We start from the raw sequence: 123,410 nt of genomic DNA, 5'->3' as shown, positions 1-123,410 counted from the left end.
TCTGCACTGTAGAGTACACAAGTGAGAGTTAAGGCAGATTTTCTGTTCATGTTTGAAAAGTGACATGAGAAATGTCATGTTTTTGTTTAGTTTAGTATTTCTACTCTCTATCAAGATTTTGAATAGGAAGTTGTCATTGCATATCTTAGGCTGTTGACCTAGCCTATTTAATTCCATTAAATGGGTGCTGGATTTTTGCTTTTATTCTTCATCTCTCCCCAATGAAATAGACAGATGAAGTTATTTCCACTTCATTCCTTTAAGTAGCATTTGCAAGACTGACGATGCTGGCACTGGAGGGGTGAATTGGCCTTTCGGTCACAACGATGAAGGCGATATTAAGGTGTGTGTGTGTGGTATTGTCGGTATGTTAGGGTGAGGGGGACTATGCGTCAGGGCCATTATGCGTCAAAGGTCTGTGGAAGTGCTTCAAAAATTATAGTTGTGAGTATTTTCAGTTCAACTGTGTTCGCAGCAAAGAATACCTACCCTGACACCTAGTGGCAATTCTTAGCTCCACACAGTTATTTATATTTTACTGAGATGCCTCCAGTCCAACAGACAATGGCAGCAGTGGTCGGCTGAAATCAGTTGAACACACACATGCACACACAGACCCAGACACACATTTCTGCTGTCAGACAGAAGCCCGACCTGTTTCATTGTCTCAGTTTCAACTGTCTCCAACATCTGTCAAGAACCGCAGACACTACAAGTTTCCAGTTTCAAGGCTATATTTGTCGAAGTATCTCTGGTTCGCATTACATATGGTGATGAGGTCAAGTAAAAGTGAATGAAAGAATGGAAATTATTCCTCATTATCTCTTGTTTCCTATGTGATCTCTAATTTTGGTTGAAATCATTGAGGATTAGTCAGTGCAAAATATATTTGTTTGCAAATTAACTGCTACTCTTTGAGTGTGCAGTAGGATGACTGCAAAAGGCTAGGTTGCCGAGTCTGGATAAAATTAAAAAAAATATATATACAGTACCAGTCAAAGGTTTGGACATACCTACTCATTCAAGGTTTTAAAAAAAAATATTTTCTACATTGTAGAATATAATAGTGAAGACATCAAAACTATGAAATAACACATATGGAATCATGTAGTAACCAAAAAAGTGTTTAACAAATCAAAACAATTCCTTGATGACAGCTTTGCACACTCTTGGCATTCTCTCAACCAGGTTCATGATGAATGCTTTTACAACAGTCTTGAAGGAGTTCCCACATATGCTGAGCACTTGTTGGCTGCTTTTCCTTCACTCTGTGGTCCAATTCATTCCAAACCGTCTCAATTGGGTTGAGGTCAGGTGATTGTGGAGGCCAGGTCATCTACTCTCCTTGGTCAAATAGCCCTTACACAGCCTGGAGATGTGTTAGGTCATTGTCCTGTTGAAAAACAAATGATAGTCCCACTAAGCCAAAACTAAATGGGATGGCATATCGCTGCAGAATGCTGTGGTAGCCATGCTGGTTAAGTGTGCCTTGAATTCTAAATAAATCACAGACAGTGTCACAAGCAAAGCACACCCACACTATCACACCTCCTCCTCCTCTATGCTTCACGGTGGGAACCACACATGTGGAGATCATCCGTTGACCTACTCTGCATCTCACAAAGACATGGCGGTTGGAACCAAAAATCTCACATTTGGACTCATCAGACCTAAGGACAGATTTACACCGGTCTCATGTCCATTGCTTGTGTTTCTTGGCCCAAGCAAGTCACTTCTTATTATTGGTGTCCTTTAGTAGTGGTTTCTTTGCAGAAATTCGACCATGAAGGTCTGATTCACACAGTCTTCTCTGAACAGTTGATGTTGAGATGTGTCTGTTACTTGAGCTCTGTGAAGCATTTATTTGGGCTCCAATCTGACATGCAGTTAACTCTAATGGACTTATCCTCTGCAACAGAGGTAACTCTGGGCCTTCCTTTCCTGTGGCGGACCTCATGAGAGTCAGTTTCATCATAGCGCTTGATGGTTTTTGCGACTGCACTTGAAGAAATATTCAAAGTTCTTGAAATTTTCCCGATTGACTGATCTTCTGTAATGGACTGTCATTTCTCTTTGCTTACTTGAGCTGTTCTTGCCATGAAATGGACTTGGTCTTTTAACAAATATGGCTTTCTTCTGTATACCACCCCTACATTGTCACAACACAACAGATTGGCTCAAATGCATTAAGAATGAAAGAAATTCCACAAATTAACAGAAACACCTGTTAATTGAAATGCATTCCAGGTGACTACCTACATTTTTGATCCTTTATTTAACTAGGCAAGTCAGTTAAGAACAAATTCTTATTTACAATGACGGCCTAGGAACACTGGGTTAACTGCCTTGTTCAAGGGCAGAATGACAGATTTTTACTTTGTCAGCTCGATTTGATCTATAAACCTTTTGGTTACTGGCCCAACGTCTAACCACTAGGCTACCTGCCACTAATGAAGCTGGTAGAGATAATTCCAAGAGTGTGCAAAGCTGTCATCGAGGCGAAGGGCAGCTACTTTTGAAGAATCTCAAATATAAAATATTTTTTGATTTGTTTAACACTTTTTTGGTTACCAAATGATTCCATATGTGTACCTTCATAGTTTTGATATCTTCACTATTATTCTACAATGTAGAAAATAGTTAAAAAAAAAGAAAGAAAAACCCTTGAATGTGTAGGTGTGTCCAAACCTTTGACTGGTACAGTATATATATTTATTTTTAAGACTGGAAATTCAAGAAAATAATTACTGTGACACAGAATCCTAGTCTTGGCACAGGACAGGCAAAGCCTAAATGCCTGACTACCATGTGGCAGATTGTATTGCAGTGCTTACTTTGAGTCAACAGTCTCTAATCTGAACATTGGTCTCTGGTTCCACCTGCTTGGCATACACAGACACTAGCAAACACTACTGTCATCGGGGAGGAAGTCAAGATAGAGCAGTTGGAACCATACATGGAAGGAGAGAGAATAAATCTCTAAACATCATTTTAGTCAGTGTGTGTGCATGTGCGTGTGTGAGAGAGTACATCATGGAGGGTGGTGAGTCGTTGCTGTGCGTGTCTGCAAATGCATTAATGTGTATGTATGTTTATGTGTGTAACTCTCCCATTTTTGTAATAAAACATGTAACCCATAGCTCTGGCTGGTGTGTGTAATTACACTTCCCATCTGCGTTCAGATGAAGAGAAAGAGGGTTCAGACCCAAAGGGAAATGGGAGAGATGGAAAAAGAAGTTGGCAAAGAAGCTGGACATTTTGGCTGGACAGATAAAGCATGAAAATCGAAAGAGCAAATTTTATGTCGACAGAAGTCTATAGGGAGAAATCTTTGCACCAAAAGAAATAATTTTATTTGAACCTGACAAGCAACATGATGCTTTCTAATTTTTCTGTGCAACTGACAAACTTAGAGCCTTTTTGACACCCCCATGTGGTACACTACCCACCAATTTGGCAACATGTACTGTAAGTGCAACTCATTTTGGGTAATAATACATAAGGTTTGTCATTATGTCCCTCAATAGACTCTCAGTCTTTCAGATCACCGAGCACCAACTAGTGTGTGTGGGGGGTCTGTTAGTGTCTACCGGCAATATAGACTAGAATGAAGCTAAATATACACTGCCAAAATGTTATAATGCAGACAGATTAACACTTGCAAATGACAACATTTTGAACAGGGTGAAGGACAGGGAAGTGAGATGATTCCCCATATCATAATGTAAATATGACAAAATCTTTGACTCATTAAAGAATTGATTAATTTGTTTCAGTAGTTTGACTTTACAAATAGTTCTACAGTACGTTTGGACCAGTGTTTCCAGAGAATTATCTATGACTGACAAGCAAATTTGATTTAAGAGAGCCAGCTTCCCTTGTCAATGATAAATCCTAGTGCAACATTACGACCCTGAGCACTAGTGACGAAACAATGCTAATGGCTGTGGTCTCAACTCTCGATTGACGCAATCCCTTTGTGGTGTGATAAGCAGCAGTCATATGTTTGCTTCCATGATGAAAGTCACATCATTACCATAACCTTACTGTACACATCAGAGATGTGGCTGAAGATATATCATTATCATCAATATCATTGCGGTATTAAAAATGTAAATACAGCCGTGATGATTACAATTAGAATTACACATCTGATTTTGTCTGACCAGGGGCTTGCAGAGAAGCAAAATAGCCTCCACGTTGGCAGAGATTGCACATTGTCCACAGTTACCCACCGTCATTTGCTGGTGAGGTCTCTACCCTGTTGTCCACAAATCAGTGAGTGAGGATAAACTTGAAAATTCTTGTCTTTTATGACCATGAAACCCACTAAAGATGAGCAGTCCAATAGTGCCAAGGTCTCCTTTTATTGTGGAGATATCCCCACTGCTCCACAAGAGAAAGGTTCTGTGACACAAAGGGGCCCCTGGTATCTCCAGGAATAGAGTGTGCTACAGTCAGAACACAAGGATTTCACCGCTCCTCTTTTTCTTGTTATTATTCCTCAACCTGTGAGGCTCAGAAAATGTCTCCCTCTGATTGTTACCTTCCATTATGAGATGTCTCTTTTTGGTTTCCAGTTCAAAACAAATGTCCTGTCACCCTCAATGGTGGGATGGGGGTTGGAGGTTAGCATTTTGTGCTGGTTGTGATCATGCGAAGGTGGGGGGCGGGTGGGGATGACTTTAGCCTGACTTTCTTGCCACATAAAAATGCTACACCTTTCACTTTGGAACAGATTGGCTAGAAATGCTACCTTAGGCCTCTTCCAGCAAACACAAAACTGCTGGTAAATCTATTGGCTTAGCATTGTGGCTTATCAGTCTGACAGTAGAGATCTGACAGAGCATTTGCTTTGGAAGGAAGGGAGAGAGGGGCAATGTGGGCTAAAGGAATGTGTCTCAAGAGAAAATAACACGTCTGGTCTGGGTTAAAGGTGAATGCCTCCAAGTCCCAATTCCACTGGTCCAGGGGTTATTGTGGTCAGCCTGTGCCGAGTTGTTAAGATTAGGGTGACAAGGCTAGAATTTGGAGTGCTTGTTGGTTGGGAGAGAGGTTCATGGAGTGGAGGAGCGAGGGGCGGATAGTGGAAGGCTAGTGTTGTCAAGAGCTTCAACAGCATACCTCATTCTGTAGGGGAGTTACTGCCATCTGTCTGAGCTGAAATCTGTCTGAGCTGAAAAGGAGAAAGAGGATCCAGAATTAGACATGTTAGATCAGACAAAGGGAATCCCCATTCTACAGATCTATTTTTCAACCAGACATCTCTTTCGCTCAGATCCAATAGATTTACTGCTGCACGCTTGACTAAAGTAACATTAGCGTGTTATCAACCCTGACATCAAGAGTATATCTTCCTTCATGGTTGTACATTTGTGTCAGCACCCTCTCTCAGATCAGGTCAAAAGCTATGGCAGTGGTGAGGGAAACATTGCATCTATGCTGACAAAAAAGGTCATTTTATGTTTGATGAAGAAAAGTCTGTATATTTAAACAATATGATCAAACAGTGCAATTGCTTGCATCAAAATATGCTGCAAAGCAGCACAAACACAAAATACCCTACACAGAGTTAAACCGGACATCTTTATGTTTTCAAGGGCTTTTTGAAAAACTGTCAGACTGTTTGATATTTTTGTGATATTTCCACACCACCCTTAGGGACAGGTACAGGGCAGAGATGATGGGAGGGGGACCACCTTGAGTCCTCAGTAGAGGGCGCCATGAGACCAACCTTTTCTGCCTCATTTGTTCTGATTGCGTATTCGCAGGCACCTCCTCTTTAGCGGCGGCTCCAGCTCGGGGCTCCCTGCCCCTGCTGCCAGGGGAGCGCTGATGCTGCATGACACGATGTCCGTCTTGTCGCTGGGCTTTGGCAGGGGCTGGATGACACAGCCAGCCTTGGGCAGCAGCAGTGCATAGGCGTGGTCGTCATCATCGTCCAGATCCATAAGATTGCCGTTGGCTTCCAGCTTGCCTTCCCAAGTGCCCCCCTGCACTGCCTCCTCACTTGGGCCCCTCTTACCTGGTTCCCACTCTGGCACCAAGCAGCTGTTTTCCTTCAGCGCCTCCAGCTCCAGCTCGCAGTTGGCTGGTTCGCCGCAACCTCCTCCTCCTCTCCGGCCAGGGTCAGACAGAGGTGTGGGTAGTGTGCTCCGGCTGGGGCCGTCTGTGTGTTGACTGCTGCCATTTACTATGACATCACAGGGGGCAGGTGGGCTGCAGGGGTGGGTCCGTGGTGTGCCAGGGTGATTTGTTAGCTGGGTATTGTAGGAGTTTTGGTTTGGCTTTGGGGATGGTGATGTGGCCTGGCTACAAGGCAGGAAGCCTGGCTCCAGAGAGTCACTAATGGCCTCCCTGACCTCCTGGCTCATGTCCTCTAGGCTGCTGTCCCCCTTCCCCTGCCCAGATGCATTCAGAGGGGATGGTCCAGAAGGTGGGGGGCTGGTTGAGTCCCCATCTCGTTCCACCTTTACCTGGACACTGGGCACCACCCGCTGGATGACCTGCTGCAGCCGCGATCGCCGGCCCAGAGTCAGGTCGATCACGCCCTCTGGAAGGGAGGCCGTGGTGGAGGCACACCCCGGACTCTCAGTCTTCACGGTCAGGTCCACCACGTCAGTCCTACTCCTCTCAGAGCCAAAGCGGGCCAGATTGTAGCCAGAGAAGCCTGGGGAGTGCACCCCGGAACTGGAGGGCCCAAACTTGTGATCCCCTCTGGAGGAACCAGGGGAGAAGGGCCTGTGGTCCTCCCCTGATGCACTGGGAATGGGGTTGTTGTTGTTGCTGGGTTTGTCCTTGGAGGTCTTGGGGTTGAAGGGGAAGGGTATGGGAATAGGGATGGGCACCGGCAAGGGCACGATTACAGGGTAAGGGACCAGCAGGGTTGGCGGGGGAACCAGAGGGGCGAGGGAAGGCATACCAAAATTCATCATGGGTGGCATAAGCATGGGCCCGTTTGGCATCATGTTGGAGTGGAAGGGAAAACCGGGTATGTGTAGGCCTGGATGGGGTGGCATCATCCCTGGGGGGTTCCCTCCCAGGTTGGGGTTGTTAGAGGGATGGTGGTGGGGTGAGAACTGTGTCCTGTGCATAGGGCTGGATGGTGGACCCAGGTTTCTCGGCAGGGGTGGTGGTGGTCCGATGCCAGGGATCATGGGGTTGGACAGGGGGCTATTAGGGCCTGGGCCGTGGGGAGGTGGGCGGAGGAAAGGTGGCCGCATCTGCTGCATCATCTGGTGCTCCATGAAGAAGGGCAGGGGCACTGGTCCCCGGGGCGTCATCACCATTGGGGGGCTACCCAAGGGGACTCCCATGGGAGAGTGCAGAGAGGGGTGTGAGGGAGGGGGTAAGGTGGGGCTCTCGTGGGGTCTGGGCGTGGGGTTTTTGGAGGAAGGGGAGCAGACAGTGCCTGTCTCAGAGGGAGAGGCAGCGGTGGAGCTGGAGGGGACTGGCACAGAGGGGTTTCCCCCAGGGGAAGGGGCTTTGCGACGTAAGTCACCCAAGGGCGTGCCCCAGGACTCGGGGGTGAGGAGCTGCGCCCCGGTGCTGCTCTCCGACTTGCCCTCCACAGGTCCGTGTCCTGGGTTACACAGGCCCCCTGGCAGCGCCGCCTGAGTCTCTTTGTAAAAGATATCCATCTTGTACTGGTTCAGGCATTTGGCACTACAGAACTGCAGCCTCCGTTCACCAGCACCAAAGTCCAGGTACTCCTTGGTGTGGCGGATGTGTTTGCACCAGTCACACACCTGTAACACAAAACACAAGACAAAAGACATCATCAGGTAGAATGCATTAGAGATACAACACATAAGCAGTTAAAAAAAGTCAGCAACATTGCCCTTTTGCCATGTGGTTATTCAAACCACTTTGGTAAGCAGAATGTAATCTCTCAGCCTCATACAGTATCTGCAGATTAGGTACACTAAAACCTGGATTGTAATTAAATTAACTGGTCAAATTTTGTTTTGTTACACCGCATTAATTTTGTTTGTATCCGCATTACTGAAACCCATCTGTATTTTTGTGCTTCCATTGCATAATGGCACATATATAGTCTATATGTAGTGAGGGAGACAGAGAGATTTTCATACTAACTTCACACTGCTATGACCCTTCAGGTACAGGTAATGTACAACACATGGTAACATATTGATGAATGATTACAACTTGAGGAAGAAGTAGCTTTCAACTGGCTTTAAACGTGAGTGCAAATCTGGATCGGCGTACTTAAAGCTTTTGAATGAAAAACACTTTGTCCAGACATGTAATTCACATTTACACCTGCCATGGAGTTTCCACCTCTTAAACTTCCTTCATAAGGAGGAACCACTCCGATAAACCTGAATCCACTGAGCCGTGTGTGACAGTGGCCACAGGCACAGCCGCAGGACATAACAGCCTCAAGTAAAAGGTTTTCCCTGTAAGGAATGATCATAAGTGGGGGTAGATGAATGTGGTGGCTGGGTGAGATGGACAGACGGAGACAAGAGAACAAGCTGCCAGTAGGGGGCATGGAAGTGAGAGTGACAGCTGGGTGGAGTTTTACATGTTCTGGTGAAAATGGCTGCTGAGAACCACCTAGGTGGGTGCTATGATGCATCGCTATTCACTACTGGTGTGCAACTTTAATATGAGTGTTTTGGATATTTTTATTGCATAAAAAAGATTCTGATTAATGAATTGACTGCATTAAAATGGACATGACTGCATTCAAGTAGAATTGAATGCATTAAAGTGGAATTGACTGTGTTTAAATGGAATGTGATTATCGAACACAACCCCGGGGGCATTACACACAGGGCAGAGGAGCAGCCTGGCACAGCTTGTCAACACTGTGGGATGCCAGGGCCTTGTGATGCCAGGATATTTTTCACTGGCTACAAAAGTTTCCAAAATGCTCACTGTGAATGTTCAATCATCATGTGGCTGTTCGTTTCCATACGGTTAGTTTCATTAGTGTACCTGAGATAATGAACATGACCCTGGTGAGTGGATGGCAATGGGTGGGCCAGGGAGATGGGTACAGCCCGGGCACACAACTCACTCTCCCAGCTCAGAAGGACGTGACAGCGACTCACTGAAGATAATTAAAGCATTAATCAGCTGTCAGACCCACGAACGACCGTCCATCCATCACACACACCATAATCCCCCTTGTTGAATGCTAATAAATTGTGGGATGCTACTGGAAGACGATTAGGTTCGGCTCACAGACATACATGTACTGTATGATCCTTATGATCCTAACCATTTGATGTTTCAGCGCTCACATATATGCCTGCCACACTTGAGTCAAAATTTGATTTGAACACGCACACAAGCACGCAAACACACACACGTCATGGCAACTTCAGATTTGGAACGGTCATGGAACCCTCATAATAATATGCTACTCTTGTGTCATCCTCCTCTGAACCCTGGCCTGATTCATTGATTTGTACCTAATTTTTCACTAAACTAGATTTTCCATAAAGTACTTAGATCTCAGTTGATAGGCCACCCTGATTCATTCACTCTTCTTTAATCTCTCTTTTCCATCTCTTCCCCGTCTCTCAACTGACAGATCACACATGTCAAAGAGATGGACAAATCAGTCAATGACAATCTCATCCATAATTGGATTTTAATGTTAAACAGAGGTCTCCTCCATCACTAGATTTCAGTCAAATGGCCACTGTTAGAAAGGCTGTCATAATGTAGATATGACCATCAGAGACCATATCTGTAGTGCTCTTTACTGTTATAGTGGCGCAGCATTACAGGACCAAAGACTAGTGTTCCATATACTGTCAGCCTGGTTTCATAGACTAGACGTAACATAGTAAACAAAATCTGGTACACTCAAATTAGTATGATATGTTACGTTTGGTATAGGTACATAAGACAGAAGGTTACGTGTTCAAATCTCATCACAGACAACTTTAGCATTTTAGCAAATTAGAAACTTTGCAACTACTCACTTTGTTTCTCTATATATCATACGAAATGGATAATGGATATCCACAAATTAATGTTACGTCTAGCCCTGAGTCCAGGTTGATACTGTAGCTCGGTACTCGTACAGGTGAGTGATCAATAGTCAGCCCTTTAGCCTTGATATCAGTAGTCTTCTTTTTCAACTGTCCATTTAGTACACAATGAGCCATATATTTTTTTAAAGTCTGAAAAGTGCTCTGAGAGTTGGGTTCAATGATGGTAAGCCTGGATATTTTAAATTATAAATGTGTTGACATTTTCTTGGGCTAAAAAAGAAGACAGATGGAGAGCAATTAACGACTTTCTGCACTGTGAGTAAAATTTCACTGTGCATTACCCTAATGGAGTTATTTTTTCTCTCTCTCTACTCACATCCTCTCCTGCACAAAGATGTTTGCAGTTGAATGTAATTATGGTCATTTATTTCAACCACAGCCATCATACTGGCGGTCGCTCTGGCTCGGTTTAACCATTTGCTTTGCTGTAGGTAATACCAAGCTACCTGGGCCTCCCGAGTGGTGCAGTTGTCTAAGGCACTACATCGCAGTGCTAGCTGTGCCACTAGACATTCTGGGTTTGAGTCCAGGCTCTGTCATAGCTGGCTGTGACCGGGAGACCCATGGGGTGGCGCACAATTGACCCAGCGGTGTCTGGTTAGGGGAGGGTTTGGCCGGGAGGGACGTCCTCACCACAGCGACCCCTGTGGTAGGCTGGGTGCAATGCATGCTGACACGGTTGCCAGGTGTATGGTGTTTCCTTTGACACAATGGTGCAGCTGGCTTCTGGGTTAAGTGGGCATTGTGTCAACAAGCAGTGCGGCTTGGTTGGGTTGTAATACTGATTTCTAGTTTGTCTAGAGAATTCAGGCGTTTTTGAAAACCTGTCCATCTCGCTAACCATCTGGTTAAACACTTAACAAAGTGATCAGCAAGGGAACAGTTTCTGATACTGTGTGTGATAGTATGTGCTGGAGGAACAATATCTGATGCGGTGGAATGTATTATTTGGGAAATTATATTATGGGGACCAGTATCTGCTGGGGGTACAATATCTGGATCATGATGATCTTATGAAGCTTGCAAAACAAAGTGGGTATATTCCATCACAAATCATGTAAATGCATTCATTGAACCTGACACGATTCAAATAGAAAATGGCCAATGTTGTAGAGCTAATCTTTACATGTGAACCGCATGTCCAATTCTATTACTGGATTGAAATGTATTGAAATGTCACCAAAAACAATGGTCAAGATAAAATTGGCAGAAAATTCCTCATTATGGATCTATGAAGAGAGAACACAACATCTGAATCTAACACAATGCAAAATGAAAATGAGAAAATAAAACAATTTGAATGAAAAAAGTATGTGATTCACTTTAAATCAATGTAATTGTTTTATATATAACTAAAGGCTAACAGTACATTCTCTAAAAACAAACCTCTTTACATTATTCAACACATCAAACAGTCATTAATATCAAAATATGTCATTACATTTCTAGCCATCAAAAACTTAAACTCTATCTTTGTTAAACGTTTTAGTCCTTACAAGCACATCGCTGTTTGTCTTGAAGACAAGCCTGGGCGTATCCTTAGAATAGCTGTGCTGGGGTAATTTCTCACCACGGCCGTCTTCGTCTCTCGCCTGAGGGGAGAAATAACGGCCTCTTTTTACGAACGGACAAAATAAACAGGCGGACAGAAAAGAAGAAGGGAAAACAACAACAAACTTATGAATGGAAAGACACTGACAAAGGTAAAATGGTGAACATGCATTTGGGTTGTGGAATCATATGCAGGTTCTCAGCATCATAAAATAAAGCCATGTGGAAAGTGTGTGTGTGTGTGTGTGTGTGTGTGTGTGTGTGTGTAGTAACTATAGTTAATTGTTCACATTGACAGCTAAAGAGCCTAGATGTTGTATTGGCATTATGAACTGTGAAAGAGGGGAATTCTATGAGATTGCACATTAATCTAAACATTGTTATCCGGGGAGTAAATGCTGCATTAATCCTATTTAAAGACTTCCAAGGAGAAACAACTGTTTAACAATATCACAAGCAATGTCTCAGTAATAAAGGTTAAAGGAAAGAGGATATGGGATTTAAAATTCACCAGCACCACTGGGTTGACGGGATGCTCTCTCTTTTTACATTGGCACTAGACACTGTGCAGTCTATAAGCATTGAAATTTACACACACACACACACACGCAAGCACACACACACACACACACACACACACACACACACACACACACACACACACACACACACACACACACACACACACAGATGTGTCATTGTGTCATTATCCAGTCTCCATTTTGTGCTGTGACCCTCTGGTCTGGTGCCAATTCATTTACATATAGTGCTAATGAGGTGCTGGCACAGTGAACGAGGCATGAGGGGCACACACACACATACACAAACAGAGAGAGGGAGAGAGAGAGCGATGGAGAGAGAGATCAACCAGCACCAGACATAGTGTTGGGTGACAGTACAGTCATACAATGGGGACACCACGTCCTTTACTGGGAATCAGGCACAACTGTGTTGTATGACGAGACTGAGAGTATGAAGTAAAACTGACTACCTGGTGATAAACCCACACATTGGCTATGAAAGTGCCTACCCGCCATGGGTAAAACATTTGTCCATCCAGAGAAGTCAAGCTGCATTTTGAAACAACTTTCCTTCCAAAAAATCATATAATCATTGGCCATCATTTCTAATCATCTGTTGCAGTGATTATGGGTGACGATGTCCCACTCTCCACTTTTTGGAAGGAAAGCTGTTTCAAAAGTTACTCTTCCTCAAAATACTCCTTGGCTATTAGAAATGTTATTTACGTAAATATTACCAGAGCTTATTCCCCTGGAAAATCCAGTAACACTTTTTATCACAGAAAATATGTGATGTCTTATTGTTGGAAACACTATGACAACTAAATACAGTTGCAGTCTGGCTAAAGTGTCCGGTGTAAACATGGCATCACAGTTCCACACCACCGGTATCTGTGCCCATTGGTGACTAAGATGCCCAGAGGCAGTGGCACACCAGCTGTCACTGTGCAAGCCTCCATCTGGGCATCGGTGCCTGCCCAGGTGTGTGTGCTTTTCACCTGTCAAGAGGTGTGTTTCCCAAAAGGTATACCCTCACATATATACACACACACACACATAACCACAGCAATGAGAAACAGACAATCATGGAGACGTCCCATCGCACAAATACACACACATACACACTCACACATTCTCAAACACATCTAGCACAAATTCACAACTTTCCACCCACCTGGGACAACTCACATCTTTGGGCCAACCCCCTCCTTCTGTCCTCTCATTAGATTAACCAGCTAATGGGAAATGTTCCTTGAACATTCTCTTTTTGCTCATGTTTGGTTGTGGGATAACAAGCTTGTTAAAGCTTGTCAAGTAACTTATGTACTGCTGTTGTAAAAGTGATCTTCATGTCATATTACAACGATCTAGAAAGTCAGTGTTTATTTATCTGACTAACATTTGTTCTGTCGGTAGGTGCGCTGATTGGTCCAGCCAGGCCTCTTTGTTGTGATTTCTAATGATCATCAACCTTTACCGAAAAAAGAAATACAAAATCTAAGCCCGAAGCTATCTTAGCAGGGATAGTTAGACTTTGAGAGGAAGAGAGAGCATGATATGACCATGTCTGTGTGGTGCAAGTTCAAGCTCCAGTTTCTTCCCTCAAACTACTCTCTAACTACTCTCCCTTTCCCTTTTTTTGTATTAATCGCTGTCAGCCATGAAATAATCACCTCCCTCACGAGGCTCTCCTGCTGCGACATGGGGACCTATAGGTTTCCTAGCCAGGACTGAATCACAACGAGGACAGGTAACACACTTCATCAAACACACACACACATACACATCTTATTCAGTGTGTCTTCCTTGATACTGGATCCAGATGGTAAAGTAAATTGCAGAGTGTGTCAGAGCAGTGCAGGCAACCGACAGCCTGTGTATAAAAATGTGTGTCTGTTTGAGGTGATGTGACATTACTGGGGTTACGTAAAGAAGCACTTGCCTGGAGGGACCTCAGAGACAAAGACAGAGATGGAATTTTACAGGTCTCTAGAGGTGTAAGGAAAGATTCCTGAGCCATGAAAAAAGATAGACGTATTACATCAGAAATGGGCTGTAAAATACAAGCTAGGGCCTCTTCACTTGGACTTTACCCTCTCTAGTGCTTTTACATGATGTGAGGGGAGGCCTGAGAGTGAGAGTGTGTGTCTATGTTGAATGTCTATGTGAAATAAACCAGACTAGTCATTAGATGAGCTCAAAACTGGATCAAAACTCTTCTACCCCCAGCCACCCTATCACATGGCTGAATGTTGGTAATATTCCTGGTGCACGGGATGGATGGTGTTGTGCAGTGGCAATGGAAGAAACTGAATCCTCCTCACCCGCGCTCGCCATAAGAGGAGATTGGATTACGCGGACGAAGCAGCTGTAGATATTTAGCGAAACATGATGCGTCTCCACTGCCCACCCCTACGCCACCCTACTCGCTATGTCCTGGCTCCCCTTTCAGACACAAACAGACAACATACGTTTTCAGCCATGCCATTTTTTTTTGTTGGAAAAACTGGAAGGTTTGGAGTTGTGGCCAATCTTGTGGGTGCATGAAAAAAGAAACATGTGGATATCACTTACACAAATGGCCTGCATGAATGTGAGAGTGTGAGACATAATATAGAATCTGCACCACCTCAGCAGACAAGGACTTAATGTGCTCTAGTCATGTCTGTTTTCCTAACGTGGGAATTCTGTCCCTGGATAGCTCTTCACATTGGTCCTTACTCACTGAAATACAATATCACTTCAGTTGTTCTTTTGTTTATATATCCACATACAGCACTCATAGAAGTGTCAAATAAACTTAGACTTTAGTGTGAACTTTCTCTTTAGGACTAGCAATACTTAACACATGTGGGAGAAACCACAGCAGGTACAAGGCAACTCATGCTATGAAAATTGATAATGTGAACAGAAAAAACTGGATTCCCGTACAGTATCTTAAATTATCAGACATATGTATACTTCCATTTCAACAGCCGGTAGCATACAGAGCTATGCTAAGTGATTATGTTTTGATGAAAAAAGGGAAAGGAATAAAGACATAAATAAAAACATATCATACTTACACTGTAATTCCTTACATATCCAAGCTTAGGTATAAGAAAGAAAGCAGAATGTTTAACTTCAGAAATCAGGACAAATTAAAACACTATTTACTTTATGGTCTGTCTTTGGAAATATATACTGATAATTGGAACCAATGCATGTTTGAAAGTCAACTGCATAGGGTATGACTGAAACCGTGTTCCTGCATGTTCAATGATGAAACCACAAGCCAAGGATGGACATTGGGTTTGTGTTATTCTACTACACTGGGTACTCAAAAGAAAGGCCAAACTCAGGAGCGAAATATCCAAAGTACCTAGGCTTCTGGGCTCCTCACCCAGCCATCTAGTGGAGATATTGTACAAAGTTGAAAGTTGGTCAATACAATTCCTAAGGACTGACAAGTGTCCTACAGCATCTTAATCTGAGAAATCAGGAAGAGTGGATGTAGGGAGGAAGTGATGTATGTCAGTACATGTATGTACCACATGGTCTTGTGTGCACTTGCATAATTGGTTCATTAATGAGATAGGAGTGTTAAGAAGGAGTTTACCTTGTTTCTCTTGAAGTAGGCTCGGCGGCAGGCGGCAAAGCACTTCTCACTGCAGAAGCTCTTCAGCTCAGTGCCCATGTTGAGGGAATAGCGTTTGACGCCAACCTTCTGACACCATGCGCACATGATCTGGACGTTAGACACATCCTCGTCTGGGGGACCACAAACACAAACAGACACAATGTGAGGATAACTGGATAACACTCCAGCCACCCCCCCCCCCCCCCCCCCCCCTCCTCCACCCACCCAAACAATCTGACAGCCACCTGTCAAATCTCATCATGTGAATGAGCCGAACAACAATGCATCCTGACAGTATTCCCCTTCCAGGCAAAAGAGGACAGTGCTTCCCACCCCAAGGGTTTTTTGCTGCAGTCATGAAAGCAGTTAGAGACATTCTAACTAGACAGAGATGCCCTAAGAAATCGCTGTGGACAAAAATTGTTTGTAGATTTTAAAATGCTTCAGCTGAAGTCTACCTAATTAAATTGCAGAGGGCTTCATTGGAGATTCATTAGAACATGGAAACTAAACACCCTCCATGACATCAAATGGGTCTCTCATCTTAAACAAGGGTTGCTGGGTAATTTACATTGCTTTTTTAGCCCCTCAGTGTTGTACTATGTGGAGAGACTTCTTCCTGGGAGACTCACAATTATCACATTATGACTAAGTGTGTGCAAAGGTGAAAAGAAATGTGCCCATTAGTCTTTCACCTCCCTTATCACACTGTGGTGGGTACTGGGAAGGCTTTTTCCCTCTTGTTAAGCTTAATAGATCTATAGTGCAAATCTGTTTTAAAGGAAGGACATTTTCAATTAAGGGGAATAACTCCCGGGAGGCCCAAAGATAGCACCGTGGCCACAGCATGCATATGTTATGCTCCTTTATGCTCCTGCTGCATGGCCCATATTGAGAGATCTCTGTAGAGGTAGGTGTGAATGGGGGGTAGAAAATATTCTTGGGGAAGTTGCCCCTCTACATCCCTCCATTATTGCATTGTTTTAGAAAATCTATGTCTAAAGTCCCATGGCAACCTGGCAGTAATTAAATAAAATATTTGGCAACAACAAACAAGTTGAAGTGTGGCAGGTAGCCTGGCGGTTAAGAGCGTTGGGCCAGTAACCGAAAGGTTGCTAGTTTGACTCTCCGAGATGACTAGGTAAAAAATCTGTCGATGTGCTCTTGCGCAAGGCACTTAACCCTAATTGCTCCTGTAATTCGCTCTGGATAAGAGTGTCTACTAAAATGTAAAGTGTTCATTTGAAAGCATCTAATTATTTTTCATACAAAAAGGTCACTTGACGTGGTATGTTTGCATTCAGAATTTTCTGGCCTTTTTCTCGGCTCTCATTATGCGTTTCCTTATTAATGAAGTCACATCTGCTGGGAGAGAGCCTTGTACTGTAATTATGCAGCGCCCATATTAAATACCTCTATCATCCAGTGTACCTGCACCTCAAAAGCCCCTCTATTGCTCTTGCAGGGCATATGAATAATTCAAAAGGGGTACAAGTTGGATGGGCCGGTGGGAGGGGGAGTGGGAGGGGGAGTGGGGGCGGTTGGTGTTGAGCTGTGAGAGAGGGACCATACCATCTGTTTTTCACCCTGTGCTGTGTGAGGCTGTGAGGCCGCCTCTAGGGTGATGCCATGGCACACTCCTCTCCCCATGCAGGCTGATGAGCCTCTTGAGTATCACGGCACACTTGTGGTTCAATGAAGCCCTCTGTCCATGTACATTTCCACTGAGTTGACCAGGTGATACTGACACTTAAACAGTTGGAGGAGGGGAACCTGGGGTGTCTGTCTATGTATTTACAGACCTTTGTTCCTCATTTATCAAGTGATTGTAAAACTGACAGTGGATTTGAGCACTGAAATGGCAGTGATTCGTTAGATTCGTACTACACTGTTATGTATACTTGGGATTCGATTGTAGGATCCATTCTGATAGTCTTTAAAGTGCAAGCTTAAACACATGCAGTATGTTTGTTGATTTTTAGGTGTGTGTGAAGTGTTTTACCTGCTGGTGGCTTGATCATGGGGGGCGGGATCAGTGGAACTATGATGGGCATGTTCCCATGCTCCCTGGTGCTGGGTGTGGAGGTGGACGGGGTGGTGGAGGACTCTGTCACTCCGTTCCTCAATGTCGGTGTAGAGTGGGTGCTATTGGCTTGGTTTGGGGAGACATCACTATTCTCCCCCGATCCTCCTGGGATTTTTGGTAAAGAGTTTTCTGAGGGAGACAGAGTGAGTGTGCTGGTCTTTCTGGACTTGCTGTATGTAAAGCAACAGAAATGGACATCATTGATCACTTCAATGAATCCAAACAAATATGCTTTTGACGCAAGATGGGTGTCCTTTGTGTTACCCTGGAAACCATGTTGGCATCTTTGATTAGATAAGGCCCTACTGTATGCTTGCTCAATGCCTAATGTGAATTTCTACAATTTTATCCAACATTATAATCAGGGATCACCATGTAGAGATTCCAGAGACACTTGTTTAATCACCAATAGGAAAGCAAAGTGCAGTTTTCTGCTGAAACATAACTACACCATAATGACTAGATGATGCAACTACAGCAGATTTTGAACTGGATAGCCTAACTGAATTGCCTCATCAATCATGATAAACTACTGCCAAGGTGCAGCAGTACTTTCCCCAGCCTCTGTCCCTGACCCTGCAGAGGGAATTTGCAACTCAGCATAGACAGTAAATGTCACATTTTGCATCAATTGTAATACCACTTGCAAAACCATATTTTTAGATGAAGAAGTATGCTCCTGTGCACAGAACATAGCTTTTTCAATGAATCAACAACTGCAAGGACCAGATAAATGAATATCTGTCTCCATGGTTATGCTCACCTTTCAGGACAGAGATGTGTGGATGTGTCTCTCCATCTGGGTAGTTCCGTATGTCGATGTTGTCCTGGTCTCTCAGGTCCACCTTGTCATAGCCATACCAGCCAAGCAGCTCATTCATGGTGTTCTCCGCAAAACTCTGCAAGACAAGAGACACAATATTTGTCATTAGGATTAACAAGCATGAACTCTGTTTCACTATTACATCACGGGGTAATGAGGGGAGCAGTGAGGGATAAAAGGGGTTGTTTGCATATGAACAAGGTTTCCACCCCCAAAACACACAATAAAGGAAATGCTTGTTTTATGAAACAAATCTACATGTTTTTTGAATGGGTTGCTCCAATTTCCTGCAATAAGGCTTAATATATTCACAGTAGCAATTATTCACTGATGGCAGGATCCTAACTAGAGATACATGCACACGTATTGGATCAGGACAACTTGACAGCTGACTTATCCCAGACTAGTTTGATCAAGGCCTCAATTTACCAGCACACAATCTAATAGTTTGATCATAGCTTTTTACAGTTAATTTTGTGAAGCAATCCACATGAGTAGCATGTAACAAGTCTATACTGATCACAGCACAACAATTCCACATTGTCTACGTATCATACGTTATACAGAATTCCCAACCCATTAAACCATGACTGAGCACGACCGCAGAACATTTTCACTGCACTTCCACTGCAAATCTACACAGGCAGTAATATCCAGTTAACCCCACCTCACATCCTTACATGTAAGGAGCACAATAGTGTTATTCTATTAAGACAGAACCTCTGCCACTCATACATTAAACTTGACCATCTGAAGACACTCATAGTAGAATCGTATGTAGACAGAGTTTGGTCATCTTTAGATGTCGATCACCATATAAGTTCAAAGATGAAAAAGCCTGGAAGGAGGAGAGATGACTAGAAACGATTCGGTTGGCCGTTTTATTTGTGGATTAATTGTCGGAGTAGAGGACCTTGTGCATTTCAGGTAAAATAACAACTCAATGTTTATATCCCATGACAAATTAGTTTGCAACAACAAGCTAGCTAAATAGGACAAATTAGCTAGCAAGTGCAAGCTAACTAGACAAATTGCCATACACGTTTAATGCTTTTCGACCTGTCCCCAAATTATGATGAGAGAGACTATCTCTCTCTCATCATTACTCAATGCCTAGGTTTACCTCCAATGTACTCTCTTCCTACCATACCTTTGTCTGTACATTATTCCTTGAATCTATGCTATCGTATCCAAAAACCTGATCCTTTTACTCTCTGTTCCGAACGTGCTAGATGGCCAGTTCTTATAGCCTTTAGCCGTACCCTTATCCTACTTCTCCTCTGGTGATGTAGAGGTTAATCCAGGACCTGCAGTGCCTAGCTCCACTCCTACTCCCCAGGTGCTCTCATTTGTTGACTTCTGTAACCGTAAAAGCCTTGGTTTCATGCATGTTAACATTAGAACCCTACACCCTAAGTTTGCTTTATTCACTGCTTTAGCACATTCTGCCAACCCGGTTGTCTTAGCCGTGTCTGAATCCTGGCTTAGAAAAACCACCAAAAACCCTGAAATTTCCATCCCTAACTATAACATTTTCCTAGAAGATAGAACTGCCAAAGGGGGCGGAGTTGCAATCTGCAATCTCAGAAAATAGTTATGTCTTACTATCCAGGTCTGTACCAAAACAATTTGAGCTTCTACTTCTAAAAATTCACCTTTCCAGAAAAAAGTCTCTCACTGATGCCGCTTGCTATAGACCACCCTCTGCCCCCAGCTGTGCCCTGGACACCATATGCGAATTGATTTCCCCCATCTATCTTATGAGCTCGTGCTGCTAGGTGACCTAAACTGGGACATGCTTAACACCCCGAAAGGTTGCAAGATCGAATCCCTGAGCCGACAAGGTACAAATCTGTCGTTCTGCCCCTGAACAAGGCAGTTAACCCACTGTTCCTAGGCCGTCATTGAAAATAAGAATTTGTTCTTAACTGACTTGCCTAGTTAAAAAAAGGTTTTAAAAACGGCCTTCCTATAATCTAAGCTTGATGCCCTCAATCTCACACAAATTATCAATGAAACTACCAGGTACAACACCAAATCGGTAAACACGGGCACCCTCATAGATATCATCCTAACTAACTCGCCCTCCAAATACACCTCTGCTGTTTTCAAGATCTCAGCAATCACTGCCTCATTGCCTGCATCCGTGATGGGTCTGCGGTCAAACGGCCACCCCTCATCACTGTCAAACACTCCCTAAAACACTTCAGCGAACAGGTCTTTCTAATTGACCTGGCCGGGGTATCCTGGAATGCCACTGACCTCATCCCGTCAGTAGAGGATGCCTGGTTATTCTTTAAAAGTGTCTTCCTCAACATCTTAAATAAGCATGCTCCGTTCAAAACATTTTGAACCAGGAATAGATATAGCCCTTGGTTCACTCCAGACCTGTCTGCCCTTGATCAGCACAAAAACATCCTGTGGCGTACTGCATTAGCATCGAATATCCCCCATGATACGCAACTTTTCAGGGAAGTTAGGAACCAATATACACAGGCAGTTAGGAAAGCAAAGGCTAACTTTTTCAAACAGAAATTTGCATCCTGTAGTACAAACTCAAAAAAGTCCTGGGACACTGTAAAGTCCATGGAGAATAAGAGCACTTCCTCCCAGCTGCCCACTGCACTGAGGCTAGGAAACACTGTCACTACCAATAAATCCACAATAATTGAGAATTTCAATAAGCATTTTTCTACGGCTGGCCATGCTTTCCACCTGGCTACCTCTACCCCGGTCAACAGCTCTGCGCTCCCCACAGCAATTCACCCAAACCTTCCCCACTTCTCCTTCACCCAAATCCAGATCGCTGATCTGGACCCCTACAAATCAGCCGGTCTAGACAATCTGGACCCTCTCTTTATAAAATGATCTGACGAAATAGTTGCAACCCCTAATACTAGCCTGTTCAACCTCTCTTTTGTATCGTCTGAGATTCCCATAGATTGGAAAGCTGCCGCAGTCATTCCCCTCTTCAAAGGGGGAGACACTATAGACCCAAACTGCTACAGACCTATATCTATTCTACCCTGCCTTTCTAGGGTCTTCGAAAGCCAAGTTAACAAACAGATTACCGACCATTTCGAATCTCACCGTACCTTCTCCGCTATGCAATCTGGTTTCAGAGCTGGTCATGGGTGCATCTCAGCCACGCTCAAGGTCCTAAACAATATCATGACCGCCATCGATAAGAGGCATTACTGTGCAGCCGTATTCATCGACCTGGCTAGGGCTTTCGACTCTGTCAATCACAACATTCTTATCGGCAGACTCAACAGTCTTGGTTTCTCAAATGATTGCCTTGCTTGGTTCACCAACTACTTCTCCGATAGAGTTCAGTATGTCAAATCGGAGGGCTTGTTGTCTAGACCTCTGGCAGTCTCTATGGGGGTGCCACAGGGTTCAATTCTCGGGCCGACTCTCTTCTCTGTATACATCAATGATGTCGCTCTCGCTGCTGGTGATTCTTTGATCCACCTCTACGCAGATGACACCATTCTGTATACCTCTGGCCCTTCTTTGGACACTGTGTTAACTAACCTCCAGATGAGCTTCAATGCTATACAACTCTCCTTCCGTGGCCTCCAACTGCTCTTAAATGCAAGTAAAACTAAATGCGTGTTCTTCAACCGTTCGCTGCCCGCTCCTGCCCGCCGGTCCAGTATCACTACTCTGGACGGTTCTGACTTAGAATATGTGGACAACTACAAATACCTAGGTGTCTGGTTAGACTGTAAACTCTCCTTCCAGACTCACATTAAACATCTCCAATCCAAAATTAAATCTAGAATCGGCTTCCTATTTCATGCTACCCTCGTAAAACTGACCATCCAACCGATCCTCGACTTCGGCGATGTCATTTACAAAATAGCTTCCAACACTCTACTCAACAAATTGGATGCAGTCTATCACAGTGCCATCCGTTTTGTTACCAAAGCCCCATATACTACCCACCACTGCAACCTGTATGCTCTAGTTGGCTGGCCCTCGCTTCATACTCGTCGCCAAACCCACTGGCTCCAGGTCATCTACAAGTCTCTGCTAGGTAACGCCCCGCCTTATCTCAGCTCACTGGTCACCATAGCAGCACCTACCCGTAGCACGCGCTCCAGCAGGTATATCTCACTTGTCACCCCCAAAGCCAATTCTTCCTTTGGCTGCCTCTCCTTCCAGTTCTCTGCTGCCAATGACTGGAACGAACTGCAAAAATCTCTGAAGCTGGAGACTCTTACCTCCCTCACTAGCTTTAAGCACCAGCTGTCAGAGCAGCTCACAGATCACTGCACCTGTACATAGTTCATCTGTAAATAGCCCATCCAATCTACCTCATCCCCATACTGTATTTATTTATTTGTATTGCTCCTTTGCACCCCAGTATCTCTACTTGCACATTCATTTTCTGCACACCCTACCATTCCAGTGTTTAATTGCTATATTGTAATTACTTTGCCACCATGGCCTATTTATTGCCTTACCTCTCTCATCCTACTTAATTTGCACACACTGTATATAGATTTTTCCACTGTATTTTTGACTGTATGTTTTTTTTATTCCATGTGTAACTCTGTGTTGATGTATGTGTCGAACAGCTTTGTTTTTGTCTTGGCCAGGTGTCAGTTGCAAATGAGAACTTGTTCTCAAGTAGCCTACCTGGTTAAATAAAGGAGAAATAAAAATAAATAAATACATATATATATGGCTCAGAGTAGCACTATTGTCTCGCACGGACAAGGGGGCTCACCATGGAGTAGGGCGGGTTGCCATGGAGATCACCCGCCTTGCCTGCCCATGGGTGGGCCCGCTCAGCCCGAACCTGATGAGACACGAGTAATTTCATTACATTCTGGCATTGAACTGTCAATCAAATAGTACTCAATCAAGCATTTAATTGTCAATTACTGGCTGCCCTGTCAATACCACTGGATCAGGGTGGTAATTTTATTACATGAAAGCGTAATCAACATCAGTTATAACATCAGCTCGGAATCAAAAACTGCAGACGTGGAATCACAAGGCATGATATACAAGTAACATTTAGCCAAAGAAAAAAGGCAATGTTTTAGAAATACAAGCACTGATAAACTTATATCTTACACCAAGAACAGACTGAGACAAGACTGGGCTAGCTGCTTCACATGCCGATCATGTATATATTCATACCACATCTACTAAAGTGAACATCATGTCAAATCAATAATAATTTTGTTTTCATTATGACATTTGTAATCTATGCCCTAACCGATAATTTGCTTGTCAAAAGTTGCCTAAGTATCCATTGATATTACTGCCAGTCTTTAGCAGGGATGACCGGACCCTTAAGTGAGGTTATTCATAACAATCAGTTGGTCCAACACATTGGTTCAGGGTGAGGTGAGTTACCCCAACATCAAATTGGAGTGCAGCTGCACGAGACCCGATGGTAATGCCTGTGGTAAATTTGGGTTGACTTTGAATATCCCTATGGGGCTAGTTAGTCTGTAAATTACACAATGTACATGTTCAAACTCCAATAGCTCCAAATTTCAATGTCTTAACCCCCCCCCCCCCCCCCCCCAGGACTGAGTTTGGGAAACCCTGTCTTAAAATACCAAATCTAAAATAAGTCAAAATCAGCCGTCCTTAAAAAAAATGTTGCCTTCTGCCCCTCTAGAGCAGTTGAATATTCCAGGCACTGGGTGTCACTAAGGACGCTGAGAGGCATATCCACCACTTCACTGAGACTTCTTAGTCACTACACTCACAACAACATAACATGACAAGACACAATGTCTGAGTTTCATCACCAGTCAATGCCAATACTCATGGAGATCAAAAGATATAAACACATCAATAGTTTGTGAAAACAAAATCTAAGAAATCATGACATCAAACACAAAAGGTCAATTGAAGTTTGCCTGAGACAGGTTCAATGAAAGAGTTTGTAGTCCCTACTATTGTCTCGGTTCGATTCTGCTGCGCTACTTCTTTCAACAACTTCTGAGGTTTTTACATGTTACAGAAGAACATTGACTCTTGCTTGCCCATTGACTAAGTGCGTGTTTGACTCAGATGTGACTGGATCACATTACTCAAACAAAATGAAAGGGTATAAAGCCAGCAACGGTCATCTGTCTATCTCTCTCCGTCTTCAAGAAAGTTTGCCCACGTCTTTGCTCCCTGTCCCCTCTGTCACCCTGCCACTTCCAGAAAGAGGGAGTGGTAAAGTGAGTGGAACCCAATCTGTATGGCAGGTCATGAAAGCAGCACACAGGCTTGATGAGGAGGGAGGCAGTGCTATGGTGCTGTCTGGTCACTGATAGTCAACTGTTTATTACAAATGTGCAAACTCTCTGGACTGTACTAAGCCTCTTCTATGGCTATCCAATTGATCAGGCTTGTCCTACAGAGTGTCCTTCAACCCTGGTCCTACAGGACTTTGTTTCAGCCCAGGACTAACACACCTGATTCAACTAATCATCAACCTCTTAATCAGTTGAATCAACAGAGATCAAAAGTGATCAATGTAGAAACAGAAGTATGAACAAACTTTAATATAAGAAATGGTTGCAAAATACCACTCAACCCCAATCACAGCTCTGCGAAACACTGACTTGCTGCCAATGTTCAACAAACTTTAGCAGTTTAGAATAATGATATTATTTTAATACAAAAGCTTGTTTCCTTCAGTTAGTAAGAAGTGAAAGGTAGGGGCGAGCAGGGGGAATCCGATACCTTGGGCAGAAACCAGAGTAGGTCACAGTACACCATAATAAAAGTCTCATTGAGTGGGCCCTCCTTCACTCTCCTAGCCCAGACTTTCTCCCACTGCTCCGATTTCATTTCCCCCTACCTTCCTTGATATGTGATCCTGTGCAGACGCTCAGGTTTCAGTTTTTACAGCTTAGGCAGCCTATTGCTGTATACATTCCTTTCTCCCCTGCTCTTACCCAGCACTATCCCCTATTCCACCAAGTATCTCCTTGATTACTTACTGTGGCTTATTTTACCATGGTGCACATTAAAGCAGCACAAGATGAAGGAAACACTGTCAGACTTAGATTTTCTGAGGTATGATCTCTCACAAGGGCACATTGTGTGGTGTTTTTTTCTTTCTTTCTTTTTCAAGCAGACGAGAGACGAGGGAGAAAAGAAAGAACGAAAAGTTAAAAGGTTTAAAGTAGCAAACAGGCCTTCAGTTTATGGTTAAGGGAGAGAGTTAAACTGTAGCATGTTTGGCAGAGAATGTTTAAGATAGTGGCTTTTGAGATAAATACTGTATCTTATGGAAACATGGAACTTGGGCTACTTTTTCATCTGTATCCGCTAGTCTTATTAGTCTTTGTTTAGCAGTAACAATTTTGTCACACTGTGACATACATTGCCTTCAGAAAGTATTCACACCCCCTTGACTTTTTCCACATTGTGTTGTGTTACAGTGTGAATTTAAATGTATTACATTGAGATTTTGTGACACTGGCCTATACACAATACCCCATAATGTCAAAATTGAATTATATATAGTGTACCAGTCGAAAGTGTTGATGGGGCTACTCATTTAACGTTTTTTCTTTATTTTTTACTATTTTCTACACCGTAGAATAATATTGAAGACATCAAAACTATGAAATAACACATATGGAATCATGTAGTAACCATATTTTAGATTCTTCAAAGTAGCCACCCTTTGCCTTGATGACAGCTTTGCAAACTCTTGGCATTATCTTAACCAGCTTCACCTGGAATGCTTTTCCAACAGTCTTGAAGGAGTTCCCACATATGCTGAGCACTTGTTGGCTGCTTTTCCTTCACTCTGTGGTCCAACTCATCCCAAACCATTTCAATTGGGTTGAGGTCAGGGGATTGTGGAGGCCAGGTCATCTGATGCAGCACTCCATCACTCTCCTTCTTGGTCAAATAGCCCTTAAACAGCCTGAAGGTGTTGGATCATTGTACTGTTGAAAAACAAATGATAGTCCCACTAAGTTCAAACCAGATGAGATGGCGTATTGCTGCAGAATGCTGTGGTAGCCATGCTGGTGAAGTGTGCATTCAATTCTAAATAAATCACAGACAGTGTCACCAGCAAAGCGCCCCCACACCATCACACCTCCTCCTCCTTGCTTCATAGTGGGAACCACACATGCAGAGATCATCCATTCACCTTCTCTGCATCTCACAGTGGTTGGAACCAAAAATCTCAAATTTGGATTCATCAGACCAAAGGACAGATTTCCACCGGTCTCATGTCCATTGCTTGTGTCTCTTGGCCCAAGCAAGTCTCTTCTTATTATTGGTTTGCTTTAGTAGTGGTTCCTTTGCAGCAATTCGACCATGAAGGCCTGATTCATGCAGTCTCCTTGGAACAGTTGATTTTGAGATGTGTCTGTTACTGGAACTCTGTGAAGCATTTATTTGGGCTGACATTTCTGAGGCTGATAACTCTAATGAACTTACCCTCTGTAGCAGAGGTAACTCTGGGTCTTCCTTTCCTGTGGCGATCCTCATGAGAGCCAGTTTAATCATTGCGCTTTATGGTTTTTGCGACTGCACTTGAATAAACTTTCAAAGTGCTTGAAATGTTCCGCATTGACTGACGTTGATGTCTTAAAGTAATGATGGGACTGTTATTTCTCTTTGCTTATTTGAGCTGTTCTTGACATAATATGGACTTAACTTTTAACAAGGCACACCTGTTCATTAAAATACCTCATGAAGAATGTTGAGAGAATACCAAGAGTATGCAAAGCTATCATCAAGGCAAAGGGTAGCTACTTTGAAGAATCTCAAATATAAAATAAATACAAATTGTTTAACACTTTTTTGGTTACTACATGATTCCATATGTGTTATTCCATATTGTTGATGTCTTCACTATTATTCTACAATGTAGAAAATAGTACAAAATAAACAAAAACCCTTGAATAAATGAGTAGCTGTGTCCAGACTTTTGACTGGTACTGTATACAGTATATATAGATATATATTTTTTTAATTAAATAATAAAACATGAAAAGATTAAATGTCTTGAGTCAATAAGTATTCAGCCCCTTCGTTACGGCAAGCCGGAATAAGTTCAGGAGTAAAAATGTGCTTAACAAGCCACATAATAAGTTGCATGGACTCACTCTGTGTGCAGTAATAGTGTTTAACATGATATGTGAATACTACCTCATCTCTGTACCCCACACATACAATTATCTGTAAGGTTCCTCAATCGAGCAGTGAATTTCAAACACAGATTCAACCACAAAGACCAGTGAGGTTTTCCGATGCCTCGCAAGAAGGGCACCTATTGGTAGAAAATTTAAAAACAGACATTGAATATCCCTTTGAGCATGGTGAAGTTATTCATTACACTTTGGATGGTGTATTCTTTTTATTTCACCTTTATTTAACCAGGTAGGCCAGTTGAGAACAAGTTCTCATTTACAACTGCGACCTGGCCAAGATAAAGAAAAGAAATGCAACAAAAACAACAACACAGAGTTACACATGGGTTAAACAAACCGTAGAAAAATGCTTATTGAGATTCTCGATTATTGTGGATTTATCGGTGGTGACAGTGTTTCCTAGCTTCAGTGCAGTGGGCAGCTGGGAGGAGGTGCTCTTATTCTCTATGGACTTGACAGTGTCCCAAAGTTTTGGGGAATTAGTGCTACAGGATGCAAATTTCTGTTTGAAAAAGCTAGCCTTTGCTTTCCTAACTGACTGTGTATATTGGTTCCTGACTTCCCTGAAAAGTTGCATATCGTGGGGGCTATTCAATGCTAATGCAGTACGCCACAGGATGTTTTTGTGCTAGTCAAGAGCAGTCAAGTCTGGAGTGAACCAAGGGCTATATCTGTTCTTAGTTCTACATTTTTTGAATACTTATTTAAGATGGTGAGGAAAGCACTTTTAAAGAACAACCAGGCATCCTCTACTGACGGGATGAGGTCAACATCCTTCCAGGATACCCAGGCCAGGTCGATTAGAAAGGCCTGCTCGCTGAAGTGTTTTAGGGAGTGTTTAACCTTGATGAGGGGTGGTCGTTTGACCGCGGGCCCATTACGGACGCAGGCAATGAGGCAGTGATCGCTGAGATCCTGGTTGAAGACAGCAGAGGTCTATTTAGAGGGCAAGTTGGTCAGAATGATATCTATGAAGGTGCCCATGTTTACCGATTTAGGGTTGTACCTGGTAGGTTCCTTGATAATTTGTGTGAGATTGAGGGCATCTAGTTTAGATTGTAAGACGGGCGGGGTGTTAAGCATATCCCAGTTTGGGTCAACTAACAGTACGAACTCTGAAGATAGATGGGGGCAAACAATTAACATATGGTGTCCAGGGCACAGCTGGGGGCTGAGGGGGGTCTATAACAAGCGGCAACAGTGAGAGACTTATTTCTGGAAAGGTGGATTTTTAAAAGTAGAAGCTCAAACTGTTTGAGCACAGACCGCTACAGTATGACAGAACTCTGCAGGCTATCTCTGCAGTAGATTGCAACTCTGCCCCCTTTGGCAGTTCTATCTTGACGGAAAATGTTGCAGGAAATTTCCGAATTTTTGGTGGCCTTCCTAAGCCAGGATTCAGACACGGCTAGGACATCAGGGTTGGCAGAGTGTGCTAAAGCAGTGAATAAAACTAACTTAGGGAGGAGGCTTCTGATGTTAACATGCATGAAACCAAGACTTTTACAGTTACAGAAGTCAACAAATGAGAGCGCCTGTGGAATAGGTGTAGTACTGGGGGCTACAGGGCTGGGTTAACCTCTAAATCGCCAGAGGAACAGTGGAGGAGTAGGATAAGGGTACGGCTAGAGGCTATAAGAACTGGTTGTCTAAGAACTGGTCATATTTTTTTATTATTTGTATTTTTTATTTCATCTTTATTTAACCAGATAGGCCAGTTGAGAACAAGTTCTCATTTACAACTGCGACCTGGCCAAACTGAAGCAAAGCAGTGTGACAAGTGTTACCCATGGGATAAACAGACGTACAGTCAATAACGCAATAGAAAACTCTATGTATAGTGTGTGCAAATGTAGTAAGGTTAGGGAGGTAAGGCATTGGACTAGTAACCGGAAGGTTGCAAGTTCAAACCCCTGAGCCGACAAGGTACAAATCTGTCGTTCTGCCCCTGAACAGGCAGTTAACCCACTGTTCCTAGGCCGTCATTGAAAATAAGAATTTGTTCTTAACTGACTTGCCTAGTTAAATAAAGGTAAAATAAAAAAAATACATTAAAAAATAAATAGGCCATAGTGGCGAAATAATTACAATTTAGCATTGACACTGGAGTGAAAGATGTGCAGATGATAATGTGCAAGTAGAGATACTGGGGTGCAAAAGAGCAACAACAACAAAAATAACAATATAGGGATGAGGTAGTTGGGTGGGCTATTTACAGATGGGCTGTGTACAGGTACAGTGATCGGTAAGCTGCTCGGACAGCTGATGCTTAAAGTTAGTGCTGGAGATATAAGTCTCCAGCTTCAGTGATTTTTGCAATTCGTTCCAGTCATTGGCAGCAGAGAACTGGAAGGAAAGGCAGCCAAAGGAGGTGTTGGCTTTGGGGATGACCAGTGAAATATAACTGCTGGAGCGCGTGGGTGTTGCTATGGTGACCAGTGAGCTGAGATAAGGCGGGGCTTTACCTAGCAAAGACTTAGAGATGACCTGAAGCCAGTGGGTTTGGCGACGAATATGTAGTGAAAGCCAGCCAAAGAGGGCATACAGGACGCAGTGGTGGGTAGTATATGAGGCTTTGGTGACAAAACGAATGGCACTGTGATAGACTACATTCAATTTGCTGAGTAGAGTGAGTAGAGTGTATCAATACATCCAGTCACTACAAAGGTACGGGTGTCCATCCTAACTCAATTTCCAGAACGGAAAGAAACCTCTCAGGGATTTTACCATGAGGCCAATGTTGACTTTAAAACAGTTACAGAGTTTATTGGCTGTGACGGAAGAAAACAGAGGATGGATCAACAACGTTGTAGTTACTCCACAATACTAACCTAAATGACAGAGTGAAAAGAAGAAACCCTGCACAGGATAAAAATATTCCAAAACATGCATCCTGTTTGCAATAAGGCACTAAAGTTAAACTGCAAAAGAAGGTGGCAAAGAAATAAACGTTAAGTCCTGAATACAAAGTGTTATGTTTGGGGCAAATCCAACATAACACATCACTGAGTACCACTTTTCATATTTTCAAGCTTGGTGGTGGCTGCATCATGTTATGTGTACGCTTGTCATCGGCAAGGACTAAGGAGTTTTTTAGGATAAAAAGAATCTAAGCACAGGCAAAATCCAAGAGGAAAACCTGGTTCAGTGTACTTTCCAACGGACACTGGGAGACAAATTCACCTTTCAGCAAGACAAAAACCTAAAACAGAAGGCCAAATATACACTGGAATTTCTTACCTAGTTTTGACTTAAATCAGCTTGAAAGTCTATGGCAAGACTTGAAAATGGCTGTCCAGTAATGATCAACAACCAACTTTCAGAGCTTTACGAATGTTTTAAAGAATGTGCAAATATTGTACAATCAAGGTGTACAAAGCCCTTAGAGACTTACCCAGAAAGACTCACAGCTGTAATTGCTGCCAAAGGTGATTCTAACGTGTATTGACTCTGGTGTATAAATACTTACGTAAATGAGATATTTCTGTATTTAATTTTCAATAAATTTTCTAAAAACAGATTTCCACTTTGTCATTATTGCATTGTGTGTAGGAGGGTGAGATAATTAATTTTGAATTCAAGCTGTAACACAACAAAATGTGGAATAATTCAAGGGGTATGAATACTTTCTGAATGCACTGTAAATGGCATACAAAATAAAAATCCATGAACACTTTCATTTAGTACCAGGTGCAAAGTTTAAACCTTGTTTTTCCAGATGGAATTACTGCATCTCAGTCAGCATAAAGCCAATTGTAATTGTGGCCCCATAAGAGTCTTGATGGTCAGGAACAGCTTGTTGACACTACAGGACATCCTATAGCCACAAACGGGCTAGGAATGCTATTGGATCAGTCTCTAATTCTATTGCCACTTCATTGATAATCACTTATCTGTTAAGGCTGACATAGAACTGGAATTCACAGTAGTAAGTGAAAGATGTACATTGTACTTGATGTAGACTTTTGCTGTTTTATGGCTACCATCAGCTCTGAATTGGAACTGTGTTCTTCAATGTTAAAGGATAATCAGTTAATCTTATATTTGGTTGTACGGAGACATCCAGAATTCTCTACATATGCTGATAATTATACTGTAGATGTGGCACCTTACACACTTTAAACTAAGCTAATTGCTTTAAACTAAGCTCATTGATGAGGAGATGGAACAGAAGGATATGGCAGCTTTGCTCTGAGTAGTTTTTTACAACTGATGTAAGTCAGTCACTTCAGAGAATGAATATGACGATTGAGTCATTTTCCCAACAGGGCAGACAACTTTGTCTGTCTGACACTATGAAATTAATGAAACACTTGGACAGCATTTCATAATTTGATTGATGGAGACAAAGAAACAAAATCAAATCCACAGAATACCATTATGTGCTTGTCAAAATAATTCCCATTTAGAATGCTTGTTGGTCCATTGTCTCCCACTGGGCACACAACAGTTGAATTGACGTTGTTCTCACGTAATTTACGTTGATATGCCACTCATTTTGTAGAAATTAAAATGAATCAATAAATAAATATGGCATCTTAAATGCAATAGGGGTGAATGTAGCACGCATGAGACCAATATTCAAATCCAAATATTGTATGTAGCATGCCTCCACACAATTCACAGCAAGAGAAAAAGGGGTGTTTCTCTGAAACCCAGTACACACACCTCTTAGACGAGAAGAGACATGATGCACACCAAAACGTCTGTAGGCTTTTCTGACAATCTTTGTTCATAATTCCTCTAAATCAATATATACAAAATAAAACCCATACTCTAACAATAAGCCTATATCTGAATATGCGTTGGGAATTATTCTGTACTGGAAATTATTTTTCTCAACCCAGGCATAGAATGTGTACAAACAATGAACACATGATGAAACCCTGAGACAAAGCAGCGATAGGTTCCCTGCATGCCATGCCCTCTTCACGTTTTTTTCCACAATGTACGACAATTCCATCACAGCATGAAAATCTATCTTACTGTTAAATATTTAGATCAATACATGGCATGCATAAGTGTACCATTAGGTAGGCTTATAATGTATGCAGAACAGTATAACGCACGATAAACAATGTGATCTTGTCCGGCGTCTGTAGACACACATCTGGAAGCACACCTCTAGCGCTTCGGCTCGTCCACAGCTGGAAAGGACAGATGTCGTTTGGCTTGAGTTCACGATGCCGTCTAGAGACGATGTCTAGCGTTAATAATTTGCAGTAAGTCAATTTCCTTTCATTGATCATGATAGTCTCCCCGCGATGTTTTATTTTAAATGCGTAGGCTACGCTCAGTGTTGTTTCTGCGGGAGTAGCGGTAGTAATAGTATAGTGGCACTGTTGACGCCTTGACTGACGCACTGGATTTACCATTTACTTCAATGGAACCATGTGGGCCAAGGAAAACCACACAAATTACTATAATGGGGTCCTAATTCTCCAGAATATGTTTTCCCATTCATTGCCAAAAAGTAAATGTGGGCTACTGGTAGGCCTATGTGGAACAACAAAGACGGTGTAGCCTAGGCTGTATTATAACGCATGGCAAGACATTCTACCCTATCCATTTTTATTCAACCTGCTGTAGTCTATGAATGGGTTTAATTAATTCCCAAAAATTGATATGACATTGAACTTATTCGCTATTCATCCAATAAATTGCATCAATGAATCAGGTCTGCTCTAAAATGTGAGAGGATGCTCGCTTTACGCATCCACATATATCACGCGTTTTAATGAGTGCTCTGTTTCCATGCGTAATCACAACCAAGTGGTCCAATGTCGATCACTTACCTTCATTTCTTCGTTGATTTCCCTTTTCACGGGGTGAGCCGGTTTTCTGCTTCTTTTATTTTCTGGGGGTCTGCCCTCTTTTTCCATCTCTGCCATTTTTTATAATAGCTCTGTCAATATTTGCGATTGGGGTAGAGTGGACAAGTGCGAGGCGGGGCCGCTTTAAAGTTGCCCAAAGGCTAATGTCAAGCTGGGGAACAGCCCGGGTGAAGTTGATGATGCCGTTGAGGGCTTGCGTTGCCCTGTTAAGTCAGCCATCTTCTGCCCCTATTTTTCCACGGTCTGTGTGCAAGTTGGTGTGTGTGAGCTGCCTCTGAATCAAATGAGAGGTTGAGTGAGAAAAAAAATCTAGACAGGGGGAGGAGCGTCCCCTGTAACATAATATGACGCTGTTGATCAGAGGTGGGCTATTTCCTCTCGATTTTCCGTAACGTTTTAACTTTGGGCCCTCCTCACCTCACACATGCAATCTTACAACCTAGTCTGGTAGGCTCTCCCACTTCATGAAGGTATTTGCGCCCTATCCTGTCTGCCACTGCGGTACAGATGTTGGTTATCTGTAGCCATTACAGATTTACAATAGAAATTGTGCAAGCCTCTGACAGGTGGTCCCAGGCAAGTTCTTGACCTCTTCCGTGTGATAGAACCAAGGAGTTTAGGTAGAACTCAGTTGCAACAAAGGCAAAGCTCTAACACACTTGCACAATTTTATGGTGAGAAGAGGCAGATGCCCTCCTACTTAACATATTAGCTCCATGACTTTCCACAGGGTGTATCTACTGTAAGGTGGCTTCCTTCCTTCCTGGTAGGCTATAATTGCTTTTACTATCCTCAATGCAGATGAAGGAAAGGAGAGGCATCATCATTAATCCACAGAGGAGTCCCAAAAATGGGAGCTCCTTGTTCTAAAAGAAAATATCCCTGTCTAGTCTCTGTTCAAAAGCAGATAGTGTAACTCAATGAGTGCATTGTCCCGCATATGCATGCACAAACAGACAGACAGACACACACACAGCCTGCAGTTCGATTTTGTTACATGAATTGAAACATAATAATTGTGTTTTTCCTGTAGAATAGTCAACACAAAATGTAATGTAGCACAGCTCCTTCCACTCAACCAGACCCTCCAGACATCTGCAATTGGTAGTTGTGTTATTGCACAGGTAGGCTTATATGAGCAACTTGGTATAAAGTGTTATCAAAATATTTAATTAAAGTAAACACATATTTAATGAAATTATAGCTAACAGTCATATTTAACAGATGTATATTTTTTTCCTGGAGTCCATGCTCAACGGCTGCATTTACACAGGCAGCCCAATTCTGCTCTTTTTTCCAACAATTTTGTCTTTTGAGGTATCAGATTGGACAGTAGATTGGAATTGGGCTGTCTTTGTAAACACAGTTAAAGATGTTCTAAGGCTGCATTTACACAGGCAGCCCAATTCTAATTGATGTTTTGTCCAATCAGATCAGCTCTTTTGCCAATAATTGGCCAAAATATCAGAATTGGGCTGCCTGTATAAATGCAGCCAAAGTTCCCTGAATAAGAGTGAATTTACAAATGTGACCCATGGTGAAGATCCCACTCTTATAGAGTATGACTTAGATGTAAAAAGTAAACAGCATAGTGGGTCAATTTCCGCAACAACTAACAGCATTGAAGCGCGAAGCTACAACTTCTCCCCTGTTTTGGTGCCCTGGCTACCATGTTGCCAACAGCATGTAGTGAACTCGTGCACATGTGCAGATACTGTGCGTGACTGTGAAAGAGCCAAGTCTTGCGTCTCGCTCATCTCAATATCTGCGGTGCTTCTCGTGGCAACGTCATTTCGCGGAGTCTACCTTTAATTAGGCAAACTTTTGGTAGTACACTGGTGCTCCCAACTTTTAAAAGTTAGGAGCACCAAACAATATTTAGGAGAACCAGAAAAATAGATTTTGTGGTGGAAAACTGAGCTGGTTGAGCATAGGCCTAACTTGAAATGTTTTGCCAATTTCATTTTTTTTTGCTAACAATTGCCCTTCCCTGTTGCACACAACAAGCTTCCATTCCCCATGTCACAAGAGGATTTATGGCTGATTTTAGATTAAATCGTCAACCCTGTTACTTTATTTGGCACTTAATAGGCACAAGTATTTTGTTTCTCTTGAGATGTGAAACGTGTTTTTTATTAAGTTGAACATGTGTTCTGTATGACAGAATGTTAAAATGAGGTGAAATCAACGTTTTTTGTTGTTGAAAAGGCACCAATTGGTGGAACGACCCAAATAGGGCTAAGCAATTTGATAGGCTATAATATATCGACTTAGCTCGCCGCTGATACAAATGTAACAGCAGCAGGAGCGCACCAGACACAAACACAAATTGACAAATTCTAGCCTACATGGTGGTATCATGTCAGCTTTGTTATTCTAAATGACTTTTCAATAATCATATTATATCAAATATACTTCTTCTGAAGGATATCCAAAATCTGAAGAAAAAAAAGCATGTTTTTTATTTCACCGAATGTTGGATCCTTCCCAGTTAGTAAAATTAAACAATGTTTTATGTTTTGTTTTGTCAAGCCTAATATTTTTTTGCTAAATTGCGTGACGGTTTGTACTGAATGACGCGTTTCCCCAAAAACATTCTTCAACGTTCTCGAACAGATTTTGAGGTACGTTTCTCCGTTAGGTGGGTGTCGCGGGTGTGGCTTGAAGCTATCAGTGCCTTATTCAAAGGCCAAACACCACCCATTTCTACAATGTATCTTCTTAAAACCTGTTTTTAAACCTATCCCTAACATTAACCACAACGCTAAGCGTATGCCTAAAATAATCGTAAATTAAGACCATAAAGCAAATGTTTGTTCTCATACATACATTTATTTACGATATAGCTAATCGTGGATGTGCTATCTAGTGGAAAAATTTTTTCACACTGAGCGCAGCCCAGGGCACATCAATCAATAACTGTTGTAACGTTTTTGCGACATACCGTATTGCGTTTCGTCAAGATGGCGGCCTCCTGTGTCAATGTTTAACATTTTAGGTCGCGTGTTACGGTATATTTACTGGACATTTTATAGGATACATCAAAAGGTATAAGTATTAAATTAAGTAGGGTGATAACACTATGTATAATACTTATTTCAGTTAATGTGACTGTCGACAGCGAGGATGATATCCATCATAATAACATTAGATTCTGTAAATATGGATGGATAGCTAGTTAAGTTACATATCTAATTTAATCGGTTAATGTAATTTTCCTGTCACCGTTTAGTTTATTTATTTAATCGACTTAGCTATATATACTAGCTTGTGTCAAGCTTGGATATAGACCTCTCAAGGGTTTGCTTGATATTTGTTTAAACTTGAATTAGTAAAAGACCTTCAGCTGTAAAGATGACAGTAATTTGGTCTCGGCTCTCGTGCATTGTTTTGCTAAACCGTGGACAGAGGAACATAAGTCTTTTCTCCAACACAACGCCTTCTAATTGGAATAAAGTGGTCTCGGATGCAGAGAAAATCGTGGGTTATCCGACTTCTTTTATGAGCCTACGCTGCTTGCTGAGTGATGAACTAAGTAATGTAGCAATGCACGTGAGGAAACTGGTTGGAACAAAACACCCGTTACTCAACACTGCAAGGTATGGTTTACACACGATCATCTAGTATTGCATACACTACATCATGTTTGTAATGCAAATGTCAAATCTTCCAATACACAATTTCATTATACACAATGCAACTCTATATTGCCTGTAGTTTTAGAAGACCTGATTTTATGTACCTGTCATGGCTATGACGTCAATCATCAGCTTTTTTATTTTTTATTTATTTCACCTTTATTTAACCAGGTAGGCCAGTTGAGAACAAGTTCTCATTTACAACTGCGACCTGACCAAGATAAAGCAAAGCAGTGTGACACAAACAACAACACAGAGTTAGTTACACATGGAATAAACAAATGTACAGTCAATAACACAATAGAAAAGTCTATATACAGTGTGTGCAAATGGCATAAGGAGGTAAGGCAATAAATAGGCCATAGTAGCGAAGTAATTACAATTCAACAAGTTAACACTGGAGTGATAGATGTGCAAGTAGAAATGCTGGCAATACTGGTGTGCAAAAAGTAAATAAAACAATATGGGGATTAGGTAGGTAGTTGGATGGGCTATTTACAGATGGGCTGTGTACAGCTGCATCGATCAGTAAACTACACAGATAGCTGATTGTTAAAGTTAGTGAGTCTCCAACTTCAGTGATTTTTTTTTTTTTTTTTGCAAATCTTTCCAGTCATTGGTAGCAGAGAACTGGAAGGAAAGGTGGCCAAATGGGGTGTTTGCTTTGGGGGTGACCAGTGAAATATACCTGCTGGAGTGGGTGCTACGGGTGGGTGTTGTAATTAATGGTGACTTATAGATGACCTGGAGCCGGCGGCGAATATGTAGAGGGCCAGCTGGCGAGAGCATACAGGTCGCAGTGGTGGGTGGTATATGGGGCTTTGGTGACAAAACGGTTGGCACTGTGATAGACTGCATCTAGTTTTCTGAGTAGAGTGTTGGAGGCTATTTTGTATATGACATCGCCGAAGACTAGGATCGGTTTTAGGGTATGAGGGTATGTTTGGCAGCGTGAGTGAAGGAAGCTTTGTTGTGAAATAGGAAGCTGATTCTAGATTTAATTTTGGATTGGAGATGTTTAATATGAGTCTGGAAGGAGAGTTTACAGTCTAGCCAGACACATAGGTATTTATTTTTTATCATTTTTTTTACCCCCTTTTTCTCCCCAATTTCGTGGTATCCAATTGTTAGTAGTTACTGTCTTGTCTCATCGCTACAACTCCCGTACGGGCTCGGGAGAGACAAAGGTCGAGAGTCATGCGTCCTCCAAAACACAACCCAACCAAGCCGCACTGCTTCTTAACACAGCGCGCATCCAACCCAAAAGCCAGCCGCACCAATGTGTCGGAGGAAACACTGTGCACCTAGCGACCAGGTCAGCGTACACTGCACCCGGCCTGCCACAGGAGTCGCTAGTGCGTGATAAGACAAGGATATCCCTACCGGCCAAACCCTCCCTAACCCGGACGATGCTAGGCCAATTGTGCAACGCCCCATGGACCTCCCGGCTGCGACAGAGCCTGAACCCAGAGTCTCTGGTGGCACACTGCGCCACCCGGGAGGCCCTAAGACACCTAGGTGTTTGTAGTTGTCCGCATAGTCAGAACCATCCAGAGTAGTGATGCTGGGCGGGTGCGGGCAGCGATCGGTTGAAGAGCATGCATTTAGTTTTACTAGCGTTTAAGAGCAGTTGGAGGCCACGGAAGGAGTGTTGTATGGCATTGAAGCTCGTTTGGAGGTTTGATAACACAGTGTCCAAAGAAGCGCCAGATGTATACAGAATGGTGTCGTCTGCATAGAGGTTGATCAAGGAATCACCCGCAGCAAGAGCGACATCGTTAATATATACAGAGAAAAGAGTCGGCCCGAGAATTGGACCCTGTGGTACCCCCATAGAGATTGCAAGAGGTCCGGACAACAGGCCCTCCGATTTGACACACTGAACTCTGTCTGAGAAGTAGTTGGTGAACCAGGCGAGGCAGTCATTTGGGAAACCAAGGCTGTTTTATCTGCCGATAACAATACGGTGATTGACAGAGTCGAAAGCCTTGGCCAGGTCGACGAAGACAGCTGCACAGTCCTGTCTTTTATCGATGGCAGTTCCTTGTGCGTGGCTGAGGTGCACCCGTGACCAGCTCGGAAACCGGATTGAACAGCGGAGAAGGTACGGGGGGTACCGAAATGGTCAGTTTGTTAACTTGGCTTTCGAAGACTTTAGAAAGGCAGGGCAGGATGGATATAGGTCTGTAACAGCTTGGGTCTAGGGTGTCACCCCCGCATCTTCCTAAGCATAACTGCTGATAGAGCTGACTCAACCAACTTCTGCCTTCTCGACTGACAAGTTCACAACCACAACAATGCCCCAAAATGTAGGCGCACTAAAGGGCCTACTTTCTTTCACGTAGGTCTGTCGCAGCTGGCACCATGTGCCGTCGGGCCACTAGAGCTCACTTTTAGTGACCCAAGCCATGCTGCGTTACTGGGTACCAGTCTGTGTGTGCCATCATGGCACTCCTTGTCATGGAAGTTGACATGAATGCAAACAGATCTGGGACCAGGCAATGCTGCAGTTAGTTACGAAATGTGGCGATGAATTATGTAGACAATGCCATGCACATTTACATAGAAAAATGCAAAACGTCCCTTGTCTGTCACGAATGTTGAATACAATTATATTTAAACTTACTCTGCCAATTGTCTGTGGTGTTGGTGTTCAGTCTCTGGTCGAAATCTGAGAGAAAATATCCACAGGAAAGTATTATTAAACCTACTTCAAAAAGTGGGCCTATGGGCCTCCCGAGTGGCACTGCATCACAGTGCTTGAGGTGTTACTACAGACCCGGGTTGATCCCAGGCTGTGGCACAGCCAGACATGACCAAGAAACCCATGAGGCGGCACACAATTGGCCCAGCGTTGTCCGGGTTAGGAGAGGGTTTGGCAGTTCGGGATTTCCTTGTCCCATCACTCTCTAGTGACTCCTTGAGGCGGGCTAGGCGCATGCAAGCTGACTCGGTTGCCAGCTGGACAGTGTTTCCTATGGCACATTGATGCGGCTGGCTTCCGGGTTAATTGAGCAGTGTGTCATGCACACTAACCGAAGTCTCACAGGTGTTTACATGGTTTTGTTTACATTTTGAGCAGCTGAAGGACCAACACTACGGACAATCGGGCAGAGTGTAAGTTCAAATATAATTTTATTTAACATTCTTGCTTGCAGAGAACCTGAGAGGACCAATCCATGATCCTATATTTGGTGCACCTACTCTGTCATGTTAGGTTGTATTTTGAGTGGAAAATTCCTTTTAATTTATCATAATTACATTTCATTAGAAAACCCATTGTTTCTGGCGCCTCAGTACAGTCTACACCAGGGGTATTCCATTCTTACCCTTCAAGGTCCAGAGCCTGCTGTTTCTCTGTACTACCTGATAATTAATTGCAGCCACCTTGTGTCCCAGGTCTAAATCAGACACTGATTAGAGAGGAACACTAAAAAATTGCAGTGGAACTGTCTTCTACGCTATAGGCGAGGTGTCTCAAAGATGCTGGTATTGAGAGCAAGTGTGATTGACTGGATGGTTGTCACAGGCAAAGCCCCATAATTAACCATCCTTATGTATCAGAAAAATTTGAATTTCTTATTTTATTTCATGGTTGCTTTTACTGCTCCCAGAGTAAGATGCTGGTGTGTCTTCTTGTTTCTCTGAGCTGAAGAGGAGTCAGCTGGGTACAGTGGCTACCCCCTTGTGGCTTGTACTGGCAATTTAAATATTCTCCTTGTACAGTGCCTGCTGGTATTGGCTGCAAAGTTGTGTAGACTAGAGTAACCTCCTCTGACAAATAGTGTCATCCAGTAAATGTAACAAAGCCCCAAAATAGCCTGAGATTAAATGTAAACATAACAAAACATATTGGCTAAGTTGCTTCGAAAAACAGCCTACAGTAAATCAAATGGATGATTTTAAATATAATAAAAATACGCAATGATGCAATGTGGATCACGGTACGACAACTAAAAGAAAGCCAATTTTGGTGAATTTCCTTCAGTGAATTGTAGTCTACTAAAAGGTGAAACAAAATAAACTTCTTGTTTTATTATTCCATCTCTCTAAATGTGTTTAATTTAAATGACAAGTCCCATGGAATCTGTGCTGTTTAGATTGTTAAATGATTAACCCCAAATGAGTGTGTGACATTGACAGAGTGACATTAACTGATCTAAACATTTGACCTCTGTTAGATGTTAAAACTTTGATTTTGTAGTACACCTATCACTTAGTTCAAATTAATTAATTACAAAGCCTCATAGCTGAATTTGACCAAATGACCCCTTAAGCATTTACCCTCCCACCCCCTCAACAAAGGTATTGCATATCTTATTTTTTACCTCTCTAAACTATCAGCTAGATAGAGTGCATTCGGAAAGTATTCAGACCCCTTGACTTACAGCCTTATTATAGAATGTATTACATTTCCCCCTCATCAATCTACACATACTACCCCATAATGACAAAGCAAAAAAGGTTTTTAGAAATGTTTGCTAATTTATACATTAAAAAAATTGAAATATCACATTTACATAAGTATTCAGACTTTGTTGAAGCACCTTGGGCAGCGATTACAGCCTAGAGTCTCCTTGGGTATGATGCCTCAAGCTTGGCACACCTGTATTTGGGGAGTTTCTCCCATTCTTCTCTGCAGATCCTCTCAAGCGCTGTCAGGTTGGATGTGGAGCGTCACTGCACAGCTATTTTCGGGTCTCTCCAGAGATGTTCGATCGTGTTCAAGTCCGGGCTCTGGCTGGGCCACTCAAGGTCAAGGACATTGAGAGACTTGACCCGTAGCCACTCCTGCGTTGTCTTGACTGTGCTTAGGGTCATTGTCCTGTTGGAAGGTGAACCTTCACCCCAGTCTGAGGTCCTGAGCGCTCTGGATCAGGTTTCCATCACGGTTCTCTCTGTACTTTGCTTGGTTAATCTTTTCCTCGATCCTGACCAGTCTCTCAGTCCCTGCCACTGAAAAACATCACCACAGCATGATGCTGCCACCACGCTTCACCGTGGAGATAGTGCCAGGTTTCCTCTAGACGTGACACTTGGCATTCATGCCAAAGAGTTCAATCTTGGTTTCATCAGACCAGAGAATCTTGTTTCTCATGGTCTGCGAGGCCTTAGGTGCCTTTTGGCAAACTCCAAGCGGGCTGTCGTGCTTTTTACTGAGGAGTGGCTTCCGTCTGGCTCCTCTACCATAAAGGCCTAATTGGTGCAGTGCTGCAGTGATGGTTGTCCTTCTGGAAGGTTCTCCCATCTCCACAGAGGAGCTCTGGAGCTCTGTCAGAGTGACCATCGGGTTCTTGGTCACCTCCCTGACCAAGGCCCTTTCCCCCCAATTGCTCAGTTTGGCCAGGCGGCCAGCTATAAGAAGCTGGTGGTTCCAAACTTATTCAATTTAAGAATGGAGGCCACTGTCTTCTTGGGGACCTTCAATGCTGCGGAAATGTTTTTGAACCCTTCCCCAGATCTGTGCCTCGACCCAATCCTGTCTCGGCGCTCCACAGACAACTCCCTCGACTTCTTGGTTTGATTTTTTTCAACTGTGGGACCTTTTATATAGACAGATGTGTGCCTTTCCAAATCATGTCCAATCAATTTAATTTACCACAAGTTGGCTCAAGTTGTAGAAACATCTCAAGGATGATCAATGGAAACAGAATGCACCTGAGCTAAATTTCGAGTCTCATAGCAAATTGTCTGAATTCTTATGTAAATAAGGTATTTTTGTTTTTATTTTTACTGCATTTGCAAATATGTCTAAACCTGTTTTCTTAGTCAATATGGGGTATTGTGTTTTAGGATTGATGAAGGGGGAAAACGTATTTATTACATTTTCAAATATGTCTGTAACGTAACAAAATGTGGATAAAGGGGTCTGAATACTTTCCGAATGCACTATAGTTGGATTACCCTCCAGTGCCATCTCTCTTCATTGGGGATGAATGGCTCCTCACTGTAAGAAATAAGGAAAGGGACATGGAATGATAGTGCTGGAATCCAATCCCGCCATTGCAGACGAGTGTGTTGGAAACTGTAGCTCAAGGGTGTAATAACCTATACACCTAAATCTGATATGACAATCCATTTGGGTGTTGTAGTGCGGGGGTGAAGTGGACCTCTGACAGTCTGACTCCTCACTGTCAGCTTGGGTTGGCTGGTTCCTATTTCCTACTGTGTCTCTGCCCAAGACGCGGCGCAGATAAAAATATCCACAATAGCAGACAGGCAGACCCTTGTGGAGTTGTGTTTCGGTTTTCCCTTTCCTTTCATTCTAAAAAATGCAGCTCAGCTAACTTTGCCCAAAGTCTGGAGTTAGTGTGGCCATGCAGGAAAAATGAACTTTCACTTTGTAACAGGGAAAGACCTTGACACAGTTTGACTTTTCTCATCAAGTGGCTTCCATTGTTTTTGACTGAGTTTTGTCCTGCTTTTTTGTCACATTTAGGGTTTCAGGAAATATTTAGAGGTAGATGTCAAATCCTATTTTTGTACACTAAGAGTTTATCCAAATGTTACTTTTAAGTGCTTAAGGCTTCAGTGGTTGTGAAGAAATGGTTATTGCTGCTTTACCCCAAAAATGGGCCACTAGGCCTACATGCGATACATTTGAATAATTGTGCAGGTCTAGGTAGAGGACCGGTAGATAAGATTCAGCGAGCACTGTAATAAATGGTGGCTAACATGTAGTCCTACCCATTAAAATGACATTGACCCATCTCTCTCCCAGCACTCATCCCAGCCCCACCCCTTTGCAGGAGGGTGATTATGATTGATTGATTTGCCATGGTGTAGAGACTGGCATGCATATTAATCATTTGTCATCTTCAGGCTGCAGACTTGGCCAGTCGCCATAGGCAGACATTTTTGGTGTGGTTGCCGTTGTTTAATTGAAAGCTATAGGAATTCCAGTGTAATTTCACCCCTCGTAATGTCAGTTTTTACCTTTGAATACATATTTTTTGTTTACATAAAGTGCTTCAAGAGGCTAGTCAAAGACCATATCACCTCCTCTCTTGCCAATGCACTCAACCCTCTCCAATTTGCCTACCGCCTTGACAGATCCACGGACAACAGAATCGTCATTGCACTGCACACTGCCCTTACCCACCTGGACAAAAGGAATGCATATGTGAGAATGCTGTTCATTGACTACATCTCAGCCTTCAATACCTTAGTACCCTATAAGCGCTTTACAAAGCTCACAGCCCTGGGTCTGAACTTCTAGGTCCTGGACTTCCTGACGGGCCGCACCCATGGGGTGAAGGTAGGCAACATTACCTCCTCGACACATTCTCAACACGGGTGCCCCACAAGGGTGCATGCTCAGTCGCTTCCTGTACTCCCTGTATACCCACGACTGCATGGCCTCCCACAGTTCCAACTCCATCATGAAGTTCGCTGACGACATGACAGTAGTAGGCCTGATTACCAACAGCGATGAGGCGGCCTACAGAGAGGAGGTAGGCACTCTGACGGCTTGGTGCCAGGTAAACAACCTCTCCCTCAATGTCAGCAAGGAGCTGATTGTGAACTTCAGGAGGATCCAGGCTGGACACGCCCCCATCAACACCAGGTGTCACAGGAAGGCCAAGAAGATCATCAGGGATCACAGCCACCCAAACCATGCCCTGTTCTCCCCGCTTCAATCGATCAGACGCGGGTAGTACAGGAGCATCATGACAAAAACTGGAAGACTGACTAATAGTTTCTACCATCAGGCTGCTGAATAGCCAACCCTAGTCAGCCACCCCCCCCCCCCCCCTCCCCCTACCAAACTGACTTTCACTCTGCTCCCACCTCAATGACATTCATCACTGTTAATATGTATATTAGAGTAAAACATAAAAAATGTTTAATAATTTTTGTTTTTATTTCACTTGGTCCCCACACCATCTCAATGGTCATGCTGCTCCCCCTATGGTCATTCCACCCCACCCCTTCAACAGTCTTTACTCTGCCTCCACCCCAATGGACATTTTATTTATTCATCACTGCTACAGTTGTTGTGTGTGTGTATAGTGCTATTTATATTTATATTGTAGTTTTTATTATTACAATTTCCATTGTTTTATTTCACTTGGTCCTGCATGTTGAAGCTTGGGCCTAAAATGTTCACTGTACTCTGCAATCACACCTGAAACCCTGTACATGTGACTATTAACTCAATCTCTGAATCTGTTGTGGTTCACCTAGGCTACATGCTGTTCTTTTTGTTACCATTACGAACACTGGAAAGTATCAGACCAGAACTTACATTATTTCATGTGATGGTTTTCGTTAGGGTCCATTGGATTTAACAGATCTAATTAGACGTGTCACTTTCCTCGCTTATCTATTGCACTTACCATATCTCCTATCATCTCCCTTTTTTTATTTCTCTCCATTCCCCTCTCCCTGCCCGTCTCTCTCTTCCTCCACCTCTTTCTCCCGCTCTCTCTTCTTCCTCTGCCGTTTGCTCTCCCTTCATTTTCTGTCTGTGTCTTTCTTCCCCTCCTCTGCCTCGCTCCCTCTCCCCATCTCTCTCCCCTCCCTGTGGTGCAGGGCTGGGTCAGGGGGAGGGAGACTGTCTTGTGGACGCTGGTGTCTGGGCTCGAGCAGAGTGGGCGGTGCTCGGTGTCTACTCGGGGCTCTAACGAGAGTGTGATTCATGGCACAGGGGGCACCCTGGGGACAGGATTAGATGTGCTCTGTCTAAGCGCTCCCCCGGGACCACAGATATTTTATCTCCAGAGTGGCAAGACCAGTGCTAGACTTGCAGCTCTGCTTGAACTGCATGTTGTGCCACAGCTGATCAATATGGTTTGGTCTTTTAATGAATCAGTAGTCTCTTTTTTTATTTAACCTTTATTTAACCAGGTAGGCCAGTTGAGAACAAATTCTCATTTACAACTGCGACCAAACGTACAGTCAATAACACAATAGAAAAATCTATATACAGTGTGTGCAAATGTAGTAAAATTAGGGAGGTAAGACAATAAATAGGCCATAGTGGCGAAATAATTACAAATGAGCATTAATATTGGAGTGATAGATATGCAAATGATGATGTGCAAGTAGAGATACTGGGGTGCAAAAGGGATGGGGGGGGGGGTGAGGTAGTTGGGTGGGCTATTTACAGATGGGCTGTGTACAGGTGCAGTAAGCTGCTCTGACAGCTGATGCTTTAAGTTAGTGAGGGAGATATAAGACTCCAGCTTCAGTGACTTTTGCCATTCATCCAGTCATTGGCGGCAGAGAACTGGAAGGATAGGTGGCCAAAGTAGGTGTTGGCTTTGGGGATGACCAGTGAAATATACCTGTTGGAGCACGTGCTACGGGTGGGTGTTGTTATGGTGACCAGTGAGATGAGATAAGGCAGGGCTTTACCTAGCAAAGACTTATAGATGACCTGGAGCCAGTGGGTTTGGTGATGGATATTTTTATTTTATTTAACTAGGCAAGTCAGTTAAAAACAAATTCTTATTTTCAATGACGGCCTAGGAACAGTGGGTGAACTGCCTTGTTCAGGGGCAGAAAGACAGATTTTTACCTTGTCAGCTCAGGGATTCGATCTTGCAACCTTTTGGTTACTAGTCCAACACTAACCACTAGGCTACCCGCCACCCCAATGTAGTGAGGACCAGCCAACGAGAGCATACAGGTCGCAGTGGTGGGTAGTATATGGGGATTATAGTGATAAAATGGATGGCACTGTGATAGACTGCATCCAATTTGCTGAGTAGAGTGTTGGAGGCTATTTTGTAAATTACATCGAAGCTTGCTTATTTAAAGCTACTCTGTGAGATGTATATTTGTTTCCATCAAAGAGTGGGGTCCACCAACAAACATGGAGTAATGGAGCAATATTCTAAGGTCCATTCAATTACATACATTTTCACAAATGGCAAATCAAGTTCTTCCTTCGCCTCCCCATAGCTGTGCTCTCAGGTAGACACTTTCCCCTAGCAATTAAAAAAAGTTTCTGGCATTTCAGCTACTGAAAATGTTTATCTAATGCAGAGCTCTTGACTGAATAAAAAGCCCCTCCACTATTTGCAATGATGTAGCCCAAATACCCTTTGGCAATGCAGCTGAATTAATGATCTTGAAAAGCAGTTGTCTTCATGAGTGTGTTGACCTTTCTCTATGCGTCACCCCCATGAAGCAGCAATTAGCCATTTTGTTTGCTTAGCCATGATGTGAGAGGGAATTAAAGGGATTTTTGGGGCACCCCTGGAGAGAGGTGGTGAAAGCTACACACAGTCTCATTAGCATAGTTGCACCACATCTCATTTCCATACAATTACTGGCCATTTTCTTTGTCATTGTTAAGAGGTTGCTTACTTAGCCTGCCATCCCAAGTGAATTCCCTGCTTGTCAGAATGTATTTTTTGAATGATGAAAATATATGTAAAAAAAAAATCTTACTCCTGAAGGACATTTCTTTAAATGTGTGGGAACGAACAAATGTTCAATTTATTCAAAGTCTAGATTTGGCACAAGGGCTGCCTGTTTTATGGATTTGTGTATGAAACAGTGTATTCCCACATTTTCTAAATCCTTACCCAACAATAAATGTGTAATTGATGCTTGTCCCTCTTCTCAGGGGCTTCGTCTATGACAGTAGAAACAACCTTCAGATGAGGGGTCTGGTCGTCCTACTGATGTCCAAGGCAGCCGGTCCCAGCCAGCACACAGCCTCAGACCTCCTCCCCCAGGACATGGTCAGTGGCATCTACCCCAGGTAAACACGCCTCTCTGGGGCTTTGTCTTCACATTCCTCTATCTTCCTTTCCTTAACTCCTTTCCTTTATTACCACTGACTTGGTGAAAAGACAGGAAAATGCTTGTCATTGCTCCTGATCTGACAGCACCCACACACACCAGCTCCAATTTATGTATTTTTTTCTGATGATGACATTCACTCACACTCACTCACACAAGCACACCGCACATACACAGAATGTTGCCCAGAAGAGGGAATTCTGTGTGAAGATCACTCTACAACCTTGCCAGGTGGTTACCAGAAGTCGCTGTTGTGTTTGGCAGGTGATGCGCTGGGTGTCTGAATGGCCCCTTTTCTCCTAGCTGGCAAGCAGCACTGCCTCTACTATAGGATCAGTGAGGGAGTCTGTCGAGCAGGGCGGGTGGAGAGGATATTGTGGGGTGGCTGAAATTAATATGCTTACAGTCTGACTTGTCCATGGTTAATCATTTGGTAAGATTAAGGCACCAGCTATTGACATGACCAACTATTCAGATTAAAGAGAATGAACGGCATCTTGAAACTACTGTATTTAAAAAAATATATATATGTTTTGGACTCGACGTGGCAATGTAGGGTTCATACATGCATAGTACACCATTTATTTTTTCCTGGCGGAGAAAACCTAGCAGTACATTGAATGCATAAAATATTTGGAGTGGCTACGGTTCCTGATTTTCTGGAACCTGGAAGTTTTGGACTAAAGAGATTTCTGCGCATGTGCAGGATCCGCTGCGCGCTTCCTTCAGTCCATTCAGCTGTGCTCACTCACTCTGACTCCCCTGCCGCCTGTTCGAAGAAACGTATTTCTTTGTCTGTTGTAACAGTGATCAAATCAAACATTTTTATTTTAACTAGGCAAGTCTGTTAAGAACAAATTCTTATTTACAATGACGGCCTACACCGGCCAAACCCGGACGACGCTGGGCCAATTGTGCGCCGCCCTATGGACTCCCAAACTGCCTGGAATCGATCCAGGGTGTCTGTAGTGACACCTCTAGCACTCAGATGCAGAGCCTTAGACCGCTGTGCCACTCGGGGAGCGCAAGCATGACACAACAGGCAGTCTAGAGATTTAATGTATTTTTTCAGAAGGGGAGTTAGCCTACATGCAGCTATATACAAAGTATATTAACAAGTAAGACAGAGTCAATAGCGATTTTAATGGGCAACCATTGGCTATTGGGAGGCAGAGTTCTTTTTTTCAGCAACTCTGGCAATATAACTATAAAGATTACATCACAAACGCTGATAGTTTTGCCCCAATATCTGTTAAAATACATATAGCCTTCATATATATTTTTGGGAAGGTTCGTTCAAATCACCACCAATTTTTATTTTATTTTAGCTGTTCAGAAATACGGTACCAGTCAAAAGCACCTACTCATTCAAGAGTTTTTGTTTTTCTTTATTTGTATTATTTTCTACATTGTGGAATAATAGTGAAGACATCCAAACTATGAAATAACACATGGAATCATTTGGAAACCAAGAGTGTTAAACAAATCAAAATATATTTGAGTTTCTTCAAAGTAGCCACCCTTTGCCTTGATGACAGCTTTGCACACTCTTGGCATTCTCTCAACCAGCTTCATGAGGAATGCTTTTCCAATAGTCTTGAAGGTGTTCGCACATATGCTGAGCACTTGTTGGCTGCTTGTCATTGTCTTGTTGAAAAACAAATGTTAGTCCCACTAAGTGCAAACCAGATGGGATGGCGTATCTCTGCAAGTGTGCCTTGAATTCTTAATAAATCACTGACAGTGCCACCAGAAAAGCACCAATACACCACCACCTACTATCACACCACCTGGAGATCATCCGTTCACCTACTCTGTCTCACAAAGACATTTGTTGGAACCAAAAATCAAAGACATGCAGTTGGAACCAAAAATCTCAAATTTGGACTCATTAGACCAAAGGACAGATTTCCACCGGTCTAATGTCCATTGCTCGTGTTTCTTGGCCCAAGCAAGTCTCCCCTTCTTATTGGTGTCCTTTAGTAGTGGTTTCTTTGCAGCAATTTGACCATGAAGGCCTGATTCACACAGTCTCTGAACAGTTGATGTTGAGATGTGTCTGTTACTTGAACGCTGTGACGCATTCATTTGGACTGTAATATGAACATATCCTCTGCAGCAGAGGTAACTCTGGATCTTTCCTATGGCAGTCCTCATGAGAGAGTTTCATCATAGCGCTTGATGGTTTTTGCGACTGCACTTGAAGAAACTTTCAAAGTTCTTGAAATGTTCTGGATTGACTGACCTTCATGTCTTAAAGTAATGATGAACGGTCATTTCTCTTTGCTTATTTGAGCTGTTCTTGCTATAATATAGACTTGGTCGTTAACCAAATAGCCATATCTTCTGTATACCACCCCTAACTTTTCACAACACAACTGATTGGCTCAAACAGATTAAGAACAATAAATTCCACTAATTAACTTTTAATGAGGCACAACTGTTAATTGAAATGCATTCCAGGTGACTACCTCATGATGCTGGTTGAGAGAATGCCAAGTGTGTGCAAAGCTGTCATCAAGGCTGTCATTGTGGCGGCAGCGGAGCCTAGTGGTTAGAGCGTTGGCCTAGTAATCGAAAGGTTGCAAGATTGAATCCCCGAGTTGACAAGGTACAAATCTGTCGTTCTGCCCCTGAACAAGGCAAGAATTTGTTCTTAACTGACTTGCCTAGTAAAATAAAGGTAAAATAAAAAGGCAAAGGGTGGCAACTTTGAAGAATCTCAAATATAAAATATATTTTGATTTAACACTTTTGGCTACTACATGATTCCATATGTGTTATTTCATAGTTTTGATGTATATAATAGTAAAAATAAAGAAATCCTGAAATGAGAAAGTGTCAAGTTTTTACTGGTACAGTATGATGAAGGGACACAGGCTACAAATTGGTAGAGTGGTTCAGAAAAGGATGAGTAAAGCATCGAGTAAAGAGAGTAACTTGAACGTGTGTTCTTTTGAGAAAGTAGTTTCTAGAGGGGCAGGCGGGCGGGAGAACTCTGTAATCGTAGCCTTGGTTTAAAATATTTAGTGATTGTGAGTTGTGCGCTCGTCGCTTTCATTGTGAAACTGCACGTACAAATTCGTAACATACTGTATTGTACGCATTGGAATTCGTAACAAATCATGCGAATTGGAGGACGTAACATATCAATCATACGAAATGAATAATGGACATCCACAAATGCATATGTAACATATCAAAATAAATGGAGTGACAAAAATGTATTGTCAACACGATCAGAAACACTCTGCTCAAGACCGTTTCTTTTAAATTGTGTCGCTGGCGTGTTTAAAAAAAAGGAATATAAATTGCGCAGTAGGCTTTTAAACAGGCGCGAGTCCATCTTTATCCTGTTGGCACAACACTAAGTTTTTACGCGCTCGAGAAATCTATGGTGAATCAAACGTTCACCCACTTTTTAGATAACAAAAAGTTAGGTCAATATTTTCTTATCATGTCAACCATCCATCAAAATCAAATAATTACATGTGTCCGTCCGCCTTCTGTCTATATAAACATTCACACACGTATTCCATGATATTGGGTAATCTGGGCAACATTAACTGTTGATTGCCAGTGATAATCATTCATCACGTAATGTAATCATGCTATATATAACCAATACTCAACCTCCAAGGAAATAGTGTATTTGATGCAAATATAAGTATAATTTTCCATTGTATAAATTTACATTAAATTATTAATAGATACAAAGTGCTTTTATTTCTAAACGGTAAAACAAAGTTGTATGAAAATACCTTCAAATAAAAGGTCACATTCTGTACTGTTGCCTCAGATGAAACACTTGATTTCAAATCCAAAGTGAGTATAGAGCCAAATTAAACATTTTAGCTACACTTTCCAAATAAATACAGAGGGGAGTGTATGTTCGCTGTCAGTTGGTGGCTACTATAGGGAAGTTACAATCTAATGAAGCATTTTGTTAAATAACAAATTATTTTAGTCCAGATGGTCCTGCTTTTACAACAAAAAAAAAGTTTTTCTCCTTTAAAATGGAAGATTAACATTAGGAAGTGTAGCTGGCTACATTCCTTCTATGATTAACATAATTATAATTGCCATGCATTGTTTTTACAAAAATACAAATTAACTGACTGACATCTGTCTGTCATTTGATGAACATATTTTTTTTGCTGAAATGTGTTTCACAAAATGAAAAGATGAAATGTCTTGAGTCAATAAGTATTCAACCCTTTTGTTATGGCAAGCCTAAATAACTGTGGTCAACAAGTCACATAAGTTGCATGGACTCTGTGTGCAATAATGGTTTTTAACATGATTTTAAATGACTATCCCATATCTGTACCCACACACATACAATTATCTGTGCGATCCATAAGTTGAACAATGAATTTCAAGCACAGATTCAAGCACAAAAACCAGGGAGGTTTTCCAATGTTTCGCAAAGAAGGGCATCTATTGGTAGATGAGTAAAAATAAAAAAGCAGACATTGAATATCTCTTTGAGCATGGTGAAGTTATTAATTCACTTTGGATGGTGTATCAATACACACAGTTACTACAAAGATACAGGCACCCTTCCTAAATCAGTAGCAAAAAAAATAAAAAATAATAATAATAATAATAATATATATATATATATATATATATATATATATATATAGAAACCACTAAGGGATTCCACCCTGAGGCCAATGGTGTTTTTAAAACCGTTAGTTTAGTGGCTGTGATTAGGAGATTATTAGAGGTCGACCGATTATGATTTTTCAACGCCGATACCGATTAATCGGCCGATTTTAATAAAAATAAATAATAATAAAAAATATGTATTTGTAATAATGACAATTACAACAATACTGAATGAACCCTTACTTTAACTTAATAAAATACATCATAAATAATTAATCATGTTAAATTTGGTTTAAATAATGCAAAAACAAAGTGTTGGAGAAGAAAGTAAAAGTGCAATATGTGCCATGTAAGAAAGCTAACGTTTAAGTTCCTTGCTCAGAACATGAGAACATATGAAAGCTGGTGGTTCCTTTTAACATGAGTCTTCAATATTCCCAGGTAAGAAGTTTTAGGTTGTAGTTATTATAGGAATTATAGGACTATTTCTCTCATTATCATTTGTATTTCATATACTTTTGACTATTGGATGTTCTTATAGGCACTTTAGCATTGCCAGTGTAACAATATAGCTTCCGTCCCTCTCCTCGCTCCTCCCTGGGCTCGAACCAGGAACACAACAACAGCCACCCTCGAAGCAGTGTTACCCATGCAGAGCAAGGGGAACAACCACTCCAAGTCTCCGAGCGAGTGACGTTTGAAACGCTATTAGCGCGCACCCCACTAACTAGCTAGCCATATCACATTGGTTACACCAGCCTAATCTCAGGAGTTGATAGGCTTGAAGTCATAAACAGCTTGACGCACAACGAAGAGCTGCTGGCAAAACGCACGAAAGTGCTGTTTGAATGAATGCTTATGAGCCTGCTGCTGCCTACCACTTTCAGTGAAATACGGAACCGTAAGGGGTGGCATCCATTAGTCTAAATATTCCTGTTACATTGCACAACCTTCAATGTTATGTAATAATTACGTAAAATTCTGGCAAATTAGGCGGCCCAAACTGTTGCATATACACTGACTCTGCGTGCAATGAACGCAAGAGAAGTGACACAATTTCACCTGGTTAATATTGCCTGCTAACCTGGATTTCTTTTAGCTAAATATGCAGGTTTAAAAATATATACTTCTGTGTATTGATTTTAAGAAAGGCATTGATGTTCATGGTTAGGTACACATTGGAGCAAAGATACGCACCGCATCAGGACACGCTAGATAAACTAGTAATATCATCAACCATGTGTAGTTAACTAGTGATTATGATTGATAGTTTTTTATAAGATAAGTTTAATGCTAGCTAGCAACTTACCTTGGCCTACTGCATTCGCGTAACAGGCAGTCTCCTCATGGAGTGTAATGAGAGGCAGGTGGTTAGAGCGTTGGACTAGTTAACTGTAAGGTTGCAAGATTGAATCCCCTGAGCTGACAAGGTGAAAATCTATCGTTCTGCCCCTGAACAAGGCAGTTAACCCACCTTTCCTAGCCCGTCATTGAAAATAAGAATGTGTTCTTAACTGACTTGCCTAGTTAAATAAAGATTAAATAAAGGTGTAAAAAAAATGGCCAAATCGGTGTCCAAAAATACCGATTTCCGATTGTTATGAAAACTTGAAATCGGCCCTAATTAAATCGGCCATTCCGATTAATCGTTCGACCTCTATAGGGGATAACTGAGGATGGAACAACATTGTAGTTTCTCCACAATATATAAAATAAATATATAATAAAAATATTAAACCATGCATACTGTTTCCAATATGACAAAAATATGAACTTTTTGTCCAGAATACAAAGCATTATGTTTGGGGCATATCTAACACAACACATCACAGAGAACATATTTTCAAGCATGGTGGTGGCTGCATCATGTTATGGGTATGCTTATCATTGGAAAGGACTATGGAGTTTTTTAGGATAAAAATAAACAGAACGGAGCTAAGTACAGGCAAAATCCTAGAGAAAAAAAACATGGCAGAATTGCAAAGAAAAATCCATATTTCAGACTGTTCAATAAAAATAAAAGATAGGCAAAAGAACAGACACTGGACAGAGGAACTCATCCTAGATGGCCAGCATCCCGAGGTCGCCTCTTCACTGTTGACGTTGTGACTGGTGTTTTGTGGGTACTATTTAATGAATCTGCCAGTTGAGGACTTATGAGGCGTCTGTTTCTCAAACTAGACACTCTAAAGTACTTGACCTCTTGCTCAATTGTGCACCGGGGCCTCCCACTCTTTCTATTCTTGTTAGAGCCCGTTTGTGCTGTTCTGTGAAGGGAGTAGTACACAGCGTTGAACGGTAGTGTATGCTCCTGAGTGGCCTAGTTACAGTTTTGACTTAAATTGTCCTGAAAATCTTCAGCAAGACTTGAAAATGGCTGTCTAGCAATGATCAACAACCAACTTGACAGTGCTTGAATTCTTTAAGTAATATTGGGCAAATATTGTACAATCCAAGCTCATAGACTTATCCAGAAAGACTCACAGCTGTAATTGCTCAGCGGTTTTAATCGTTATCTAAGCAAGAGATTGTATATTAGTGTTTTATTTTCCATACATTTTGTTTAAAAAAATGTCCACTTTCACATTAGAGTATTTTGTGTAGATCATTGACAAGAAACTACAATGAAATCCATTTGAATCACACTAACCCCAAAAAATGTGGAAAAAGTCATGGGGTGTGAATACTTTCTGAAGGCACTGTATGTGACATCGTGCGCACTGTTCAGATACCCTTTTTGGCTCTTGAGTACTACTTTTAAAGCTACTGGCTTAAAGTATACACAACCTCTACATCATTCTTTTTTTTAAGTTACACTACTCATAATGCAAGATGTTGCATCCAGTTTCATGACCTCGTGCCTTCTATGTCATGTGTCGTGACTCATGATGACTAACTATTGTATTGTACTCACTGACCTTTGCATTTGCATACACAATCATATGTGTGTAGACACACACACTAAACCTAACCCTAGCTCCTAACCCCAACACTAATTCTAACCTTAACCCTAAACCCCCTAGAAATAGCATTGTGGGGACTAACAAAATGTCCCCAGTTGGTCAAATTAGTGTTTGTTTACTATTCTTGTGGGGACACGTCCACACACACGCACACTCAGATAAATCTCTGCTGGGTCACCTCATTTGCTCCTTTCACTCTTTCTGTACCACAACCCCCCTTTTCCTCTCTCTCCTTCTGTCTCACCCCCGCTTCCCTGTCAGAGGGTGGGCTCATTAGCACCTGGGCCGGAGCACTGATGGGGGGGATTGATTGATACCTCTAGGGGAATGTTCTCCCCCCCTTCTGACAGCCAGCATTTGTAAAATGTCTCCCACTCCAGTGCCCAATACTGATGGCTCACCAGGGAACTAAACACAGAGAGCGGGCCAGAGCTGTACAGAATCGGAGAGATGGAGAGAGAAAGACAGAAGCAGAGAGAGTGATAAAGACCGACCGAGAGAGATAGAGGCCAGATACACAGCTGTATTGCAGGGTAATGGGGATCCTGTAGAGGGAGGAAAATGGAACAGAACACTCAGGACAATGGGCGTGTTAGGGGCGGGAATGCCTCAGCGAGATGGCATCAGTTGCTATGCAACCGGGTGCCGAAGCTATTTATACACAAGTCCTCTTTTTCCTCTCCTGGCGAAGACGCTGCTTATCATGAGTTGTAGATCTAAGGCAGAGAAGGGGCGAGGATTCTGTAGGGGTCCTAGGGTGGGGTGGGAGGAGTGGTGAATATCGTCAGAATAGCTCCTAGTGCCAACGTTATTATTTAGCTGCATTGGTACAGGATGTACTCAATATCCTGCTTTTTTCTTTTGCTGCAGTAACAATGTGTTTGGTATTTGTCTGATATATTTGTACCAAGGTTACTATTTGATGTAGGGAGTATGAACATATAAATGATTAAACTGTTTTAAAATGTTGAATCCAATAATCAAATAGGCCTATTTTGAATGTAAGGACTTTAATTACATCTTGTTAAATTAGATCAATTGTTCAACATTTAGGCTGTCATTTTCATCCCTAACTTGAATTGTCTGTTAAAACGTTTACAGCAACACAATTGAATCCTGTGTGTGTTAACAATAACATCAATGCAGTGTCAGGGATTGAAATGAAAGACATTGCCAAATTTTCTCCTCTCCACAGAAGGGGGACAATAGATATGATTGAGCAGAGAAATAAATTACATTATTGCATTTTAATAACAACTCTCTCTGAGCAACTGTAGAACATGCAATTACCTGCTGTTAGACAAAGCACGTATGTGTCAGGCTATACGGCGTAGTATGGGCAGGAACAACTAGAATTGACAGACTGGAATTGAAATGTCTTATCAGGACTGTTTCACACTGGCTGAAAGATGGTCCTAAGTGGCCATCAGTGCACCCATCCCTGGCTCCCTCCACAGACAGATCCCCCTGTCTGTCTCGTCCTGGCAGGCTCAGCCCATATGGAGAGGGACGTAATTATCCACCCGCAATGAATGAATCAACATTTGATTATAGGCTTCCTCAGGCCAAGTTCAAAAGCTCCGTTGAAAAACCAGTTGAGCATCTTTATGGTAATCAAGAATAGAACTGAGTTAAGGCTTATTTTTTTCTCAATAATGGTAATCTTTTTTTCTCCAGGTTATATAAAATCTATTTAAAAATAATCTCTGAAAAATTGAGGATTTTACATTTTGTGGTTGTCTTCAAAGTTGTTGGTTGTATCAGCGGGTCGAAAAAACAAACATTATCATGACAGAGCTAAATTAAATGAAAGACTTTGAAAATAAAAAGCTTTCTTATACGCTCAGAGTTAAGTTTGTTTATGTGAGAAGCCTTGAAAACTAACAGGAATTTCAAATTAATATACTAAAATACTACGTCATGTCTCAAAATCGATATCCTTCCGTTTCGAGAAGAAATATGACGAGTTCAATGCGAAAGTGAGCCTGTCAGGTAGCCAGTAACCTTAATACTAGCACATAATCCAGCCTGGCACGATGTCATTTCCCTGATAATTCCTTTTTACCACTTTTTTCCCCCGTCTGACCTCTATTGATTTAGTCACCCTAATTCTGGCCATGCGGTCTGGACCATTGGTTTTCTTAGAGGATTGTCTACACAATTAGTCATTGGTGTGTTCTTGATTAGACACCCTATAATTTGCACGTTTGATCTTTACCATTGTTGATACATGCTTTTATAGAAGTGAATGTGAAATATAATGAGCTTCAAAAGTATTGGGAAAGTGACACATTTTGTTTTGGATTTGAAATAATACAATGACAGGTTAAAGCACAGACTGTCAGCCACTCCTCAGCTTTAGAAATGTAGAAATTACAGCATATTTTTTTTTTCATAGTCCCCCCGCCCATTTTAGGGGACCGAAAGTATTGGAACAAATTCACATATGTGTATTAAAGTAGTATTTGGTCCCATATTCCTTGCACGCAATGACTACATAAATATTGACTATATTGGTTGGATGTTTGTTTTGGTTGTGTTTCTGATTATTTTGTGCCCAATAGAAATGAATGGTAAATAATGTATTGTCATTTGAGTCACTTTTATTGTAAATAAGAATATAATGTGTTTCTAAACACTTCTACATGGATGTAGAAGCTACTCTGATTTAAAATAATTCTGAGTGAGAAAGTTAGACGCACAAATATATATGCTAAGCTCCCCTCTTATTGTAATGGTGAGAGGTTAGGATGTTTTGGGGGTATGATATGTGTGGCTGTAACTTTTGGTCCCCTAAAATGGGGGGACAATGTACAAAGAGTACTGTAATTTCTTAATGGTTCACCCGATATGGATGAAAATACCCTCAAATTAAAGCAGATACCCACAGACATCTAGTCATTGCTCTAACTCTAGTTAGTATTGGCTCATGAAACTACCTTTAACTTGCTTCATACTGGAGACATAAAAATGGTATCCCCTAGTTCATCTGACTAGGGAAGTAGATAAGGGCCTCAATGCCAAAATCCCAAAGTATCCTTTTAACCTCGTATCATATTTACATCCAAATTGCTGGAGTACAGAGTCAAAACAACAAAATGTGTCACTGTCCAATACCTTTGGAGCTCACTGTATGTGTTAAATTGGATGTTTTATTGATGTCATAAAATGTGTTTTTCTCCTCTGCAGCCAGCGGAACCTGGCTGAAATCACAGAGCTCATCCACACGGCTTTCCTGGTGCACCGTGGGATTGTCAACCTCAAGGAGTGGACCAACTCAGACGGACCCCTGAAGGACATGCAGTTTGGAAACAAGATGGCCGTTCTCAGTGGGGACTTCTTGCTCGCTAACGCCTGCACCGGACTGGCCCAGCTAAACAATACTAAGGTATGAAATAGTCATCATATAACAAATTCTGTTGGAGATAGAAAGATTTCTTGCCCTGGAGCTTTTTTGTTCAGCCTTCAAATGAGTCTTCCAAAATGCAATCTGAATTCCGCATTTATATGTCTGAGGTCTCAATAGTTTTTCAGTGAGATGAAATGATACTTGACGATGTTGAGATCGCTGCAGTATGGCTAACGATATTGATGAGAACACAAACCGTCTAAGCGGAGGAGTTTAAACACCACTCAATTTTTCCTGGCTGTTGTGGATTGATTTGAATCAACAAATCTATTCTCTCACTTAGACCTCTGGCAGGCAGGCAGGCAGGCAGGCAGGCAGGCAGGCAGGCAGGCAGGCAGGCAGGCAGGCAGACAGACAGATACTTACACACATAGAAAAATAAAAATATGTTTGTTAGGAATAATGCACTCACATATACACACTATGTAGAAGAGGTTGCGTTCTCTTACTGCCTTCTACTTATTCTTACCAAGCACTTCTGCAGATTATGTGTGTCTGTGCCCCTGTCTGGGTGCAGGCATGGGTGTCACAGATTGCTTCCAGTGTGTACGCTGGCAACCCATTGCTGACAATCTGTGACCAAGCTCAACTGTCAGAATATGGCTGCACAAAATAATCTAAATAACCTATTTTCTCTCTGCTTTGCAATCTTTAAAAAATCTCCTCCCTGCATCAGCTCAGATGGTTCATGCTCAGATAGAAAAACGGGCATTTAAAATACCACCTCAGGTCATGGTGATCATGATCAAAGGGATAGTGGATGTACTTCCTCAAATACATTTGGGCATATTACAGCAAAAACATCTGGCAGCTTTCAGAGGTTGTCAGTGACAGTAAACATAGGCATTATTAAACCTTCACCTTATTACACTTTCATTATTAAACCTTCACCTTATTATACTTTCATGTGTTTTGCAGTGTTCTTAATAGCTTATTTTTCACCATTTCATCACATTCTAGAGCTCCCCCTGCTGGACAGACATACATGACAAAAATATGTTTAGGTGGGAATAATGCAAGTACCCACTCTTCCCCTCATGAAATCAAATCAAATGTTATTGGTCACATACAGATATTTAGCAGATGTTAACACAGGTGCATCAAAATTCTTATGTTTATAGCTCAAGGTGCAGTATACCTAACAATATACCTAAATTAAAGAATGTGAAATGTCAGAATAATAGTAGAGAGACTCTTTTTTTTTCTTAGATCACATTCCCAGTGGGTCAGAAGTTTACATACTAATTGGGTGTATTTGGTAGCATTGCCATTAAATTGTTTAAACGTTTCAGGTAGTCTTCCACAAGCTTCCCACAATAAGTTGGGTGAATTTTGCCCTATTCCTCCTGACCGTTCTGGTGTAACTGAGTCAGGTTTTTAGGCCTTCTTGCTCGCACACGCTTTTCAGTTCTGCCCACATATTTTCTATAGGATTTAGGTCAGAATTTTGATGGCCAATCCAATACCTTGACTTTGTTGTCCTTAAGCCATTTTGCCACAACTTTGGAAGTATGCTTGGGGTCATTGTCCATTTGCGACCAAGCTTTAACTTCTTGACTGATGTCTTGAGATTTTGCTTCAATATATCCACATAATTTTCCATCCTCATGATGCCATCTATTTTGTGAAGTGCACCAGTCCCTCCTGCAGCAAAGCACCCCCACAACATGATGCTGCCACCCACGTGCTTCACGGTTGGGATGGTGTTCTTCGGCTTGCAAGCCTCCCCCTTTTTCCTCCAAACATAACGATGCTCATTATGGCCAAACAGTTATATATTTTTTTCATCAGACCAGAGGACATTTCTCCAAAAAGTAGGATCTTTGTCCCCATGTGCAGTTGCAAACCACAGTCTGGCTTTTTTATTGACAGTTTTGGAGCAGTGGCTTCTTCCTTGCTGAGCGGCCTTTCATGCTATGTCGATATAGGACTCGTTTAACTGTGGATATAGATACTTTTGTAACTGTTTGCACCAAAGTACGTTAATCTTTTGGAGAAAGAACACGCCTCTTCCTGAGCGGTATGACTGCTGCGTGGTCCCATGGTGTTTATACTTGCGTACTATTGTTTGTACAGATGAACGTGGTACCTTCAGGCATTTGGAAATTGTTCCCAAGGATGAACCAGACTTGTGGAGGTCTACAATTTTTTTCTGAGTGGTTTTCTTTTTGATTTTCCCATGATGTCAGGCAAAGAGGCACTGAATTTGAAGGTAGGCCTTGAAATACATCCACAGGTACACCTCCAATTGACTCAAATTATGTCAATTAGCCTATCAGAAGCTTCTAGAGCCATGACACAATTTTCTGGAATTTTCCAAGCTGTTTAAAGGCACAGTCAATGTATGTAAACTTCTGACCCACTGGAATTGTGATACAGTGAAATAATCTTGTATTTTTAAATAATTGTGTCGGTACAGATCTGGGGAAGGGTACCAACACTTTTCTGGAGCACTGAAGTTCCCCCAAAAACACAGTGACCACCTCCATTCCTAGAGCTGGCTGCCCGGCCAAACTGAGCAGTCGTGGGAAAAGGGCCTTTGTCAGGGAGGTGACCGTAGAGCTCTGAAACAGGATTATGTCGAGGCACAGAGCTAGAGAAGGGTACCAGATCTGTGCCTCCCCAAGAACATAGTGGCCTCCAACATTCTTAAATGGAAAAAGTTTGGAACCACCAAGACTCTTCCTAGCGCTGGCCAAACTGAGCAATCGGGGGAGAAGGGCCTTGGTCAGGGAACAATCTCTGTATCACTCCACCAAACAGGCTTCATGGTAGTGTCCAAATGGAAGCCACTCCCCAGTATAATGCACATGACAGCCCGGTTGGAGTTTGCCAAAAAGGCACCTGACCATAAGAAATGCATCTCTGGACTTTTGAAACCAAGATTGAACCCCTTGGCCTGAATGCCAAGTGTCCTGTCTGGAGGAAACCTGGCACCATCCCTATGGTGAATCATGGTGGTGGCAGCATCATGCTGTGGGGATGTTTCTCAATGGCAGGGACTGGGAGACTGGTCAGGATTGTGGCAAAGATGAATGGAGCAAAGTACGGAGAGATCCTTAAGGATAACCTCATCCAAAGCTCTGTCTGCCCTCAGACTGGGGTGAAGGTTCACCTTCCAACAGGACAACAACCCTAAGCACACACCAAGACAACGCAGGTGTGGCTTCGGGACATGTCCTGAATGTCCTTGAGTGGCCCAGCCAGGGCCCGGACTTGAACCCGACCGGAGAGACCTGAAAATAGCTGTGCAGCAACGCTCCCCATCCATCCTGACAGACCTTGAGAGGATCTGCAGAGAAGAATGGGAGAAACTCCCTGCAAATACAGGCATGCCAAAGTTGTAGCATCATACCCAAGAAGACTCAAGGCTGTAATCGCTGACAAAGGTGCTTCAACAAAGTACTGAGTAAAGGGTCTGAATACTTATGTAAATGTGATTTTGGTTGACTTTCTTTTTTTTTCTAAAAACCTGTTTTTGCTTTGTCAAAATGGGTTAGTGTGTAGGTTGATGAGGGGAAAAATGAATTAATTTTAGATTAAGGCTTTAACGTAACAAAATGTAGAAAAAGACCAGGGTTATGAATAATTTCCGATGGCACTGTATGTTGTGGGTAAAACAGTATGTAAACATTATTAAAGTGACCAGTGTTCAATGACTATGTACATAGTGCAGCAGGGCAGAGTACTGGGTGGTAGCTGGCTAGTAACAGTTACTAAGTTCAGGGCAGAGGCTGGCTTGTGGTGACTATTTAACAGTCTAATAGCCTGGAGATAGAAGCTGTTTCTCTCTGTCCCAGCTTTGATGCACCTGTACCGTCTCCGCCGTCTAGATGCTAGCAGGGTGAACAGGCCGGGTGGCTGAGGTCCTTGATGATCTTCTTGGTCTTCCTGTGATACCGGGTGCTGTAGATGTCCTGAAGGGCAGGCAGTGTGCCCCCTGTGATGCATTGGGCTGACTGCATCAACCTTTGGAGAGCCCTACGGTTGTGGACAGTGCAGTTGCCATAACAGGCGGTGGTGATACAGGCCGACAGGATTCCCTCAATGGTGCATCTGTAGAAATGTGTTTGTCTTAGAGACCAATCCAATTTTCTACAGCCTCCAAAAGGTTGAAGATGCGCTGTTGTGTCTTCATCACCACACTGTCTGTGTGGATGGACCATTTCAGGTTGTCAGTGATGTGCACACTGAGGAACTTGAAGCGTTTCACCCTCTTCACTGCAGCCCTGATGAGGGGGGGTGCTTCCTCTGCTGTCTCCTGAAGTCCACGATCAGCTTAATTTTGTTGAGGGAGAGGTTATTTTTCTTAAACCACTCCCTCAGGGCCCTCACCTCCTCCTGGTAGGCTGTGTCATCGTGGTTGGTGATTAGGCCTACCACGTTTGTCTTCAGCAAACTTCATGATTGAGTTGGAGACGTGAGTGGCCATGCACTCTTGGGTTAACAGGGAGTACTGGAGGTAAAAGTTTCACAAGCATGGGAAAGCATAGCCTAGGTGAAATGTTGAAATCAAATTTTATTGGTCACATACACATTTTGCAGATGTTATTGCGGGTGTAGCGAAATGCCTGTGTTCCTAGCTCTAACAATACACACATCTAAAAGTAAAAGAACGGAATTAAGAAATATTATTTATTTAACTAGGCAAGTCAGTTAAGAACAAATTCTTATTTTCAATGACGGCCTAGGAACAGTAGGTTAACTGCCTGTTCGGGGGCAGAACGAGAGATTTGTACCTTGTCAGCTCGGGGGTTTGAACTTGCAACCTTCCAGTTACTAGTCCAACGCTCTAACCACTAGGCTACCCTGCCGCTCCATTAGATTGAGCAATGTCGGAGTGGCATTGACTAGAATACAGTATATACATATGAGATAAGTAAAGCAGTATGTAAACATTATTAAAGTGGCTAGTGAGTCTGTATGTAAGGCAGCAGCCTCTAAGGTGCAGGGTTGTGTAACCTGGTGGAAGCCGGCTAGTGATGGCTACTTAACAGTCTGATGGCCTTGAGATAGAAGCTGTTTTTCAGTCTCTCGGTCCCAGCTTTGATGCACCTTTACTAACCTCGCCTTCTGGATGATAGCGGGGTGAACAGGCTGTGGCTCATGTGGTTGATCTCCTTGATAATCTTTTTGGCCTTTCTCTGACATGGGGTGCTGTAGATGTCATGGAGGGAAGGTAGTTTGCCCCCGGTGATGCATTGGGCAGACCACACCACCCTCTGGAGAGCCCTGCATTTGAAGTTGCCATACCAGGCAGTGATGCACAATTGAGAGCATCCTGTCGGGCTGCATCTGTAAACGTTTTAAGGGCCAAGCCAAATTTCTTCAGCCTCCTGAGGTTGTAGAGGCTCTGTTGCACCTTCTTCACCATACTGTCTGTGTGGGTGGACGATTTCAGATCGTCAGTGATGTGTACGCCAAGGAACATGAAGCTTTCCACCTTCTCCACTGCGGTCTGGTCGATGTGGATATGGGCGTTCTCCCTCTGCTGTTTCCTGAATTCCACCATCAGCTCGTTTTGTTGAGTGAGAGGTTATTTTCCTGGCACCACTCTCCCAGGGCCCTCACCACCTCCCTGTAGGCTGTCTCATCATTGTTGGTAATCAGGCCTACTACTGTTGTGTCGTCTGCAAACTTGATGATTGAGTTGGAGGCGTGGGTGAACACTGAGTACAGGTGGGGGCTGAGCACGCACCCTTTTAGGACCCCTGTGATAAGTTACCTTTGCTGGGATAGGGGAGAGATTGAATATGTCCGTAAACACTCCAGTCAGCTGGTCTGTGCATGCTCTGAGGCTAGGGATTCAGTCTGGACCGGCAGCCTTGAAAGGGTTAACACGCTTAAATGTCTTACTCACGTCGGCCATGGAGAAGGAAAGCCCACAGCAATACACTTGGTAGCGGGCCATGTCAGTGGCACTGTGTTATCCTCAAAGCGGGCAAAGAAGGTGTTTAGCTTGTCCGGAAGCAAGACGTCGGTGTCCGTGACGTGGCTGGTTTTCCCTTTGTAGTCCGTGATTGTCTGTAGACCCTGTCACATGTGTCTCGTGTTTGAGCCGTTTGATTGCGACTCCACTGTGTATCTGTACTGACATTTGGCTCTTTTTTTATTATTGCCTTACGGAGGGAATAACTACACTGTTTGTATTCGGCCATATTCCCAGTCACCTTGCCATTGTTAAATGCGTTGGTTCAGTTTTGCATGAATGCTGCCATCTATCCAGGGTTTCTGGTTTGGGTAGGTTTTAAGTCGGTGGGTACAACATCTCCTACACATTTCCTGAAACTCAGTCACCATATCCGTGTATTCGTCAATGTTAATCTCAGAGGCTACCCGGAACATATCAAAACAATTAGTACTCACACTTGTGTCTAAACTATGTTCATGACACTGCCTATTAAACCAAAAGACAATGACAAATAGAGAACCCTATTCAATCCTTAATGGAGAATAAAATGTTTTGAACTCACCAATTGCTTGAGTTGTAATGATGTTAAATTGTATTTTTTTGTGTGTCACCAAGACAGACATAACTGTAGTAGCAGTCGTAGCATTAGCACTGTGGTTTTGCAAAATATATATTTTTTAGGAGAGCAATTCATCTGGATTATGCGTCCTGGCTTTGAGAGGAATCCTAGGCCGGTACTTGTATAAATGGTAAAGTGATCTCAGAGCCCAGCTCCGGTTTCTCTCCCTCACAGACCTGTCGGCAAAACACGATCCGCCTAGATTTGGGAATAGAGTAAGGGGGAGGCGGGGACTTATCTGATACTTTCCCCCAAAATGTTCCTCATAGCCAGCTAGCACATCTGGTAGCACTTTAGAGGCATTGTCCTTTTGGGCCTTTTGTGAGGCTTGTTACCCAGAGGTCACTACTAAGACTAGAGACAGACAGTGCAACCACTTTTAAATTATGAAAAAACGACTTGAATGTATTGAGGGAGTACAACGTATGAATCATTTTTTTCTTATCGTCTACGTAGACATGTAAATGTTTGCCCATACACTGTCCTTTATGAAATTGGTTGTGAAAGAAGATAAAGCTAACCTTTTGTAAAAATCATGGATTGAGATTTAAATAAGGTGTCTGATTGAATTTACTTTGGACGATTAGTATCACATGTGTGAGCAAGGGTGCTATTTAAAATGTAGTCATGGATGCCCCCTGCAAGAGGGATATTGCAACTGCAGACGGAAGACACAAAAGTTTAGTGGAGCTTAATGAGACAAAGCTGTTCAGCCCCCCCCAAAATCTTTAACTTGGCATCCCAAAGATCACACTTTTACATGGGGCAAGTTGAATCCTAAATAAGAAAAAACTAATGAAGTAAGAAGAACCTTTTTAAAATTTTGGAACATTTATTCCACTACATGCCCGCACACCTGGACCAAGTAGAATTCCTTGAAGGCGAGAGAGGGTGCTAGTGAAGAACATACGATACCACACAGCAACACTGTTGAACAGAGTGAAGTTATATCTAAAACAAGAAGAAGGTATCAATACCGAGTTGGGTTCTTAATGACAAAGATCCACAGCAACAGATGTCAGACCACTGCTCAAGAGCCTCATCAACCCCCACAGCCCCCATGACATTTCCTGATTTCTGCCTTGCCATCTGCCTTCCAGCTCCTCAGACTTGACACCTGATAAAGCCTCATAATAATTCACGTTAAACTGGAGGTCGCTATAAATAAAATAAAAATTGAAAAAGCTCAGTCTGTGTGTACTTAAAGAAAACAGCAGGCAGTCCTCAGCCAGTCCACACTGGTCTGATAATGTGATAATGTTAGATCTGGTCAATTCACAGCCCAGACACCCACACACTCAACCCTTATGTTTACAGCCACCCCTTAGTCTAGAGGATGGGAATCCTCTATACCAAGGATTAACAACTAAATTCAGCCGTGGGACAATTTTCTTCTTGAGATGATGGTCAGGGCACCGGGAACATAATTCCAAATAATTTGTAGACTGCACATTTTCTGCAAGAAGCCCAAACAGATTTAATATTTGGGTAACACTTTACCTGACACCCAGCGTCATAACACATATATATTTACATCTGTGACATATTGCATTATTTTATGGCTGGTTATGACACCTGCATAAGTGTCAAAGCGCACATTTATTCAAATGTGTTTTTTCCCTTGTGCGCAATTACAATTTAATATGGTCAATTTCATGAAATGTTGTGCAACATAAACGTACTGTTGACATGTAGGCTATGGTGTAATGGAATATTTTGCGTTGTGTGGTAGGTTTTGACACTTTTGAAGATGTCATAACCAGCCGTAAAATAATGCAATATGTCACGACAGTGTTATGACCATATTATGACACTGGGTGTCAAGTAAAGTGTTACCCAATGACTAAAACATAATCATTTCAAACCTTGCTTACATTTGTATAAGAGCACACATCTCTTTATGCGTGGGAATACTTTTGGGGATTTTCAGATTTCCAGCATTAAAACACCAGCTCCAAGTGATTTTAGTCTTATGTCCAACAATAAAAATGTAAAAAATACATATATAGTACCAGTCAAACATTTGGACACGCCTACTCATTCAAGGGTTTTTAATTTTTACTATTTTCTACATTGCAGAATAATAGTGAAGACATGAAATAACACATGGAATCATGTGGTAATCAAAATACATTCTCTCAACCAGCTTCACCTGGAATGCCTTTCCAACAGTCTTGAAGGAGTTCCCACATATGCTGAGCACTTGTTGGCTGCTTTTCTTTCACTCTGCGGTCCAACTCATCCCAAACCATCCCAATTGTTTTGAGGTCGGGTGGTTGTGGAAGCCAGGTAATTTGATGCAGCACTCCATCACTCTCCTTCTTAGTCAAATAGCCCTTACACAGCCTGGAGGTGTGTTGGGAGGGGGTGCGTCACCTGAGTGGGTTGATTCACTGATGTGGTCATCCTGTCTGGGTTGGCTCCCCCCCTTGGGTTGTGCCGTGGCGGAGGTCTTTGTGGGCTATACTCAGCCTTGTCTCAGGATGGTGAGTTGGTGGTTGAAGATATCCCTCTAGTGGTGTGGGGGCTGTGCTTTGGCAAAGTGGGTGGGGTTATATCCTTCCTGTTTGGCCCTGTCCGGGGGTGTCCTCGGATGGGGCCACAGTGTCTCCTGACCCCTCCTGTCTCAGCCTCCAGTATTTATGCTGCAGTAGTTTATGTGTCGGGGGGCTAGGGTCAGTTTGTTATATCTGGAGTACTTCTCCTGTCCTATTCGGTGTCCTGTGTGAATCTAAGTGTTCGTTCTCTAATTCTCTCCTTCTCTCTTTCTTTCTCTCTCTCGGAGGACCTGAGCCCTAGGACCATGCCCAAGGACTACCTGACATGATGACTCCTTGCTGTCCCCAGTCCACCTGATCGTGCTGCTGCTCCAGTTTCAACTGTTCTGCCTTATTATTATTCGACCATGCTGGTCATTTATGAACATTTGAACATCTTGGCCATGTTCTGTTATAATCTCCACCCGGCACAGCCAGAAGAGGACTGGCCACCCCACATAGCCTGGTTCCTCTCTAGGTTTCTTCCTAGGTTTTGGCCTTTTCTAGGGAGTTTTTCCTAGCCACCGTGCTTCTACACCTGCATTGCTTGCTGTTTGGGGTTTTAGGCTGGGTTTCTGTACAGCACTTTGAGATATCAGCTGATGTACGAAGGGCTATATAAATACATTTGATTTGATTTGTTGGGTCATTGTCCTGTTGAAAAACAAATGATAGTCTCACTAAGCCAAAACCAGATGGGATGGCATATTGCTGCAGAATTCTGTGGTAGCCACACTGGTTAAGTGTGCCTTGAATTCTAAATAAATCACTGACAGTGTCACCAGCAAAACACCATCACACCTCCTGCTTCATGGTGGGAACCACACATGCGGAGATCTTCCGTTCACCTACAGCGGTTGGAACCAAAAATAAAATATTTGGTTTCATCAGACCAAAGGACAGATTTCCACCAGTCTAATGTCCATTGCTCATGTTTCTTTGCCCAAGCAAGTCTCTTCTTCATATTGGTGTCCCTTAGTAGTGGTTTCTTTGCAGCAATTCGACCATGAAGGCCTGATTCACACAGTTGATGTTGAGATGTGAATGTTACTTGAACACTGAAGCATTTATTTGGGCCTCAATTTCTGAGGCTGGTAACGCTAATGAACTCTGGGTCTTCCTTTCCTGTGGCGGTCCTCATGTACTTTAGATTTGTGTGTGTTGTTGTGAAATTGTTAGATATTACTGCACTGTTGGAGCTAGAAACACTAGAATTTCATATCGTCTGCTAAACACGTATGTGAAATTAAATTTGATTTGAGAGCCAGTTTCATCATAGAGCTGGATGATTTTTGCGACTGCACTTGAAGCAGCATTCAAAGTTTTTGAAATGTTTCACATTGACTGACCTTCATGTTGTAAAGTAATGATTGTCATTTCTCTTTAAAAAAATTTAGCCCTTTTTCTCCCCAATTTCGTGGTGTCCAATTGTTTAGTAGCTACTATCTTGTCTCATCGCTACAACTCCCGTACGGGCTCGGGAGAGCCGAAGGTTGAAAGTACACAACCCAACCTAGCCGCACTGCTTCTTAACACAGTGCGCATCCAACCCGGAAGCCAGCCGCACCAATGTGTCGGAGGAAACACTGTGCACCTGGCAACCTTGGCTAGCGCGCACTGCGCCCGGCCCGCCACAGGAGTCGCTGGTGCGCGATGAGACAAGGACATCCCTACCGACCAAGCCCTCCCTATCCGGGACGACGCTAGGCCAATTGTGCGGTTACGACAGAACCCAGAGTCTCTGGTGGCACAGCTGGCGCTGCAGTACAGCGCCCTTAACCACTGCGCCACCCGGGGGGCCAGTTGAGCTGTTCGGACTTAGCCCTATTTGGTAAATTACCATCTTCTGTATACCAACCCTACCTTGTCACAACACAGCTGATTGGCTCAAACGCATTAAGAAATTCCACAAATTAACTTAAGGCACACCTGTTAATTGAATTGCATTCCAGGTGGCTACCTCATGACTGGTTGAGAGAATGCCAGGAGTGTGCAAAGCTGTAATCAAGGCAATGGGTGGCTACTTTGAAGAATCTCAATATAAAATAAATACAAATTGTTAACACTTTTTTGTTTTCTACATGATTCCATATGTGTTATTTAATAGTTTTGTCTTCACTACTTTTCTACAATGTAGAAAATAATAAAAAGTAAAATTCTTGAATGAGTAGGTGTGCCCAAACTTTTGACTGGTATTGTATATAGATTATTTTTACTGTTGTTGCTCAGAAAACTTGGGGTCCAAATACAATCCTGTTGGGGAACCCTGCCCTATACCATCTCTCTTTAGAGCAATTTCAATACTACATAAAGTGCTTTCATGGTGGTTAACAAAAGCTTTTTTTTTGTGTTTGACAGGTTGTGGAGTTGATCTCAAGTGCCATTGGTGACTTGGTGCAGGGAATCTACCATGAGATGCCCAACAGTTTGGAGGTAAGACCATTTCCATACCAGGGACAGTGTAACTAGTTAGCTGTAAACTCACCTAAACAAACTGCACTGTCAATTTAGGAGTCTACAATCTCACCATGTTCAACCTGCAGATCGATGTGCCTCACAGAGTGGAGTCTTAACATACGCTACATCAATGGGCCACACAGTGCATTCTGGGACAAGGAGCGCTCTCCTTCAAGGAGTGAATGGGTGTCTATTGGGCGCTAGCTCAAAGACCCAACATTAGCTCGAATTTCGTCAACAAGAAGTACAACATTACAAATCCTTTCTGAGATGTTAGATAATTAACTTGCTCTCTGTAATATCGAATAGCTTTGGAATCATGACATTACGTACTTTCAAGGAACATAGGCACGTTTCTTCGCCATATACACCGACTTTGAGAAGGGATTGCGTGACGATTAGCTTAGCAACCACGTGAAATATATTATTTACATAAGTATTCAGCCCCTTTAGATATGAGACTTGAAATTGAGCTCAGGTTCATCCTGTTTCCATTGATCATCCTTGATGTTTCTACAACTTGATTGGAGTCCACCTGTGGTAAATTCAATTCATTGGACATGATTTGGAAAGGCACTAATGTAATCCTTTTTAGAATAAGGCTGTAACAAAATGTGGAAAAAGTCAAGGGGTCTGAATACACTGTAAGAAGGGCCTTCGTCAGGGAGGTGACCAAGAACCCAATGGACACTCATACAGAGCTCCAGAGTTCCTCTGTGGATATGGGAGAACCTTCCACAAGGACAACCATCTCTGTAGCACTCCACCAATCAAGCCTTTATGGTAGAATGCCCAGACGGAAGCCACTCTTCAGTAAAAGACATGACAGCCCACTTGGAGTTTGTCAAGTCACCTAAAGGACTCTGACCATAAAAAAACAAGATTATCTGGGTGCCAAGCGTCACGTCTGGAGGAAACCTGGCACCATCCCTACGGTGAAGCATGGTGGTGGCAGCATCATGCTGTGGGGATATTTTTCAGCGGCAGGGACTGGGAGACTGCTCTTTGACTCGATGCTGACTAAAGTACATAGAGATCTTTGATGAAAATCTGCTCCAGACCGCTCAGGGCCTCAGACTGGTTCGAATGTTCACCTTGCAACAGGACAACAACTCTAAGCACACAGCCAAGACAACGCAGGAGTGGCTTCGGGACAAGTCTCTGAATGTCCTTGAGTGGCCCAGCCAGAGCCTGGACTTGAACCCAATCTAACATCTCTGGAGAGACCTGAAAATAGCTGCGCAGTGACGCTCCCCATCTAATTTGAGAGGATCTGCAGAGAAGAATGGGAGAAACTCCCCGAATACAGGTGTGCCAAGCTTGTAGCATCATACCCAAGAAGACACATGGCTGTAATCGCTGCTAAAAGGTGCTTCAACAAAGTACGAAGTAAAGGGTCTGAATACTTACATACATTTATATTTTAGTTTTTTTTATTTCTAATAAATTGCAAACATTGTATACAGTGCCTTCAGAAGGTGTTCATACCCTTTGACTTATTCCACATTTTGTGGATTCGAAATTGATCAAATAGATTTGGGATAGGTGGTGCAGTGGTCTAGGGCACTTCATTGCTGTGCCACCAGAGACCCTGGGTTCGCGCCCAGGCTCTGTCGCAGCCGGCCGCGACCGGTAGGTCCTTGGCTAGTAGGGATATCCTTGTCTCATCGCGCACTAGCGACTCCTGTGGCGGGCCGGGCGCAGTGCACGCTAACCAGGTCGCCAGGTGCACGGTGTTTCCTCCAACACATTGGTGCGGCTTGGTTGGGTTGTGTTTCAGAGGATGCATGACTCTCGACCTTCATCTCTCCCGAGCCCGTACGGGAGTTGTAGCAATGAGACAAGATAGTAACTACTAACAATTGGATACCACAAAAAGGGGGTAAAAAAATAAAATAGATTTAATAGGATGAGTTGGCTGCAGAGTAAAGGAAAAGCAGCCAACAAGTACTCAGTATATGAGAACTCCTTTTAGGCTGTTGGAAGAGCTACCTCATGCAGCTGGTTGAGAGAATGCCATGAGTGTGCAAAGCTGTCATCAAGGCATAGGGTGGCTACTTTGAAGAATCTCAAATATATTTTGATTTGTTTAACACCTTTTTGGTTACTAAATGATTCCAAGTGGGTTGTTTTTATCTTCACTATTATTGTAAAAATTAAGAAAAACCCTTGAATGAGTAGGTGTCTAAACGTTTGACTGGTAGTGTGTGTGTGTGTGTGTGTGTGTAATGTACTGTATGTATATATTAACAGTAACATGTCTGGAAAATAGATCAAAAATGTAAACATGGGTGATGGGAAAGGTCATAAGATTTTGCACCAAAATCATCACAAATCAAGAGATTGCAAAAACAACAGGTGGTACGGTACAGGAGGCATAAATAGCCTACATTGTCACCAGTTTGAGGAAACGTTCAATTGTAATATACAATAGGCACAATGAGAGATGCGCATAGTAATATGTTGTATGGCTTCTTCGGGAATATGAACTCAGCCAGAAAAGGTAAGGAATTTATTCCGCAAAGTTTGGACACCTACTCATTCAAGGGTTTTCTTTATTTTTACAGTAATAGTGAAGACATCGAAGCTATGAAATAACACACATGGAATCATGTCAAATCAAAATATTTTCTATTTGAGATTCTTCAAAGTAGCCACCCTTTGACTTAATGACAGCTTTGCACAGTCTTGGTATTCTCTCAACCAGCTTCACCTGGAATGCTTTTCAGTCTTGAAGGAGTTCCCACATATACTGAGCACTTGTTGGCTGCTTTCCCTTCACTCTGCAGTCCAACTCATCCCAAACCATCTCAATTGGGTTGAGATCGGGTGATTTGTGGAGCCCAGGTCATCTGATGCAGCACTCCATCACTCTCCTTGGTTAAATAGCACTTACACAGCCTGGAAGTGTGTTTTGGGTCATTGTCCTGTTGAAAAACAAATGATAGTGAGACTAAGCGCAAACCAGATGGGATGGTGTATCACTGCAGAATGCTGTGGTAGCCATGCTGGTTAAGTGTGCCTTGAATTCTAAATAAATCACTGACAGTGTCACCAGCAAAGCACCCTCACGCCACCACCTCCATGGTAAGAACCACACATGCGAAGATATTCCGTTCACCTACTCTGCGTCTCACAGACACTGTGCTTTGAACCAAAAATCGCAATTTGGACTCAGACCAAACAACAGAATTCCACCAGTCTGTCTAATGTCCATTGCTTGTGTTTCTTGGCCCCAAGCAAGTCTCTTCTTATTATTGGTGTTCTTTAGTAGTGGTTTCTTTGCAGCTGGATGGAAGGCGGTCTACTAAGCTAACATATGGAATTATTTAAAGATTTTCGGGATAGTCTGATTAACACTGCTGTAGCTCGGCCACCTTCCACCGCAGATGCGGAAGGCCAACATAAACGGATGCGATGGTTTGAGACGCAGCCCATGCAAAACAAATATTTTTAGCTTAAATTTACATTTATTTTATTATGTTACTTAGATTGACGCACAGGTGCATCAAGACTCTTAAGGATTTTAAACTGCGCTTCGGATCGTATCAAATAGAGCAAAATACTTGAAATAGCTTATCTATTTACTACTGTGAAGTGTGTCCAATTAAATTAATGATGGGACGAATGGTAGCCTATCCTAACTTGTTCTAGGCGTATAGGCTAATAGGAAACCATCACAGAAAAGGTGAGATATTTATTCTGCAATGTTCATGGAAATAAAGTATATAATAGGAAATAGATGCCTATTTCTAATTATTTTAGAATGCAAAGATGAAAATGTTTTTGCTCTTTCACTAACAGCAAATGATTGCATCTTATTCTATTAAACGACTTGTTTTTTTTGTCATGAATAAGAGTGTCATCATATATTCCTGCAAAAGGCTACTACTGGGATAAAAATGTACTTCCACACAATGGGAACAGTCAGAACTGAATACATAACGTTTGATGTAAACTTTCAGGACAAGAGCCTGACTGATGACATCAACATGGTTACGTGGGAGGAGCAGAGGTTCTTGTCCCATGGTGCCTTGCTGGCGAAAAGCTGTCAGGCAGCGATGGAGCTCGCCAAACATGACAAAGATGCCCAAGGACTGGCCTACAAATACGGCAAGCATCTATCACTGGGCCACAAGGCAAGTACTGCATATTATGACTCGTAGTTTTCGTCTTTATAATAATTCAATAATGATGAGGCGGAAGGGGCCTCCTGAATGGCGCAGCGGTCTGAGACCGTGCTAGAGGCATCACTACAGACCCGGGTTCGATCCCAAAGCGCCGTGATTGGGCGGCGCACAATTGACCCAGCCACATCCGGGTTAGGGGAGGGTTTGGCCGGGGGGGGCTTTACTTGGGTCATCGTGCTCTTGCGACTCCTTGTGGTGGGCCGGGCGCATGCAGGCTGACCTTGGTCTTCAGGTGAGCGGTGTTTCCTCTGACACATTGGTGCAGTTGGCAAGCGGCTTAAGCGGGCGGGTGTTAAGAAGCGTGGTTTGGCGGGTCATGGTTCGGGGGATGCATGACTCGACTTTTGCCGCCCAAGCCCATTGGGGAGTTGCAGAGATGAGACAAGATCGAACTGGGGATGGGCAAAAAATGATGAGACCGAAGACAGGAATCAGTTCAACCATTATCTAGAACAGGGATGGGCAACTTTTAAAAGAGTGGTGCGGGCCACTCATCATGAGGGTCTGCAGTGGCTCGGGGGTTTGTGTATCCGTACACACACATGCAGTCAGAGCCGACCCTAGCCTTTTGGGGGCCCTCCCTCCCCCACCTAGAGGAGCAAAACTTTTTAGCTGCCCCCGTCTTGACAGCGGAGGTCATTTAAAAAAAAATTGAGTTAATTTCCTGCAATTCTACTCATTTTGCCATGGGGCGGAGAGAACATGTTTGCAGTTTAATATCTGAGTATCTTTTTGTAGAGGGTACTATGCTGCATACAGACCCTGCTGTGCACTCAATGCTGCGGGGAAACTGAAGTGAGCTTTAGCCTATTGTCTGTCTTCTTATAAAAAAAAAAAAATGTAACATTGTCTATTTGCTGCTTTTCAATCAATCATGTAGCTGTTCTTTAGGCTGTTGCCTAAGATAAATGTGTTCATACGGGCAGAATATTATATTTTGTAGCGTAGGCTACTGAATTTATGAAAATAACCAGTTAATGTGAAAATATTTGGATCTGGTAAAAGGCTGACATTTGGTTGTTTCAATAAAATAAAAAAGACTGTCACATGACAATAGAAATGGAAACTGATTTAGAGACAAAGTAACAATAGCCTCTACAATTAAAGGGATCAGAGTCCATCTTATTGGGCTCTTATATCTTTATATCTTTCAAATTCACCAAACAATTTTGTTTAAAAGCCCACTAGGCTACTCATTTGTTGCATTAAATGTTTTTGGATAATAGGAAGGAAAATGCTGTTGGGTGTTAATGCAATAGCCTATCCTACACAATTGCACACAGTACCCTACTGTACCCGGTGTCCAATCCGATACACAGAAACATATGAAAACATAAGCTTTCTCTGTTAAATCTTCTAGACCCTTCTGTAACTCAAGCAGACGAGCAGATAATCAACAAATGTAGGGGTATTGGATTGGATCCAACACGGATCATAACTGCCTTCGCTGGCGCAACAAACAAGACATCAACATATTCTGGACATTCTTCTCAACGCTGTTTTGGCATCATGTGCTGTGTCACTTGACTGTCATTCAGAAACGTATTTTCTGGATCAGCTGATGATGGCCTAACTAAACAGCTGGATATTAAATGTGCATCCAACAAGTTGGTCTAGCCTACCATAGCCTATGGAAGAACCACGAAAGTTAGGTGACTTTTGGTTAGAAGCATTCGATTTTGCAACCGCATTCATCACTTTGGATTTACTAAGTTTTATTTATTCTGTCTAAGAGGAATGCAACACATTTTTATTTATACAATATTCTACCCATATTTTTATTTTAGTGCATAAGGGAACCAATATATGAGAACCTTCAGACTGGTTTCAACATGTTTCCTCATGGGAGCCATTGCATTTGATTTATTTTACTCAATATTCTGCCCATATTAATTTATATAAAATATTTTGCCCATTTTAACGAATTTATTTTCGGGCATAAGTGAACCAATATACGAGAGCCTTCAGACTGGTTTACACCAGTGGCAGGTCTAGACCATTTCAACTGGGGAGGGCCAAGCTGGGGCCAGTTGTACTGTTAGAGGGGCCAGTTATATTAGACGTTATTGTTTTCTTCACTGCATTGCAGGCAAAAGACCATGTTCATAATAATCATTGTTGCCACTGTCTAATAACGGATGTAAAAAAAGAACGATAGCAAAAATTATTTCATACTCCACATTTAGGGGGGCCACAAGGGGGTCCAAAATTGTCACAGGGGCACGCATCAGATTTCAGAAGTGTTTCCTTGGTTTTCACGAATGCTTCCTCGGATTGTTCTGTCCATTTCCATGTTTTGTCTTGACAAAACAACTAATGCAGCGTCTTCAGCTTCATTGCTAAGCTCGGAATAAATCGTCGTTAGTAATTCAGTAACCCCAGGAAAGAACATAGTTGGCTTACGTTCTGAGGAGCTGGGGTCCAAGATAGTCTTGACATTAGACGGAGCCTTGTGAAGGCCCATTGCATTGATGACAAGTCCAAGGTATTCAACCGGTGATTGGAAGAATGCACGTTTTCCCCTCATCAATCTGCACACAATACCCCATAATGACAAAGAAAAAACAGGTTTTTAAAAATGTATTCAACAGAAAACGATACCTTTTTATATACATAAGTATTCAGACCCTTTGTGATGAGACTCTAAATTGAGCTCAGGTGCATCCTGTTTGCATTATTCATCCTTGATGAAAACTGGGAGTCCACCTGTGGTAAATTTCAATTGATTGGACATAATTTGGAAAGGTACACACCTGTCTATATAAGGTTCCATAGTTGACAGTGCATGTCAGAGCAAAAACAAAGCCATGATTTAGAAGGAATTGTCCGTAGAGCTCCGAGACAGGATTGCGTCGAGGCACAGAGCTGGGGAAGGGTACCAGATCTGTGCGTCCCCAAGAACACAGTGGCCTCCATCATTCTTGAATGGAAAAAGTTTGGAACCACCAAGACTCTTCCTAGAGCTGTCGGACGGCCAAACTGAGCAATCGGGGGAGAAGGGCCTTGGTCAGGGTACCATCTCTGTAGCACTCCACCAAACAGGCTTTCATGGTAGTGTCCAAACAGAAGCCATTCCTCAGTAAAATGCACCTGACAGCCCTGTTGGAGTTTGCCAAAAAGGCACCTAAAGGACTCTCAGACCATGACAAACAAGATTCTCTCGTCTGATGAAACCAAGATTGAACTCTTTAGCCTGAACGCCAAGCATCACGTCTGGAAGAAACCTGGCACCATCCCTACGGTGAAGCATGGTGGCAGCATCATGCTATGAGAATGTTTTCAGCGGCAAGGACTGGGAGACAAGTCAAGATCGAGTGAAAGATGAACGGAACAAAGTACAGAGAGATCCTTGATGAAGACCTGCTCCAGAGCACTCGGGACCTGAGACTGAGGTGAAGGTTCACCTTCCAACAGGACAATGACCCTAAGCACACAGCCAAGACAACGCAGGATTGGCTTCGGGTCAAGTCTCTCAATGTCCTTGACCTTGAGGGGCCCAGCCAGAGCCCAGATTTAAACCCGAACGAACATCTGGAGAAACCTGAAAATAGCTGTGAAGCGAAGCTCTGCATCCAACCTGACAGAGCTTGAGTGGATCTGCAGAAGAAAATGGAGAGAACTCCCCAAATACAGGTGTGCCACGCTTGTAGCGTCATACTCGAGGCTGTAATTATTGTCAATGGGGCTTCAAAGTACTGAGTAAAGAGTCCGAAGACTTATGTAATAATTTTTTATAAAGTAAAAACTGTTTTTTAGACTTTATGGGTTGTTATTTGTAGCTTGATGAAGACAAAAAAAAATACATTTTAGCATGAGGCTGTTAAGTAACAATGTGGGAAAAGTCAGGGGGTCTGAATGCACTGTATATACAAAACTAGGTGGACATCCGGCTATTTCAGCCACACCCGTTGCTGACGGGTGTATAAAATCGAGCACACAGCCATGCAATCTCCATCGTCAAACATTGGCAGGAGAATGGCCTTACTGAAGAGCTCAGACTTTCAACATGGCGCCGTCATAGCATTTTTCAGTTGCAACTCCCTGCACTTTTCCTGATGAACTCAACTACTGAGCATCTTTAGCAGCTAGTTCCATGGACACACGGACTGCAATGTCCTTTGCCAGTGTCAGATTACATGCAGTCAATAGTCTCTTTTGTGTAGCTTCACGCCATAGCCCACATACTATGTCTCTAATGGTGTCATTTAGAACATCATTAAACTCAGTACTCTGATAGCTTCTTTAACGAAGCAGCAAACATTATCACTGATTCTCCCTCTTCCTGATTTCTTCTGTGGAACTTAAACTTTTCAGCGAAAAGTGTCCTTTCAGTATATCCCCATATGTCTTATCTGGCCTGTGTGGCTGTAGCAGACCGCATAGTCAATTAAATGTCTTTAGCCCCATTAAACAAAAAAATGTAGGCACAATTGTCCTCATCAATGTCATTTGCAAGAAATAAATATTCAAACCGTTCTGTATATGAGCTCCACACTTTTATTAAACTGTCCAATGTTCTCAACAATTCTAGCAATTTTTCATTTCTCAATTGGCTCCTGATTGTCACTTACTTTAATATTTTCCTCATCCACTTCACTTGACGTTTCATCCTTAACTTCTCTAGGGTAGGGGGCAGCATTTTGAATTTTGGATGAAAAGCGTGCCCAAATTAAACTGCCTTGTACTCAGGGCCAGAAGATAGGATATGCATATAATTGGATAGAAAACCATAAAGTTTCACAAACTGTTAAAATAGTGTCTGAGTATAACATAACTGATTTGGCAGTCGAAAACCTGAGAGAAATCCATTCAGGAAGTGGGATTTTTTGTTGTTGTAGTTTTATTTAATGCCATTACAGTATCTATTGACTTTGGACTCAAATTGCAGTTCCTATGCCTTACACTAGATGTCAACAGTCTTTAGAAATTGTTTCAGGCTTGTATTCTGAAAAATTAGGTAGTAAGAGCAGTCTGAATGCGTGGACCCTGCCGTGTCAGAGCTTTTTCATGCACGCGGCCGAGAGAGTGCCTTTCTTGTTTACCTTTTATATTGACAAGGTTATTGTCCGGTTGAAATATTATCGATTTATTTAGGCTAAAAACAACCTGAGGATTGATTATGAACATCGTTTGAAATGTTTCTACGAACTTTATGGATACTATTTGGATTTTGTGACTGCGTTTGAGACTGTGGATTACTGAAGAAAACTGAGGTTTTTGGATATAAAGAGACTTTATCGAACAAAAGGAACATTTATTGAATAAATTGTCTTCTGAGTGCAACCATATGAAGATCATCAAAGGTAAATTATTAATTTTATCTCTATTTCTGACTTGTGTAACTCTTCTTTGTATGTAATGATTTGTCTGCTGGGCTATGTTCTCAGATAATAGTAAGGTATGCTTTCGCCGTAGAAGTTAATCTTTAAACCTATGTAAAATAGTTGTATATTTTCTGAATTATTATAATAAGTATTTCTGTATTAGAATTTGGCGCTCTGCAATCTCACTGGATGTTGGCCAGGTGGGACGCTAGCGTTCCACATACCCTAGAGGTTAATTTCCCCAGTTCTTCCTCGCATGCCTATTCCTCCCTTTTTAATCACTTTGTTTCCTCGCTTCGACGTCCGTCTCAAATCCTTTTCTGCCATCCATGACAATGCAAACTCTCTTTCTCTTAGCTAGCTCGACTATGCACTTGCCTCTACTAGCAAAACATTGTCCTAACATTAGCCTTAAACTTGTTAAAACCGACTTCTTCCAGGCAGAATAGTTCCCATAGGTTCATTGCCAATGTTTAGTTGTTTCATAATGAGAATGGAATCAATTCAACCATTTATCTAGAACATGCTCAGTCTCAACACATAAAGCCCCATGATACTATGCGGCACAACCCCAATACACCACACTGCAGGAAACCTGAAAGATTGGCTTTGCTGAAAAGGAATCATGCTGAAATGTGAAAAGGACATAATTGTACAGCTGATTCAAATAGTCAACTCCTCATCAAGCGGTGATTATTTTAATCAGCTGGGTAACACAACATGCACTCCTTGGGGTCCCTAGGACCAAGTTTGGGAAACGCTGTAGTTGGTGAGATATAACATGTAAGGATTATGATTAGGCTGTCATGACTGACTAATGCTGTCATTTCCCACTCTTTAGTTGAACTCTGACCTGCAGCCATTTGTGAAGAACAGTTCAGCAGGCCCAGTAACATTCAGTTTGAACTCTGCTCCTGTGGTTTTCCACCGGCAGATTGTGGGGCAGGAGAGATGGCGTTATCAGCTGCAACAGGTACTGAACCACTTATCCCGTGCCATTACTTTTTCCCTGACAGTTTAATTGGTCTGTCTGTCTGTCTGTCTGTCTGTACACACACACACACACACACACACACACACACACACACACACACACACACACAGTGGGGCAAAAAATGATTTAGTCAGCCACCAATTGTGCAAGTTCTCCCACTTAAAAAGATGAGAGGCCTGTAATTTATCATATGTACACTTCAACTATGACAGACAAAATGAGAAAATAAAAATCCTGAAAATCACATTGTAGGATTTTTAATGAATTTATTTGCAAATTATGGTGGAAAATAAGTATTTGGTCACCTACAAACAAGCAAGATTTCTGGCTCTCACAGACCTGTAACTTAATCTTTAAGAGGCTCCTCTGTCCTCCACTCGTTACCTGTATTAATGGCACCTGTTTGAACTTGTTATCAGTATAAAAGACACCTGTCCACAACCTCAAACAGTCACACTCCAAACTCCACTATGGCCAAGACCAAAGAGCTGTCAAAGGACACCAGAAACAACATTATAGATCTGCACCAGGCTGGGAAGACTGAATCTGCAATAGGTAAGCAGCTTGGTTTGAAGAAATCAACTGTGGGAGCAATTATTAGGAAATGGAAGACATACAAGACCACTGATAATCTCCCTCGATCTGGGGCTCCACGCAAGATCTCACCCCGTGAGGTCAAAATGATCACAAGAACGGTGAGCAAAACAAAGCCTACCATCAGTAACACACTACGCCGCCAGGGACTCAAATCCTGCAGTGCCAGACGTGTCCCCCTGCTTAAGCCAGTACATGTCCAGGTCCGTCTGAAGTTTGCTAGAGAGCATTTGGATGATCCAGAATAAGATTGGGAGAATGTCATGTGGACAGATGAAACCAAAATAGAACTTTTTGGTAACTCAACTCGTCGTGTTTGGAGGACAAAGAATGCTGAGTTGCATCCAAAGAACACCATACCTACTGTGAATCATGGGGGTGGAAACATCATGCTTTGGGGCTGTTTTTCTGCAAATGGACCAGGACGACTGATCCGTGTAAAAGAAAGGATGAATGGGGCCATGTATCGTGAGATTTTGAGTGAAAACCTTCCATCAGCAAGGGCATTGAAGATAAAACGTGGCTGGGTCTTTCAGCATGACAATGATCCCAAACACACCGCCCGGGCAACGAAGGAGTGGCTTCGTAAGAAGCATTTCAAGGTCCTGGAGTGGCCTAGCCAGTCTCCAGATCTCAACCCCATAGGAAATCTTTGGAGGGAGTTGAAAGTCCGTGTTGCCCAGCAACAGCCCCAAAACATCACTGCTCTAGAGGAGATCTGCATGGAGGAATGGGCCAAAATACCAGCAACAGTGTGTGAAAACCTTGTGAAGACTTACAGAAAACAGTTGAACTCTGTCATTGCCAACAAAGGGTATATAAAAGTATTGAGAAACTTTTGTTATTGACCAAATACTTATTTTCCACCATAATTTGCAAATAAATTCATTAAAAATACTACAATGTGATTTTCTGGATTTTTTTCTCATTTTGTCTGTCATAGTTGAAGTGTACCTATGATGAAAATTACAGGCCTCTCTCATCTTTAAGTGGCAGAACTTGCACAATTGGTGGCTGACTAAATACTTTTTTGCCCCACTGTGTGTGTATGTACAGTGCCTTGCGAAAGTATTCGGCCCCCTTGAACTTTGCGACCTTTTGCCACATTTCAGGCTTCAAACATAAGGATATAAAACTTTATTTTTTTGTGAAGAATCAACAACAAGGTGGGACACAATCATGAAGTGGAACGACATATATTGGATATTTCAAACTTTTTTAACAAATCAAAAACTGAAAAATTGGGCGTGCAAAATTATTCAGCCCCTTTACTTTCAGTGCAGCAAACTCTCCAGAAGTTCAGTGGGGATCTCTGAATGATCCAATGTTGACCTAAATGACTAATGATGATAAATACAATCCACCTGTGTGTAATCAAGTCTCCGTATAAATGCACCTGCACTGTGATAGTCTCAGAGGTCCGTTAAAAGCGCAGAGAGCATCATGAAGAACAAGGAACACACCAGGCAGGTCCGAGATACTGTTGTGAAGAAGTTTAAAGCCGGATTTGGATACAAAAAGATTTCCCAAGCTTTAAACATCCCAAGGAGCACCGTGCAAGCGATAATATTGAAATGGAAGGAGTATCAGACCACTGCAAATCTACCAAGACCTGGCCGTCCCTCTAAACTTTCAGCTCATACAAGGAGAAGACAGATCAGAGATGCAGCCAAGAGGCCCATGATCACTCTGGATGAACTGCAGAGATCTACAGCTGAGGTGGGAGACTCTGTCCATAGGACAACAATCAGTTGTATATTGCACAAATCTGGCCTTTATGGAAGAGTGGCAAGAAGAAAGCCATTTCTTAAAGATATCCATAAAAAGTGTTGTTTAAAGTTTGCCACAAGCCACCTGGGAGACACACCAAACATGTAGAAGGTGCTCTGGTCAGATGAAACCAAAATTGAACTTTTTGGCAACAATGCAAAATGTTATGTTTGGCGTAAAAGCAACACAGCTCATCACCCTGAACACACCATCCCCACTGTCAAACATGGTGGTGGCAGCATCATGGTTTGGGCCTGCTTTTCTTCAGCAGGGACAGGGAAGATGGTTAAAATTGATGGGAAGATGGATGGAGCCAAATACAGGACCATTCTGGAAGAAAACCTGATGGAGTCTGCAAAAGACCTGAGACTGGGACGGAGATTTGTCTTCCAACAAGACAATGATCCAAAACATAAAGCAAAATCTACAATGGAATGGTTCAAAAATAAACATATCCAGGTGTTAGAATGGCCAAGTCAAAGTCCAGACCTGAATCCAATCGAGAATCTGTGGAAAGAACTGAAAACTGCTGTTCACAAATGCTTTTTTACCTTTATTTATTATTAAATGCTCTCACCAACCTCACTGAGCTGTTTTGCAAGGAGGAATGGGAAAAAATTTCAGTCTCTCGATGTGCAAAACTGATAGAGACATACCCCAAGCGACTTACAGCTGTAATCGCAGCAAAAGGTGGCGCTACAAAGTATTAACTTAAGGGGGCTGAATAATTTTGCACGCCCAATTTTTCAGTTTTTGATTTGTTAAAAAAGTTTGAAATATCCAATAAATGTCGTTCCACTTCATGATTGTGTCCCACTTGTTGTTGATTCTTCACAAAAAAATACAGTTGTATATCTTTATGTTTGAAGCCTGAAATGTGGCAAAAGGTCGCAAAGTTCAAGGGGGCCGAATACTTTCGCAAGGCACTGTATGTATGTATGTGTATGTATGTATATAAATAAATAAAATCTCTCCACAAGGTAAAGATCTACACCGAGTGTACAAAACATTAGGAACATCTTCCTAATATTGAATTGCACCTCCCTTTTGCCCTCAGAACAGCCTCAATTCGTCAGGGCATGGTCTCTACAAGGTGTCAAGCGTTCCACAGGGATGCTGGCCCATATTGTCTCCAATGCTTCCCACAGTTGTCAAGTTGGCTGGATGTCCTTTGGGTGGTGGACCATTCTTGAAACATACGGGAAACTGTTGAGTGTGAAAAACCCAGCAGCGTTGCAGTTCTTGACACAAACCGGTGCGCCTGGCACCTACTAACATACCACGTTCAAAGGCCCTTAAGTCTTTTGTTTTGCCCATTCAACTTGTACACATACACAATCAATGTCTCAAGGCTTAAAAATCTTTATTTAACCTGTCTCCTCCCCTTCATCTACACTGTTGAAGTGGATGTCACAAGTGACATCATTAAGGGATCATAGCTTTCACCAGGTCAGTCTGTCATGGAAAGAGCATGTTTATACTCACTGTATACTTAAATGTCTTTCCCTTTTTCTTGCTCTGTGAACAGGCAAAAACTATTGGAACTATTGACTATACAAAGGTAAGCAGGGTGGATGTACATACATACAGTGGATGTTTATTATTGTGGTATGGTAGCAAGGTGGGTTGCAAGACTAAGATGCTTAAACGGTTGCCATCCGCTCTAACCAATTTTAAGTTTGAAATTTCCTTCCCAAAGTCAGTTGGAGGGAAAGGAGGGGACAGACTGGGCGCAGGAAGAAACAAAGGTGGTGGTGGTGGTGGGGTGGGGGGGTGGGGGGGATCTCTGATCACGTCTGAAACCAGATCGTGGGGGATTAGGTACCTAGGACTATTTGTGGAGGAGACAGCGACAGTGGCATTGTCAGAATCTCCTTCATAAGGACAGGAGGGGGGATATAGAGAGAATGTATCCTTATCCGCACCCCAGTTATTATAGTTACTCTAACTTCCATTTCCATATAGATTAGTACTTAGAATAAAATACATTTGTTCTGCTTGCCTGGGCTTTTACTCTGAAATGTATATTGTGTCAAACACTAGGTGTACCCTGTGCACTGCTCCTCTTAGTCTTAATGTAATGCAGTCTGAAACCATGAAGATGGTCAGACCATATTTTGGAAATATCTGCCACCTGTTGTTCGACATAGGAAAGAAAGTGGTGGACAGAGGACAGGGCCTTTCTGGGAAGTAATGGAGTGCGGAGAAGACCCTTGGAGTGTGCTGTGTCCCTGTGTTGAAACTGACGAGTGTGCACACACATTAGCGCAGTGGAGCAACGCTCCTTGCCTGCTGTTTTTTTAAGCGAAGGCCCACAGGGGCTTTTCAGTCTCAGAATTCATTAGGTAGAACGCCCTGAGCAACAAATATGTCCTGACAGAGCTAGAGCAGCAGGGGGGAAAGACACCTAAGATTACTCAGTGTGTCCGGGATGAGGGGTTCTAATGACCAATGTACAGTTTTGTTATGACTACTGCACGTTCTGTCCTCCGCAGTCACAATAGGCTGCTCATTTCAACATTTGCTTACATAAAAAAATGCTGTCGTCCTATGGTCTCTTCCTGCAACAGCTGCGGTCCATGATCAAGTTGGAGGAAGGTGTCACCTCAACAATGGACCTGTGTCGTTACCACGGCAACAAAGCTCTGGAGTCCATCCAGTGTTTCCCTTCCTCTGAGGCACGCTCAGCTTTGGAGAACATCGCTAGCACTGTCACAAAGTTCTGACCCGCCCATTACCCTGTGTCCTCAGGATGAATTGCACAAACACACAAAAACAATCTTTGTTCTATTTAAGCCAATCAGTGAGCAGAACTCAGTCCTATAGACGTTTACCAGAAATGAAACTACAGATTGCCCTTTTCAAAACACCATTTAACTGTTTGCTATTAAAACAGTTCCCATCCAGTCGTCTTGAGTTGTTTTGTGTTTGCTACTATTACAACTTTGATATGTCACTGTGCAATAGCAAAATAAAATCTAGGTGGGGAAAAATGTCAAAGCTTTCCTTGTCCCTGCCACGAGAAGCACACTTGAAGCTCCGCAAGCAGTAATTATTAATGAGGTCCAATCCCGTGACCTGCAGCAAATGGACAGGAAATGCAAGGGTATTGATTGGGCCGCTGTGCGCTGCGGGCTGGCGCCAGGGTAGTGGCCTGTGGTTTCCCAGGCACTCTCGGCTGGGACAGCCAAGGTGTGAAACTGGGTGGAGGAGCGTCACCACTACCAACCGTGTCTGTCACAGGCGGCCCGGCCTGAAGGGCACACGGCACAGGGAAAGGAGGGGGAAAGATCTGAGGCTGATCCAGGAATGCAGAGGGCATTTCAAATACAAATTTGGATCTCAGTCGATGGTAGTTTGTGTCCACTTCCGCTATGTTTTTGGCTCTGTTAGGTTCCTTCATTCAGTGTGTACAAGGGCAAGCCTCCGGCCATTGATGAAATATTCATCCATGCTGTGCGCCGACAGGAGGAAGGAAACATGGGAAGATAAAGGTACCTGCTTTGGGTCTTCTTCAAATAACTAAAACTAAGAATATCTTTGACTGAGAACATTTACCTGTTCTTGAGATCCTTGCCACAGGGCTACAGGGCCTGAATTACATGTGTGGATCTCTAGTTAGAATTGGGTCCTTACAGATTAGTGATCTAACTTCAAGGCAGGGAGGTTGCATTTTAGAAGGCTCCATACAGAGACACAGCTCCATGTACAGTATCGTACATCTGAAACCCAAGACTGCTATTATTCAGAGAGATGATTTTTGTGGTTTGCCGTCTGTCACACCCAGACTGCTCGGCTGTCAAGAGGGCTGAGGTTACATAAAATGTTGGAGGGGGCATCAGCTACCCCCTGTGGGTGGGTGTCTGTGTGTTGTAATTACAGATGGGGCGCAGTGGAGAGCTAGCCAGCGCAGCAAAACAGATTCCATTACAGCGTCCCCACATCATGCTCCTACAGATAGAGGACAATACCACTTCAAAGTCCACAAAACAGAGAGACTTCAGACTTCAATGAGTGTGTCTTAGAGGGGCAGAATCTTCAAATGCCACTCAAATGAAGATGAGTACTCTGGCCTTGTCTACTAACGTCACAGCATATTTGAAGGAAACCTCTACTCTCTGACAGGAGTGTCCCAAAAGGGTGGGGGGGGACATCCATCGATTGGTTTGCATGCATTCTAGACCAAATGAAGACCTAGGCTACCCCTTTGCCTTGCATTTATTTTTATATTTTGTGTGCATTGAAAACATGATACGTAAAAAGAAATCTGATCCATAATAGTGGGATATTAAGACTTAATTAGTATATATGAACACCTGTTAATAACATCACATGGTTGACTGATGGATGAAATCACTCAATAGGAGCAATATGCTATTCTCTCTTCTACAGAAATGAGCATATTGTCCAAAAATTGCATTTTAATGAGCACTTCTCAGTGTTAAGTGCTGAATCCCAGACCCTCTTTGCAAGCCTTCGCTTCAGTGATCCCCGACTCTGCTTTCCAGCACAGGTCTCGCTCTTATTGGCTGACAGATCAGACTGCGGCGCCACACGCTGCCACTGAACCAGCTCATTACCCAAATAATGACTGTCGCACCATCTCGGTTGCAGTGTCTTATTATATACCCAACAGACACATTTGTGACCAGTCAGTGCTAGAACATTGGGTACTAGAGTGCGTGGATGTTAGATATATATGTTCTCTACAGAAAGAGATCAAGTTGTGCTCCCTACATTGTGACGGCACCAATTAATTACATTGCTTTGTTAACTTGCAGAATCCATTTGTAATGCCATGGAATTTGGGTCTGGGATTTGGAACCTGTCATTTCTGGACAATTATTTATATCCATTAGGTGACCCATTTTGCCTCGAGCAACCCAGGAGCGATAGGTTCTTATGGGGAGATTAATTGGTATTGCTTGCCTCTTCATCTCGCCTCCTTTTGAAGAAGGTCAAAGGTAATCGAGGGGAGGAGAGGAAACGTAGAAACAAAAGCACTTGTGTTAAATTACTCCTTGTCCGCTAGCGCATCCATCAGGCAAATTACTTTTTTACAGAGAAGGAATCCCAAAATATGAGTAGTGGTCAAAATAAATAGTTGTGCCAGACATTTTATAGATTAAAAATGATAAGTATCCTATATTTGTTAACATGCACATGCTTTTCTAATCCGATATACGAACCGCTGTTTCAAAGGGGGTGAGGTAGATTTCAAAACTCTTCCGCATAGGATACACTCGTGCATCCTCTGCCAGAGGAGGTAATTGAGGAGAGGAGCAAACTTCTCCTTTCGCCTATTAATGAATTTACACTTCTACATATGGTTTCCGGGTAACGGAGGATGGAGGAGTCTAGGAGAGGATGGACTTTTATCCAATTGAGAATCTCCCAAACCTCCTCTTGTATATCCTCTTTAGCTTAAAAGGGCAGTTCAAATCACTTAAAATTGTAGAATAGTAGTTACCTTTGTCTACATAATGACTTAGGGCTCTATTTGATCTGAAGCAATATAGATTCCGCTATAGAAAATTAAAGCCAGTGTTTACTGTGAATGCAGTCGCCGCTAAAACAGGAACATTGCCTTTAAAATTCAAATCACAAATTTTAGTGATGCGGATTGAATAGAACCCTTAAAGCCTCTAGTCCTCAGACAGGTTGCTGTCCACATGCATGAATGACCTTACAAAACTGGATTTGTCTTGTTAGATGCTGACATATTCCTTAGATCAAAGGGTTATGATGTTGGATTTCGGGCATTTTAAGCGTGAAATAAGTTTAAAAAACAGCACATATCCCTGACCTAACAAGTATAATAAGATATTTAAGTTTGGCTGACTTAAAGGGCCATGGGAATCTAACGTGGACCCCATAGAACCATTTCATTACCTCCACCCTCTGTACAATTCTGTTTTAAAACCACAGTAGGGTCACAAACCATATAGTAATGTTACTTTTTATGTTCAATTTGCAAGTGGAGCTGAAAAGGGGGTTGTTGATTGCAGTGTGTATTAAAGGGGTTTATAAATCAATTTCATTTATGTTTTCATTGTCATAGAATGGTGCATTCGATCACAAATGTTTAGGTAGGCTATATAGTATCATGGAATGTCATTTCATAAGAACACTATAATTTACTTTGTGCTGGTGAAAATGTCATGGGATGCATTTTCTCCATTGTTTACATTTAGTTTGTGGCCCACTCTGTGAAGGAAATGGTGTTTAACAGAAAATAGTAGTAATCGAATACGTCAGCCACTCACACAGTATAGACTTCCGATCACTGTCCATGGTGCTGAAATTGTTACTTCTATGTGGCTGCTTATCGAACTGATGATAGGCTTTCTGTGGTGCCAGGGCATGTAGCCTATATCTTTTCTTTAGCTGATGGATAATTGTTTATTGGTAGGCCTATTTGGTCGTCATTTTCTTATGTTAAGCCTAACATTTCAAGAAGCTATTCACGGTGTCGTAATGCTGACATTTAGAATGCTGGCTGGCGGCAATAATGTAATTACTTGTTTAGTAATTAAAGTTGGATTTTTGTTTCATTTTTTTGCACTTTTTACACCTTTTCCTCCCCAATTTTCGTGATATCCAATTGGTAGTTACAGTTTTGTCCCATCGCTTCAACTCCTGTACGGACTAGGGAGAGGCGAAGGTCAAGAGCCATGCCTCCAAAATACAACCCTGCCAAGCCACACTGCTCGCTTAACCCAGAAGCCAGCCGCACCAATGTGTCAGAGGAAAAACAGCACAACTGGTGAACGTATTAGCGTGCATGCGCCCGGATGCTAGAGCGCGATGGGACAAGGACATCCCGACCGGCCAAACCCTTCCCTAACCAGGATGACGCTGGGAAAATTGCGCGTCGCCTCATGGGTCTCCCGGTCGCGGCCGGCTGCAACACAGCCCGGGATCGAACCAGGATCTATAGTGACGCCTCAAGCACTGCGACGCAGTGCCTTAGACCACTGTGCCTCTCGGGAGGCCCATAAAGTTGGAAATTCAAACAAAACAGATTGTAAAATACATTTGATGCAACAGCATACTAATCAGCTACTGTACCAATTGTACTGTATAGCATATCTGAACCTGCATGACATGAGATGTCCTCGCACTCTCGCCCATAGAAAGTTGTGGTGCGTAAAACCAGTCTAATGCCAATTAATAGTCAGTCCACCCTCAAAGCACTAACTTGCTAGGGATTGTTTCATTATGCAGTGTAGCCTACTATCTATATAGCTATATAAAGTATTAAGCTGCTATATAAAAAATTACACATCAAATAGCCTAACAATTCTCTTGAAGTTTATTTTTGTTGCTTCTTTCTCTTAGAAATACGTTTCTCTGTGTCTGTGCTCCTCTTTGTTTTCTACGTGGAGGGCAATAGTAGCTACAGTATGCGACTGCATCGCCTTACATTTTTCTGTGCAAATGTTTTCACCTCGGCCTGTAGGCCTAGGTTGCGGTCCCAACTGTTTTCTATAACAAGTATTGATAACTCTTTCCTGAGACACTATGCATTATATTGTGCATGACTCTACAAGGTGTCAAGTGTTCCACAGGGTTGCTGGCCCATGTTGACTCCAATGCTTCCCACAGTTGTGTCAAGTTGGCTGGATGTCCTTTAGGTGATGGACCATTCTTGATACACATGAAACTGTTGAGCATGAAAAACCAGCAGTGTCTGGCTCCTACCATACCCTGTTCAAAAGGCACTTAAATATTTTGTCTTGCCCATTCACCCTCAATGTCACATATACACAATCCATGCCTCAACTGTCTCAAGGCTTAACAATCTTTCTTTAACCTGTCTCCTCCCCTTCATCTACACTGATTTAACAAGTGACATCAATAAGGGATCAAAGCTTTCACCTGGTCAGTCTGTCACGGAAAGAACAGGTGCTCATAAGGTTTTGCATACTCGGTGCATGTCCATTGCGCTGCACACAAGTTATGCATGCTAAGATATACCAGAGACGGTTGATATTACAACCACACAACTCAAGCGCCGGTTCACCAGTATGAACGAAATCGGAAGCTGCTTGTTTTGTTTGAGCCCTCAACTGTTGTCCGCTAAACATGATCATCTGTTTGCATCTGCCACTTTATTGGCTGCCCAGTATCCAGACGACCTGTCCACAGAGCTTCCTATACAGTTCATCGGTTTCTGTAACGTGGTGAGGCTGGCAATTAAGGATAATGAGAGGCTCAATTAAAGATGTTTAAGAACTGCTTATTCAAAGCACCACTCCCCTCTGCCAAGTTCCCCTGATGTTGCTATGGCAATCATGCTGTTTTTAACCATCCCTGTAACTTGCTTCTGCGGCGAGATCATTTTCTCTACTAAAACTTTAAGAACTAGGCCTACCTAAGAAGCATTAGGCTTTCGATCTGATATGCACTTTTGTATTGCTGCCACTCAGAAACCAATATTTTTTAATATAATTATTACGAAATAATTCTCATTATGAGAAACAACACTATTTTGAGAAAGATGTCATAATGAAATAATCTGGTTGCATGTCATGAGAAATAGCCTTTAATGCTGAAACGGTAGCATAGGGTACTTGGCAAGCCAGGCATCCTCTCATGCACAGGTTGACATTATGGCTGGTTTGCTTGAGTTGATCAACTTTTATTTTCTCCTCCGTTTGAGGCATTGGGAGATATTCGTGTCGTTGAGCAATATAGATGATAGATGGTGTTGTAATTAGTTTACAGAGAATTCTGAGTTCGAGGATCTACAGCAGACGGAAAAAAATAATCTGACCTCCTTGACCGACATGGGAAGCTTCATGGATACAAACTGATGCGGTTACCCAAACTGCAGTCTGGTGTTTACGTCATATTCTAGACCCCCATGGGGTGCGCATTTGGGCGGAAGTCTTACTTTCACAACCATGATGACATAGAGGAACATCTAAGGTAGGTGTCATTTTTGTATTTTAATTTCACATTTGGAAGGAGCATTGAAATAATTAGCTAGCATGATATAATTTCTAGAACAGACATATTTAGCTAGCAAGTTATATGAATGATGCACTGAAATTAACTACTCGAGGGGGATCAATATGATAGCTATTCTCAAGAACAAGCAAGCCCCTACCTGAGAAGCATGTCCTCAATGCATTGAGTAGAATATCAAAAAGTGCATTATAGTGGCTTGAAAATAAAATTACATTGCAAAAGGAGGCATAAAATGAGTAAGAAAACCTTTTGACATTGACAGTATAACTAACCCAAGATTAGACCACAGCCTGTAATTTCCAATGTGAACAAAGGGGTCATAGTAGACAGAACAAGCAAGGAGGGGTGCAGAGACGTGCACGAGCTAGCGAGAGCCTATTGATGCATCCGTTAGGGAACGCCTACTCTGAAGTGAGTGTGTGCATTAAATCAATTAACCCTTGCACTCCTAAACAACTTAAATTATTTTATTTTGTCAAAGGGTCAAATATGGTCCACTCTGTAACAGATTATTGTGTTGGGAAAGGAAAACGGTATTAAGATCAAATGTTTCATCAATGAGAAAATTAGCATAATGCCAGCCAAAATCCATCATGCTCCATCTTCTCCCACTGCCGCCCACTGGGCTTCCTCTCACCACCATATACAGTGGGAGAAAAAAGTATTTAGTCAGCCACCAATTGTGGCAGTTCTCCCACTTAAAAAGATGAGGCCTGCAATTTTCATCATAGGTACACTTCAACTATGACAGACAAAATTAGAGAAATAAAATCCAGAAAATCACATTGTAGGATTTTTAATGAGTTTATTTGCAAAATATGCTGGAAAATAAGTATTTGGTCAATAACAAAAGTTTCTCAATACTTTGTTATATACCCTTTGTTAGCAATGACAGAGGTCAAACGTTTTCTGTAAGTCTTCACAAGGTTTTCACACACTGTTGCTGGTATTTTGGGCCCATTCCTCTATGCAGAGCTCCTCTAGAGCAGTGATGTTTTGGGGCTGTTGCTGGACAACACAGACTTTCAACTCCCTCCAAAGATTTTCTATGGGGTTGAGATCTGGAGACTGGCTAGGCCACTACAGGACCTTGAAATGCTTCTTACGAAGCCACTCCTTCATTGCCCGGGTGGTGTGTTTGGGATCATTGTCATGCTGAAAGACCCAGCCACTTTTCATCTTCAATGCCCTTGCTGATGGGAGGTTTTCACTCAAAATCTCACGATACACGGCCCCATTCATCCTATCCTTTACATGGATCAGTCGTCCTGGTCTCTTTGCAGAAAAACAGCCCCAAAACATGATGTTTCCACCCCCATGCTTCACAGTAGGTATGGTGTTCTTTGGATGCAACTCAGCATTCTTTGTCCTCCAAACACGACGAGTTGGGTTTTTACCAAAAAGTTATATTTTGGTTTCATCTGACCACATGACATTCTCCCAATCTTCTTCTGGATCATCCAAATGCTCTCTAGCAAACTTCAGACGGGCCTGGACATGTACTGGCTTAAGCAGGGGGACATGTCTGGCACTGCAGGATTTGAGTCCCTGGCGGCGTAGTGTGTTACTGATGGTAGGCTTTGTTTTGCTCACCGTTCTTGTGATCATTTTGACCTCACGGGGTGAGATCTTGCGTGGAGCCCCAGATCGAGGGAGATTATCAGTGGTCTTGTATGTCTTCCATTTCCTAATAATTGCTCCCACAGTTGATTTCTTCAAACCAAGCTGCTTACCTATTGCAGATTCAGTCTTCCCAGCCTGGTGCAGATCTATAATGTTGTTTCTGGTGTCCTTTGACAGCTCTTTGGTCTTGGCCATAGTGGAGTTTGGAGTGTGACTGTTTGAGGTTGTGGACAGGTGTCTTTTATACTGATAACAAGTTCAAACAGGTGCCATTAATACAGGTAACGAGTAGAGGAGCCTCTTAAAGAAGAAGTTACAGGTCTGTGAGAGCCAGAAATCTTGCTTGTTTGTAGGTGACCAAATACCTATTTTCCACCATAATTTGCAAATAAATTCATAAAAAATCCTACAATGTGATTTTCTGGATTTTTTTCCGCCTCATTTTGTCTGTCATAGTTGAAGTGTACCTATGATGAAAATTGCAGGCCTCTCTCATCTTTTTAAGTGGGAGAACTTGCACAATTGGTGGCTGACTAAATACTTTTTTGCCCCACTGCCCCACTGTAGTTGCTTCAGAGTTCGTTTTGATATTTCAACATGCGTCCTGATCGCGTCTGGTGTAAATGGACAAAATCAACATACGGACGCGGACGCCCGCCCAGTCTAGTCTAGTCTCATGTAATGAAGCCTGTTCCTTTGATGTTTTTTGTCCTCAGATATGGAAAGCTGTGAGACTGTTTGCAGTTCATGAGTTAAGAAAATATTTACCAAATAGAAATGATTTCAATTTTGCTTAAGTAACACAATAACACAACAATAATGAGGCTATATACAGGGGGTACCAGTACAGAGACAGTGTGCGGGGGTACAGGTTAGTTGAAGTAATTTGTATATGTAGGTAGGGGGGAAGTGACTATGCATAGATACTAAACAGCGAGTAGCAGCAGTGTACAAAACAAATGGGGGGGGGGGGGGGTCAATGTAAATGGTCCTGTGGCCAGTTGATTAATTTTTCAGCAGTCAAATGGCTTGGGGGTAGAAGCTGTTAAGGAGCCTTTTGGTCCTAGACCTGCCGTTTTGGTACCGCTTGCGCTGCGGTAGCAGACAAAACATTCTACGACTTGGGTGACTGGAGTCTCTGACGATTTTATGTGCTGTCTTCTGACACCGCCTATTAAATAAGTCCTGGATGGCAGGAAGCTTGGCCCCACTGATGTACTGGGCGTACGTACTACCCTCTGTAGCACGTTATGGTCAGATGCCGAGCAGTTGCCATACCAGGCGGTGATGCAACTGATCAGGATGCTCTCGATGGTGCAGCTGTATAACTTTTTGAGGATCTGGGGACCCATGCCAAATCTTTTCTGTCTCCCGAGGGGTAAAAGGTTTTGTCGTGCCGTCTTCACAACTGTCTTGGTGTGTTTGGATCATGATAATTTGTTGGTGATGTGGACACCAAGGAACTTAAAACTCTCGACCCGCTCCACTACAGCCCCGTCGATGAGAATGTGGGCGTGCCCGGTCCTCCTTTTCCTGTAGTCCACAATCATCTCCTTTGTCTTAATCGCGATGAGGGAGAGGTTGTTGTCCTTGCACCAAACGGTCAGGTCTCTGATCTCCTCCCTATAGGCTGTCTCATCGTTGACGGTGATCAGGCCTTCCACTGTTGTGTCATCAGCAAACTTAATGATGATGTTGGAGTTGTGCCTGGCCGTGCAGTCATGAGTGAGCAGGGAGTACAGGAGGGGACTGAGCACGCACCCCTGAGGGGCCCCTGTGTTGAGGATCAGCTTGGCGGATGTGTTGTTACGTACCCTTACCACCTGGGGGCATACCGTCAGGAAGTCCAGGATCCAGTTGCAGAGGGAGGTGTTTAGTCCCAGGGTCCTTAGCTTAGTGATGAGACTTGAGGGCACTATGGTGTTGAACTCTGAGCTGTAGTCAATGAATAGCATTCTCACATAGGTGTTCCTTTGTCCAGGTTGGAAAGGGCAGTGTGGAGTGCAATAGAGATGTTATCATCTGTGGATCTGTTGGTGCTGTATGCACATTGGAGTGGGTCTAGGGTTTCTGGAATAATGGTGTTGATGTGGGCCATGACCAGCCTTTCAAAGCATTTCATGGCTACCGATGTGAGTGCTACGGGTCGGTAGTCATTTAGGCAGGTTACCTTTATGTTCATGGGCACAGGGACTATGGTGGTCTGCTTAAAACAAGATGGTATTACAGACTCAGACAAGGAGAGGTTGAAAATGTCAGTGAAGACACTTTCCAGTTGGTCAGCGCATGCTCGTGGTACACGACCTGGTAATCTGTCTGGTTCAGCTGGTTTGTGAATGTTGACCTGTTTAAAGGTCTTACATCGGCTGCGGAGAGCGTGATCAGTCGTCCGGAACAGCTGATGCTCTCATGCATGTTTCAGTGTTACTTGCCTCGAAGCGAGCATATAAGTTATTTAGCTTGTCTGGTGGGCTTGTGTCACTGGGCAGCTCTCAGCTGTGCTTCCCTTTGAAGTCTGTAATAGTTTGCAAGCCCTGCCACATCCAATGAGCGTCGGGGCCGGTGTAGTACGATTCGATCTTAGTCCTGTATTGATGCTTTGCCTGTTTGATGGTTTGACCAACTGCCAAGTGTCTTCTTATAAGCTTCCGGTTTAGAGTCCCGCTCCTTGAAAGTGGCAGCTCTACCCCTTTAGCTCAGTGAGAATGTTGTCTGTAATCCATGGATTCTGGTTGGGGCATGTACATACTATTTCTTATTGTTGTTGCCTTGTCAAGAAGGAACCTGCAAGTAAGCATTTCGTTGGATGATGTATCCCATACATACTAGTAAAATAACTTGCGCAATTTAGGCCATCGTTTCTCGGTCATCATGCAAACGGCCACCTTTGTGACGCTAACCACAATAAATATAAATCACAATAATGGAATTTGCAGTTCGCCTTCTAAATAAAAGTCCCCTTTGAAACGGATCCAAATAGTGGAATAATGCTAAACAAGGTTGGAATGTTATATAACTTAAATGAATACAATAATTAATTAATTTCACAAGAAACTGTAAACAACGTTCAAATCCCACTGTGACTGCATAATTGCATTGGGGGCATACATATACAGCCTAGCCCTCAAACTCAAGGTGGCATTCTGCCTTACCCCTACAGTTTTCATCCATTAGTTTTTCCCACGACTACAATCCCAACACTGTATTTTAACGTTTAGAAATACCAATAATCGTTGCTTGCGATACGGCTTTAGAGACATATGGGCCTCATCTTTCATCAGAAAGAATCCTTTAAATAAAAATGATTAACTTACTGTAGTAGTTTTGCACATACCCATAAAGCTATGGGTACCTCCATCCGACGAAACTACGCTTCTACTACACTTCCCGAGTTATGTTTACACACGGGTGTTCGGAGCATGCTAGATATGTAAATAGCACATGTGGTCGTTCGCCTCAAGTCTTCCGTAAACGAGCATTGTAAACATGAAAATATGGCCGTGTGGGAACACTAACCCTATCAAGGTGTGTATCAATTTAACTTTTTTTTTTTTTTTAATATAATTTCTCGCTGATATGGAATATAAAGTCCTTATGCTTCCAAAACCGTACCGCAAGCGACAGTTGTTAATGTTCAGATTGAGTGTTGGGGCTCTTAACAAAACTCCCCGTACAGAAGACGCCTTCGTCCAATGACTCTTATGTGTAACGTAATGGAACTGAGAGTCATATCAAGGGCTATGTGCAGCCTTAACTATGGAAATTAGGTATCAGCCTTGTCAGTGACACACACAGATTACAATCCCAAAGAGTTTACACAAATATTAGCGTCATAGTTTATTGCATGATTTTGACCCTGGGAAATCACCTCCCCAGTTAGTCTATTGCGTTGTTGAACATTAATATTGGACAGTACTATGGAGTGGACACCAATGAAATGGGGTTATCAGCCTACTCAGTGACACCCACAAAACACAACACAATTATGCAGTCTAATACACTTTGAAGGCAAATTCCTCTTTTGTGGCTAATCCTTATTGTCGCTAGCTTCACAGGCCACACAAGACACATCCACAGCTGTGCGGAAATGACACTGCAGGCGCGCGCCCCGACACGTCACGCGAGACGACACAGACCCCCCTTCCAAAAAAGGAGAAACACGAACAGTGTGAAATTCCCACGGCAGAGATGTTGACCACGTCTTCCATTACTGCAAAGGACTACATTAAACCGTAAAGGTGAGTTCGAGCTAAAAATGCATCTGTGTTTTCATTTGGACAATTCCACGAAGAGTGGGGAAAACTCGTACAAGGATATACACTGACGCGTCACGAAATGATAAGCTAGCTGTAATGCAAAGTAGAAATATGTATTTTCTGTGTATTCAAATACATGTCATAGCGTTTTTTAATTGCCACGAAAGGCTGAAGTTTTTATTTCCAGTGGGAAAAGTTAAACAGTTGTGTGTGTTTGTGTGTGTGTTCATGTTTTGGTTCATGGGCTTCTAGTGTAGAAGAATGAGGAAGTGGATGGGACAGAAACCGAAGGGGGCGAGTGAAGCAAATCATATAAAGCCTCCACAGACTGAGTCCTCTTGCATCAGAGAACACAAAACTCACACACTGTTAGAAGTTAAACAATAAAGCACAAGTTAGTGTCTTATATTTAATTGCAAAATGAACGTAGCTTACTGCGAATTTTCGTTAAGTAAACATGCGCCCAGACAGCTGATCAAATGGCACGGGTTCAGAATATCATCCATGTATGCCTATGAACATATAAAGCGGTGCAGTAGACAAGGGCCTGATTGATTATAACACTATTACATCAAATGCTTTACTTTTTCTATGGAACAACAATCACAATTGTTGTTGAAGCATATAATGTGACTTTTAATTTGAAAGATAAAGACTCCAACAATATAACAACATTAGGACAATGCAATCAAAGTAATGTGTCTATTTAGAGAAATTACAACAGTCAAGGTTACTTACCAGTGCAGTGAGAGTGGAATTCGGAAAATGGCATAAACAGTGATGTTACAGGTTTTATTTATTTTGATTCTATTGTTTTACTATAGGATATGAATTCCTCTGACCATAGGGAAAACACAGATGGCGAAATGCTGGAGATAGGTAAGTATAAACCATTTAAAATTATACTGTTATTGCAACTATTCACTTCCAAACTGTTTGGATTTAGCAACAGCTAAAGTGGGGAAATCTAATCAAGCTGTATATTGGAAATAACATAACAATGATTTGAAATGTTTATTTTCTGCAGAGCGAGAACCCATTCAAGACATCAAGACGGAGACAGATGAATGTACTATTAGTGAGACAACTGAAGGACCCCGAAGATGGTACCTTGGAACTAGTGAGGCCACCAGGAAACGTACTGCCAAGGACATGGGCTGTGACTCACACAATTCTGAATTGCTCCAGTCTACCAGCAGCAAAAGAGTTAGGGTCTCTAGTGAGGTAAATTAGTGAAATGGCATAATCTAACTTCATTTGGTAAATATACAAATGTCATCAAATAAACACAGACTTGCTTATTCCTGTTTTTATTTACAGGACATAAAAAATACATAATTTTTTAAATTTGAGATAAGAAATGCATAATGTTGTTGTTGTCTCTGTGTAGGCAGGGCGGCGCTTGCTGAGGAGATTGTCTGAAGAGTCCACAAGGCCACAATCTCTCTGCCTGACATCTGCAGAGAAGGACCCTGCCCAGGAGAAGACTATAGCCTCTTACAGGAAGCCTCTCTACAGCATCTCTCACAGAATCACAGAGAAGAAGCACATATCAAGCCTGGACCAGCAGGCTCAGCATGAGGGAGGAGTGCAGCTAAGCTACAGCAATCTCTTATCCCCTCAACTGGTCAATACAGGGGAGCACAGCCAAAGTGAACCCCTCTCTGCCCTGGGGGCAGCAGGGTCCATGTCTTCAACAGACTCTAATCTATACTCCCTCATTGAGAAAATGTTTTTCATCCTCAATACGCTTAACTCAAGCATGACCCAACTGCACAGCAAGGTGGATCTACTTTCCCTGGAGGTCACTCGCATCAAAAAACAGATCAAACCCTCAGAGATGGCAACTGAGTTCCAGCCTCCTCCAGAATACCTGTTGACAAGTGAGGAGCTGAGTCAACTGATGGAGCAGACATCAAATGCTGGCGAGTTGGGTTGTCGACTGCTAGTACATCTCTTCCCAGAACTTTTTAAAGCCAAGGAGTGCACTCCTGGTTGTATTGCCAACAAGAGAACGTTGGATTCCCTACAGCTGCAGCTAATACGCAACTATGTGAAGGTGTGTTTTCCTCTGGTAAAGAATAACAACATTTGGCAGGATGAATGCCTATTACAGATTAATAACTTCTTTAACCGCTTCTGGGCTCAGAAGGATATGGAGAGCGGGCCACAGTCATGTGGGAGACAGACTATTACAGACTTTGGTTTAAAAGCTGAACGGAACCAGCCCGGCCATTTTATAAATGAGGAGGGGCAAGAAGTGCACCTCGACTTAGACTCCAATAGTGACCACACCAACAATAAAGTAGTAGTGCCAGACCTTGTGTTTGACACTCAGGAGGTTGGAGAGGATCTTGATAAGCTCTCCTCCCCTGAAGACTTTATGTTTCTTGTAAACAGAGTTTTCCCAGAGGTTTTTGAGGAGGGGAAATTACTAGAGGGTAGTGTGGGAAAGATGATCCTGGACTCGGACAGGATAGAGATTATCCGTAAGTACATGGAAGCTAATTTTCCTGACGTCCCAGAGGATAGTTGGCTGCATGTGTGTGTGCAGCGCATAGAAGATGCAATAGAGGGTTATCACAGTAACAGTAATGGCAGTGAGCCTGAGAACATGAACGATGAGAGCTATGGCTCCACAAGCCTCCCTGATGATGTCTCTATCATCAAGATCAGTGACATGTGTGACTACGAGAGACCAGGTCATAGGTCAAAAAAGTCGTTGCTTGTGCCAGTCGATTTTGAACAACTTGAGATCCCCCTACCAGATTTCAGTGTGCCTCAAGAGTATCTGCTCTCTAGGGAGCAACTGAGGAACAACTATGACTGTAGCTTGTCAATTGGGAACTTTGCCTCTCGCCTCTTGGTACTTACATTCCCTGAGCTCTTCACCTACGAGAACACACAGAAGCATTACAACTGTAGTGGCTCTCTCGGGAAGAAACAGCTTGATCCTGTTCGGGTCAACCTTATTCGCCACTATGTAGAGCTACTATATCCACAGGCCAAGAATGACAGAGTGTGGACCCTGGAATTTGTGGGTAAACTGGACGAGCGGTGCAGGCGACGAGACACGGAACAACGGAGGTCGTACCAGCAGCAACCCAAAGTCTATGCTCCTGAGTTGGAGCAAGGGCCTGTGGACTTTGTGGCTGCTTGCCAAGTGAACCAGCTCAACACAGAGCACTTGAAGGAGGACTTTGAGATCCCTCCACTACCCCCTGAAAAAAGTAGCAAAGACTTCTGCATGATCCCCCTGGAGGAATTGAAGGTGTCGATTCCAGACTTCCCAGTGCCTTTGGTCTACTTGCTCTCAGACACTGAGGTGCGAGAGATTGTCCAGCAGAGCCTTTCAGTGGGAAACTTTGCCGCCCGCCTACTGGTGCGCCTCTTCCCTGAGCTCTTCACTCAGGAGAACCTGCGGCTTCAGTATAACCATTCAGGCGCCTGCAACAAGAAGCAGCTGGATCCAGTGCGTCTCAGGCTCATCCGCCACTATGTAGAAGCCGTGTACCCAGTTGAGAAGATGGAGGAGGTCTGGCATTATGAATGTGTGCCAAGCATAGATGAGCGATGCCGGCGGCCCAACCGCAAGAAGTGTGACATACTGAAGAAGGCCAAGAGATCAAATACTGTGTCCTAGTAGCAAAGCTAAAGACAATTTTTATTTTGTTATTCTAAATATTTGCACAAGTACAGAAGCTGAATAGCATAGTGGAGCCTTTGCACACTGTCCTGTGTAGGATAAGGCCAACTTGTAAAGGCATTTCATTAGTACTCAATGTATTTGTAATATTGAACTACAGTATTAGTTTAGTTTTTCATCGTCTGCTTGTTTGAGATTATAGACTGTATGTATACACCAAAACAAGTGTCATAGCTCATCTAATTTACCCTGTATATAAGATGTGTAGCCTTAACAATAACCATGTAAATAGTACAAAGACATCACAGGCAAAGATGGATAAAAATGGTGATTGTTTTTTTCCATTGGTTGTGGCACTACTGGTCTTTTATAACAATGTTCTACCTTCTTATAGAATTTTGTATTATAAATATGTATTAAACCATGGCAACAGATCCCGTTAAGCCATTTGTAATCAAGTCAGTCAAATTCAGCATTTCACTTTATTAGCACTCCATAACTTATCCCACACATATCCCCTTGCATCTGATTCAAACCATGACCATCCATTTCATAATTACATAGTAATATTGAGAAGTCGTCTTACTAATATTTGCTAATAGAAAATTGTGTCAAGGCCCAAAGCCATTTGAAAACAGATAAGCCAATGATGACACATACCAAGAAGACTATGTAAAAAATGCACCATTCACTTTGATGTAACATGCATAGACAGATATTCCAAATCCCTTGTCAATGGGGAGTGGTGTATTCAGTATTGTACACAAACTCATTGTTTAAAGGCATTCTGCTTGGGAAGTTCTAAGTTTTTCCAGCGCCTCAGAACAACTTTGTACCGGTCTCCATCCTTGGATTCACCCAATTCCTTCTTAATGATGACTCTCAAAAGCGTGACAGTGTCTGTTTCTTTGTTCTCTAACAATACCAGGTCCAAGGTGTCCCCAACTTTAACCTGAAGAGAGAACCAAAGATGGGTACAATTAAGAAACGTAGGGTTTGATTCAATCCATATTGCTGAACATCTGCATTATCTACTGAACAAAAATATAAAACATGTAAAATGTTGATCCCATGTTTCATGAGCTGATAAGACCCCAGAAATGTTTCATACGCACAAAACGCATATCTCAAATTTTGACCACAAATGTTTACATCCCTGTTAGTGAGCGTTTCTCCTTTACAAAGATAATCCAGCCACCTGACAGGTGTGGCATATCAAGAAGCTGATTACACAAGTGCACTTTGTGCTGTGGACAGAAGGCCACTAAAATGTGCAGATGTTTAAAGTTGAGGGAGCGTGCAATTGGCATGCTGACTGCAGAAATGTCCAATGGTGTTGCCAGAGAAGTGAAAGTTAATTTCTTTACCATAAGCCGCCTCAAAATGTAATTATAGAGAATTTGGTAGTACGTTCAACTAGCCTCACAACCATGTGTAACCATGCCAGCCCAGGACCTCCACTTCCGGCTATTTCACCTGCGGGATCGTCTGAGCGGGTGCCGAGGAGTATTTCTGTCTGTAATAAAGCCGTTATGGGGAAAACTAACGTCTGATTGGCCGGGCCTGACTCCCAAGTGGGTGGGCCTATGCCCACCCATGGCTGCACTCTTGCCCAGTCATGTGAAATGAATATATTTGGGCCCAATACATTTAAATTGCCCGATTTCCTTATATGAATTGTAACGGGTAAAATCTTTGAAATTGGTGCATGTTGTTTTTATTTTTGTTCAGTATAGATTGTTTATATAGCACTTATTATACAGAATCTCAGTCGATTTAAAAAATAAACTTCAGGGAGCTGGCAGTTTATGGGAGATGGTCTTCTATAGCTGGATGATGATGCAGTTCAGTAAAGGAGTAGCTTGAGTGGAGGTGGTGTCGATGGTCAGGGAGGGAGAAACATTAGACAGGCAGGCCCGGAGCTGTTCATTGGGCACCTCTGTTTCCGAAGTTCACAGTTAATCCTTCTCTGTAGGTAGGCTTTAACAGATGCACCATAAAAAGTGTAGCACCCATATGGGTGATGCTTCGGCTGCTATTACAAGCGCAATTTAAATATTAAGGTTATTTACCGTAAATGCAGTCTTCGAACGAGGAAACATTGCCTTTAAATTTCAGTGCGCATATTCAGTGCTACGGATTTAATCGAGCCCTTAGACTTGTCCCTGACAATCCAGTTGGTTAGACTGCTCTACCACTTCAGTTCATGGGGGGTGGGTTTGGATCCTAACAGTCCTGTAAGATGTTGAAGGTTGACAGAAATATTGTTTATTTTATACATCATTACTAGGCACAAAAGTAACTCACCAATTTACTTTTCTTGACAAGTTTCTGTCCATTTAGCCAAAGCTTGTTGCCATAGAATGCATCCTCCACTTTGCTGAAATAAAGACAATAACAACAAATCAGTTGGCCACTGAGGATAGGCCTAGATTAGAGCCTTTTAAGTAATTCCATATCAATCAAATAATTTGACCTCATCTCTCTTCATTGAAGCTTTCAGGAGAGAGGTGCTCAAAGTCGACCCATTTGGATTCCCTCAAATTGTTGTCAATATTGTCAAATATTAATGATACCATAACCCAACCCTCTTTATCTCCTTGAGTGCATCCATTTGAAAACAAAAAACAAAGGCAACAACTCACTTGCGTGCTATGTCAAGGCCAGCTTTCATGATAACATCATATCGAAAGGACTGCACATATTTCTCTATGTCTTTGTAGTCTTTTGGCACACTGGAGTCATCCTCAGGTTCATCGTCATAGTCACTGTCCTCCAGGTCCTTTTCATCATCTTCTTCCTCTTCCTGTACGACCTTTGCACCTCCTTTCTTCTTGCTGCTTTTGAACCTCACGTGATGAAGAACCAACCTGCTCTTAGCTGAATTCCAGCGTTTAGGAAGCTTGTGTCCCCCAAGGGTCAGGAAAGAGGGGGAACCACACAGCTGTCGGGTGTGTAGTGTCCTTGGGCACCATTCTGTCCAGTAAGGTCCCGGTCCAGGGTTCAGCAGCTTTCGGGTACTCAGCCTTCCCAACTGTCTCAGTGCCAGTGCCTGTATCAACAATCCCTGCATGCTGTAGCTCCTCCTTGTGACTTGAAAAAAGTAGACAGTCGTTTACAACTAGAGTTATAAAAAGCAGTTGAATGTGGATTTTTGGTACAACAAGCCTTTAGGAAATCAATAACTATATATGTAATATAGATAGGATACATTGTCAAGTTATGTTGGTGGCCCACTATGGTAATGGTATGCCTCCAGAGTCATGCAGCGGTCTAAGGCACTGCATCTCAGTTATAGAGGCGTCACGACAGACCCGGATAAGTTCCAGTCTGTATCACAACTGGCCGTGATTGGGAGTCGCATAATTGGCTCTGCGTTGTCCGGGTTAGGCCGTCATTGTAAATAATAATTTGTTCTTAACTGACATGCCTAGTTTAATAAATGTTATATTAAAACGTTAAAGAAAATGTATGTGGTGGTGTGGCCATAAGAGTAGCATTCATTAGGGTTGAATAGCTTTAACTAACTAGTGCACAAGCTACCGTTAACCTTAGTTAAAAACAAACGAGGTTGACATGCAGTAGCTAGCTACATAATCACATTGTTTATATTATGCAGTGTACTCAACCTCTTCTCGTCCACAGCTAGGGTACATGATATATGTGGCTAGCTAACTTAAGTCTAGGTCAAAAAAAAATTAAAAAAATACTACAAATAATTGTTTTCGTCAACCTAGGCTAAAGTGAGTTTACGTTGTAATGTGTCACATTAGTTGAGCTAACAAATAAATACCTTGCTACAGAGATAAGCAATACAGCTAGTAGCTAACAAACGTTGTTTTCCCTCATGATTAGTGGTTGTAGCTAAGCCCATTCATCTCGTAGTTACCTTTATTTTGAGACGAGTCTTCTTCATTCAGTTAGCTTGATAGCTAGCTAGGTACTTATAATATGACCCGTGTGAAGGTCAGCAACAGTAATATCACTTCCGCGTCAAATTAGACAATCCTTCACATTAAAAGTCCGATGTATTTTTTTATTTAACCTTTATTTAACTAGGCAAGTCGGTTAGGAACAAATTCTTATTTACAATGACGGTCTACCAAAAGACAAAAGGCCTCCTGTGGGGACGGGGGCTGGGATTAAACATGAATAAATACCAATAAAGGACAAAACACACATCTCGACAAGAGAGACAACACACGACTCCATGAAGAGAGACCTAAGACAAGAGACGTAAACATAGAAAATGAATTGTGAAGGCAAAAAAGATGGACCATTGGCACCATAATCATCATATCTGACTAGTAATCCAACACATACATTTCTACGAGACATAATAGAGGAATATACAATCTGCATAAAAGCAAGAGCCTTCATTGTAAATAAGACTTTGTTCTTCACTGACTTGCCTAGTTAAATAAAGGGGGGGGGGGGGGGAGTAGGAGTTTTTATTGAAAAGAAGGTGTACAGGTGGATTTACACCTCATGAAAACTATTATTGTTTGCGCCATAACTTTTAAATGAATAATTTCCAGCATTTCAATGAAAAAACCTTCATCAGTGTTTGTTAATTATGTTTTTTTAATAATTGAAAGTACATGAGGTTCCTCAAAAACGGGTGACAATGTAGCCTATTTATGCCTCCTGTACCACCTGTTGTTTTTGTAATCTCTTGATTTGTGATGATTTTGGTGCAAAATCTTTTTACATTGCACAATAATTACCTTTCCCATCACTGTCATGTTTGCATATTTGATGTATTTTCCAGACATGTTATACTGTTAATATATACATACAGTACATTATACACACACACCATACATATATATATATAGTACCAGTCAAAAGTTTGGACACACCTACTCATTCAAGGGTTTTTCTTCATTTGAACTATTTTCTAAATTGTACAATAATAGTAAAGACATAAAAACTATAAAATAACACATTTGGAATCATTTAGTAACCAAAAAAGTGTTAAACAAATCTAAATATATTTTATATTTGAGATTCTTCAAAGTAGCCACCCTTTGCCTCGATGACAGCTTTGCACACTCTTGGCATTCTCTCAACCAGCTTCATGAGGTAGCTCTTCCAACAGTCTTGAAGGAGTTCTCACATATGCTGAGCACTTGTTGGCTGCTTTTCCTTCACTCTGCAGCCAACTCATCCCAAATATATTTAATCCATTTTGAATTGAGGCTGTAACACAACAAAATGTGGAATAAGTCAAGGGGTATGAACACATTCTGAAGGCACTGTATACAGGGCCTTCAAAGTATTCAGAGTCACAAAATGTTACCTTTTTCCACATTTTGTTGTGTTACAGCCTTATTCTAAAATTGATTAAAACGTTTTTTTACCCTCATCAATCTACACACAATACCCCATAATGACAAAGCAAAAACAGGTTTTTAGAAATGTTTGCACATTTATTAGAAATAAAAACCGAAAATAGAAATGTACGTAAGTATTCAGATCCTTTACTCAGTACTTTGTTGAAGCACCTTTGGCAGTGATTACAGCCTCAAATCTTCTTGGGTATGACGCTACAAGCTTGGCACACCTGTATTTGGGGAGTTTCTCCCATTCTTCTATGCAGATCCTCTCAAGCTCTGTCAAGTTAGATGGGTAGCGTCACTGCACAGCTATTTTCAGGTCTCTCCAGAGATGGTAGTTCGGGTTCAAGTCCAGACTCTGACTGGGCCACTCAAGGACATTCAGAGACTTGTCCCGAAGCCACTCCTGCATTGTCTTGGCTGTGTGCTTAGGGTCTTGTCCTGTTGGAAGGTGAATCTTCAGCCCAGTCCAAGGTCCTGAACACTCTGGAGCAGGTTTACTGAGGAATGGCTTCCGTCTGGCAACTCCACCATAAAGGCCTGATTGGCGGAGTGCTGCAGAGATGGTTGTCCTTCTGGAAGGTCCTCCCATCTCCACAGAGGAACTCTGTCAGAGTGACCATCGGCTTCTTAGTCACCTCCCTGACCAAGGCCCTTATCCCCCGATTGCTCAGTTTGACCGGTCGGCCAGCTCTAGGAGGAGTCTTGGGGGTTCTAAACTTCTTCCATTTAAGAATGATGGAGGCCACTGTGTTCTTGGGGACCTTCAATGCTGCAGAAATATTTTGCTACCCTTCCCCAGATCTGTGCCTCGATTGCTTGGTTTATGCTCTGACTTGCACTGTCAAATGTGGGACTTTATATAGACAGGTGTGTGCCTTTCCAAATCATGTCCAATCAATTGAATTTACCACAGGTGGACTCCAATCAAGTTGTAGAAACATCCACCAGGCTCCAGTATTTATGCTGCAATAGCTTATGTGTTGGGGGGCTAGGGTCAGTCTGTTATATCTGGAGTATTTCTCATGTCTTATCTGGTGTCCTGTGTGAAATTAAGTATGCTCCCTATAATTCTCTTTTTGGTAACATCTCCACATTTTTGTGTTATCACAGCCAAAATGTAACCCCTAGAGATTTCTAGTTAAAAGGTATTGCGGAACTAATCACCTAAGATTTACATATACACAGACCCATTAACAATCTTATGCTATGCGGTTTTCAGGAGTTGTTAGTTTCCTGCGGACATACATCTTTGTTCATACACAAAGTCATGGTATCTGTGAATACACTGCATTGTCCAAGGGAGGTCTCCACATTGGAGCCATTCCTATGAAAGGACCTGCGATTGTGGTAGTTCTCCCTGCAGTGGACATGATTGTGGCAGTTGTCACTACAGTGGACAATGAGCACTGGGAAGCAGAGAGCATCCTGGTAATCCAGGGGGGTCCTCGTCATCAGTGCTTAGGTGTCCGGACAGGCAGCGGATGTTCTCACTGGGACTCAACTGCTCATCCAAACTGCTTCTACTCCTCCAGAAACAGCTGTGCTGCGAGCCATAACGCTGGCCCAAAGAGAAGCGGCTGTCGCTGTAGGACACCTGGCCGACGCGCGGGCTAGTGCCGGTACATAAGCTGAGGGCACTGCTGGAGAAAACGGAGGAGCTGCTCATTGCCCATTGACAGCGCTTGCAGTTCTGTCTGAAGCCACCAGAGGAGCACTGGACCATTTCCATGAGACAAGCCTCAGAGTAGCTAGGCACCAGCTGCTGGTTGGAACGGATGTGCCACTCCAGATCTGTTCTGTCGATTGTGTTAACCTGGGGGATCAGGTGGCTGTAAGGGCATTCGTCGAGAGGGGTCACAGGGACGTAATCCGCCCCGAAGAGCTTTTCTACATGGTAATAGACGTAGGCAGTGTGTTACTCTGTGACAACTCTCAGGGGCCATGAGAAGGTAAGAAATTATGCCGCCCAGAACACATGATGAGACACCATACCATGGACAGTGGTCAGGGTGAGAAAACACAATCACACACTCCTTTAAGTTGATGTCCTTCAGGTGCATCCTCCCATACCTCCATACAGTCATCTAGCTCCTCGTTGTGAAGAACCTTGCTCTTTGGGTGAGGTAGGAGTTCTCAGACTCCACATTAGCAAAACTAAAACACTCAGTGAACCTCATTTTTGTGAGTGGGGCCATGCAGTTGTTTTGAGATGTCCTTCACCCCACAGGGAACGTTGTCATATTCCGCCTCGCCCACATGGGTGTTGACCCATTATTGGTAGACCTGGGTGCTGGTGTAGGCGTCCCCATTACGGTAGCGTGTGACCTGCCGGGTCTGTCTAACATAGTGGTAGCTAATGGTCTTCCACCAGATGCAGGGTTTAGCTTGCTGCATCCTTTGAACACGTTCATAAATGCCTTCCACGTCCCATTTTATGCTGCAGCTCACTCTTGTCATGGTGCCAGCACTCCACTAAGTAGAGCAGGTAGAGCATGAGTAGGTGTAGTAGTAGGCCAGAGGGGTGTAGACGTAGCCATCAGAACAGGGGCTGTCATGGTACATCATGGAATTCCCTTTAAAGGCACTGTCAAAGGTGAGGCGGGTGACCTTGGTGAAATGGCACCACACCATGGCTCCTTTGCAGCTGTACATGAGCATGGAGAGCAGCAGGCCTTTCCAGATGCTCTCTTTACACAGGGACTTGATCAGGGATTGTTTCAAGTGCTTCTGCTGTTAATTCAAAGCATGCAAAAAAAGGGAGGATAGTGTAAGTACATGTAAATGGACACAGAATTTTGTATTTCAAACCATTCAACATTTCATGACCATTGTTGAGGTCTCTGACGTTTTATTCACAATATTTATCCTATTTTCCCCCACATCTAAGAAGCTCCTATTTAATTCACTGCAAGGTTGCTTGACTCATATTTTAAATATATATATATATATTTTCCTATCAAGAATTAAGCAAATTGCTTCAATATATATATATATATATATATATTGAAGCAATTTGCTTAATTCTTGATAGGAAAATACTATCAAAAAATACAATTAAATAACAGGATAAAAGGAATCTTCACCCCCTTAATATTTTAATGTTTTTTTTAATATGGCTTTATTACCACCTTGTTCATCCTAGACTACACCTGAATACAGTGAGGTCTGAGTAAAAGCAGGCATCTGATGTACGAATGTACATCTTGAATCTTTCGATTGCCATCAATATTCGACCACGTATTGCTTTTATTATAGCAAGGCCTGTGGAAATTGTATGGCTGCATAATATGAGTGGTACCTCTTCTCTGGCATCATCCTCGAAAACGGTGGTTGTACTGCTCTCACTCGCTGTCGCAGCCGAATTTCCGAATTGAGTTTACTTAGATTCCTTGCTCCAACGTAGAGATAGTTGCTTGTGTCTATTCAGTTTCCGTTGTTAATTTTGCACATAAAAAGCGTGATTTATTTGCTTATGATCTATAGGGTATGCATTTTAAATAAAGGCATTCAGCAGCGGAGAGAACTGATGGCCGACATTTAATCGAATAAAACATTCAGGTAACAGACTAAAATGTCGCGATCAAGAAAGCATTTACACCAGCGGCGTCTTACAAGAAATCAGGTTATTTAGAATCGTGTTTGAATACTCCCTCAGTCAGATTAAGTAACGTGACCTTGTCGGTATGCAGAAATTATCCTCTCCACTAAGCATTTTATTATAGTCTATCTGAGCAAATTGGGTCGGCTCATACACACCTGTTATAAAGACTTTATGAACAACAACCTAACAATAATAGCCCATCAACAATATAATTACTAATTGCCTAGTAACAATACAACTGATTCAGCCTACAAGTCTAATACTTGCCTAGGCTACTAATAATAATAGTATGTACTATAATTGTATTTATAAATAAACACTAAAGAATGGTAAGAAAACAAAAAGCAGACGGGCAAGACATTGTGAAATTGTTATGCGATATGTCTAGAGTACGTTCAGGTTAAAAGATTGTTCTGAAATGCAAACCCTCAATGAAACGGCAGATGGCAATGTAGGCCCACACACGTACAATATGAGTAAAAAACGAAGGCAGTAAAAAGTGTTAATTTGTTGTGCAGGACTATTTTTTATTAACATCCCTACTGAAAGTAGATGAGGATCTTTATGGATAATTTCCTCTCCAACATGTCTCAGCATATTATGAATAACTGAAAATGGCTAACTATTTACATTAAGGTATAGGGCCTACTTGAAATGATGTATAAAATAGTTTACGTAGGTATACTGTAACGGTTAATTATTAGATTAATCCAATATAATTTATGCATCTATAAATAAACGAACACATTCACATGTGTCCTTGTCATTAGCTGCATACATTGCCAATAATAACAGGCTAATTAATTATCAATGTGCAACAGTGAAGTCACATAAACTCACTATTTGGCAAGGAACAAAAAAACAAGAACACAATGTGTTTTAACGGTTTATTACAGATGCATAAACTATTCATAAACCCAATATACAGTAATTTGTAACGGTTTATGAATAAATCATATTAAGTAGACTAGTTACCGAAATATAAGTAGGATAGCCTATACTTTGGCTGGGAAAGATGGTGAGACTCAAAGCATCTTGATTGAAAACGTCTCCTACAATTGTTGCTCCTCGCTAGGGGCGCTGGTTGAACACAGTGCAATAGAGAAGACAATGTAGCCACTCAGTGTCAGCCAAATCCATGATATTAACACAATCTAAAGAGCAAGGGGAGTTTCCAAAGTCATCAAACCCGTCCAACTTTCTCATTTACAGCTATAGACCACTGAAAATGGATCCTATTAGGGCTGCTGTTCCTTTGCTATGGCTTTCCCTGTGCTTTGGGAATATTCTGGAGGCAGCGGTACTTGGATCATTGCAGTACCCCTCCGGTGCGGATGATAACGGGCTTGTATCACATCTGGATGAGCGGAGTCGCAGAGAGCCGACAGCGGTGTCCAGGAAAGACCCTCCGATAAATGATACTATCGTCCCCCATGAGTATATGGTATCTCTATACAGGACACTATCTGAGATAGAGAGCAGAGGGCTTAACAGCAGTGCTCCTCGCACCGCAAGACTCGCCAACACCGTGACCAGTTTCGTGGATCAAGGAAAAGGTGGGTGAAAGTAAAATCAGTAGGTTTATTATTATCACTCAGGGTAGACTTAATCATGGTGGTTGCCATTTATTTGGGGTTTGAAGGCAATTCAAATACATTAATTGTGATTAATGGGTTACAATCAATCAGTTATCCAAATATCCATAGCCTACTGCAAATTGCTGTATTATAGGTCAACCTATGGACAAGTCTGTGTTGGAAAATGATATGGTAAATACGAGACAACTGATTTGGGAATATTTAGAAAAATGTCTGTCATAGGGTTAAAAATTTTTTTTATGCCATTTAAAAAAAACAGGATTTCCCCTCATTAATTAAAATAGAAACATTGAATTGCAATATCTTGAAAAACCTGATAACCTTACAGCGAATTGCTTCGCTGTAATTTCCTTCTCCAGCAGTCATTATTTTAAGATGAATGCATTCATTTGAAATGCTCCCCTACGCCACATCCCGACATCTGTCATGTTGGCAACAATGCGTTATTGAAAAGTATTAACAAGTCTTAAGTAGGCTACCTACAACTGAAACATTAGTCTGTTTGGGGAGGTAGCCTACATTTGTTTCACATTTATATGGGAGTTTTCTAAATACTCTAAATACTTCCAACGAAATATGAAGTCAAATGTCTCGTATTTCCAACATCTGTGATGTATAAACCTCACTGGCACCTTGAGCTAAACACTTCGAGAAGGCCTGCTTTCCCCGAGTCCAGGTGTTGCTGATAAAAACATACTTGTAATTTAAAACGGGTGTTCACATAGAATATTTGTTTGAATAAGTATACTCTGTCAGTAGGCCTATTCCATCAAATTAAATTGCAGGAATACAAGTACCTAAACTATGTCCAAACCTGTTTTTTTTATTGGGCATAGTGCAATTTGTTAATCGGGATTTTTAAGGAATACATTTTCATGTAAATATAATAACAATGACACCGTTTTAGGTTCATGTAAACCTATACATTATAACAATAACAATGATAGTAATAATAATAACAACAATGATTATTCAACATTTTGGTTTGTAGACCTATGGCAAGGAATGATTTCTCTACTTCCTCTCAAAACATGTTATAACTGTGTGTTATTCTTGTGTGTTAAGAAATGTGTTTTTATTTTCAAAGGACTATAGTCATTTTACATCATCTTTTTGAGGATTCCAAACTTGTTTTAAAGAACAAACACAATTAGAAGGTAAAAGTGGAGGTAATTAAAAATAATTTTAAACTAGATTCCAAAACAGGCATGAACATCTTTTCTGTCTCAATGCACAATCATTTAAATGCATCAAAGATGAGAAGTATCATTTCCATGTATTTTGGTTTCAAAGTCAGCAATTAGTAGTAGTCTTAGGAGACAATATTATAGTTTTTTATTGATGTAATTTAGTTTTGCCAACAAAGTAATCAAGTCAATGTGCACCTGTGTGTGAGTTTGTGGGCACTGACTTTCCTATTAACTTGCCCCCATAAAGCTCACAGAGCAAGTTCACCTCAGGTACATGTAGACACAAAATATATGAAAAGAATGCAGCTTTATCTTTTATTCACTGAGATTACAACGTAGTCTGGGTTATGTCATTGTTTTGTCTTGCAAGCGGATATTTGCTAGGATAGTGCTGCTCCCTTCACCTTTCATTGTCTGGGTATTCCACTTAAGCCTGCCTGGCTGGTCTTTCTCAGAGGGGGACAAGGGCTGAAGATCATCTGCACTCAACAAAGGCTTAAACGTCCTTTTCCAGCCGGAGCCTCACTGTGCACAATTCCGTTTTATTTTGAGGTCCCTTCCATAATGCATCGATGACACGACACCACAATCTGGCCTTGGATTCTTATGCTACCCATCTGTATTGGAGAAGAAAGTCCCTTCATGTTTTAACCATGGAACTGCGGTTTCGTCCTCAGGTTGCACCGTATCCCAAGACCTCTTGCTTGGGTTGAATGTCAACATGAAAACTTTTGAAAGTTAGGCGATAGTCTGTTCCCTCTTAGCAAGCTTTCCCCCCTGCCAATTGCCACATCTCCGTCATGGTTGCAACTGTGGTATGGCTGATGATGTGAATAGCTGTTACGTGCCAAACTGAATTCTCTGGGGAGGGAGGACGTAGACGTGACTAACATATCAGATGCATAGAAATTATTTAAATATTATTTGTTTGTGTTTTTTTTCATGTATGTGATAATTCAGGTGAGTGTCAGGTTTCTGTTTGTTTGTGGACTACAGCTGTAAGTGCACCCATCACTATATGAAATCCAAACATTCTACTAAATATACAGTACATCCCCATCACTTTGGTGTGTTCAAATCTCTCTTTGAGAAATATGGACCGAAGGAGGAAGAGAGGAAGGGAGCTGAGGCCACTTCAGTTTCAGTTTCTCCAGTGTCTCGCCAAGCCCTCCTCTCACTCAATCAGTGTAATTAGCACATACTGCCAAGGACTTGAGCCTGCCTACAGGTCAGCCAAGTGCTTTCCTCCTGGCCTGCTCCTGCAGCTTTTGTCAGCTCTGTTGCTTGCATGTGGAAACGGTATTCCCACCGAGGGGGAGACACACAGACAGGGCTTCATGGCCACAGGCTTTCTGTCTAGCGTAGAGAGCCACTGCACTTGACCAAGGAGAGGGGAGTTCCTGCCAAACGTTGAAGACTTGTTTACATATGGCCGCAGACACTCAAAGAGATTTAAGTCAGCTGACGTCCAGTGCTTGGTTTGCGTTCCCCATCCTCTTTTGGAATAGGTGTGTTTTAATAACTGTGTATGTGTGTGTTAGTGTTAGATTTAAGTGACTAGCCTTTGTTTGATTCCACTACAGATCACTCCTCCTGGGGAAGTGGCCAGCGCTATCTCTTCGATCTCTCCAGTCTGTCCAGGACTGATGAGCTTGTGGAGGCAGAACTGAGGATCCTGAGAAAGCCACCGCTGGATCTCCTTCCTGTGCTGACATGGGGCAGGAATCTTTATCGCCTCCTCCTCTACACTTGTCCGTCTGAGGGGAACTCTGGAAGACGGCTGCTGGATTCCAGGACAGTCGACGTTCTGGATGGCGAGGCTCCCAAATGGGATGTATTTGACGTGTGGGCAAGCGTGAAGGCTCGACGAAGGAGCCACAGGACAGCAGCGGGCAACGACCTCCTTGTGGCCTGCTTTGACCTGCTGGTCGTTTCAGAGTTGACCAAAGAGGCAGCCAACCCTCTTACAGTAGGGCTGCAACGCCAGTCTCGGCAGCCCCAGGAGAGGGCCTTGCTGGTGGCTTTTTCTCGCACCCGCAGGAAAGAAAACCTGTTCAAGGAGATCAGGGAGCAGATAAAGGCAGTGCGAGGACACATGGGTTTTCTGGATCCTTTGAACCTCTCTGGTGACGTGGTTGGTCACCTATCCAGGCGTCGCAGACGCCGGACTGCCCTGACCAGCAGATCTATAGGTGGAGCTGGTGGGGGAGGAGGAGGCGTCGGTGTTGGAGGAGGAGGAAGGAGTGGTGGAGGCAGCGGGCGCAGGAAGACTCGATGCAGCCGCAGGCAGCTCCACGTCAACTTCAAGGAGTTGGGCTGGGACGACTGGATCATTGCACCGCTGGATTACGAGGCGCACCACTGTGAGGGCGTGTGTGACTTTCCGCTGCGCTCACACCTGGAGCCAACAAATCACGCCATCATTCAGACACTTATGAACTCTATGGACCCTGACTCCAGCCCGCCCAGCTGCTGTGTCCCCTCCAAACTCAGCCCCATCAGCATCCTCTACATTGACTCTGGCAACAATGTGGTCTACAAGCAGTATGAGGACATGGTGGTGGAGAGCTGTGGTTGCAGGTAGCATTGCGACAGAGGGGGATGTCTGATTGTCTTGTCGGAAAATCAATTGGTGGTTTGATGCGCTTGTTAACGCAGGCCTCCCCTATCTCTTCCCCCTAAACCAACTGTATTTTGTGATTTGCTGAAAAAAAGTCCCGACAAGTATGCTCATTACTGATCTGCCTTAACTTGAGTGGAACGTAATCTAATTTGCTGCTTAATTTATTAGAATTTGTCATTGAGCTGCTATTTAATTTCATGAGCTCTTTAGCATTTCTTTACTCATAACATGCTCTGGCTCTCTCTCTCTCTCTCTCTCTCCCTCTCTCTGTCTCCTTGGCTCTGCATGTTGTTCGATGCTGTCAACTTTAGTAAATATCCCATTCTTAAACAACTGATATGCTTCTGACTTTGGTTCTATCACATTACTTTAGTAATCCATTTATGATAAGGTGTATAAAACATCAGCCCTAGCTTTTAATTTGCTGAACAGCAGACAGAATGAATTGAAATGAACAAAACCCCAGACTTCTAGCGTTATGACAACAGCGTTAGAGTACATTTGTGTGCCTATAAGAGAGGCATGGGAGTAAATGATTTGATATCCTTAACAAATCAGAAGACATAGTAAGACAGTTTTAGTTCCACTGAATTGCTCCCACTGTGCTTGCTCTTAACTAACACAACATTTCAAATGTATGGGAGGACACAATCAAAAAGGACTTTTGAATATTGCCGTTTGCATCACACAAGACCCTACTGTCATCCCTTGGACATGTTTTAGATAATGCTGCTGTCAGTATTGAGAAATCTGGACATTGTTATGCATCTCTTTAGCAAGACAGAAAACGTCTCCCATTCATGGAGCTGTCTGCTGTAGAAACTTCTGTCTATCAGCCCAAGTTGGAGGAACAGTGATCTTTAGTTAGGGATATGCTATAGGACCCATTTACACAGTTAACTTAGAAAAATAGCTGTGTCACAATGAATTTGCTTATATCACTCTATATCATTACTATGCAAAGATCAGAGGTATATGATATGGAACATTTAAGGTATGAATGAAGGCGGTATGAATGAAGGCCGACAAGGTGAATTTGAAGCAGATTTCTATGGCATGACTCCGATTTATTATTGCTTGCAACTGAGAAATTTCATTTTTTTGCAGAGTAGGCTTTCTACTACAGCTGGTAATGTACATGACTTAAACAAGCAGATCCCGTGCTAACTTTGATTGATATGGCGATTAATTTCCCTGTCAACAGCACAGAACCTATAGGCTATATAATGTCCATAGGAATTCCTTGTCAGGGAAATGGAACATTGGAATTCACCATTTAACACTCCAGGTACTGAATTATAAGAGCACATGATTTTGCTAAATGCTATTGATCAAACAGCAACATGTGTTGGTCTTTGGATGTCATTTCCATCTATTCAATTTTATTTTAGAGTTCAGTCCAGAGTGGCATGTTAGCCTGCTGGTCCAAATACACTATATATACAAAAGTATGTGGACAACCCTTCAGGTGTATAAAATTGAGCACACAGCCATTCAATCTCCATAGACAAACATTGGCAGTGGAATGGCCTTACTGAAGAGCTCAGTGACTTTCAACACGGCACCGTCATAGGATGCCACCTTTCCAACAAGTCAGTTCGTCAAATTTCTGCCCTGCTAGAGCTGCCCCGGGTCAACTTTAAGTGCTGTTATTGTGAGTGGAAATATCTAGGAGCAACAACGGCTCAGCCGCGAAGTGGTAGGCCACACAAGCTCACAGAACGGGACCGCTGAGTGCTGAAGTGCGTAAAAATCATCTGTCCTCGGTTGCAACACTCACTACCGAGTTCCAAACTGCCTCTGGAAGCAACGTCAGCACACTAACTGTTTGTCTGGAGCTTCATGAAATGGGTTTCCATGGCAGAGCAGCTGCACACAAGCCTTAAATCACCATGCGCAATGCCAAGCGTTGTCCGGAGTGGTGTAAAGTTTGCCGCCATTGGACTATGGAGCAGCGGAAACGTGTTCTCTGGAGTGATGAATCACGCTTCACCATCTGGCAGTCCAACGGACAAATCTGGGTTTGGCAGATGCCAGGAAACGCTACCTGCCCCAATGCATAGTGCCAACTATAAAGATTGGTGGAGGAGGAATAATGGTCTTGGCTGTTTTTCATGGTTCGGGCTAGGCCCCTTAGTTCCAGTGAAGGGAAATCTTAATGCTACATCCAACAATGCCATTCTAGATGATTCTGTGCTTCCAAATTTGTCAAGATCGGTGTGGAAAAACTTGACTGGCCTGCACAGAGCCCTGACCTCAACCCCATCGAGCACCTTTAGGATGAATTGGAACGCTGACTGCGAGCCAGGCCTAATAGCCCAACATCAGTGCCTGACCTAACTCATGCTCGTGTGGCTGAATGGAAGCAAGTCCCTGCAGCAATGTTCCAACATCTAGTGGAAAGCCTTCCCAGAAGAGTGGAGGCTGTTATAGCAGCAACAGGCAAAGCAACCCCAATTTAATGCCCAAGATTTTAGAATGAGATGTTCCATGAGCAGGTGTCTACATACTTTTGGTCATGTAGTGTATGTTTGTGCTTTAGCCAACTCTTCCCTGCCGTGTTTGTTCATTGTCATTCCAAACATACAGGTATCACAGCAAGAAATAAGTTATTACCTGCTTTTCAAAGGTGGTAATTCAGCGTAAATTCCCCACTGTATATTATTTCACAAATCCCAGTGGAATCACATTAATACAAGGTAACTAAATATGCACAGTCAACACATAGGAAACAAAACCACTTGCAAAGTGTAAACTAGGCACAGATCATATGTGGTGTCCCTAGGAGAGAACTCCCTTGCAGATATTTCATAGTATTAGTGAAAGAGATCAGCCTTTTGCTTCACACTCTCTCTGTAATATATTTAACACTGTTTGTGGTAACGTCATATCACTGAGTTTCAGTTTAAATGTAATTATATTTCCTGTAATTCCAAGTCAAATTCAAACAAAGATTCTTGAACAGAATTTGAAATTACCAAACTGCATTGACCCCCGTGTGGTGTATCAAGATTTATGTACATTTAGTTTTATTTCTTCAAATAGATATATTCCCATGTTTTTGCACAAAAGGCAAATAGTTGATCATTTATGACTACAGACTAGTGCATTTCTAAGTACAGGAGTATTTGTACTGATATACAATTTGTGAGTCAAATGTAATGTACTAATTACCATATTTGAGTGTTTGCTTCTTTTGTTTGGAATTCTGTCTGTTAAAATATTTCATTTCATTTCTAACCAAAATCCAAAGCAGCTTTCATGCATTTTGTTCCACATGTTTTAGTCCAAACCAGAGATTGTTTATTTTTTACGGTTTTCTTTTACGGTTATGTAAAACCGATTTGGTTCTTTATGAATTAAAACAAAATCCTGCAAAACGGACTATAGTGGCATTTTGAACAAAGGACTACGCTCAAAAACAAACAAGAAATCCTCTGCTTGTGTTATATTTTCAAACAGCAGAGGAAATTTAGTGGCACATCATTTCCAGGAGGCCGATTCATGGCTATAATGCAACTCCCCAAACATCATTGAATTCACCTAACATACATTGATCAATAGCAATGTTCGAATCAACTTTCCAGAGTTTCTATTTAAATGTAAACATAAAACTGCCCAAACATTAAGAAAAAGGGGGTGTAATGATACAACTTCCTGTAAATTCCTGTTGCACATATTTTTGATGGAAACATGATTACTACCAAAGTTACCGTCCTTTTTGAATATCTTTTCAACTGTAGTGACATTCTGCTCAGTGGAAAATAGTTACCATAAGAGCTTCTTGATTAGCGTGTATACCCTTTATCTAAATTACATCAATACGGCAAAGGATAATAAAACAAAAGTGGCAGGCAGAAAATAAACCCCAAAAGCTAATTTAGTCCAGAGAGTAGCTCCTTTGGTATGCCATGCCTTGATATTAGATACATTTGTATTTTTTCCCACTTTGTTTGTGTGCGTGTCCTATTACAGCTACTTTTGTATGACTGTTTCTTTCTGCTTCTTTGTGATCCATAATGCCAAACACATTTTCATGAAAATGGCAGGACAAGGAAGTGATTGGGCTTTTCCATACTTCATTGCATGTTTACTTCAGCAAGCTTGTCTTAGCATGTCCATTGTCTTGAAATAGTATTCCCCCTGCACAGTTGTTACATTTTGTTGCACATTTTGCGACTCCACTCAACTTAAATCTGTTTGAAAATCTGTGGAAAGACAGAGTTTGCTGTAAATCAACGATCCCCATCCAACTTGACAAAGCTTGAGCAATTTTGCCAAGAACAATGGACACATGTTAGGATGTAGTGTTGAGTGTTGTAAAGATCATTGGGGGAAAATGCTTCAAAATCCTAGACTCTAACGCAACAAAAGGTGAAAGCTGTGCCATGGTTAGGATGGATGTTGTTTCAAGACTCATGGATGCTTGACGAGTACAAAGTGTTGTTGTGAACATCTGACCGACTCCTGGGTCGGCTTATCCAAGGATGGTCTGTTACAAAGGCACTGTGGGAGGTATTCTGACTTGAGATCTGCATGCTTGATTCTAATTTAACAATATCATCAGTTGCGGTTTGACCTGGGCAATGTTAAAGTTAGTAGCTGTTAACACTGACAAAATATATTTTGAGTTTTGTTTGTGTAAGAGCATTGGTTCGTTATTGAATTGGGATTCTGATATACAATTCCAAGTACTTAACAACATCTATGCAATGTGTATTTCCCCATAATTCTGCTTTAACCTATTCAAATATGATGTCTTCCCCATGCTTTTCAAGGGAAATTCAGATAAAGGTAACCTTTTCCTTTTCATTCTCCTCCTTTCCACATTTATTGATTGGATTTATTGAATATTAGAGAGCATTGGATTTCTGGCAAGAAACGCAAATTGTAAGAAAGTCCCCCACATATTTTTAAAGACATGTAAGCTTCTGTATAAAGATCATTGTACAAGTAAAAGCTTGGTCAAGTTCATATTTTGTTGAGAAGAGAAATGTTTGAGATTTAACCGTTAGACGGCCATTAGTTTTATATGTGTTCATGTAAAATGCACTGTGTGTATGTATGTATGTATGTATGTATGTATGTATGTATTCTATGGGTTATAAAGGTCTGTACATAATGTAATTGTAAATGAACTGTAAACAGCTCTTTTCTCTTTTGGAAATATTTTATAGTAGTATATATTTGAAAAAGTATATGTAAGCACACTTTTTATCCTCATTTTATGTTCACCAGTTTTTTTTGTAAAGATTATTTTATTAAATATTGTATTCATAATAATATGAATAATCTTCCTTTGAGTCTTCCTGTAAGTGACTTTGAGAGCCTTAGTAATACAGGTTAGAGCAAAAACTGTGACAACCACGGTCTTCCCTGTATAGCACAAGCTAGATTTGAAACACAGACTTTTTGACCTTGGGACAAAAAGAACCCACACAGTGCCTTCAGAAAGTATTCACACCCTTGGACTTTTAAAATGTTTTGTCGTCTTACAAAGTGGAATTAAAATGGATTTGTCCTTTTTTGTCAATGATCTACACAAAATACTCTGTAATGTCAAAGTGGAAGAAAAAATATATCATTTGTAAAAAATGCATGTAAAATAAAACACTAGTATATCTTTAGATTAGTATTCAACCCCCTGAGTCAATACATGTTAGAATCACCTTTGGAAATGATTACAGCTGTGAGTCTTTCTGGGTAAGCCTCTAAGAGTTTAGCACACCTGGATTGTACAATATTTGCACATTATTCTTTTTAAAATTCTTCAAGCTCAGTTAAGTTGGTTGTTGATCATTGCTAAAGAGCCATTTTCAAGTCTTGCCATATATTTTCAAGCCAATTTAAGTCAAAACTGTAAGTAGGCCACCCAGGAACATTCAACTCCAGTGTAGATTTGGCCTTGTGTTTTAGGTTATTGTCCTGCTGAAAGGTGAATTTGTCTCCCAGTGTCTGTTGGAAAGCAGACTGAACCAGGTTTCTCCTCTAGGATTTTACATGTGCTTAGATCTATTACATGTATTTTTTATCCTAAAAAACTCCCTAGTGCTTACCGATGACAAGCATACACATAGTATGATACAGCCACCACCATGCTTAAAAATATGAAGAGAGGTACTCAGTGATGTTTTGTGTTGGATTTGCCCCAAATAGAATGCTTTGAATTCAGGAAATTAAGTTAATTTCTTTGCCACATTTTTTGCAGTTTTACTTTAGTGTCTTATTGCAAATAGGATGCATGTTTTAGAATATTTGTACTCTGTACAGTGTTCCTTCTTTTCACTCTGTCATTTAAGTTAGTATTGTGGAGTAACTACAATGTTGTTGATCCATCCTCAGCTTTCTGTTATCACAGCCATTAAACTTTGTAACTGTTTTAAAATCACCATTGGCCTCATAATGAAATCCCTGAGCGGTTTCCTTCTTCTCCGGCAATTGAGTTAGGGAAGGACGCCTGTATCTTTGTAGTGACTGGGTGTATTGACACACCATCCAAAGTGTAATTAATAACTTCACCATGCTCAAAGGGATATTCAATGCCTGCTTTTTTAATAGGTGCCCTTCGTTGCGAGGCATTGGAAAACCTTCCTGGTCTTTGTGGTTGAATCTATGTTTGAAATACACTGCTCGACTGAGGGACCGTACAAATAATTGTTGGAGGTAGTCATTAAAAAATAATGTTAAACACTATTATTGCACAAAGTGTTCATGCAACTTATTATGTGACTTGTTAAGCACATTTTTACTCATTAACGTATTTAGGCTTGCCATAACAAAGGGGGTTGAATACTTATGGACTCAAGACAATTCAGCTTTTCATTTGAATTCATTTGTAAACATATCAAAAAAACATAATTCCACTTTGACATTGTAGGCACAACATAATGTGGAAAATGTTGAGGGGTGTGAATACTTTCTTCAGGCACTGTAGTTGTTGTTGTGGGATTTGGAAATGAAATGATGTAATTTTGTTATAAACATTTGAGGAAGGCTGAAAATAAGCTACTGTATCAATGTCAAAAGAAAACATAACAAAGGGAAAAAATTAAAGGGACTTTGTAAAATGCTGATTTGTTGCAGATGATGGTGGAACAGGAGAAATACAGAATATTTCAGGGTATTTTTTTGTCCCCGCAAGGGGACCTGCACCACTAAAGAGA

At 42.3% G+C, this 123,410-nt stretch overlaps 5 protein-coding genes and 1 pseudogene across 8 annotated transcripts; 3 read left to right on the top strand and 3 right to left on the bottom strand.

Annotated features, from left to right (window-relative positions):
• Positions 1 to 2,689: 2,689 nt before the first annotated feature.
• Positions 2,690 to 33,894, bottom strand: LOC139375118 (sine oculis binding protein homolog (Drosophila) a). Of its 3 annotated transcripts, XM_071116593.1 has the most exons (9): positions 33,576 to 33,872; positions 23,373 to 23,444; positions 18,575 to 18,710; positions 17,728 to 17,940; positions 15,705 to 15,856; positions 15,172 to 15,195; positions 11,531 to 11,626; positions 5,735 to 7,748; positions 2,690 to 5,176 (listed from the first exon to the last, which is right to left on the bottom strand). In XM_071116593.1, exons 1-8 carry the CDS (start codon positions 33,669 to 33,671, stop codon positions 5,745 to 5,747), a joined length of 2,793 nt encoding a protein of 930 aa, XP_070972694.1. In that variant the 5' UTR covers positions 33,672 to 33,872; the 3' UTR covers positions 2,690 to 5,176; positions 5,735 to 5,744. The 3 variants fall into 3 exon arrangements, with proteins under 3 accessions (XP_070972694.1, XP_070972695.1, XP_070972696.1); XM_071116594.1 differs by lacking the exon at positions 15,172 to 15,195 and having other exon boundaries at positions 33,576 to 33,894; XM_071116595.1 differs by lacking the exons at positions 15,172 to 15,195; positions 23,373 to 23,444.
• Positions 33,895 to 36,552: 2,658 nt separating this feature from the next.
• LOC139375119 (all trans-polyprenyl-diphosphate synthase PDSS2-like) lies at positions 36,553 to 86,484 on the top strand. The gene is made up of 8 exons (XM_071116597.1): positions 36,553 to 37,213; positions 47,832 to 47,969; positions 58,777 to 58,975; positions 70,422 to 70,496; positions 74,486 to 74,659; positions 80,876 to 81,007; positions 84,921 to 84,953; positions 85,963 to 86,484. The coding sequence occupies exons 1-8, from the start codon at positions 36,969 to 36,971 to the stop codon at positions 86,116 to 86,118; spliced, it is 1,152 nt and encodes a 383-aa protein (XP_070972698.1). The 5' UTR covers positions 36,553 to 36,968; the 3' UTR covers positions 86,119 to 86,484.
• A 10,907-nt stretch (positions 86,485 to 97,391) lies between these two features.
• On the top strand, positions 97,392 to 102,351 carry LOC139375115 (BEN domain-containing protein 3-like). 2 transcript variants are annotated; one of them, XM_071116591.1, is made up of 5 exons: positions 97,392 to 97,516; positions 98,039 to 98,229; positions 99,072 to 99,126; positions 99,275 to 99,471; positions 99,638 to 102,351. In XM_071116591.1, exons 3-5 carry the CDS (start codon positions 99,075 to 99,077, stop codon positions 101,888 to 101,890), a joined length of 2,502 nt encoding a protein of 833 aa, XP_070972692.1. In that variant the 5' UTR covers positions 97,392 to 97,516; positions 98,039 to 98,229; positions 99,072 to 99,074; the 3' UTR covers positions 101,891 to 102,351. The 2 variants fall into 2 exon arrangements, with proteins under 2 accessions (XP_070972692.1, XP_070972691.1); XM_071116590.1 differs by lacking the exons at positions 97,392 to 97,516; positions 98,039 to 98,229 and adding an exon at positions 98,562 to 98,641 and having other exon boundaries at positions 99,638 to 102,343.
• A 5-nt stretch (positions 102,352 to 102,356) lies between these two features.
• LOC139375117 (mitochondrial transcription rescue factor 1) lies at positions 102,357 to 105,893 on the bottom strand. The gene is made up of 4 exons (XM_071116592.1): positions 105,783 to 105,893; positions 104,539 to 104,986; positions 104,201 to 104,273; positions 102,357 to 102,845 (listed from the first exon to the last, which is right to left on the bottom strand). Exons 2-4 carry the CDS (start codon positions 104,964 to 104,966, stop codon positions 102,663 to 102,665), a joined length of 684 nt encoding a protein of 227 aa, XP_070972693.1. The 5' UTR covers positions 104,967 to 104,986; positions 105,783 to 105,893; the 3' UTR covers positions 102,357 to 102,662.
• Positions 105,894 to 108,450: 2,557 nt separating this feature from the next.
• Positions 108,451 to 110,599, bottom strand: LOC139374475 (transmembrane protein 151B-like; annotated as a pseudogene).
• A 1,375-nt stretch (positions 110,600 to 111,974) lies between these two features.
• On the top strand, positions 111,975 to 116,208 carry LOC139375113 (growth/differentiation factor 6-A-like). Its single transcript, XM_071116588.1, has 2 exons — positions 111,975 to 112,392; positions 115,208 to 116,208. The coding sequence occupies exons 1-2, from the start codon at positions 111,975 to 111,977 to the stop codon at positions 116,206 to 116,208; spliced, it is 1,419 nt and encodes a 472-aa protein (XP_070972689.1).
• The last annotated feature ends 7,202 nt before the right edge of the window (positions 116,209 to 123,410 follow it).

The sequence above is a fragment of the Oncorhynchus clarkii genome, chromosome 19, assembly GCF_045791955.1.
Source record: "Oncorhynchus clarkii lewisi isolate Uvic-CL-2024 chromosome 19, UVic_Ocla_1.0, whole genome shotgun sequence".
NCBI classification, from domain to species: Eukaryota; Metazoa; Chordata; class Actinopteri; order Salmoniformes; family Salmonidae; genus Oncorhynchus; species Oncorhynchus clarkii.
This window is presented reverse-complemented; position numbering and strand designations above follow the sequence as displayed.

What these genes read in the sequence shown, in the direction of transcription:
- LOC139375118 (XM_071116593.1), bottom strand. Translation starts at nt 33,671, where the DNA reads ATGGCAGAGATGGAAAAAGAGGGCAGACCCCCAGAAAATAAAAGAAGC. An exon ending in ACACATCTCTGTCCTGAAAG is followed by an intron (nt 17,941 to 18,574) that starts GTGAGCATAACC and finishes TGTCTCCCTCAG; the next exon opens with AAAACTCTTTACCAAAAATC. An exon ending in GATATGTAAGGAATTACAGT is followed by an intron (nt 11,627 to 15,171) that starts GTAAGTATGATA and finishes TTCTCCCCTCAG; the next exon opens with GCGAGAGACGAAGACGGCCG.
- LOC139375119 (XM_071116597.1), top strand. Translation starts at nt 36,969, where the DNA reads ATGACAGTAATTTGGTCTCGGCTCTCGTGCATTGTTTTGCTAAACCGT. An exon ending in AGATGCCCAACAGTTTGGAG is followed by an intron (nt 70,497 to 74,485) that starts GTAAGACCATTT and finishes GTAAACTTTCAG; the next exon opens with GACAAGAGCCTGACTGATGA. An exon ending in ATCTATCACTGGGCCACAAG is followed by an intron (nt 74,660 to 80,875) that starts GCAAGTACTGCA and finishes CCCACTCTTTAG; the next exon opens with TTGAACTCTGACCTGCAGCC.
- LOC139375115 (XM_071116591.1), top strand. Translation starts at nt 99,075, where the DNA reads ATGAATTCCTCTGACCATAGGGAAAACACAGATGGCGAAATGCTGGAG. An exon ending in TGGCGAAATGCTGGAGATAG is followed by an intron (nt 99,127 to 99,274) that starts GTAAGTATAAAC and finishes TATTTTCTGCAG; the next exon opens with AGCGAGAACCCATTCAAGAC. An exon ending in GAGTTAGGGTCTCTAGTGAG is followed by an intron (nt 99,472 to 99,637) that starts GTAAATTAGTGA and finishes GTCTCTGTGTAG; the next exon opens with GCAGGGCGGCGCTTGCTGAG.
- LOC139375117 (XM_071116592.1), bottom strand. Translation starts at nt 104,966, where the DNA reads ATGCAGGGATTGTTGATACAGGCACTGGCACTGAGACAGTTGGGAAGG. An exon ending in GGCCTTGACATAGCACGCAA is followed by an intron (nt 104,274 to 104,538) that starts GTGAGTTGTTGC and finishes TCTTTATTTCAG; the next exon opens with CAAAGTGGAGGATGCATTCT. An exon ending in TTGTCAAGAAAAGTAAATTG is followed by an intron (nt 102,846 to 104,200) that starts GTGAGTTACTTT and finishes TTCTCTCTTCAG; the next exon opens with GTTAAAGTTGGGGACACCTT.
- LOC139375113 (XM_071116588.1), top strand. Translation starts at nt 111,975, where the DNA reads ATGATATTAACACAATCTAAAGAGCAAGGGGAGTTTCCAAAGTCATCA. An exon ending in TTTCGTGGATCAAGGAAAAG is followed by an intron (nt 112,393 to 115,207) that starts GTGGGTGAAAGT and finishes ATTCCACTACAG; the next exon opens with ATCACTCCTCCTGGGGAAGT.